Genomic DNA, 144,179 nt, shown 5'->3' on the forward strand with positions numbered 1-144,179 from the left:
CCGAGGGATCCCGCATACTCGGGCACCATATCCACATATGAAGTCACTACCCTAGTGCCCTCGGGTCCCCCACCCTTCGGATGGACAGGTAAGATGCTAAGGTAAGCCCGAAAGCACAACGAATAGATATCCTTACCCAGATCATCTGGTTTAAGCATGCAACTAGCATGATTTGATGAAGAACAGATCATGGAAAAACAAGCTAAGAACACAACAAGATAACCATGAATGAACTCTGAATGAATAGCATAATGATAGTCAGAATACAAAGCCATACTGGAGACCGAAGATTGCTCGCCGACCCCGAGACGATTGGATTCACTAAGGAAATGAAGTACTAGCCTAGCTCCACTACCCTAAGGAGTACAAGTCACAATGAGAGTGTGAGAGAGAGGCTTCTCCTAGTGGTGTGTCTTGAGTGAGTGGTGGGAGGCCCTTTATATAGCCCTTGAGGTCGGTTCCCGCCATCTCTTTACACGGAAACACTTGAAAACGACATTGGGAGGATAAGAACAGACTTCCCGCCAAAATGCACCTGGACAGGAGCTAGGGTAGGTTCGGCCGAACCCCTAGTTCGGCCAGCCCCACCCTGCCGCCTCTCACCACCGCCTTCCTCTGGGTCACTTCCTGGTGGGTCCTGGTGTTAGGTGGTCGGTACCGGGGCTTAGATGGTCGGCTTGGTCTGTCAAGTGGGCCTCTTTTGCTTGTGTTACGCAGGACGCGATCTTCTGTGACTTCTTCTGCGTATTCTTCGTGTTTTCTTCTTATTCCGGACTTGTGCTCGTGAAAAGATAAACTCTCCAAAACAACTTTAGAGCTAGGTTAGCGATACAAATATGTGAGTAAGAGTATGGTTTTCCTTCATTTGTGAGTATAGTTGACGGTAAGATTTTGCACTTAAGAACGTCAACACCCGGCACTTCCCCGACTACACCCCACTCTCTCCCTACTCTCCTACACTCCTAAGCTGCCTAAAGCATCTCGGATGGAAGCTCACAATCTCCAAAATGAAAAAGAAGAGGTGAAGCTCCAAGGTGAGTTGTGCTTCATTCTTACCCCCCCCCCTCTCATATTTATAGGAGGGTGCCATGGCCAGCAACGTCGGTTTTAGCAGCTGATCTTTACAGAACCGACCTTGGGAGCCAGCGAGGAGCAGCCACATGACAAAGCTGAGGCGGTGGAGCCCATGGGTTTGGTCGGCCGGCCTGCCTGGGGCGCCAACTGCCCCCAGTGTCAGACCCAGGACAACGGGACTGCTTATAGACATAGAATGTTCTAGAGTAAGGGATATCTCATGGATGTACCTTACCTCTTTTGTAACTACCCGAATAGGCATAGAACTAGCTGCAGTACAAAGGAAACTACTTGTTTGTGTTGTAGTAGGACTCCAACTGTACTCGGCTAGGACTTTCCATGTAAGGTACATCCATGAGGGCCCCCGGATATATAAGGGCGGGCAGAAACCCCCTCCAAACAGTCATCAACACCTAAGGCAATACAAACCACATAGGATGTAGGGTATTACGCAAACTCGCGGCCCGAACCTGTCTAAATCTTTGTGTTCCTTGTACCATCGAGTTCTAGAGCCGTCGATCCCTACCTACAACCCTTACTGCTAAGGGTATCCCTGAGCAGGCTTGGCGGTAAACACCGACAGCTGGCGCGCCAGGTAGGGGATCGGCGAGTTCACCAACGAATTCGATGGTCGGATCAAGCGACGCCAACAACGTGCTGGAAGACACAACCTTCATTTTTGGTTCCTGGGCTAGTACGGCTGACGGGATGGGAGGCTTCTCTAGCCACCTTGTCACGCCTAACTCGCCTAAATCGAAAACCTGCTTCCAACTCGTCGACATCCGCAAGACTGCGGATCCCGACAAGAAAAGAGTTCCACCCGAACTCGACTCGGACAACCCAGGAAACGTGACAACTCAAATCCAAACTCTTGGCTTGGTCGAGTTCGAAACAAATTCTGACTCCAAAAAGCCTCACTTTTCCAAAAACTCTGGGAAAATACTTGGCTCATCTCAAGACGATCAAACGCCCTAAGATCAAAAACTCAGAACTACTTGCCGGAGTGGATCAAGTTTCACGATCGATAGAGGGCTGTATCAAACTTACAGAAACCGCTCTCAGCCCATCTGCACTATAGCAGAACCCTAACGCACTAAACCCCCCCACAGAAGATGCCGGGCGACATGCTTTCAGGGATCGATCGGGTAAATTCAAAGCTTGCTAACTGCATTAAGGTGCCTGAAAGCACTCTGCAAGACAAAGAGCAGAAATCGGGAGGAGGAATCTGCGGGGGAGCTGGTGAGACAAACCCCCGGCTTGTTCGGATGGGACCGTCTATCTCTAAGATACCTCAGAGCCCTTCACCAAAATCTGCTCACACTCAGACTCCGAAACCAGTCGAGTCCAAGTTCGATCAGGACTTTGATCGCTTCATGAACGGTCTCGAGAACTTTGAACCATTTGACAATCTTGAAGAGTTGTCAGACAATGTCGAGCTGTTCATGGACGCCATGGCGAAACCAACCGAGCATGCCGACGGTCTTTGGGAACTGGCCAAACTTAAAAAAGGAAAAGCCAAGGCCCCAGAACAATCCAGCGACCCAATCTATGATAAACCCTGGATTAAGGAGCCTGAGGGGCTAACTCCTACTCAATCATGGCTACACTGGATGAACGAGAATGCCCTCCGAGTAGAGATGGGCATACCGCTTCTCACTCACCCAAAGCATACATACTCAAAAATCGGTGGGATAACCGACTCCGAATCCGAGTACTCCTCCGACCCGAAGGAAAAACTGGACGAAGAACCTGAGGGTGATCCCACGGAGCGTCTTAACCTTGACGACTATAATTCTGATGATTTCGACGAGTACCTTTCTGACAACATGGAAACTACTCCTCCTACAATCACAGAAGCCCAAGCTACCACCAATAAGGATTCACCTGCTCCTCCTCTTCTTCCAGCGGTGACCGTCACCATCCAACTGGACGAGTAGAATCCAGCAGAAGACCTCTACGAACTTCGTCGCTAGCTCAACCAGAAGAGGGTGTTCAGGCGTCAGCGCCTCGCTAACACCCTACAGGAACAGCAAGGCGACAACTACGACTACTCCAATTGTGACCTCCGCAGTGTGATCAACGTTGGGCGCGATGCGCGCAACATCATCATCTCAAGGAGAAAGGAACGGGAGGAAGTATCAAGGTGAATCGTCTCAGAGCGGAAACAGGATCAACAAAGTACTGCTACGCAAGTGCTTTATCCACCCAAAGAGCTCTCACACGATCTTTCAGTGTGACTCACTCCGCAAGGCCCTTGGGGCACCTCTCCTGAAGGAGACACCACCGATAAATCTAGTCGACCTCTGCATCGACTAGTTCTACCTTGAATTTAGTCGACCATCATATCGACTAAGTTCCTTCTTCGAATAAATTTTATCCAGTCATGTAAACCATTGCTCACGTCTAACGAGCAAGGGGCAGGTCTTAAGAGTCAGAGTCTGTCACTTTACAACTATCGTAATTTCGACAAATCCAAACAAAGTTGATTTTTCATATATCGACTACTTGGCTCTTGCTCACATGACCAGTACCCCTTCTCGAAAGCCTTGCTCGGCTCGAGCAGCTATCGAGCAGTTTTTATGGTTCATACTTGAGTGCTTTTTGGGCATTTACGTCTTGGGTAACCCGACGGGGTTCGTACCTAACAGTTCTATCTTTAAAGACACTCTAGTCCTCTGGTAGGACACCCTATTCGCCCCACCCGAGTAGGTTTTGGATACTCTTTTGGCACCTTCATCTTGGGCAACCCGACGGGGTTAGTACCTAACAGACTTGCCCTAAGAGTTAATCCAGTCCTTGGTTAAAAGGACACCCTACTTGCCTCGCTCGAGTAGGTTTTGGATATCTTTCTGACATTTACGTCTTGGGTAACCCGACGGGGTTCATACCTATTAGTTTTGTCTTAAAGATTTCTCCAGTTCCTAGTTAAAGGGACACCTTACTCGCCTCGCTCGAGTAAGCTTTGGATATCCTTTCGACATTTACATCTTGGGCAACCCGACGGGGTTCGTACCTAATAGTTCTGTCTTAAGGATTACTCCAGTCCTTGGTTAAAGGACACCCTACTCGCTAGCTCGAGTAGGTCTTGGATACTCTTTCGGCACCTTCGTCTTGGACAACTCGACGGGGTTAGTACCTAACAGACTTGCCTAAGAGTTACTCCAGTCCTCAGGTAGGACACCTTACTCGCTCTGCTCAAGTAAGTTTGGGATGTTTCTAGAATATTCACGTCTTGGTTAACTCGACGGAGTTCAATCCTAACAGTCCTATTCCAGAAACCAATCCAGTCCATTAAAGGACATACTACTCGATACGATCGAGTAGTTTGGGCCATTTTCATAAACAGTTGCATACTATCTGGATAACCAAACAAGGTCTATCCTAAATGGTGAACTACGAAAATCCCTTAAGGAGCACGGGTAAGTTCATGATACTCTAAAATAAGGTTACACAAGTTTCCCACTTGCTTAGTTTACTATGGGAATCTCCGCTATGGAGTCTTTTTACCTTGAGTATTTGACGGGTACTACTCGCTTGCTCGAGATACAAAAAGAACTCCTGTTTTCCCTTAGTAGTCTGAGTAGTTGTCGAGAGCTGACTGTCCTCTTATCTATCAAGAAACCCCTTATACCTCCTAGATACTCTAAATGAGATCTCCCCCCGATTTGGACAACAAAGTCCACAATAGCTACGCGCTAATAAACCATTTCCTTTGAAAAGGAAACCCATACCAAGCTACGGCTTTGAACACCCCCATAGTGCTATTCCCACTTGGTTAATCCCGAGGGACCATGGTTTCGGAACCTTACAGATTCGATTCTATTCGAGAATGCCTCCCGAGGCACTTACGGATACAATGCATCGTATCTACTATTATAAATGAGTGGGCGCGATACTGCCAACACTCAGGACCCTGGAGTACAACAACTCGACACAACAAAGGATTCCATAATCCTACCACTAAGTACTTAACATTATACAAATATCCAACATTTGTTCAAAATACTTCTGGCTCACACACCAATTCAATTACAAGAAAAGCTTAAGGAGACTCAGCCCTGCTCAAGGCTTCTACAATCTGATCAGCCAGCCCTGAAGTTTCCAACAAATACTCACGGAACTGATCTTCCGTACAGTCAGCCTTGGCACCTTGTCCAAGGGCGTCCAGACGAGTGGTTGCCCAATAAGAGTTCACCAGCCCAAGCACGTGACCTACGTACTGACGGGTGATGTCGGAGACAAACCTCTCGAAGGCTCTTGGCACCCTACTAAGCCTCCCAGCCAGCGTGAGCGGCTCGTCTCCATCCTATTGTGGGATATCCATGGCCTCCGCCACCTCAAGGGAGGCATCTCTGACTTCTCTCAGCTCCATGAGTTCGTGCTGCATCGAGTCTCAAGATTCTGACAAAGTCTTGAGTTGTTGCAGCATCGTTGCTGCCTCACGGTCAGAGTCCTCCTTGATCTTCCTAAGCCTCTCTATTTCATCTGCGTTGCGGTACATAAGAATCTTTAAATCCAGTACCAAACTTTCCTGAATCTTTAAAGATTTGGCATAAGCTGTGTACTCGATGGAAAGAAAATCTTATAAACACTAAGCAGATCTACTAGTCGAGTGCATATCAAATGCTAAAGACTAACCTTTCTTTGATTGGGAAACCTTCTTCAGTTTCCCCTCAAGAGCAGTCTTCTCAGACGAGACTGTTTTAACCCTCTCTTTGAGAGCATTTAGCTCTATCTCATATGAAGACTGGACACTCATTTGTCCCAATGCTTCCTGCAAAACAAAAAGATCAGAATACTACTCGATCTACTCCAAAAGTACTCGAAGTATTCGACTACTTACTTCTAGCAGCTTGACAGCTAGCTCCACATTCTCTCTTGGCAAACTGCTTCCCGATGTGACCTGGGAAGCACTCGCCACTATCTCTGTAACAGCCCTCTTGGGCACTCCTTTAATTTTTCCTACAGTATTCCCTGTGACTTGGGAATCTAAAGAAAGAACATGCTACTTAAATTACAATAAGGGCAAATAAAAGGATACTTTTCCTACAAGGCACTACAAGCTTACCTACAGGGGTCTCCGCAGGCTGTTTATTATCGCCTCCCTCAGGAAGCTTCACGCCTTCTCCTTCTTCTGGAAGCTTGCTGCTTCCACCACCTTCCGGGATCTCATTGTTGGCCTTCTCAGAATGGGGTAAAGGAGAATCTAGAAGCATGGAGTCGATCATAGCCTCCGCATCACGAGCACTCATATCGGGAGTACTCGGGGGCTTCCCCAGCTCCAGCTGAGAAGCCGAGTGGCTCTCAGCCCCCACGTCCTCTCCCAGGACCGCATCTCTGCAAAGACAAAGTAGTTACAAACTACTAAATTCAAAACAGATCCTACATATACAAGTTCTAAAGAACTTACGCAGGAGCTCTTATGAGGGCAAACCCCTTGACGCCAAATTTGCGGGTAGGCTTCGTGATCACGGCTAGCTTACCCACATCAACGGTCTTATTTATATCGGAACTACTCACTGAAGGAGTAGCCCCGATCCCACTTGACGGGTCCATTGTGGTGGAGGGGACAGTTTGTACCACCGCAGTATCATCCCCAGATAATGAGGTCCGTGGCATCTTAGCCGCCGGACTTAGAAAAGCAAAAACACAAATCAAAACTTGCAAATCGACAACTAGAAAGTACTCGATTGCAAATATAACTAGCTATTCACCTGTCACTAGTAGTTTTGGAGGAGCTGCTATGCTTCCTCGCCACTGACCGAGTACTTCTCAGGCGCTCGGTCTGGGCATCAGCACTTGGAGTGGGGCTGTACTCCCCATCACTCCTTTCCCCAAACGCTGCCTCATCTGCACAACCAAGTCTGGATATCAGTACTGTTTATATGAAACCTCATATGAGCATACTAAGATTTGATTAACAGATCGAGAAAATTAGAATAACAAAAGGGCGAATATATGCCTGGTAGCGAAGGACTACTCTTAAAGCGATCCATGTCCTCCTACAGAAAGCAAATCCTATCAAATTTACACTATGATAAAGTACTCGATTTCTACGTATCGACTACTCTTATCAATTACCTGCTTCGGTGGATTCACAGCAGAAAATGTATCAGGAACAACTAGGATAGTATTTACATTCTTCAGAAGTCGTTGCATTCGACTAAAAACTACATCATCCGAGATCTCTTCCTTCGAGTATCTTGACGGATCAGTTGTTCCCTGATACTGGAATCCAAGCGATTCCCGAGCCTGCAATGGCTGGATTCTTCGCTTCATCCAGTCAAACATGATTGTTTCCCCAGTCAACATACTTTGCCTTAAAATGGCAATCCGCGCGAGTAGTTCAGAGATCTGACTCTCGTCGGCTGGTTTTTTATTCCACTCGGGCCATTGGATTGGAGGGCTGGGGGTAATGGATGGAAAACTTCTCGACTGGTTCTCGACATAGAACCACTTGGGTTTCCATTAGATTACTTTATTACTAAGGTCATAAGAGATATATACTCTATCCTTTCCTTTGCCTAAGGTGGAGACCCGCGCCCCCTACTACATCTAAGACGAATCTATTAGGCCGCGGTTTCAAATGAAAAAGAAAGCGAAAGAGTTCGAAATGGGGCTCGATGCCCAGAAAAGCTTCGCATAAATGCACAAAGATGGAAATATGGACAAAGGAATTTGGGGTCAGATGATGCAATTGGATCCTGTAGTAGCGCAGGAGTTCAGAAAAGAAAGAAGAGTAAAGAAACCCCAATCCGCGTTCCAAGTATGAGGTGAAAGCAACGATTTCCCCCGTATTTTCATACGGATGATCTGAACCCAAGGCAGGACGCCATTGGATAATAGATTTGGGAACTAAAAGACCCTGTGAAACCAGAGAATCTAAGTCAGATTGAGAACACTTACTTGTGTTCCAACCCTCATCATGGTTTGGCTCTCCAGCCACACCCTTCCCCTTGATCGCTTTCTTGGGGGCCATCCGAAAATTTACGGATCGCTTCACGTGCATATACTGGCGGAAACCCTAGGGCGAAGTGGGGAGCAAATGAAAAAAAAAACTTTGGATCTGGGAGTTCGAGAGCAGAAAGACAGATCTAAAGCAGTAAAAACAAGTGGCGGCCGGTGGGGTAAAACCTAAGTTACCGCTTCATTTTATAATGACGGTGGCAACATGGTAAAAACACCTAACAGGCCAACAATCCGTTGCAAATCGCAGAAATAAGGGGATTTAAAAGAGACATTCCTTTTTTCTGAGATTACATTCTGGAAGAGAAAACACTCACATCCCTAGTCGACTACTCGACTTCCTTTCCCTTAACTGGGATTACATTCCAAAACAAGGATAAGTACTTGACACAGTACAACTACTCGACATTACAACTCGAGTACTTTTTATTACATAACTTAACAAAACGACTCGGGTCTGCATGCACACTTCTTGGCTTCCTAAGAAACATGCTGCAGCTAGATCGGCCCGAGGCCGTAACAAAGTATAAACTTGTTATTCCCTGGTAGCATCTTGCAGAGAAATTTCTGGGAGAAAAGTTTCAAGAACATGGAGGCAGATTACAGTAATCACCTCGCAAGTCTTCTTGTAGCATCTTGCAGAGAAATTTCTCCTTCTCCCTGAACACTTTGTAACAAGATTAAGTCTCCCTACCTGAGATGCAGTTCTTGGGCATCTAGAAACAGGCAACCCCAAGGATGTGACACAACAAGATTCAACCCAGCAACCCCAAACCTGCCTCATTGGAATATGCAAGGACATGATGTCCAGCATGGATCCGATGAGAACATTGGGGATGCAGAAGGAGGCAGAAGAGACTTCTCTTGCTACTCGCAACTTCTCTTCTAGCATCTTTTGCTGGGAAGAACTACACAAATCTCAGGAGGGCGAGAGCAAGAACACCAAGCAAAGGCCATGGCTGCTACACTTCGGTGCTTCTACTAAGGGGCTCTCCCCGACCTTTTATAGCCACAAAGGGGCTTACTGAGGAGAACCCGTGAATCAACAGTGCACGTTTCACGGACGCATTCATGACAGCATTCACGGGCGCAGTCAAAGCTACAATAATGCATATTCTCCAAACAGTAACATCTCATGTGAGCACTGAATAAAGAGCCGTACATCCCGGGTTTTATTCCTGAAATTATTTCGGATGCAATCAGTGTGGCGGATCCAATTGTATCATTTTTTGGGATTTTACCCGAAAAAGAGGTCTTTTCAGATTCCGGATCTGATGAATCCTGCAAATAATCTGAAGGATAAAATCTGATGCCACGACTTAAATCCTTAATTCCAAATCTGTGCTCGGGGGCTACTCGCAGCAAAAGGGATTTTGATTTATGCCTCGGGGGCTGCTGGATATAGACATCAGAGATTTATTTTTCAATTTTTTTGGAAAATAGACTGAAGTGACCCTCAGCCTGAATTCTGCGATTCAACCTAAGGCTCGGAGGCTACTCCATATGGAGCGCGAGTACTTCGCGCACCATATATGATCAAAGATTTCAGGGCTTGAGCACCTCACAGCCTCGAAGTAAATGGAAATACTTGAAGGACTACTCGACGTATCTGAAGGAAAGACCAGAAGCAAACAGGAGGAAGTTCTGATTACTTGAAGAACTCGAAGACGCCCTGCCAAGTATTCGATGCCTGCAGGACTCGGCTACGAAGAGCTCGGGGGCTTGTCAGACCCGGGACTGCGGGTCTGCTTATAGACATAGAATGTTTTAGAGTAGGAGATAGCTCGTGGATGTACCTTACCTATTTTGTAACTACCCGAATAGGCATAGAACTAGCTGCAGTACAAAGGAAACTACCCGATTGTATTGTAGTAGGACTCCAACTGTACTCGGCTAGGACTTTCCATGTAACCCTGTCCCCCCGGATATAAAAGGGCAGGCAGGGACCCCCTCCAAACAATCATCAACACCTAAGGCAATACAAACCACACAGGACATAGGGTATTACACAAACTCGCGGCCCGAACCTATCTAAATCTTTGTGTTCCTTGTACCATCGAGTTTTAGAGCCGTCGATGCCTACCTACAAACCTTACTGCTAAGGGTATCTCTGAGTAGGCTTGGCGATAAACACCGACACCCAGCTTCCTTGGTTTGGCTGTCCTAGAGGCCCACATGTCCAAACAAGCTGCCATGCCTTGTCCTAAGTCGGTTAAGTTGCTCTGGGGGCCCATGAATCCTGGCGCTTGCGTCTGATTGGTCGAGAAGATATTGGCTCGGATCGATGACGTGTTTATGCTCATGGGCTGCATCTCCTTCTCATGTGAGGCTGTCAAGTGGGCCCTTTACCCCTTGGGCTTGCTTGTGATTGGCTCGAGAATTTATGCATTGAATAATACTTGCTAGTTTCAGGCATGTTTGGCCCATATTTACCTGCACATATTCTCATACTAGCATCTGTGGAATTCTTCAATAAATAATCATATGCTAACATGCATTCCCTTTGATGCCCATATCATGCATGATATTTGACAGTCAAAATAGTCCGTCAACAAGATCCCCCACATTTATTTCTTTGATCGTCCTGGAGTGAAGGCTAGAACTAAGGAAAACCCGGCTCCTGTATGAGATGACACCTGCATATAGATTATTCTAAACTTTATCTTTACCTGTGAATTTTCATGTGTCTACCATAAATTGTTTGGCAAGTTGAAGAGAGGAACGGTACTGACTCCAGTCTCCTCCACTTTCATGCTATATGACTGGGGTTTTGAAAAGTATTTTTGTAAAAATCAACCATAGCTTTATTTCTTCATAGAATCTCTCATGTCGCTCAGTGTGTATGTATTCTCACTAAAGTATTGCTTCTTTTCATCCTACTTGTAAGACATAGTGGTTTGCTGCACACCTATATGGAGACGTCGGAGAGAGGAAATAATACTTGGATGAGATTGTGCCACGTGAGCGTACGAAGGAGGGACGCACATCGGACGCACGAGGCTAAGCATTACCGAACAAACAAATGTAAATGGTTTCTTTTCACAACGCAATCGGATTATGCCCAAAAATCATCGAATCAAACAGCACCTAAATTTTATCAGATTACACAGCTAATGTACATGAGATAAGTGATACCTGAATATGTTTGGCTTATGACTGTAACGGTATCAAAACACTGACAATGTTTCAAAGAATTGGTTTCGCACGAATAAAAATTCCTCGAAGATAGGATAAGAAACCAGAAACAATAGATCCCCTCTCACTTGGTAATCAATGAATTTGGCCTCACTAGCATCAAACTCTCGATGTGGGATGCCATGGTGGCGCTGGTCGCCGCACCTCACAAGGCTCGATCCTCGATGAGCCAAGCAGAAGTGGCTGCAAGGAGACTCTCTTGCGCTGAGAAGCGATGCCTGGGCGCCACCGTTGTAGGTGACAAGCCGCCGTCGCCATCATTTGCCGGACCTGCAGACGAGGACGTTGGCAGCGGCCATTGGATGACGGCAGAAACAAGAGCAGGGATGGGTGAGGATTACAAAGGCTTCTGATCGATTACGCTCAAATTTGGGTGGAATCGTATTTACTCTAGCCCGGTATCAGATCCCACGTACTAATCTGATTACGACCTAGCCAAACCAAACAAGATTTAACGGGATTTGTAACCATGTAATCTGGCGGCGGAGCAAAATTGACGAACTAAACACTAACTTAGTTTACTCAGATGGCACATTTTAAATGTTGCAGTGTACTAGTTCCAGAGCCCGCACCGTTTTGCTTACTTCAACGAACTCGTCTTTGAGCCTCTAAAAATAAGGGCGTTGGGATCTTGCTGATTGTAGTGGCCAGTAGTAATGCAAATAATGAACCGGCAAGATCTGTGACCTTTCATTACGTAAAAACAGTTAAATAACACACAGGAAACTAGATGGGATTTCTTATTGCAAAGCACCTGTGTAACTACAAGGAAGCAGTACTATATATTGGTTACATGTTCTATTACAAAGAAAGGGAACTAAAATTTATTATCTGCTACTTACGAATAAACGTTTTATTCTTAGAAAATACAAAGGCAAGGACAAAGTCTAAAGTAAATGAAAGATAGAGACAGAGAGTAGTACAAGCTGCTAGGAGTAAAAGGTAACATTATTTGCGACCCACAAGCCAAGAGCTGGCTGTATGACTTTAATGCAAACACCTATTTCTTGCCTGCGAGCAATACTCGACGGCGGTACTCTGTGAGAGCCCATATGGGGAAGATGTTCCTGTACTGGGTGTAACTGGCCATAGCAGTTTGGAGAAAAACTCCAATGATCTCCTGTTGTTGACAGTACAATATTTTTTAACACATTGCAATATTATAAATGATCGTTAATCATAATTTAATTAAGCACAGAGTAACTATGCTGGAAATAAGAGTTTCTGAATAGACAAAATAACACAAATGCACTGCCATTTCAAATCAACAACGAACATAATTCTGCCTAGGTGTTGTCCTATATATATCTCCACACCAACCTCTAATAGGGAGCATTTGTTACCGAACATAGAGATTTCTTGCCTTCTTGGTACCATAACATGTCTATTAATCTAGTTCCGACTAATTAGTTTCCATGGAACCTTGATTCATAGTCCATTATTTCTTTCATGATTAATGTTTTTACTATAGGATTTCTACTAGGAATGTTTCAACTTGTCAACCCAGGACATTTATTTGCATTGGCTTGGCATATACGTTTAGAGAATTTTTACAGTGATTGAAAAAATGAGATCCATCCATCTAATAGAATCGTATGGTGGTCAAGGTAGAAAGTACCTAGACTAAAGTACCTGGTGGTATAAAAATGTGGGACCAAGTACCAAAAAGAGTGGGACCGAATATTAATATAATTTAATTTTCCATAGATCAACGGCTAGTGAAAAGTTAAGGGAGAAGTACCTTAAAGTACCCTCTGGTACTTTATAATCATTGTAACAGAACTCGTATGTTTATATTGTTCTTTGTTAATGAATTGCAAAAATGCTAAGAGAGGCATGCTCTCTCTTGAGGGTTTCTAAAACTAGATTAATTTTTTAACATGAACAAACATTCTCCAATTAATTTTTAAAAATGTATACAATATTCTCATAATATGAGCAATACGGGATAGATCCATTTTGATTAACATTGAACATGTATGCATAAAACATCATGATATGCTCGAATGAAGAAGTCTTCACGGAATCACGGCTGTGTTGATCTACCTCATGTGGTTCTTAATATGATCATGATGGTTTAGCTTAGTCTGCATTATTTTTGGAAGGAGAGATAATCCTTCAACTATCTGAATCTTATTATTAAACTATTATTCACAAGATTGCCAAGTATCTTATCTGCATTACCCCAACTAAAGGCTTTGTGCCAAGTTGTTACTTGTTAATGAACAATTTAACTCCCTACAAGTAAATAGTAAGTGGTGATCAATCTATTTTCTCCCGCATTCATTGTAGTCTTGAATCAAGAATAAGTGAAGTAGAAGAAAACATTAATGCTTGTTTGTAAATGAAGAATATTAGTCTCCTACTCCCTGGGTCCCAAAAAAGTCATTTTGGGATAAAAAAATTATCCAAAAACAAGTTGTTTTATCCCTTTTATTATGTGCATAGGGGCAAACAAGGCTATTTTACATCCTTATTAATATGTCATATAATTCCTAAAATGATTTATAATTTATTAATATGTCCTCATATCTCCCAATGATAGTAAAACTACTTTCTATGCAATCAGCTATTACTTGCTGTGGAAATTCTCCATCCTCTAATTGCAAGTTCAGCAAAACACTTGCTGCTCGATGCAGAGGTACTGGATCTCTTTCAGCCTACAACAACACCTTGAATTAGTTTCCTTTGTGATGTGCACATCGTATTAAAATCCACAAGCCAAATGAACAACAAAAGACAAGACCTGTCCTGCATCAATTAGTGTCAGCATGGCCCATGCAGTGTGCGTACCATGAGGTCGATTGCCTTTAAGATTTGTGTAAACCTGATTCAATGCAATTCAGAAAATGGCTGGTCAGATCTTGTGGTTGCATGGTGGTTATACTCTGAATTTACAGCCTATTTGTATCGGCTTCTAGACCCTCAGCTCGCACAAACTCAGATTCCAACATCCATTGTCCACAAGCTGTTTTCCCCAATTTCTATCTAAAACAAACAATCCCTTAGTGTCCAATTTATTGACACCTGACACAAATTATAGAAACACAAAATCCCAAAATACTACCCTGCAACACTAGCTACATAAAACCCTGATTCCTAAATATCAACTTCAAACAAATTGATAGATTGACGTCAAAGTTACCTCATTATGAATTGACAAATAGCTCTCTCCCCAGCCACCAGAAGGAAGCTCTTTTGACAAGAGAAATTCACATGCCTTTCTGATCGTAGCACTATTCTCGAATGTCCGGCCAGCAGAAATTAATCCCGCGACTGCAAACCATGTGGCATAGGTGAAACAAATTCCCCAGGAGCCATACCTGTTAGAATACAGATTTGGAACAAATAGAGTTGAGTAAAGATTTTAGTTTATATATTCAGTGTGTTGTATCTGTACTTATGTATGCATGGTGTCATAATACTAACCATGAACCGTCTCTTCTTTGAGAACTCTCAATGAAACTAGCACCCTTGTTGATACAATATTCCACCTCTTCCTTGCGGTGGCCAGGGTTAAGTTTTCTGAATAATGCTAGACACTGAATTGATGATGATGTACATTCGACATACCTGTCAATTAGATGCATATGGATGGAGACTGTCTTATATATAACTAAAAGGAAATATATTAAGAACTGGAAATCAATGGATTATAGCATCTTACGGGTATTCAATCATTACACGCCCAAATGCGTCGGAAGGATTAATATACTGAATTCCAAGAAAACATGTCAGTATTGACAAATCTAGTCACATTGATGAATGCAGTTGTGCTTTTTCAACAAAGCAAGCATGTAACTAGAGAGTGAAGCAGATATGTATTAATTTATATACAAATATGTGCATTTAGCTAATTTAATAGCTATCCTATTTAACTTTGCATTTTATATTCCATTTACTTCAGATTATACAAAATTAGGGTAAATTCGAAGTTCGGATTCAGAGTACATGATTTCTCAGTTTGTCTTATTTACCTAGGTTAGAATATTCTCTGGTTGTTGTTCAAGTGGTGTATGTCCAACAAACCTTAGCATAAATATTAACACAAGAAAGAAGGATCCTGAAAGAGATCAACTACTCACCTCCAGCCATGCATAAGATCTGATGCGTTCAAATGTTGAAAAGCCACCATTATTATTCTGTGAATGTTTATTAATACATGCATATCAGACACATGGCTCATCAAAGTGAACCAACTGTTAAAGAAACTTCATGAAACTTAAATGTTGAGCATTGACATTTAGAAATATTATCAATATACGGCCATAATAAGTTGGGTTGCTGCCCTATCATGCTGTTATCTAACAAAAACAAACTGCAAAGGTTTTGTAGGTAACTACACTTCTATAGGCATTGTAGTGAAAAATCCAGAAAGTTGTGATCCAGCAGAAATGAACAGTAAATGTTCTGGCACTCCCATTGATTTTACTTCCTCCATGACAGAGTATTGAATATGCACACCACGTACTATGTTTTCAAAAAGTGAACATGTCTATACAATATAATTAATAGCTACAATTTGTGTCAAATAGTATCAGAAGTTTGAACAATGCTTACCATGAAAGACATCAGACAATTGACAGCATCATATTGTCTATCAGTTTCCAATGGTTCGCTAATGATTTCAGGAGAAATCTTTGATAACAGTAGACAATCCTGTATGTAAAAGTAAATTGTAAAAGCATAGATACTTAAAAAAATCACAAAAAATTAATATGAAACAATGTACAATGGAAAATTACAATATGATCAACACTTGACATTACAGTTGTTCATTATCTTGGGCCTGGGCCATGTGAGGATCTAAAAAACAACTTTAATAAAACTATTGTTACAGACTGTAACCAAATATGATATTAGTTCAATTTGGTCAAGTCTAGCGAAAACCACTGTATTAAGTGTGTGATGTGCATCGTTAGACGAGAATAAGAAAACTCGACCTGCGAGGGGCTAGCCGCCCCCCGAGCATTCTTATAAGAAGGAGGCCTTCTAACGCAGGCTGAGAAATCCCCCGAACCCCATCTCTTTCTAACCTTGGGTCTGGTGCCATTTCCTGGAACCGTTACCTGAGCCGGGACCGTTACTCACTGGGCCGGGAAACCGTGACGCTAGGCCGGGCCAGGCTGACTACATAGCCCAAGCTATCAGGAGCACAGCGAGGGGTTTTTTTTCCCACAAGCGGGGAAATTCGCCCCAGTGGGGGTTCGAACCCCGCACCTGTGGAGTGCCGCCGGTTGCTTCGCACCACTCGGGCTAACAACCTTAGGCAGACGAGAATAAGCAGATATAAAACTTTGGAGAAACAAAAAATGAGCACCAATGAAACCTTATATGTTCCCAGGGTCATTTGCCACAGTTTGTTCCATCATTCCACGACACCCCCCCCCCCCGACCCACACACACTCCCCACCACCCCTAAAATTTCTGTAACTCCCCAAATTTTGAAGATGGAAAAAATCACTAAAAATTATTTTTTTTGGAGTCCACAATAAGCACACAAAAAAACAATTACTGTTGCACTAGCCTTAATATTCAAAATTCACTCCAATTCAAGATTTCATGTTATGAAACCTTGCACCAAAGGATCCACATTGAAGTTTCCTTCAATTTTATTAAATTTTACTTTACAAGTTTTGAACTTCAACCTATTCAATATGGCAAACCATTTAAATCTTTTATGTTCTACATCCTTTTCTTAAATTCTATTTGGCTATTTTATTGTCTTGCACAACCTTTGAAGTAGACAACCGTGATCTGAGATTCTGAGTTTCACTAGATAATAACTAGTCTGCATCTTTAGATTCATATGGTTGTTCGCAGGAGAATCCACCCTTTACAAATAGTTTTAATCAATCATATAGTATATATCTTAGTTGTACAAATTCATTTTGGGTTCAAATGTTTTTGTATATATTTTGCTTCTTAACATGTAGGTTAGAACAACAAGAAAAGCAGGGAGACATGGAAGGAGCTGAAAGCATGGATTGGTGGGCAAGGAATAGTAATTTTCGTTCATGCCCCCATATAAAGGCCCATAGTAATAATGATCAGGGAGACTATTTTATGCATATTAAATCTACACTTTTTAGTATATGCATGAGCATTCAATAGACATAGTGAAATAAAATAAATTAAATTAGACAAGAAAAGTTCTTTATTGGTAATAGTTAGGAAAACATAAGTTTTCACCTTTAATGCTGTTCCAGTGCAATCTGAAACTTGCCAACCATCATCAGCTGTAGTAAATGTCCATCCACCTTTGGAGATGTGGCGATGCCAGTATTCGAAATTTCCGGGGCAGTTGTCAAGCAACTTCCATTGTAAAAATAGCTTGCTTATTAGTAAAACAAAATGGATTGCCATTTTATAAACAAAATCGAGGTCTAGTAGCATGCATGTACCTGCGAATTCTTAAGGAAGGAATGCACTCGATTAAGAGTTGGTCCAATCTCTTTGACAAAGTCGGTAGCCACAAGGGCCTCAACTGTTAAACCTGCGTCCCACACTTGGCTTCCATCGTAAATCTGCATTGAACAATACAAAAAGTTAGAATCCCACTAGTGCTGAACTACATACATCTCTATTATGATTAATAATTTTATTATTTGTATGCTAATGGTTGTCAGTGCCACGCGAGACTTCTGGGGCAACGACATGTGTCCTCTATTGCTACTACTGGCAACTGGCCTACCAGGTTCCAGTCGACTCCTTCCATGTGATGTTTTCTGTGTAGCTTCACCATATTTGAATATTAGTCTAAGAGAGTAGAGAGGAGTTGACACGGATTTAACTACAACAATCTCAACAATTAAGAAATGTTCAATACTTGGTAGACTGAATAAAAGCACTAATTGAGCATGCCAAAACTATTAGCTAACACCATTGCTGTAGCTATGTGAACGGAATGTGAAGGAGATAGTAGGAAGTGGGCCAGAAAAACATTATGGATACTTATGTGGAAAAGAACATTCAATGGTTACCTGCATCTTCATGCCATCTTCAGCAATCCACAAGTAATCATATACTCGTGCAATATGGCGTTTGAATGCCACTGAGTTTGGATCTTCAATCCAGCAAGCAAGCGTATTTAATGCCTGTGTATGATTTGCTTAGTTATTTTCTTTTTCAGCTATCATGGAATGGCTAATTGGAAACAAAAGTAGTCACTAAGGAATACATCTATAATAGATTAACTATGTAGAAGTACAAAAGGGAATCACTCCAAGATAGGGGGAGAAGGAAGGACACCCTCCATCCTATGAAAAGTGCAATCCTGTGTTTGAAAAAAATCCAACAAAGAGTACAATCCTAGAAATTGGACCTCCACTACCTCCTAATTAAGTGGCCAGATTTGATTTGCATGATAAAATTAACTGCATGTGGCCAACAAATGAGGGCATGAGTCTTTTCACGCTACTACTAATATGACTTAAAGAAACTAGAATTGCACTCTTCATGGGATGGAGGGAGTACACAATAAAGGAAAAAAGAAGGTTCATCAGTAACACAATGTGGTGTGGTGGACCCTGGACCGGAGTTCGAACTTGATTGTGAAGTTCAACTCAATTGCAAACTGAACTAGCTAAAGCTAAAAGTGGTGCATAACTCAACTAGAACCATTTTGGATAGCAAGAATAGCAGTAGTGGTTGAGAAAAAAGTACTTACTCTATCAGAATCGATGCAACATATTTCGTACTCGGTGTAGAAAAAAGGAAATTAAAAGAATTAGCCACTTACCTGTGCATTTGCTCGATCTAGTTTATAAAACGTTTGTTGATTTTTTTGCTAAAAATTAAAGTATGCATGTCCATAGATTTAAAAAATGACCAAAACATATAGTTTATTAAAATTACCATTTAATCAAGGTATTGTAAATGAAATTATTCTTATATTGTAAGTAAATCAAGATCGGTAGCAGCACCATCACGTCCGACAGAAAATTGGCAAAAAGAGCAGCAGCACCTATGGCACAACTTCGGTAGAACCAGCATCATGGGCTATAAATACAAATAGGGCCTCTAAATTGAACACCTGGATCTGAATGCCGGGGATGGACGCTAGATCCTCTTCCAGTCTTCCTCGTGGACTACAGAAGTACAGATGCAGCTAGTCTCGTTCATGGACAACATGAGCAGCTTTTGCATTGCTCCTGCATGCATCTTTCTACTCCCATGCCTAGACGGCTGGACTTCTCCATGCACTTGGTCACCAAGCCACTGCAACTTGTACAACACCACACCGTATACACACACAACTTCTCCATATACCATCTGCCACCGCTTGGTTTCCGTTGCTTGTCACTATGCACCCCTAATAATAACTTGCTGCTGGATAGATTAATGAATGCCAGGTGGTTTCTTCAAACAATAAAAAAAAGTGCTGGGGGAAGTGCTCGAATGAGATAAGGGCAAAGTTCCTTGAGAAGTGGCATGGGGAAGCAGAGCGCTCTAGCACGGTAGGTATACAGGTGAAGCAGAGCCGTCCGAGATGGAACTTGCGAAGGGGAGAATGAACATGATCAGACTAGTGATCTGTGGCCGTGCGATGATATGGCATATGAAGAGAGGGAAGAACAATCGATTGGTGACATGGATGCCATGCCGATCAACAGCACCCATGAAACTGGATATGGACCTGATATGCACTGGCATGAATAGCCGAGGGATGAGATGTACACAGTCATAGAAGACCAAAGATAGACTTATTTCCTAAAATAAATGGAGTGTTACGACCTGCTTATGTGAAGTGTTTAGGTCACTAAAATGTTGTTGGATTAATCTGTGAAAATATCAAAACAAGAAGTCTGCACTCCCATTATGTAAAAAGTATAACAAATGATCATAGTCCTCGGGTTACCTTGGGTACAGCACCAAGGTTGATGTATCGAGTGCACTCATCTTCATAGTGAATGTGCCTCATGGCAGTGGCAAGAGCTTTCTCCCTCAGTTTTCTCCCAGGCCAATGCATCAGAACTGGTTCAACAAACTTGTGAAGAATAGACCAAAGTATATCCTGAACTGACAAATGTGGATTGACAAACCTCAGACTTATGCATTGACCTGCACTACGTAGTTTAGTTTAGACAATGCACACATCAATATTGATAAGTACTCTATCTTTTTACAAAAGAGTGCAATTCCTGAAAACGACATGGTCCCCAATAGACTACATTGGCTATAAATTACTAGTCTGTATCAATGACCATATCAAGTAAGAACAATCAGTGATAAGTGCCTTTATCACCAATGTTCCATCAAGAACTGTCAGCCATGGGTCATCGTTTGGTCACTTCCTATTCTTGGCTTCTGGCTCCTCAGTATTAATTGGAGCAAATAAGAGGACAATGATCTCTATCTAATTGGCTTTGCATCCCTATTCAACGATAGACCATTTTCTATAAGTTGGCAACTGATTGTTGTGAATTATATATTATTCAAAAAATGATTCTTCCCTCAAGATATTTTCCTGGCATGATTATCCGAAAATATCCCCTCAAAATAAAATCACTTTTTCACCTATTCTGCGAAAACCAATGACCTTATTCTAACAGACTGAGTATGTACTATAATTTGCTTTGTGTATCCTAATGGAAAAAAAGATAATTATGGGGCGCTATATTGAAAAGGATATGTACGTGACCAATAGCTTATTGTGAATATATTTTAAAAACAGCATTTTTTAATTGTATACTATAGTACATTATTCGCAAAGAAATAGTATATATAGACACTGATTACGAGCTATATTGCTGATAACTTTTCATACCAACCTTAGCACATTCAGTACGAGCTTTGTTCCAGTCAATCTCATCATAGTGGACTTTGTAGAGTTCATTTCTCAATTCCAGTACAACTGGTGTGGCTGGGCCAACAAACTTCTTCCCATAAATGTAAGACATGGGCAGACACACCATTCGGATATAGCATGACATTCGACCTGCATTACGTCATGTATCATATTGTACCATATTAGCAATGAATGGCCTTGCAACCTAGAACTTTTAACATTTATTGACCTTGGAGTATTGTGATAAAATGATTTGATTGTCCAGTACTAAATAAAATCAGCAAGCCACACAAATGAAGAATTATTTTTGCTTGTTGAACGTGAACTCATAATCATCATGAACTTGCTAAGTGTCCTGAGATTTCTAGCCTGCTTAGTTTGCTCCTACCAATCTGCTTTGAATATAGGGTTGCAGTTTTAGTTGTAAATTATACAATGTTAATGTCTTGGTTTATTTTGGCTTCAGCAAAAAGAGTAGTACATTACAGTCTAACTTATCCAATGAGTCAATACCTAGTGGGAAATTTGTGAGAGATGCAACCAGAACTGTGAGCCCAAAAGATCTTAAGAAGCTGGAGAGCAAGCTGGAGGAAAGTGTAGGCAAGATCAAAGGGATGTTAATATATATAACAGTTTGTTCATTTGAGAATTTTAATTGACCTATATCTTTTCTGTTTCTATTTGTTGTATATGAGCTATATTTGTGATAAGCTATGTTAAAACCAGATGACACGTGTATACTATGTGCTCACAGCCTTTAGTCAACTATAGTTCGCGTTATTTAGAGATGCCAGCATGTACATGTTTGTACGTGCGGAGGAATCAGGGTTTGGTGGCTGCTCATAGGGCTCAAACAAAATATTGACATTGCGCCCACATTCTATAAAAAATGTTATGATACAATGCACAAAGGAGATACTAAAATTAGTGACGTGCAAAAAAATTTGTCTCTGACGTGAGATTAAAGACCGATAAAATTACTACACGTCACCTGTATCTTTACCACAAGCAAGACATACTGATGGGTGAATATATTGGGACCATCCTAAAAAAAAACACGTCACCGATAGGATACCAGAGATGTGCGTGGTCCATACACATCACTCGGACCCAAGTTTTTGGTTAAACCAAGTTAAATGCCAGCTCGTGTCCATCATATATCTCCTCAACCATACACCTCTCTCCTTTGTCTCACCCCCTCTCTCCGCTCAACTCCTCTCCTCTTAAGAGCATGACTTCTTCCTTCCTCTCACACCCTCTCGAACCAGCTACAGCTAAGAGAGGCGGAAGGGGGGGGTGACACTGTTTCCGACAGCGATTCCGCCGGTCTCCTTCCTCTCCGATGGCCATTATGGCGTCGGAGAGGTAGAGCGACCGCGGGATCGCCATGCGGATGTATATAGGGTAGGTAGTTATCTATCTAGACCTAGGTGCTTCTCGCCATCGCTCATCGCTGGTGGAGCTCGGGTTTGCTAGGGGGTGTTCCTCTTCCGCGTGTTGTTTCTAGCGGCGTTAGCGAGGCGGATGTGATGACGGTGTAGGGGAATAATTTCTCTCGGCCTCTTCCTCGCCCCGATGGCGTCTTACTCCGGCGCCAGCGGCGTGGCTAGGGAAACTTGTACAGGAGTCCGCAGCTGGTACGTCTTCTCCTTTGCTGGTTGGGGGTGCTACTGGCATCTTCTCCAAGGATGCAAAGCTAGATGTGGGTCTCGTGGTTGCTTGGTGGCTGGATCTGGCTCATCCTTCCCTCTACGACGGTGATCATCGATGGTGAGCTAAGATCCAGGAGCCAGAAGAGTTAGGGCGCGGCCCCGATCGATGGGCGAACATCAACATCTTCCTCTACTGCAACTCCGAGCACAACCAAAGTGCAATGGAGCTTCTCCAGTTCATGTGTTCGTCTTCTTTGGCGGCGGCGGCAGCCGGCGGCGAGGAGGTCGAGCTCTAGTGGATCGCGAAGGATCTAGGGACATGGATGTAATTTTTTCTTTCTTGGGGTCCTTCGTGAAGTTTGGCTAGAACTCCTATCTTTGTATCCTTTATGTATGTGTCTGTATTTCATATGTTTTCATGTACATTGTCCTTACTTTGGGGAGGCCACTAGCCGCCGTCGACTACACACAGGCAGCCACTACACCACGCCGCAAGAGGAGTACCCACCTAATCTTCTCGCAACGACTGCCACGCAAATACGTCTATTTCCTCCGCTGGTCACGGCAGCCAGAGTGGTGATGCATGGCGGACATGGCAAACCGGCAGCGTTGGGGAGGTGGAGACCCACAGCCCACATGGTTTTCTTCTGAATTCTTGGGGATTATGTGGTTCCAGATCATCCAAGGTAAATCCCACCCTACCCATCCTTTCATTCGTCAGATTGTTGTCGAGTTCTCCCTATATTCTTTGGTTATGATGGATTTCTATGGATTTTGGTCTCTAGCAAATTGCTGCTTGCTTTCTATTCATACTAACATTCTTAGTCATGTGCCCCAAATGTTCTATGAAATGTGTGAAACCTCTGCTAGTACTACAAGCCTTTCTGTAGTGTACATTAGTTGTTCTTTTATCTGTTGTTGTTGGCTAAGTTAAGATTTCAATTAAATTGGTTGACAATTCATTAGATTAGCATAGTCGATGTTGCTAGATGGCATATCTATCTGTATTGGTACACTTCTATTCTATCTTGTTGATGTGACTAGTTAATTTTCTACATGACATCACTGCTTTTGTTATAACTACCAATAATGTATTGTTTCCTTCCTTCTAAACTGTATAACAACAATTTGTGTTGCCATTTATACCATGCTGATATAATGGCCCTAGATATTTTTTTTTGAACCACATGCCTACTTGATTCTCTGAATGTGCCAATGTATCTGTACTTATAAATTTCTTTGAAAATGTGTTTTGAGTGGTTGTTCCATGTTGAAGCCTTGAAGAAACAACATGCTATGATGAAGCTCTAATGAAAGGGGAGCTGGCAAGCTGTCCACTGCCTTTATACAAGAAGCAACGACGTGCTCACCTTCTCTTGCCACTGGCAACTAGTACAAGTAATGTTATCTCAGCTTCTTCAAAACTCACTTGATGCTGACAGATTTGTTTCATAAGGCTACAATAAAATTGTTTTATTGGAACAGGGATCCCCTTTGTCCAGGAGCGGTGAAAGTGCATAAGTGTTTGCAGTTGCTCATTGGAGTGTGGCTTTTGTTTACTGATACAGATTGCAAGGATGGGATTGTAGGGATTGCAGTTGTAGTTGGGGTTATTGTATTTCAAGTAGTTATGGAGTATAATTGTTCTACTTTTATTAGATGTACTTCTCTGAATTTTTCGTTATAGCTAGATTGAATATGGGTGCAGATTGCAATGATCGAAACATTAGTTGCAGAAAAAAAATTGGTTGTTGATGTAGGCTTTTTATTAGTACACCAATTGGGATAGTATAGTGCTTGCTAGTTCCTGCTTCCTACCTGGTAGAACAGATGTCCTGGAACAGTTCATAGCTGTGAGATTCATCTACAAATTATGTTTATTATATATGTGTATGCTTCTTCATTGAAGAGCTATTTGTACTTTTGTTGCATGGTTATCAGGAGAATTACACTTTTTCCCTAGTTGATTTAGCTGCATCAGGTGTTGATCATGATGAATTGGTATCCAATGTTGAACCCCTTCTGTCAGACAAGATATCCTACCTATATCCCATCTTAGCTCATGTTTGTAGATTGCTTTCTTACCTAAAACTAGTTTAGCTAATATAGATTTTAACCTCCCTGCATATTGAAGTTGTAATGCAACTGATTTATAGAGTTGCTCTATTCATGAAGTCCGAGGAAAAGAGAGTTGTCTCTTCATTCTATCTCACACACAAAAACATGAGACTAATTAAATGTATTGCTTGTTGTACTGTATGTGGATTTAAAAGGAGATATTGTAGTATAGAGTATGCTTGATATTCTATTTTGCTGATTGTAACAGCTGCCATGTTGCTATTGGAACATCTATGAATATTTTCTAGTACAAGCTCTGCTTAGCTAAAGACACTGTATATTAGCCACAATGCACTCACTAAGAGTGTGGAGGAGACAAGGAGCACTGCAGGCGTTTTTCTAACTTCTCGCTAATCTGACTAAATGGTGTGTTCATGTGAAGCAGATCGTCAATCTATTCGAAGAATCTGAACGAGTATGAAATGTTACAATTGTTAAAGATTTATAAGTGAAGATGCAAGAGTCATAGAAATTTGTGAGATTACAACTAGAATAGTTAAGTTGGACTAGGATTAAGATATTGGTAGTGTTAGCAGTTATGTGGTGTTGTACTTTGTTTCATATGGTTAGCAATGCTCTGTTGTATAGTCTTATTTTGACACGGATTATAGAAAATCATGTGCCCACATAAAAGAAAAGGAAAAATCGTGTATGCATGTTGATTTTGTATTTCAGCATGCAAATGATGTGCAATGGACGTCTTCAGTTATTTGTTTTAAAAAAATCATCATCACAGAGGTGTTGTGTCAAAAGCCCGTCACTGATTTAGGTCATTGGTGACGTGTTTGACGAAACATGTCACCGAATCTGATATCAGTAACCGTGACACCCCGAAATTTTAATTTTGGGTTGTGAATATCTTTTTGAATTCGTTTGTCCATCATTTATGTTTTCCTGGGAATTTACCAGGTTTTCCAAGGATTTATTATCAATTCTTTTTGAGCTATCCAATTTTTGGAAGTATCTAGATTTCTTTTTGCTAGTTTTGAATATTTTATTTGAGCTCCTCATGTCCTAAATGTTCTCTGTGAATTTCATTTTTCTGGAACTTTTGGGACTAAAAATATTTTTCTATAGCTTTTTCTTATTTTCCGAAGAAAGCAAAAGCCTTCTTTTCATTTATCCTTCTTCATTTTCTTCCTTTTCATTTCACCCTTTTTCCCTTTCTTTTTCTTTCTTGGGCCGAGCCCAGCTGAACCGATCATCCCCCTTTCTACAACCACCGACAGGCAGGCCTCACTCGTATGGAGGTTCTTCCTCCCCCGAGCCAGACATGAACCCGAGTCTCGGTCGGGTTATGCCACACCTACCTGGGTACAGTTCACGGGCAGACCGCTGCCGCTAGTTTTCCGGCCAAAATCTGGCCACCTTGGTGCATCCCTACCCCCAGCAAGTAACAAAACAGATTCCTCTCGTCGTCCTTTTGTTTTTCCAAATCCCAAGCCTTCTCTTGCGATCAATCGACATAAATTTGAGCAACAGTATCCACCAGTCTCCACGGGAGATCTGTTTCGAGCTTTTGTTGTTTAGTCCTCATAGATCTATAGTTAATCGCAAATGGGTCCTTTTCGCGTTTTAGCTCTATTTTAATCTATTGTTGTTGTGTTAGTCTTGTTTTAGCTTGATCTAGAGTTGTTGTATCGTAGTTCGTGTTTCATGATTAAATTTAGAATTAATTTGTTTAATGCCTATTTGAACTAGCTTTCCTAATTAAAAGCTAATTAGAACTCTACACCGGTTGTCATAATTCATGTTAATATGATAAACTACCAACTTAAATGCATCTTTTAATATAACTTATTTAGTTCAAACACGGATCATAATAAAATTTTACGCTTAGAATGCTCTCACATGTCTTTTATTTACTATCTTTTATTTACATGTTAAATAGTTAATGACATAAGTTATACCAAAACTTAATAAATAAATATGACTAAGTTCATCTGGTCTTTACAAATACAAATTAAATTAATTTAATTCTAATACTAGGTATTTATTTTGAATATCCTTTAAATATATGTTTTTTAATTAAAATAATTCTATCATATAGTTTCCTTTCTATTACAAATTTTCCGATAGTTGTAACTCTTCAATCATATCTCCATTTTCATCGTTTCTTGCGCTCTCCTTTAGTGCATTCTTGTAATGCTTTTCTTTTGTTTGATGCCCTATTCTTAGTTATGCTTGTTTGTTTGCTGTATGTTTGTGCCATGCTTGTTGCGAGTAGGAAGAAACGCAGTTCGAGAGCTCTGAAGATTAAGAGATGAAGAAGTGTTGAAGACTCTGAGCAGCTATTCTTTGAAGGAAGGGTAAGTGTATTCCTTGATCATGCTTTTATCCTAATACCCTTTATTTACGTTTATGCTTGCATGCGTTAATATGATGGGATCCATTTAATTATCCTTTGTTATCCATGTCCTTGAAGACGGGTTTTTATCTTCGTTGCTTGGGTAGATTGCTTAGCAGCTATATACTTTTGTTATGGTGGCTTAATGATGGTGAAACCATACTTGAAACAACTGTTAACTTTTCTCTTTAAATCTGATAGCTTGTTTGATGAACATGATTAATTAAACCATGGAGTGACCACCCAGGATAACCATGCAACCACAAGAACTAATGGGCTCTAATCTTGGCTAATTAATTAAATATCTCCAGTTTGTTAGTAGTCATTTCAATGCAAGAGGGGGACTGTAATGAGGTATTCGCTGCCTGTCATGGGTGTACACTTCTGTTTGGTTTTTGGTGAAACCTTGGGGCAGGTTCACCAAAGTAGCGGCTGCAACTTTAGCGGATTACTACTTATTATTAGAGTATTTGTAAAGGCCTCGTAGTGTACCCATACAGTCATACCTTGGAAGTGTGATGATAGTGCCTGATTAGCACTGCGTGATGGGTAACACGACTTGTGGGTAAAGTGTGCGACCTCTGCAGAGTGTAAAACCGATATATCAGTAGTGATGCTCACGGTTAAGAGTGGCCTGGACCCTCGCATGATAACTTAAATGGAATATATGCTTTAATTCAATTATTTAATTGATTCAGCTTTACTTATTGTTATTATCTCTCTTTTATCATAAATGTGGGCTGGAAAACACTTAATGGCCCACAAAAATAATCCCTAATGGGTTCCTTTTGGCAACCACGAAATCAGCCTGGGTCTAAGGATCGGATTCATTGGAACCTTATGCTCGAGTGGGTCGTCCCACCTATAGCAAGTCGCCGACTCCCTTCCAAGCAGCGGCATACGCCACCCTCTTCTCGGGCACCGGTGCCGCCGGGACGCGAGCTGGAGGTGCTCAGCATCTTTAGCCACCGGAACAGTACGCACAAGCAGGCCCCCCTCAATGCTCATCTCTCTGCGTGCCGCGATTTCAGCGTGCAGGAGTGTGCGGGTTCTGGGCTCCTGCCGATGCTGGCCGTGGCCTGCCGCTACTCCTGCACGCCGGCGCTGGCGGTTCCGTCGCTGCGCCCGGCCGTGATCAACTTCCTGCTGCGGACGGCCACCTTCCGCCATCTCAACGGGCACCGCCGTGATTAATACTACTAGCTACTGCTGGTACATGATGATGAGCAAGCAGACTAGCAGAGTTGAATTGATTCAGAGCAATGGAGTTGTGCCGCCGGTTGCTGGCCACATACGCTCGCAGGCGCAGCTAACTAGAATGTGGATCGATCCACACTAACCAATGGAGCGCCGGGTCACAGTATATATTAGAAATGGATCAACCGGTGCTCCGCAATTCCTTAGCTAGCTAGGTCGATGGAGCGAGTACGGTTTACTCCATGGAGCAACCATCCCTATCTTAAATAATTAGTGATGGTAATTTTCACGTCACCGCTATTGTTCATATTAGTGATGAAAATTTAGTAATGTTAAAATTTGCCGTCACTAATTAGTATTTAGAGTTGTCACTAATATACTGTTTGTGACGTAAACTTTTGGTGGTGTTGGTGTAGCAACAATCAGAACACCCCAGGTTTACTAAATCTTTGGTCATGATTAAAATTTAGTGGGGGGCTAAACCCAAACATACCCTACATATGTACATGCACGAATACAATGCCTCAAGAAAGAAAACAGAACCTGGGTGAAATGGCAGGTGATATGGCAATAGCCATAATTCTGGTGGCACCGGGTTTTTACCGGACCAATCATATACCCCAAGTACCTGAAATATCCATGTCAAATAAAAGCGATCCTAAGGAAACTTCTGTCTGTGAAACCATTTTGAATAAGTTTGATATTTCACAAATTTCATAAACAAAGAAGCATTAGTCCCCTACCGAGAGCCAAAACTTCCCCCATGATGCCGTATATGTGGCGCCTCCATGATCTAAAATCCAGTTTCGACATTTCTCTATGGCTCCATCTCCACCATTTGGACCCTCTCCAAGCAATCTCAAAGCAACATAGTTCAAGGATGAACCAAGCATTGTGCTGTGGCCCTCAATGTGCATCCCCCAACCTCCATCTTCATTCTACAACCGTATTCGCGAAAAGAAATGGATTTTGCTTTCTCCCAGCACAGAATTGTAAAGTTTGTCAACGAAAAAAATACAAAATAGCCTTGCCTGATGATTATAGATGTACCGGAGCATCTCTTTCTGGTGTTCCGGTGATAAAACAGTGTTCACAACTCCACTCACATACAATGTTATAATCTGAGCACATTGGTTTGGAAACATTGATGAGTTACTTAATTTATTATATAGAAACAAATAAAAAATCATTTTAATGCAATACATATTAAAAGAAACATCCTTGCAGGCTGCCAATTCACATATATGCATGCATCTTAGTGGCGCGTGGTAACAAAAATAGCAAGGTGTGTGTGCTGGTATGCAATAGAACAAGTTCGAACAAGTGTACCAAGCCTGGCAAAACGAACAGAAGCCCTGCATAATCCACAGGCCAGTGTCCATCGTGTGCCTGCAAATTACAGACCCTGCTTACTGCCCGTTTCAAAGAGTTCCAGACGGCTTCCTCCGTGACTTCTTCATTCTGTCCAAGCTTGACGGCCGGAAGGTCTAGCTTCTGAGGGTTTTCTTTAGCAAACTGCACAATATAATAGATAGCAGAAGGTAAGCGAGTCACTGCCGCAGTTGTAGGTTCAAAGTGAGAACCCCGAAAAGAATTAACTTGTACTCGCGTAGAGAATTGACATGTACTCGCGTAGGTCGAAGTGAAGTCAGCTCGATCAGCCCTATGGTTACTTGACGAGTTTTAATGCAACCTTTAATCTTTTAAAATTTGGCTTTCGTTAGACAGGGCATGTCCATCATCTCAGAGATCAATAACTTATATTTCCTATACCATTTTTATTTGAGGTCATGTGTATATGCCCGAACACGCACAACACAAGATTCTATATATCAAATCCCGTTTTCTATAATCAGGTCGATCTGCCATCAGTGTGTCAAGCAGAGGTGTAGACATGGACACAGACCTGCATCCTCATGAGGAGGTCGCTAGAATGCTTGCGCTCGAAGCGGTGCTCAGCACTCCCGGCGTGCCTTCTCCACCTTGGCGCGCTCCTCTAGCGTGCCTAGGTCAGGATCAAACTCCCACACTTGCCGCCCGAGGAGGTTGTTCACCGATCTCAGCCATGGGCTGCTGCCCTCCGACACCTTCAGCCTCCACATGTACAAGTCCAGTGCTCAAGGAAGGAGAGGTGTATCAATTAGCTGGACCCGGGGGTACATCTGATGCATGTGCTCCAATCTGGCCTTTAATAGAGGGCCGCTCACGGCGTGCGGTTACAAGTGGCCAAGTGGGCAGCCATGGTCATTGACCTAGCTAGGAATTTACTAGGAGACACGTACGCTATCCTGACCCTGAACGACCTAGCTAGACTTTAAGGTTGAGCAGTTGAGCAGCAGACGTTTACACGTTGACTTCGAACATGACCTAATGTACATGTATCCTGACCCTGGACGACCTAGACTTTAAGGTTGAGCTGTTGAGCAGAAGATGGTTACACATTGAGACTGGCCTAATGGGCTGCACTATAGCATTAGACAATAGTGATTATTAATGAGTTGCTGTAGATCTGACCCTATTAATTAATAGGGTGAATAATGTTGACATAGTCAATAAAACTAGCATGTTTTGACGAATATACAAGTATAGGTTGTATTAGTCTCATGTAAGTTAGGCATCGGACTTGGGAAACCAAATTGCACAAAAACAGGCATAGAAGGTAAAATATAGACATGTTCATTCATACTAGCTGCTAGTGACCAAGGTGTCGGTACTACTAAAAACTCTAGAACAACCCTAGCTTCACCAGCACCAACAGGGCCCCTCCTGGGCCAGTGGATTTAGGTTTTCGTGGGGCACCTGGACGAACCGGTTTACATATTCTTCATACCATGATATCTTGTAAAACTAAGCATACCTGAATTCATTGAAGTATGGTTTCAACACTATCCTTTTTGGCGTATCTCCAATCTTTGACATCTATAGGACAATAACCACCATTTCAGGCTATGGTGCCTACAAAATTGCCCTAAAATACCACATTCTTTTCCTATAGGTTGCCCAATATGGTTGCATTTCACTACTATTCTTTTTTCCTCTCGTAAATCCCATACATGTGTCAAAATTGTTCCCTTTCGCTTGGTTACTTCGTTGCGATCACCTATCAAACAAAAGTTAATATTAGTAACACTAGTAGAAAAAGGGCTATTGGTCCACCCCAAAAATATACCAGTATAGACTAGACCCGGTACTGATGCATTGGTACCGGACGGAACCTTCACCCGGTACTAAAGAGAGCCTTAGGCACCGATTCATTTAACCGGTGCTGAAGACCGAGACTTTTAGTCTCGGTTTCAGGGTATTAGTTGGAAACCAGTGCCTAAGGCCCTTGTCACCCGGTGTTGAAGGTCCTTTCTCTACTAGTGTAATGCAGTCCACAAGTAATCGTCATTATTCCAAATACAGCTACACCCGGTGTTTCTTGGATGCCATCATTAGGTCAACTTCATTGGCATATTGTGCTTCGATTTGAATTATATTTGGCTGATGCTTTTTATTTGTACTACTTTTTCCAATGAACAAATGTGGGAAAATGATGAAATGTTCAGAGTCATATAGGCCTTGTTTAGTTGAAAAATTCAAAATTCCAAAACTATCACATCGAATGAGAATCTTACATGCATAAAGTACTAAATCTAGACGAAATAAAAAACTAATTGCATAGTTTGCTTGTAAATTACTAGATGAATTTAATGAGTCTAATTAGACTATGATTAGACACACTAAATTGCTACAGTACTGGCTACAGTAAACATGTGCTAATGATGGATTACTTAGGCTCATTAAATTCATCTCGTAGTTTACAGACGAGTTCTGTAATAAGTTTTTTGATTAGTCTATATTTAATACTTCCAATATGAAATGATTTCCTTTCAACAAGTTTACATTCTACGTCTAAATGAGGCCATAGTACGAATGATATATAGATTTGTCGTAGACCGTGATGCTTTCAGTTACTAAATCATGTAACTATATGGACCTTTCAAAAATGGAAGAGTTTTCCGGCCTCTGCAACCGCACACAAAAGAAATGCACAGAATATCTTGCACCTGTGTTTCACTTAGAAGAAGGGCCCACAAACTAGTCGAAATAGGCGTGCCAAGCAAGATGCACCCAAGGATCAAGACCAAAGCCCACCTATCAGCTATCCAGAGGAAGGCAGGCCCAGGGGAGTGCCATTTGGGCTTCGCCGCCTCCCTAGGTCGCCTGACCCATTAATGGGCTTACTCAGGCCCAGTTTTCTTTAGCAGTTTCCCACGGCTCCCCAACATCTATCTCGGGCATGCATAGTACTACCTCGCGAGTCTAACCGCGGATCCACCTTTGGAGTGGCTACATAAGGAGGAGGAGAGCCCCCCATTCAAAACACACCACACAAGAGATGTAGAGCTCCATTGCAAAGGCGAGGCGCTGCCTAGGCTAGTGCTTAGAGTAGCAGGAGGGTGAGGAGTAGTTCGGAGGGGCGCCGGCCTGTCGGCGCTCTTCTCCAACTTGTACCTCTACGGATGCTGGCTTCCTCTGGTATGAGTAAGTTAGTATTTATGATTCTTGTATTGCATAGCACTTTCGCATGGGTGAGATCAGTTCTCTTACTCGCGGGTTTGTCGCTCCATATTTATACGGAGTGCTGTAGTTTGCTGCAGGATATCAGACGTAGTTAGACTGCAGTAGTAATCAGTAGCATGGACGTGGTGTCTAGGCTAAGGGTTACCTTTGTTTGCCTTATATCCCACAGTCTGTGAGGTAGGCTGCAGGTGGTGACAGCCCTGTTGGTCCTTAGTAGTCCTCCACGTTCTGATATAGCGTAGAGCCGTTGGCCGGAGTCTCCTGACCATTTCAGGGGTAAGCCGGTGCCCGAAGCGAGTCTTACCCGAGAGATCGACCTTTAACTCATCTTTAGTGCTACCGCAGGAAGCCTCTCCAGCCTTCCCACTTAATCTTGGTGTGTCCTTGGACCGACTGAGTTAGGAGTTAGAGCACACACGTCCCCTTTGGAAATGATACACTTGAATACTCACGAGTGAAAGCTACGACGGTATCCGTGTGCTTGCGGATTTATTCGCATCGTTAAAATGCCCAACAGCAACCATGACAAGAAGCATATACCCGATAACTCAGAACATACTTCAAGAAGATATCGGTAACCATAGCCTAATTCTATTATAAACAACCGAATATTACAGAAAAGAGCTAGAGATGAACCCATACCAGAACTCTCGAGCAACTCTGGTACTCAATGACTCCTAGACTTCACCTAAACTCCACTAAGCCTAAAGACTATGCAAGAAATGCTAGAGAGGAGAGGTGTGAGGGGTGTGTGTGTGTTCTCATTCTCTACCCCCCTTTGTATTTATAGCAGGGAGCCACAGGTGAGAACCACTGCAACCGACTTCAGCAACTAGTGGAGAGGCGACACGTCGCGAAGTTGAGGCGGTGGGGCCCATGGGCCAAGTCGGCCGACCTGTAGGTCGGTCGACCTGCCAGGTGGGCCAACCACCCCCAGTTTTGTCCAGCAGGCTGTCCTGGGCTGCCTTGTCCTAATCATGTTGGTCTTGGCCTGTCTTGGCTTATCTGAATTGGGTTCTTGCATCACTTTTGGTCCATTTGAGCCTGAATCGGTGCTCTGATAATTTCTGTGATTTTATGTTGGGCCAAAGTGTGCTTATAACCTGCATATTAGCTCCAAAATACAACTTGCATTTTCTAAAAGGTAAAGTGTGGTTTAAGGACTTTATTGAATAAAGATGCGTGTAAGAAATGAAAACTCTCATGATTTTCTGATCAAGTTGACGCCTGGAAATGATCGTTAGTGAGCGTCAACAAAGAGTGAATTGTTGATGGTGTGGTGTGTGTGTTTGTCTTCATTTGGAGCCCCTCCACTTGTATTTATAAGAGGGAGCCACCAGCCATTTGCCCGAGAATCGATCCAAACCGCCAAGGAGCACCAACCATACCTAGCCACGTGTCATTTGTAAGTCGGTGGGGCTCGTGGGCCACCACCACATGGTCGGCCGACCGTGGGCTGGCCCTGTTTGCCCCGGTCTTTGGTCAGAAGACTGTTAGGTGGGCCACCATGTCATATATATGGGTATGGGCTTGTATTGAGTCGGTTTTGGTTCTCTGGTGGGCTCGAAGATCCTCGTGAACGTGTCTGATTCATCGAGAAGTTGTTGCCTCAGATCCACGACGTGTCACCTTGCTTTTGGGCTGCCTTCTCCTCTCATTTCCAAGCATAGGCAACCTATACATAAATGTGCACCAACACTTTGTGGAATTTGTTGGCAATAACTCCTACCACTAGTGTTGACGCTCGTCTTTCATATGCTCATGCAGGAGCTAATAGCTTACTCTGATCGTCGGGTTTGTATCTTGACGCTTGAAGCCTGTTTTACCTGCATTTCTGCCCGAATTCCGATATAGCAATATTTCTAAGAGGAAACGTGGAATTGGCTCTTTCTGGATAACATCAGCTGGTATGAGACTTTATTCTCATGATTTTAGGCTCAAGATGATGCTTGAAATTAGTCGTTAGCGAGCGTCAACAATCATCTTATTGAAGCTCAACTGGTTTTTAATAACTGAATTAAAGCCCTCTATTTGTGTGGCCATAGACTCCATAATCTTGTCATTAGCAAGAAACTTCTTGCTAATATTGTCACTTATCTGCTTCTGGCCGTACACTAGGTCTTTTAAGGTAGGCTAAATTTTTTTATTAAAATTCATACCTTGCTGATTACCGAAAGAGAGGTTGGGCTTTGAGTTCCAACCTTGCTGAGGACGGAATCCCGAGTTGGGATTGTTGTTGTTGGTGCCATCGAAGTTAGCGTCCTCTTGAGTTAGGGGGCTTAAGGTGCCCGAGTGCCCAGTCTCGCTACATGTTTCACATGTCATTCGAGACTCTGAAACCTGGTTTACCTCCTTGTGTGGAGATTCTAGTTTCTTCATCAGAAGGTCCATCTTGGCAGCCAGCATGTCGACACTGTCGATCTGGTGCACGCCCCTTGGACGGGCCGGCTGCTTTTCACCTCTCCAACTCTAATTAGAGGCAATCTTGTCTATTAGTGTCTTCACTCCCACAACATCGAGAGAGAGAGGAAGGAACCACCCGCCACTGCATCTACGTGGTCCTTAGCTTGCTGATTCAGGCCGTGGAAGAAATTCTGAATAATCAGCCATTCCTCCATATCGTGGTGTGGGCATGCTTGTATGTACTCCTGTAGACGTTCCCAGGCCTCTAGGATTGTCTCATCCGATAGTTGCTGGATACCGGAGATTCTGTTCCGGAGGGCATTTGTCTTGCCCACTGGGAAGTATTTGGCCAGGAATGCATTTGAACAGGCTTCCCATGTCGTGAAAGCCTCCTTGTTGGAGTAAAACCACGTATTGTCTTCCCGAGCAGTGAGAACAGGAATAGCCGAAGGCGGATGATATCCATCGTAGTTCCCTTGGGGTTGATGGTGTTACTCACCTCCAGAAAAGTTCTGGAGATGGGCATTGACATCCTTGGATGCCTTTCCACAGAACGGACTTCCTTGAACCATGTTCACCAGTCCAGTTTTCAACTCAAAGCCGTCATTGCCTTCTTGATCTTGGTTCAATCCAGTAGGGATGTGGCTACTGGACGGGGCTGAGAACTGACGAAGAGTCTTCTGAGCCATGGGTGATGAGGCTGAAGTGGATGGAGAACTGATGGGCCAAGTGAGTCTTTTCTGAGGTGGGACGATGCGTCGTCTCACAATTCTCCCAATTCTTTCTGGATTCGAGTTGAAGTTATTTGGTAGGTCAAAACTGGTCATGCACTGCTCTGCATCAATCAAAAGATAGTAAGAGCAATGGTAAGCCCGCTAAGATTAGCGGTGACAAACTAGTAAAGTTTATCAAACTATTGACGATATCGGTAGCCAATTGCTTCCCCGGAAACGGCGCCAGAAATGCTTATTGGCGTTTCTTATGCCCAATAGAATATTAATTCCACAAGCGCACAGAATCACCACTGTAGCACTTCACCTTAGAGTATTCTAGGGTATCGTATTTTTACTCAAGGAAGCACTATGGTAAAGAGTATCATAAATCGAATGATGACCGTACTAGCTTAATCAGCCGACTCCCTCATATTAATGGACTTCGCAGTTTGATATGGAAGGAGACCATGGGATTCCGCTCATACACGGGCGCCCATTCCTCAAGGATACAAACACCAGAATGGATGTAGGGGCCGGAAAAATCTGCCTCCACATCATGGGAAAGACCATGAAGTTCAAATTTCAAAATAAGAGGGAGTTATTCCTGATCCATGAGGATAGCGAGAAACAGGGGTTATGGGAAGAATCCGGTTGGGATGATCAAGATCATCACTCTCCTTCCAAGCCAGCTTGGGAAGATTTGGAGATCGTCTATCCTACACCCAAGGATCCTATTCCTGCGCCGTCTACGCCACCGAAGAAGAACAAGAAGATATGGCGCAACAAGAAAAAGACGTCATCGACCACTACTACTTCTCCAGGTAAGGACGAAATGACCTCAATCTGATCAGGTATGGAGAAAGGTTCTGCTTTTTGGACCCTAAACCAAGAGCCAGCTTGGGGGAGGTTCCCTCCCCTAAGTCAACTGTATCCTTTATTTGGTTTTTGGATAACATTTGATAAAACTTCCAAAATAAAATAAATATTTGCTTCTTTATTTCCCTTTTACCATGCACGATAAGAATGTTTTAACTCCTTATGAAAGTTGAAAGGATGAGTTTTGCTTTGTTCTACCATATCTGTTGTGTTTAGTTTGGCAATAAGAGTTCTCTTAAGTTTAAGTCTATTGGCCATGTAAACACCTTGCCAATGAACCTGAAAGTTCCGTGGGTTGCATATGCTTGATCCAAGTCTAAATTGTTGTGAGTATAGTTATGGTAAATAAAGTTGTACAAGTTTGTTCCGGTGATGCTTGAAATCTGGAGTAATTTGTTTTAAAAAAGCTAAAAAGGCAAGCTCTCCAGTGATAAGCAAGTCCTACCAGAGTCATATGTTACATTCCACGAAAAACCTTACACATATGCTGCTTGACGTTCTGTTGACTTTTGTCAAATTGGGCGAACCTAGTGAGATGTTTTACATGCTTTCTCGATCATAAGTACGTACACAACCCATCCATTTGCGACATTCCTACATTGGGAATTAGCACCATCATCCATCCATTCCCCATTAATAATGCTCCATGTCTTGGTAATCTCTCTCATAGAACATTCCTGAAATAAAATAAAGTTAGATTATGGTTGCCCAAAAAGAGAAAAGATGGCATGCCGAAGAAGCATGACCCAAGAAAAAGAGAGAAAGAAAAGAGGGGGGTAACCATGTCTCAAAAAAAAGAGAAAGGGATGATTCAAGAGAGAGAACCAATGCCTTAAAGGAGTAAGCCATATTCATCCATCCACCAACTCATATACTTGCATGTTTTGATCGAGATTGCATGACTTGTTTCTCCATGGATCCTCTCTTTGACTTTACAATATATGGAATGCAAGTATACCATGTTCTTATCCTACCTTGAGCTCCACAAAGGCTTCATAGTAGTAGGGAAGACTGAAGGTAGATACTGCCCTGGTGAGGATAATAAAAGTTGAGTGCTTCGAGAGAATCATCCTGTGAACTTTGCCATAATTTCAAAAAAAATCCTTCAAAAAGCATCTCCAGATGGATTGCAGATCAATGAACAAGTAAGTACTACTTTATGCACCATTCTAACTCTCAACAGCCCAAGACAAAGAGACAGCTAAGAAGCCCCATGAAGGAATAAGGTACTTGTGGAAAGGTATTGTTGGTATTTCTTAACTCTCACAGAGGAATCCACAAGCGCACGGAAATACCGTTGTAGCACTTCACCCGGGAGTATTCAGGGTATCATATTTTCCACGAGGAACGGGTGTGTAACTGTCTTCTATCTAGATTACCCCGAAGAAGATAAGAGATAGAGAGACCTTAAGGTAGTGTGATTCTGATCTATGGATATGTTCAAGCGAAGATACACTAATGTTTCCACTCGCTCACTTCAGGCATCGGTTTGACCCTAGTCTGCCAAGGAATATCTGGTATCGCTCTATGTCGTACCCAGGCGGGGGGGGGGGGGGGGAGTGCACTAACCACGCAGACTATCTCCGTAGCGGACAGACAGGGCTGTCACCACCTACCGTCTACCACACAATACCAGCTGAGTATGAGACAAACAAAGGTAATCTAAGGCCCAGACACCACGCCTCTGCCTTCGACTACTACTCTAGAGTTGCGCAGGGTTATCCCGTCTTTATCAGGGGCCGTCTTCTAGAGTATCCGCAACGAGAATAGACGATGAACCTATGAACGAATGAGAACAAAAGAATAACTTTACTATAACTCACCGAATAGAAGAACCCGGATATGTACTCCAAATGTACCATATCTGTAGAGGTACAGGGCCGAAGAGACGCCGACAAGTCCGGCTCTTCTCCGAACTCCTTCCTCACACACTCCCTAGGCTAAGGATACAAAGATGAAGCCCCTATACTCTACTCCTCCTCAAATGTGATGGATGGATGAATGGTGGGAATGATGGGTGAGAGGGGGAGAGGAGGCCCCCTTATATAGTGGTCGAGGTGGAGTAGGGGCTACACTACATGGTCTTTTACAAGGAAACCATATCTTCCCAGGATGAGGTTGCTTAGGGGCTACTCCTCGTCAAGTTGCACCTGGACAAGTGCCTGTCCAGGTTCGGCCGAACCTGGGGGTCGGCCGCCCCCCAGGTGAAGCTTCCCCGGCTCTACCTTCTCTGGCAGGCTAACATGTGGGCCCTGAGCCTTATCCTCAGGTGCATCTTGCGTGGCGCGCCCGTTTCATCTGATTTGTGGGCCCTCCTTGTAAGTGGCATTTCTAGGTAGCAGTATTTTGTGCATTTTATCATGTGTTCTCCTGTGTCTTCCCCGCTTTGCAGATGTGGGTGCCTGCAGATGACAATTCACCAAAACTAGTGGAATTGATTAGTTACAAGCCCTATATCTAAGTTTGGTGATTAAATATCCTGAAAAGCTACAGGAATTGACGGTCAATTTTAGCACTTAAGGACCGTCAACAACACTAACACACTTAGCCCTTTGCTCGTCCTCGAGTAAAGTTTGAAGGACTAAGGTGGATACCACTCCTTGAACATAAGCTACAAACAGGTTATTCCAAGCTTCTTCCGATCCTTGTGAAACTTTTTGTGTGGCTACCATGCTTTCTTGGGTAATTGAAAAATGGAATGAAGCAGACGTCAGGTTCCTGGCTCTTCCTGCTCAGAGACATGGGTTTTATTTTTAAAAAAAAGCGTAGTCTTGCTCCTCAAATTATTCTCTCGAATCTCTCTTTTTTGTTTCATATCCTCACCAAAGCAAAGTTGTTGCCTTCTTTTCTCCTACCATCTAATCAGGCTTATGTGGAGCTCAGGGTAGGGGTAAAGAGGCACGTTTGCTTTACTTATGTTGTCAAGTCAAAAACAAGATCCAAGTAGAAACGAGTCATACAACCTGATCAAGAGGTGCAAGTGTGTGGAATATTTTTTTTTGGTGGTTAGTGGATGAACTCCATTGGATGATCTATCTCTCTCTTCGTATATATTTATTTTTCTTGGACATGGGCTATATATATATATATATATATTTCTTTTTTATATGTCTTGTGGACATGTGGCATACCTTCTTTGGGTATGCATCTTTTCTCTCTCTTTTTTTTCATTGTCATGCCTTTTGGGCACGTGGCATACCTTCTTTGGGTATGCATATTTTATTTCTTTTTGTATAGCCCATATCCTTGATGATAATCTTGGAGAGAGAGACATGATAGAACTTGGAGTTTTATTTAGTGAGTGGATGGAAATAATTGCTATCTTCCAGTGGTAGAAGTATAGCATGTGAGTGGACGTGGACGTGATCTTGATCATGAGAGTATGACAAGTCTCTAACAAGGGTCGAAGAATTTGACAAAACTCAAAGCAAAGTCAAACTGCATATGAGGGTTTGATCATGAAAATCTAACTTTGACCTTGGTAGGAATTTGTAATTTGAGGAGACAAGCTATTGCATTTTTTTATATTTTTGAAAAGGAATCCCAAGTACTTTGCAAGGAAGAGCGTGATTCCATTCATCTAATCATATCGCATTAGTCAATTACTTAGAGAGCATGGGTTCCCTATGATGATGATTGTTCACAAGAACCAGAGAGAATGCAAGGAATAAAGAGTATGCAAATTTATTCATGAAAACGCATGGAGAGCAAGGCCCTTCTTTGCATTGCGATTTGGAGTTGAAATTTCATATCAGAATTTATTTGAACAGGGAGGTGTGAGTTTAGGATGCAAACTAGTGTGATGGATGAAGAAGGGCTGTACAGGCCTCCTTAGGAGTTCGGCGGGCCTCGGGGGCCCGGCCAACCCTTTAGTTGGCCCGTTAGGTCCTGTCTTGGGCATGTTGCTTGGGGCTGGTCTGTCGGTGTCGTGCATGATGTTGGGGGAGAGATCTCAAGTGAGTTTTCTCCTTGTGCTTTTGAGAGATCTCCCCCACACTTATTCTTGTACCTATTTTTTATTCAACAAAAGAACAAAAGGTGGAAACAATCAAGGACTCTGCCGGTTGCAAACACCGGGGAGTCTAAAATTTTATTGAACAAGTATTTGAAAAGCCTAATTTTATTTTTACTTTTTCTTTTCTTTTATTATTTTATGTTTTTTTATCATGGCAAACTAGGCATGATTGGGTATCTTAGCAGGGTGGAAGCATGACATGTTAATGCATGAGTTATGGGATTACTTACCTGAGAACTCGCTAAGCATGAACGATAATGCAATAGCTAAGCTTCATGAAGCAAAGCTTTGCACTTTGTTCTGCTTAGTTCCTCGTGCACCTGTCCTCCATGGAACCAAGGGGCGTTGCATGTGTGTTGGGTTGTTTCATGTTGCTCGAAGGTTGTTTTCTTCTTATTCCTTGCAACAGGTTACTGGACAACAAATACTCGAGGCATGTTTAAAGAATTTTGAAGGGATTTCATCTTTGCATTGAGATTAGTTGTTCACATCCATGCTCTAAGGAAAAACATATTTGAAGGTTCAAAAGTCATGGATCCCAGATTACTTGCCATTTTTATTTTTTTTCCAAGAGAGAGATATACTTTTTTTTCTCAAAGGGTATTTATTGCTGTTCACCAAATTTTTTTATCTTTTCAGAAAACTCAAACAAGGCCAGGATAAAACTGCATGAACGTAAAGGGGCATATTGACAAAATACTCACAGTGCACCTTGAAAGGTGATTTGTGCCTCCTTTGTGCGTTGTGCATTTATTTCTCCTTTGAATTGCATCTCAAGCCTTGATTCACCTCCAGTATGAACTTAGCTTTAAGACTTCCCTATCTATTTGAAGTCTTCCCTGCAGGGGTTAGTCCGCAAAATATATACATCCAATGCCTATGAAAGTATGAACTCTGATGGATCATTAATCAAATTTGACACGAAGCCTCATTTGATTAAACATCCCAAGCACTAGGCTAAAACCAAAGCATACCAAAAAATAGGCAAAGGTTGCATACATTTGTAAAATCAAGCTATGTTCAAAAGGAGATAAATATGAGTGAAGGATTGGTGAACATTGACTTACCTTGGCACATACCTGAGTATACTTACCAGCAGCGTACATGGATGGAAGTCTTGGAGTTGCTGCAGTGGTGGCATGGTCGCATCTGGTTGTCAATGACTCCTCCCTTTTGATGCGGGCCGAAACAGAGGAGGGAAGCATGCCAACTCAGGTGAATAATCAAGGTTAGGTCGTACACACGGCTAGTGTGTAGAAACCATGGACCATGGTGGCTTGATCTGTTGGCACAATGCTTTGGGATTGGAGGTGCAAAGTACGTCTCCTTTTCTGTGCATATGAGCATGTGCCAATCAAGGTGGAGTAGCAAAGCCCTGGATCGTAAGAGGAGCATTCCTCTTCTTTTGCGTGCATTTGGGCTGCTAGCGACACTATGCAAAGCTGGCAGCGGATGAGAGTTATGGCAAGGCTTTGCAAGCGCGCGAGAGCAAGGTTGGGTGGAGCCAAGTGGCGAAATGTTTTTTCTGCTGAAGTGTATTGCCACAACTTTAAGGCGTGCACAAGATAGCCTTTGACGTGTGTACAGCTAGCTAGCTCACTCTCACTCCCTTCCTTTCTCACTCCCCCTTTTTTTATATATACCCTCTTTTTCTTTTCTCTCTTTTCATTTTTTCATTTTTTTTCTTTCTCCTTTTTTTCACTCCCTTTTTTTGTTTTCCTTCTTTTTATTCATCTCTCTTTTTTTAGAAGAGTAGGCTAATACCAACCTTGATAGAGATGGATCTTATCGTGGGGTGATTACCAATTTCCCCCACACTTGGATTGTGTCATACGACACTAAATCAAGTGTGCGGTGTTGGTGCCTCTTTCAGAGTGTGCTCCATCGTAGGTGTACCATAGTGTTGATATAGCCCCCATGTTTCCGATCATCGTATGTCCCCTATTCTTCTTAATCGTAACCTGCAATGGTTAGGGCCAAGAATACCCGAAGGTGCATACTAAACTGAAAACATGTTCATGCTTATTATAAATAAGGAATATTTATATATATATATATACTTTTTTTTGATGATCCGGGCTGTCTCCCGGCAGTGCTTCATTAAAGGTCACGAGCTTGACCATGGGGGCTTCTTCCTGCAGCTATCAATTGGTGATGTAGCCCCCTGCTTTCACCACCATCCGTCAATTGTGCTTCAGCTGCAGGGTTAGTGCGATAGTGCAACCACGAAATTTACAATGCTTATGATAAACAAACGTGTCTACAACCATCCTTCTAAATGTTTTGCTAGAGAGAGTTTTGAGGAGGTTGCAGCTCGCGAAAGCATTCGTGGTGCAACAAGCGACTAACTCTGGAGGGGTGCTAAAAGAGCACGGTGGATGAAGCTACCATGCTCGTCTATGGAATCTTTTTCTTCACACTCTAGAGACAGTGCCTCACTAGATTCCGTAGCCCAACGGTTTTCTATCGCAAGAGGTTCATCATGGAAGATCATGGTTGTATCTCGATCATGATCGAGAACAACACAATGTGGGCTAGTGGGATGAGGTTCAACCTCGATCTTGGATGATGAGGTTTGCACTATTATCTCGAGCGAGTTCTGCTTGGGAAAAGGCTTCGCCAAGGGATTTTCTGAGCAAGGTGTGGCGGAGGTCGAATTCCCAAGCTGTTCATGCAGGCTCCCTAGAGGTGTACGATGTAGGTTTTCTAGGGGGTAGCCTATCAGGAGGTCAAAATCGAGGATATCAAAGATGTGAAAGTCAAGGTTGACCTTGATTTTGTCTATAGTAATTGGCACGACACTTGCGACCCCTCGGCACTCAAGAATGTGTCCAAAGGGACAACATTTCAAGAGTTTTCCGGGTGGCTTTAGCGAAACACTACCTAAGAGAGAGTGTGCCTGTGTCAGAACCACCTGAATTATCCCGGCTCAAGTGCGCTGGCCATCACCATAAAGGCAACATCGACTCAAACGCACTTCAAACGGAACAATTCTTGGTCTGTCGGGTAACGTCCCGATACAACCACCGGTTCTCGGATCGAACAAGCATACCCCTCACGAAAGCGAGTCCAAAGATCTTACAAACCATACATATTTTACAACACAGGCATAGTATTTATTACATCAAGTTCAAAGTACTTAATACAGATACAAACTTAGTACAACATTATACAAGACATAAATTTAAGTTCAGAGTTTAAAAGCAGCGGAAAGAAAACACGACGGCTACAACACGTCGCAAAAGGACACCAAGCTAGCCCAAGCAAGGCATCACTCATCGGGGTCATTACATCCCGAAGATGGATCTGTTATTGCCATAATTTAACAGGTTAATTAATGGGCCGTGAGTGAGTTGGGCTTAATGAAGAAGTTGAAGGAGGCTTACGAATCGGCTCCTGCATGAACATTTGGGCCATGTGGGCCATGTATCCTTAGACTTAGTTCAGATTGAGTTAGAGATAGAGTCTGATATGGACACATTAGTTTAGATTGTTTCCCAAGTCTCCGGACTATAAATATGTACCCTATGGTATTTGTAAAAAGGGAACGTCATCACGTTTGCAATCAACAACTCTCGGCGCATCGCCACCCCTAATTCTATGGTTTCATCCAAGTAAGCGCCATGCTGCCCTGATCGCTTCTTGCGATCAGGGCAGCGTTGTTCTTGCTTTTACCTTGGTTTTACTCGTACTGAAGCATTTTTGATGGCGAGTAGTACTAGTTATCCTGATGTTCGTAGCATGGCTTTTAGTAGATTCATCATTCTTTTGTTGTTTACCATCTACGAATATCATGTTGTTTCTGTGCAGCCACGTTTTAATCTTATGCTAATTCTCGTTGCATAGAATTAGTTGCACAGAGACAACACCCTGCTTCTTTTCCATCTAGTAGATCTAATCTATTACGGTTTGTTCTTATACTTAAGAATCGGCGTAATATCTGCTAGGTTAGGCCTTGCAAACGGGTTGGATGATCCGGTGGCGTATTAGACGCTTTGCCTTAGTCTTAACAGGGAATTGACCCGGGAATCGGCTTTAGCTTGTTCTTAGGCCTCTATTCTGGTTAAGGTTTAGTTATTTATTATGCTCATTAGGCCCAATTACGTGTAGGATGTTCCGATCTAGCAGTGAAGATTTTACCGTCATGGATTAGATTAGCCAGATTTAATTGAAGCAGCTTTACAGTTATTTGCTTTATTTATCAATATCTGGATACATGCAGATCCAATCTGACACCGGGACTCGATCGGCTCTATAAAGCCGATGCAAGAGTCGTTCCGGGGAGCCGACCACGGCTCGGACTTACGTTTCCACGTGTTTGTGTATGCAGGCAAGAACGTTCGCACCTTCCTGATCGGGGATAGGTCAGGTGGCACGCCCTGCGTCTTATAAAGCCGCGGCGTGTGCCAGGATTGTGGGCCGTTGATGAGGGAGCAGTGCCTGCCAGCGCCCCGGCGACCTCCCGGCTCTCTGTGTTGCCTGTCGCTACTCGCCGGTGGGTTTTGACCGACAACAGGATCCCACTCTACGGACCAGTTAGGAGGCAAAGAGCAGGGCCAAGACAGACTAGCGATCTGGTCCTCAAAACTCATACCTGAAAAAGGTTTCAATAGCAAGGCTGAGTATTCTAATACTCAGCATGACTTAACCATCAATGGATATACTTAGTCCACCTAGCTAGACTATGCAGGGATTTGTAGGCTCTGGTTTTTCTTTTGCTGAAAAGCAATAAAGAGTAGGTCCTTACATTCAAATTTTAGCTTCCAAGATTCTAGTTGATTAACCATTCTATGTAAGAAACTACTCCTATTCAACCATGGTAGAACTTTAAGCAAATATCAAGATTGATCATAATAATGTTACTCTTATTACTCTGTGTGGCAAAGGGATCAAGCAGTCCCAAACCGTGAGAAGCGCGATTCGAATCGAAATTTGTTGACCTGGCCAGGTAGACCTAAAACACACGTTTGGAACACCGTCGGGTCGTTCCCAAACAACCGTTTACCTTTCATTCTGGCTTGTGGACAGGGTCACTCTCCCCGACTATAGGGCACCAACTTCGTCCCTGCACTCGTGGTGTTGCGCAACATAAACATAAATAAAACCTATCTCTAAGAGAGAGTGAAAGGTATATCCACTTCCCGGTCCGATCGGCTACTAGGCTTACCGCGTACCATATTTACGACATGTGGCTAGTACGTTCAAAAATTTAACCACCGCTACCACACACCGCGACCTTAGCAGAATTTATCAACACAGACGGGGTCTCACCCAAGGTTATGATGTCAAACACGACCCCGTCCGTCGTCCTTATATTGATAGCAGAATGTAAACAAGCAATTCCTATAGAGCTCGCGAGTGACAGGCAATCACTCGACTTTTACCGGTCCTATAAGCTTAGCAATTATTCGAACTCAGGTCTAGTGTTCAGTACATAGGTTCCTAGGATCATGCATCTAGGGTTTCAATTCAAATCCTAAGAACTGTAAATGCACAAGTAAGTAATAACGATAAATTATAATAATTTGAAATACTGGGTAATGTCCGGGGCTTGCCTTCACGGTAGTCACTAGCTAAATCAGTCTTGGGCTCTTCCGAACTTTGGTTCGGGTCTTCAGTCAGTACAGCAGTGTTCACCTAGACTTCTAGATCACCTCCTTCAGACTCCGGGATCAACTCGTACGTCCCGTCCGCTAAAACAGACGTATCTATATGTGATGCAAGAACAGTATTATAAACACACACACGAGGCGAAGAAACTGCAGTCTAACAAATAGCAAACAAACTTAACACATGGGCAGTCATTTATGGAGTAGTTAATTAACATCTCTTACTCCACAAAACAACATGATCAACTTCACAAAAGAACTACACTATCTTCATAAAGCAAGTGGTAGTTGTTGCCTATAGCAAATAAAACATGGTTTGCTAATAAATCAACAACTCAGCACTCAAACAGCAAGAAATTCAGAAAAAATTACTCTAAACAAAAGGTATACAGAGTAATTAATCCTAAAAATTTCATATCAATTCATGCAGCCAATTATTCAGAACAATTCATTTACTCAGACAACACCTAGAACAAGATTGAATTCTTCAAATTACACCAAAGCAAATAAGAAGCTGGAACTTTTACAGGAGATCAAAACAGAGCTAACTTAGCTACTGTAAATTTTTCATGATTTTACCTGCCCATAATTTATCCTGAGAAAATAAACAAAGCAGACAGCAATATAAAAAGATTCATTTTTAGTTTCTGTTATAGACATGAACTTATTCTCAAATTTTACAGAATAGAACATATGACCAAAAAATGGTTTCACAAATAGTATTAGAGTTTTATAAGCAAGGAAACTATTTATCACAATTAAAGCCTACTTAATAAGCATTAAATCAAAAAAATAGCCAAACAGATCGAAAATTTCTAAAACTTGGATGACAGCAAGGTTTTAGTAGCATGTAAGCATGGAAAAAGTTTCACACTCAGAACTCTAATATTTCTCCCAGCACAAATATATTAGCATAACTATTAGATTAAGGAATCTTGAAACTTTGACCTAGCTAGTGATGTCAAATAGGCTTCAAATTTTTACAAGACACTACTAATATTGCAAGACACAATCAAGCCAAAAATCACATGCAGTTACTGAGTAGAACCCGTAGAAAAAATAAAGCCTATTTATGATATTCTTTTTCGTGGATTAAAATACAGACCAAAACTGAAGATGTAAATGTAATAAAACTTGTAGTTCTTGTAACAATGATTCTAAAACATTTGGATTTGCATTTTTCTAATTTTTCTACGAATTTCTAGGCATTTTCAAATTTCATCCTAAAAACAAAAAGAAAAGATCTGAGAACTTGCAGAGCGGTCCCTAGAAGTTTTCAAATTCTAGCAAATATGTCCCTGGCCGGAGTCAGAGCGATGGGAGAGGGTTGACCGGATGATTCTGGCGGGGCTCGTCGCCGGCGGCGAGGGTGGAGGGGCTGGGGAGGTTCACCGGGTCAGGGCACACCTGTAGGTTTGCTTGGCCGGGTCTGGAACGGTCGGAGGAGGCGGGTCCGCAGCGAGAAGGGCGGCGGCGGCGGAGGAGAACGGCGGCGAGGGTGCTCCGGTGGGTTCTGGGCGAGGAGGAGAGGTCTGCGAGCTGCGCGAGGACGAGGCGAAGCTAATGGTGGGGTCTGCGTGGGCGTAGTGGCTGCGGAGGTGCGGGGCGACGGCGGAGGAGAACGGCGGCGGGGCTCTATCTCGTGCTGTCCACGGTGGCGGCGAGGGGGTAGCCGGCGGAGCTGTGGGGGCGCGTGGCACGGGGAGGAGAGCTCCAGCACGAGGGGAAGTGGGTCCAGGAGGTCGCGAGGGCGACGCGTGCGGAGGTGGGCGAAGTAGGAGGTGGCCTGCGGCCCTCCTCGGCGGCGGGCGGCGCTGGACTGTGCCGGCGGCGGTGAAGCAGAGAGGGAGACAGGAGGTTGAAGAAGGGTGGACTTCTTTGTGAATTCAAAAAATTCCATTTATCCTACTGTAAATCAACAATAACTTTTAAACTAGGGCTCAATTGAAAAAGTGTCCAACATGAAAGTTGTTCAACTTTTCAAGATCTACAACTTTGGTGTTGTGCAAAAATTGATTTGACCAAAGGTTAAAGAGTTATTTTGAAAACATAAGAAGGATTTTGAATTTAATGGACTTTTGTCTTTTCCAATGCAAATTCACCTCAAATTCAGACTAAAAAGTAAAATTTTCTGCCATGTAATGATTGCACTGAATTTTGCAAATAAACCCTTCACCAAAATAATAATCACACATCCTATTTAAATAAAACTATAAGAATGACCCTACATCAATTCATATTTACACAAATGGGCCTGATATTTTTAAAATAGACCCTTACTCATGCAATTTCACACATGAAGCACAGAAAATAAATGTTGTTCTATTGTGCAGACACCTAGGGTGTCACAGTGCCAAGTGCGATGACATGATATTACCCTCCATGTTGGGGATAAGCTGGGCTTCTACAGCGATTCCCCTTATGGAACACAGAATGATCGTGGAGGGTGACTCAACCCAAACTACTTCGGAAAAGTCTATTATTCTATCTGACCATTCCTCCATGGTGTTTTCCTCGAGAAGTGCTTCATTGAGAGGATCAGGAGGAGAAGCAATGTTGGAGAGATCAATGGTGATGCAAGCATCATCTCTTCGAATAGGTTGTGGTCGTCATGATGCTCCACCATTGGAATTTCCGGGTAACAGATAGGAGTGGTGAAAGTAGTTTCCCCGGAATCATGCCCGAGGCTACCTTGCGATGATTTTTCTCGGAGAAAGTTTTCTAAAGGGGAACCTATAAGAAGATCAAAATCGATGATCGGGTAGATGTGGAAGTCTAAGCAAACCTCGATTTTGTCTATATTGACCGGCACTGCTCGTGTGATCCCATGACATTCAAAGAATAGTCCTGAAGGACTTTGGAAGAGTCTGTCGGTTGGGTCTAGAGGCATGCTTCCTACGAACGTTTTTGCGACAAATTCGGACATGATGCTGGCCTCGGCAATGGGGTCATGAAGGGCTTCTACGGCAGTTCCTCTTATTGAACAAGAAATGGTCGTGGAGGGTGAGCTAATTCGAAATGCTTCAGAAGAGCGTTTCATTCCCCCCAACCATTCCTCGTTCATGGATTTTTTAGAAGAAGAAAGGGATGCTGTAGGTCTCCTATCACAAAGTTAATTCGAGGTGTGTGTAATCATTTCATAAAGATAATCCTCGAGTTGGGAAGAGAACTTCGAAGATTGAATTTCTTCTTCCTTCGATGTTCGTGGTTCGGGAGAGGGCTCAACAGACAAATCGAGGGATGTGGAAGGTGAAGGGTTGGATTCGGCTGATGAGGGGCTCTCATGGTGCGACCGGGACTCGTGCTGGGGCTCACGAGGATAGGAAGGAAGAGAAGACTTTCTTAAGATGCGATCTAGGATTTCTCTTCCTTTTCTTGGAGATCGGTGTGCAAACAAACCTCCAGCGGCGATATCGAGATCGTCGGCTGAGTCCATGTCGAAACTCGTGTAAAAGAAGTGCAAGGATACATCTTCGGGTATAGACCAGTCTGGCATGTAGCTAATAGGTGTGAGAATCTTGCCCATGCCGCACCTATGGACTCCTTGTCCATTTGTTCAAATGCAAGGATTTAACTTCGAAGAGAGGTTGTATGGGATGCATAAGAGAACGAGAGACAAAAGCTATCTCGGAGCTCTTCCCAATCATGGATCATACCCCTCACGTTGTGAGTGTACCATTGTTCCGCCTACCCCATGAGAGAGAAAGGGAACAACTTCCACCTCAAGGATTCTTGTGACATGCCTGGTATTACCAAGCACGAACACAGTTCCTCGAAAAGTTGCAAATGATGGTCGGGATCTTCGTTTTCTAGTCCAGAGAAGGTTTGTGCCCGAACCATGGCAATGATGCGAGATGGAGTTCATAGCCAGAAGTTGTGAAAGGTCTTGAAGATGTTGATGGCTCTGAGAACGGTATAAGGATAAAATAAAAGAAAGCGTAAAAGAAAAGAAAAGGTAAAAGAAAAGACACACGGGCAATTGGGTTCGAAGACAACTACGGCAGCCGTTCCCCGGCAATGGCACCAGAAATGCTTGTTGGTATTTCTTAACTCTCACAGAGGAATCCGCAAGTGCACGGAAATACCGTTGTAGCACTTCACCTGGGAGTATTCAAGGTATCGTATTTTCCACTAGGAATGGGTGTGTAACTGTCTTCTATCTAGATTACCCCGAAGAAGATAAGAGATAGAGAGACCTTAATGTAGTGTGATTCTGATCTATGGATAGGTTCAAGCGAAGATACACTAATGTTTCCACTCGCTCACTTCAGGCACCGGTTTGAACCTAATCTGCCAAGGAATATCCGGTATCGCTCTATGTCGTACCCAGGCGGGGGGGGGGGGGGGAGTGCACTAACCACGCTGGCTGTCTCCGTAGCAGACGGACAGGGCTGTCACCACCTACCGTCTACCCCACAATACCATCTGAGTACGAAACAAACAAAGGTAATCTAAGGCCCAGACACCACGCCTATGCCTTCGACTGCTACTCTATAGTTGCACAGGATTATCCTGTCTTTATCAGGGGCCCTCTTCTAGAGTATCCGCTATGATAACGGATGACGAACCCACGAATAACTTTACTAGAACTCACCGAATAGAAGAACCCGGATATGTACTCCAAATGAACCGTATCCATAGAGGTACAGGGCCGAAGAGACGCCGACAAGTCTAGCTCTTCTCCGAACTCCTTCCTCACACACTCCCTAGGCTAAGGATACAAAGATGAAGCCCCTCTACTCTACTCCTCCTCAAATGTGATGGATGGATGAATGGTGGGAATGATGGGTGAGAGGGGGAGAGGAGGCCCCCTTATATAGTGGTGGAGGTGGAGTAGGGTCTACTCTACGTTGTCTTTTACAAGGAAACCATATCTTCCTGGGATGAGGTTGCTTAGGGGTTACTCCTCGTCAAGTTGCACCTGGACAAGTGCCTGTCCAGGTTCGGCCGAACCTGGGGGTCGGCTGCCCCCTAGGTGAAGCTTCCCTGGCTCTACCTTCTCTGGCAGGCTGACATGTGGGCCCTGAGCCTTATCCTCAGGTGCATCTTGCATGGCGCGCCTGTTTCCTCTGATTTGTGGGCCCTCCTTGTAAGTGGCATTTCTGGGTAGCAGTATTTTGTGCATTTTATCATGTGTTCTCCTGTGTTTTCCCCGCTTTGCAGATGTGGGTGCCTGCAGATGACAATTCACCAAAACTCGTGGACTTGATTAGTTACAAGTCCTATATCTAAGTTTGGTGATTAAATATCCGGAAAGGCTGTAGGAATTAACGGTTAATTTTTGCACTTAAGGACCGTCAACAGGTATAATAGCCAACTTATTTAAATTTATAGATGATCATCTCTATTTCAGACTATGACATGGCAGGTAGGTATGAGTCAAAGTGATTTTTTGATCAACAACTTGATTTGTCCTACTTTGCTCGGGACGAGGAAAAGACAACTTGGGGGATCTTGTTGACGCTCACTAACGACCATTTTCAGGCGTCAACTTGATCAGAAAATCATGAGAGTTAGCATTTCTTACACAAATCTCTATCCAATAAAGTCCATAAACCACACTTCACCTTCTAGAAAATGCAAGTTGTGTTTTTGAGCTAATATGCAGGTTGCAAGCACACTTTGGCCCGACATAAAATCACCTAAAATATCAGAGCGCAGATTCAGGCTCAAATGGAAAAGTGTAGCCCAAGAACCACTTCTAATCAAGTCAAGACAAGGCAATCCCTGGTGATCAGACAAGAGGAGGCCCAGGAAAGCCCAGCCCCCAGCGGTTGGGGGCGGTTGGTGCCATGGGCCGGTCGGCCCACCATCTTGGTCGGCCGACCAGCCACATGGAGGCTTGGCATTGGCTCCCAATGGCGGTTCACCAAGGATCAGCTGCAGAAATCCCATGGCTCCCTGCTATAAATACAAGGGGGGTAGAGAATGAGAACACACACACACACACACACACACACCACATTCACCTCGTCTTAAGTTCATCTTGCATAGTCTTTAGGCCTAGTGGAGTTTAGGAGATGACTAGGAGTCATCGAGTCGCCGGAGTTGCTCGAGAGTTCTGGTACGGGTTCATCTCTAGCTCTCTCTTGTAATATTCGGTTGTTTGTTTATATTGCATGATCGTCCTATGCTTGCGATGGTTAACATATCGGCCTTAGAACTCTATCAACTACTCCAGTATTCGTATGTTTGCTCTAGTGTGATGTCTGTCCATCCGGAGGGTGGGGGCTCCGCACGGGATGCTAGAGTATCGCTTACTAGTGTAGACATGGTGTCTAGATTAGCTAAGAGTTGCTGGATGTCAACTATACCCACGGTTTGTAGAGGTAGCCGGCAGGTGGTGACAGTCCTGTTCGAACCCTAGTAATCCTCCACGTTTGGTATAGGGGGTAGGAGGTGCATAAAGCCGCCGGGGTGTACGGGCTTCTCTAGTTACTTCGATAGTGGTCTCCTTGTTGTGTAGTTTAATCTCTGACAATCTAACCATAAGATAGCATAGATATAGCTAGCCTAGCATAGTTGACTCGAGCTCTAACTTCTACCTTGCTCCCGGCCTTTAGCATCTTCTGTTCTTTTATTTACCTCGAGGGCAGTTGTGTGTGTCTCACAGTACCTCCTACCATGTTATATATCTTACCCCTATTTATGCATTCGAATATCCAATCTAGATAAAGTTCATCAACTAGTCTATATCTCTTCACTCACCACCTTCCCTGTGGAAATATAAAAGACACCCCAGTATACTCCCGGGTAAAATGCTACAGCGGTATTCCGTGCGCTTGCGGATTTATTCGTGGTTCATGAAATACCTGCCACCCCAATTGGCGTCTGCGGGCGTCGTCGCTGTTTCCCGGTGGTGACGCTGGTAGGCGCCAACAAGCATTTTTGGCGCCGTTGTTGGGGAAGGCACAAATTGAAGTATATAGACAAGGTTATGAACAAAATCAAAATTCGTATTCGCTTGCTAAACAGGGTAACTTGGCTTTGTTTTCTTATCTTTGTTGATATGAAAACAGTGTAGTGTATGATCGGTTTTGACTTGCCACAAATCTTTCATTCCGATCCAGAGTCACTTCTGAGGTGGACTCGAGCTCGTCTCGTATCACCTCGGAGACTGCTCTCGGCAGCCGAACCAGTCATCGCATCATCGTCAGCTTCTCAAGCTATGGCCCAGAAGACACTCTGTGATTAATCTGCTCCGTCTGCTAACCAGGTCCCCACCGGGCCTGAGGTCAACACTGGAGGAGAAAATTTCGAGATCAAGACAGGTCTCATTACGATGGTGCAGGCCAGCCCTTTTATTGGCAAGGCCAATGAGGATGCCCGCGCTCATCTCTAGCAGTTCCTGGAGCTCTGCAGTATATTGTTTCCAAGGGTGGATCTCAAGATGCAATCCGTCTCCATTTGTTTCCGTTCTCTCTCTTGGGGAGAGTGAAGTAATGGTTTTACGCTAACAAGGCTGATGTGGACACTTGGGACAAATGTGCCAAGGCATTCCTCGTGAGGTTCTTCCCGAGGGGCAAAACCAATGCTCTTTGTGGACGGATTTCGAATTTCTAGCAGGCATCAAATGAGTCAATTCCTGAAGCTTGGGAGAGACTTCAGGAGTACATTCTGGCGTGTCCCCACCATAAAATGCTACAGTTGTATTCCGTGCGCTTGCGGATTTATTCGTGGCTCATGAAATACCTGCCACCCCAATTGTCGTCTACGGGCGTCATCGCTATTTCCCGGTGGTGACGCTGGTAGGCGCCAACAGCATTTCACCTGGAAGTATTCTGGGTATCGTTATTTATATTTTTCCAAGGGATGGCGTGGTGTGTAAAAGTGTTTACTAGATACATAACCATAACAATATGAGATATGGTGCAGACTGCTGATTATACAGAGGTAAGTGATAATAAATGATAATCGAGGGTAATGTGACACACATAGATCAACCAACTCTCATGAATAAAGAATAAACGAATACACCTAAGGTTAGTGGGAGCATAGGCAAACAAGATCCTAGTATACTATTCATGTAAGCAAAGAGTTATGTTAGTCGCATGCTTAGAGCTGTAGGTGCCGGGAAATTAGGGACATCGGGGAGAATGACCCGCACTGGAGAACATCCAGTCGTGTTTCATCTTTGCACGAACTCCTACATGGTACACGAACATCGGAGAGTACGCTAACCGAGAAGCAGCTTCCCGGGGGACCGATGGGGCTGTCACCACCTGCGGTCTACCCCTGTCAAATCATGGAGCACTATCATATCCGAGGGATCTCGCATACTCGGGCACCATGTCCACATATGAAGTCACTACCCTAGTGCCCTCGGGTCCCCCACCCTTCGGATGGACAGGTAAGATGCTAAGGTAAGCCCGAAAGCACAACGAACAGATATCCTTACCCAGATCATCTGGTCTAAGCAAGCAACTAGCATGATTTGATGAAGAACAGATCATGGAAAAACAAGCTAAGAACACAACAAGATAACCATGATTGAACTCTGAATGAATAGCATAATGATAGTCAGAATACAAAGCCATACTGGAGACCGAAGATTGCTTGCCGACCCCAAGACGATTGGATTCGCTAAGGAAATGAAGTACTAGCCTAGCTCCACTACCCTAAGGAGTACAAGTCACAATGAGAGTGTGAGAGAGAGGCTTCTCCTAGTGGTGTGTCTTGAGTGAGTGGTGGGAGGCCCTTTATATAGCCCTTGAGGTCGGTTCCCGCCATCTCTTTACACGGAAACACTTGAAAACGACATTGGGAGGATAAGAACAGACTTCCTGCCAAAATGCACCTTGACAGGAGCTAGGGTAGGTTCGGCCGAACCCCTAGTTCGGCCAGCCCCACCCTGCCGCCTCTCACCACCGCCTTCCTCTGGGTCACTTCCTGGTGGGTCCTGGTGTCAGGTGGTCGGTACCGGGGCTTAGATGGTCGGCTTGGTCTGTCAAGTGGGCCTCTTTTGCTTGTGTTACGCAGGACGTGATCTTCTGCGACTTCTTCTGCGTATTCTTCGTGTTTTCTTCTTATTCCGGACTTGTGCTCATGAAAAGATAAATTCTCCAAAACAACTATAGAGCTAGGTTAGCGATACAAATATGTGAGTAAGAGGTATGGTTTTCCTTCATTTGTGAGTATAGTTGACGGTCAGATTTTGCACTTAAGAACATCAACACCAGGCACTTCCCCGACTACACCCCACTCTCTCCCTACTCTCCTACACTCCTAAGCTGCCTAAAGCATCTAGGATGGAAGCTCACAATCTCCAAAATGAAAAGAAGAGGTGAAGCTCCAAGGTGAGTTGTGCTTCATTCTTACCCCCCCCCTCTCATATTTATAGGAGGGTGCCATGGCCAGCAACATCGGTTTTAGCAGCTGATCCTTACAGAACCGACCTTGGGAGCCAGCGAGGAGCAGCCACATGACAAAGCTGAGGTGGTGGAGCCCATGGGTTTGGTCGGCCGGCCTGCCCGGGGCGCCAACTGCCCCTAGTGTCAGACCCAGGACAACGGGACTGCTTATAGATATAGAATGTTCTAGAGTAAGGGATATCTCATGGATGTACCTTACCTCTTTTGTAACTACCCGAATAGGCATAGAACTAGCTGCAGTACAAAGGAAACAACTTGATTGTGTTGTAGTAGGACTCCAACTGTACTCGGCTAGGACTTTCCATGTAAGGTGCATCCATGAGGGCCCCCAGATATATAAGGGCGGGCAGGGACCCCCTCCAAACAATCATCAACACCTAAGGCAATACAAACCACACAGGACGTAGGGTATTACGCAAACTCGCGTCCCGAACCTATTTAAATCTTTGTGTTCCTTGTACCATCGAGTTCTAGAGCCGTCGATCCCTACCTACAACCCTTACTGCTAAGGGTATCCCTGAGCAGGCTTGGCGGTAAACACCGACAGCTGGCTCGCCAGGTAGGGGATCCGGTGAGTTCACCAACGAATTCGATGGTCAGATCAAGCGACGCCAACAACGTGCCGGAAGACACAACCTTCATTTTTGGTTCCTGGGCTTGTACGGCTGACGGAACGGGAGGCTTCTCTAGCCACCTTGTCACGCCTAACTCGCCTAAATCGAAAACCTGCTTCCAACTCGTCGACATCCGCAAGACTGCGGATCCCGACAAGAAAAGAGTTCCACCCGAGCTCGACTCGGACAACCCAGGAAACGTGACAACTCAAATCCAAACTCTTGGCTTGGTCGAGTTCGAAACAAATTCTGACTCCAAAAAGCCTCACTTTTCCAAAAACTCTGGGAAAATACTTGGCTCATCTCAAGACGATCAAATGCCCTAAGATCAAAAACTCAGAACTACTTGCCGGAGTGGATCAAGTTTCACGATCGATAGAGGGCTGTATCAAACTTGCAGAAACCGCTCTCAGCCCATCTGCGCTATAGCAGAACCCTAACGCACTAAACCCCCCGCAGAAGATGGCGGGTGACATGCTCTCAGGGATCGATCGGGTAAATTCAAAGCTTGCTAACTGCATTAAGGTGGCTGAAAGCACTCTGCAAGACAAAGAGCAGAAATCGGGAGGAGGAATCTGCGGGGGAGCTAGTGAGACAAACCCCCGGCTTGTTCGGATGGGACTGTCTATCTCTAAGATACCTCAGAGCCCTTCACCGAAACCTGCTCACACTCGGACTCCGAAACCAGTCGAGTCCAAGTTCGATCAGGACTTTGATCGCTTCATGAACGGTCTCGAGAACTTTGAACCATTTGACGATCTTGAAGAGTTGTCAGACAATGTCGAGCTGTTCATGGACGCCATGGCGAAACCAACCGAGCATGCCGATGGTCTTTGGGAACTGGCCAAACTTAAAAAAGGAAAAGCCAAGGCCCCAGAACAATCTAGCGACCCAATCTATGATAAACCCTGGATTAAGGAGCCTGAGGGGCTAACTCCTACTCAATCATGGCTACACTGGATGAACAAGAAAGCCCTCCGAGTAGAGATGGGCATACCGCTTCTCGCTCACCCAAAGCATACATACTCAAAAATCGGTGGGATAACCGACTCTGAATCCGAGTACTCCTCCGACCCGAAGGAACAACTGGACGACCTAATCCAGTATAGTAAACAAGTCGAGTCCAACTCGGCTAAGAAACCTGCGTCCGATCAGGACTCTCTTCCTAACCTGATCATATATGCAATGCCCCAAGGACGGACGGTGCATCTCAGGAAAGCACAAGATCCCAACGCCTCCGGCTCACAGCCAGCGGATCTGCCCTACCAACAGAGCACTCCGCTAGACCCGTCCTCAGGCAAACAAGACCAAGAAATTCAAGACCTTTGCCATGAAATCCTCATGGTTCGTATCGCCGAAGAACCTGAGGGTGATCCCACGGAGCGTCTTAACCTTGACGACTACAATTCTGATGATTTCGACGAGTACCTTTCTGACAACATGGAAACTACTCCTCCTACAATCACAGAAGCCCAAGCTACCACCAATAAGGATTCGCCTGCTCCTCCTCTTCTTCCAGCGGTGACCATCACCGTCCAACTAGACGAGTAGAATCCAGCAGAAGACCTCTACGAACTTCGTCGCTAGCTCAACCAGAAGAGGGCGTTCAGGCGTCAGCGCCTCGCTAACACCCTACAGAAACAGCAAGGCGACAACTACGACTTCTCCAACTGTGACCTCCGCAGTGTGATCAACGTTGGGCACGATGCGCGCAACATCATCATCTCAAGGAGAAAGGAACGGTAGGAAGTCGAGCCATACAACCCTTCTTCCAACTACCGCATTCCGCCAAGGGCTTCCGCTCCCTTCAAGAAGCACAAGCCGGCAACCATCAGTACCCGCCCTCAGGGTAAACCACGCACCCAGCATCAAGGTGAATCGTCTCAGAGCAGAAACAGGATCAACAAAGTACTGCTACGCAAGTGCTTTATCCACCCAAACAGCTCTCACACGATCTTTCAGTGTGACTCACTCCGCAAGGCCCTTGGGGCACCTCTCCTGAAGGAGACACCACCGATAAATCTAGTCGACCTCTGCATCGACTAGTTCTACCTTGAATTTAGTCGACCATCATATCGACTAAGTTCCTTCTTCGAATAAATTTTATCCAGTCATGTAAACCATTGCTCACGTCTAACGAGCAAGGGGCAGGTCTTAAGAGTCAGAGTCTGTCACTTTACAACTATCGTAATTTCGACAAATCCAAACAAAGTTGATTTTTCATATATCGACTACTTGGCTCTTGCTCACATGACCAGTACCCCATCTCGAAAGCCTTGCTTGGCTCGAGCAGCTATCGAGCGGTTTTTATGGTTCATACTTGAGTGCTTTTTGGGCATTTACGTCTTGGGTAACCCGATGGGGTTCGTACCTAACAGTTCTGTCCTTAAAGACACTCTAGTCCTCTGGTAGGACACCTTATTCACCCCGCCCGAGTTGGTTTTGGATACTCTTTTGGCACCTTCATCTTGGGCAACCCGACGGGGTTAGTACCTAACAGACTTGCCCTAAGAGTTAATCCAGTCCTTGGTTAAAAGGACACCCTACTTGCCTCGCACGAGTAGGTTTTGGATATCTTTCTGACATTTACGTCTTGAGTAACCCGACGGGGTTCGTACCTAATAGTTTTGTCTTAAAGATTACTCTAGTTCCTAGTTATAGGGACACCTTACTCGCCTCGCTCGAGTAAGCTTTGGATATCCTTTCGACATTTACATCTAGGGCAACCCGACGGGGTTCGTACCTAATAGTTCTATCGTAAGGATTTCTCCAGTCCTTGGTTAAAGGACACCCTACTCGTTAGCTCTAGTAGGTCTTGGATACTCTTTCGGCACCTTCGTCTTGGACAACTCGACGGGGTTAGTACCTAACAGACTTGCCTAAGAGTTACTCCAGTCCTCAGGTAGGACACCTTACTCACTCTGCTCGAGTAAGTTTGGGATGTTTCTAGAATATTCACGTCTTGGTTAACTCGACGGAGTTCAATCCTAACAGTCCTATTCCAGAAACCAATCAAGTCCATTAAAGGACATACTACTCGATACGATCGAGTAGTTTGGGCCATTTTCATAAATAGCTGCATACTATCTGGATAACCAAACAAGGTCTATCCTAAATGGTCAACTACAAAAATCCCTTAAGGAGCACGGGTAAGTTCATGATACTCTAAAATAAGGTTACACAAGTTTCCCGCTTGCTTAGTTTACTATGGGAATCTCCGCTATGGAGTCTTTTTACCTCGAGTATTTGACGGGTACTACTCGCTTGCTCGAGATACAAAAAGAACTAATGTTTTCCCTTAGTACTCTGAGTAGTTGTCGAGAGCTGACTGTCCTCTTATCTATCAAGAAACCCCTTATACCTCCTAGATACTCTAAATGAGATCTCCCCCCGATTTGGACAACAAAGTCCACAATAGCTACGTGCTAATAAAACATCTCCTTTGAAAAGGAAACCCATACCAAGCTACGGCTTTGAACACCCCCATAGTGCTATTCCCACTTGGTTAATCCCGAGGGATTCAATCCTAACTGGTTAGCACCATGGTTTCGGAACCATACAGATTCGATTCTATTCGAGAATGCCTCCCGAGGCACTTACGGATACAATGCATCGTATCTACTATTATAAATTAGTGGGCGCGATACTGCCTACACTCAGGACCCTGGAGTACAACAACTCGACACAACAAAGGATTCCATAATCCTACCACTAAGTACTTAACATTATACAAATATCCAACATTTGTTCAAAATACTTCTGGCTCACACGCCAATTCAATTACAAGAAAAGCTTAAGGAGACTCTGCCCTGCTCAAGGCTTCTACAATCTAATCAGCCACCCCGGAAGTTTCCGACAAATACTCACGGAACTGATCTTCCGTACAGTCAGCCTTGGCACCTTGTCCAAGGGCGTCCAGACGAGTGGTTGGCCAATAAGAGTTCACCAGCCCAAGCACGTGACCTGCGCACTGACGGGTGATGTCAGAGACAAACCTCTCAAAGGCTCTTGGCACCCTACTAAGCCTCCCAGCCAGCGTGAGCGGCTCGTCTCCATCCTCTTGTGGGATATCCATGGCCTCCACCACCTCTAGGGAGGCATCTCTGACTTCTCTCAGCTCCATGAGTTCGCGCTGCATCGAGTCTCAAGATTCTGACAAAGTCTTGAGTTGTTGCAGCATCGTTGCTGCCTCACGGTCAGAGTCCTCCTTGATCTTCCTAAGCCTATCTATTTCATCTGCGTTGCGGTACATAAGAATCTTTAAATCCAGTACCAAACTTTTCTGAATCTTTAAAGATTTGGCACAAGCTGTGTACTTGATGGAAAGAAAATCTTATAAACACTAAGCAGATCTACTAGTCGAGTGCATATCAAATGCTAAAGACTAACCTTTCTTTGATTGGGAAAGCTTCTTTAGTTTCCCCTCAAGAGCAGTCTTCTCAGATGAGACTGTTTTAACCCTCTCTTTGAGAGCATTTAGCTCTATCTCATATGAAGACTGGACACTCATTTGTCCCAGTGCTTCCTGCAAAACTAAAAGATCAGAATACTACTCGATCTACTCCAAAAGTACTCGAAGTATTCGACTACTTACTTCTAGCAGCTTGACAGCTAGCTCCACATTCTCTCTTGGCAAATTGCTTCCCGATGTGACCTGGGAAGCACTCGCCACTATCTCTGTAACAGCCCTCTTGGGCACTCCTTTAATTTTTCCTACAGTATTCCCTGTGACTTGGGAATCTAAAGAAAGAACATGCTACTTAAATTACAATAAGGGCAAATAAAAGGATATTTTTCCTACAAGGCACTACAAGCTTACCTACAGGGGTCTCCGCAGGCTGTTTATTATCGCCTCCCTCAGGAAGCTTCACGCCTTCTCCTTCTTCTGGAAGCTTGCTGCTTCCACCACCTTCCGGGATCTCATCGTTGGCCTTCTCAGAATGGGTTAAAGGAGAATCCAGAAGCATGGAGTCGATCATAGCCTCCGCATCACGAGCACTCATATCGAGAGTACTCGGGGGCTTCCCCAGCTCCAACTGAGAAGCCGAGTGGCTCTCAGCCCCCACGTCCTCTCCCAGGACCGCATCTCTGCTAAGACAAAGTAGTTACAAACTACTAAATTCAAAACAAATCCTACATATACAAGTTCTAAAGAACTTACGCAGGAGCTCTTATGAGGGCAAACCCCTTGACGCCAAATTTGCGGGTAGGCTTCGTGATCACGGCTAGCTTACCCACATCAACGGTCTTATTTATATTTGAACTACTCGCTGAAGGAGTAGCCCCGATCCCACTTGATGAGTCCATTGTGGTAGAGGGGACAGTCTGTACCACCGCAGTATCATCCCCAGATAATGAGGTCCGAGGCATCTTAGCCACCGGACTTAGAAAAGCAAAAACACAAATCAAAACTTGCAAATCGACAACTAGAAAGTACTCGATTGCAAATATAACTAGCTATTCACCTATCGCTAGTAGTTTTGGAGGAGCTGCTATGCTTCCTCGCCACTGACCGAGTACTTCTCAGGCGCTCGGTCTGGGCATCAGCACTTGGAGTGGGGCTGTGCTCCTCATCACTCCGTTCCCCAAACGCTGCCTCATCTGCACAACCAAGTCTGGATATCAGTACTATTTATATGAAACCTCATATGAGCATACTAAGATTTGATTAACAGATCGAGGAAATTAGAATAACAAAAGGGCGAATATATGCCTGGTAGCGAAGGACTACTCTTAAAGCGATCCACGTCCTCCTACAGAAAGCAAATCCTATCAAATTTACACTATGATAAAGTACTCGATTTCTACATATCGGCTACTCTTATCAAGTACCTGCTTCGGTGGATTTGCAGCAGAAAATGTATCAGGAACAACTGGGATAGTATTTACATTATTCAGAAGTCGTTGCATTCGACTAAAAACTACATCATCCGAGATCTCTTCCTTCGAGTATCTTGACGGATCAGTTATTCCCTGATACTATAATCCAAGCGATTCCCGAGCCTGCAATGGCTGGATTCTTCACTTCATCCAGTCAAACATGATTGTTTCCCCAGTCAACATACTTTGCCTTAAAATGGCAATCCGCGCAAGTAGTTAAGAGATCTGACTCTCGTCGGCTGGTTTTTTATTCCACTCGGGCCATTGGATTGGAGGGCTGGGGGTAATGGATGGAAAACTTCTCGACTGCTTCTCGACATAGAACCACTTGGGTTTCCATTAGATTACTTTATTACTAAGGTCATAAGAGATATATACTCTATCCTTTCCTTTGCCTAAGGAGGAGACCCGCGCCCCCTACTACATCTAAGACGAATCTATTGGGCTGCGGTTTCAAATGAAAAAGTAATGGGGACATGGGTTCCCGATCTTCCGTCAGGTTCTGGATAACTCTCGTTGTAGGCGGAGCGAGACACACCGATCCGGCTTCAGATCCTAAGACCCGAATCCAGCAATCTTAGCACCACAACTCCTCTGGTTATCAACCGTGTCACAACCCGGTTGACCTTGCCAAGAAGGCTAATCCCTGCAAGAGCAATGAAGAACACAAGCAAGAACTCGAAAGAACGCAGCTCAATTGAAGTGACTCTGCAGATGAAAGATTAATCTCAAAGTTGGGGTCTCACAAACCGACACGGCGGCGAAACTGTTCTCGACAGAATAATCTAAGCAAAACCCGAGTAACCTAATGGCGGCTACTGTGTATATAGAAGAGAGAGACTAGGGGAGCGGCCAAGGGGGTGGCCGGGCAACCCTAGGGAGTACAAGGCCTTCGGGCCTAAAAACTGGCATCGCTGCATCCAGACAGATTCTGGTCGTCATGTTGTTTCGACGATTCCCATCGACTCCGAGCGTATTTTGATATGGGATCACATGGGTTGGAAAGCTTATCTCCTTAGCTTTCCAACGATGTATAGAACGCCCAAAACAGAGCCCGTATGTGGCCTAGGCGTCCGTTTTCGTGAGGCCTGCTCCTGCAGTCCGAACCGGACTCGCGAATAAATCGGACTTCAATGTGGATTGGGCTTTGAACTCTATCTTCGCTTGGGCCTTGGTCATATGCGTATTGGTCATGTCCTCATCATTCTCCCCTTCTTGGTTTTGAGTCGTCCTAGACTCAAAGTCGCTGATGCTTGCGGAAGTAGTTGTTCCCATTCTTGACATGATCCTGCGTTGCTCCCCTTCTTGAAATTGAACCTGTTGTGACAAAACAAACAAAGAAGAACAAGAGGAACTCTGCGTGATGGGATTAGTCTTAAAATAGCCCTCTTTTTCATCAAATTGTTGCACAGCAAAAGGAGATTTCAGATTTGAACACATATAAACACGATGCACCATGTACTCTCCTTTACAATTATAATTGCCAATAAAGTGATATGTACATCGGGATAACCATGGAAATCCAACACATTTAAATTTCTCCTCCAAACTACTAAGTGCACACAAAGTATCAAACTCTATATAACCCAAAGTATTTAAAGAAGACAACAATTTCCTTTCATCCTTTTCTGTAGCAATTGGAATCAAATGTGTATTTTTAGCATAAGTCTTTGTTTCCAAAACAAAAGGATCAGTTTCCTTCACAAGTTGTGGCACAGGGATAAACATAGAACTATCACACAACTCTTCTTTATCACAAAAATCAGTAGAATATTTATCATGTGACAAAGTCAATTCAGATTTGGTGTCCACTAAATGTTGCTCTATTATAGCATGAGTGGTGGACAATTTCAGCACATCAAGAGAGCTCTTACCTGAGACAATTACTTGTTCATTCTCTATCACCTTGTCTTTTGTTTTAGATACATGCTGCAAAATATTAGGTCCAACAGAAGACAAAGCGATATCTTTAATTTGTACAAAATCAGATTTAGAGGAAGGCACTGTAACATCTGAAATAATCCATTCTTTTCTAAAAGGCTCATTCTTTCTTCTCTCTGCTCTTTCAAGATCGGCTTCTAAAATTTCAGTTGCGGTCATAGATTTAAGTGCAATTTTTCTACCATTGTAGTTGAAAGAATATCTATTTACAACCTTTTTATGTACCACATCATTTATATTAATCCATGGCGTTCCTAGCAACAAATGACATGCTTGCATGGGTACTATATCAAAATCAGCACTACTCTTGTAAAAACCAATGCTAAATTCAATATGTGCAAATTCAGTTACCTTAATCTTATCGTAAGAATTTACCCATTGCATGTAGTATGGATGTGGATGTGGCTTTGTGGTCAGACCAAGCTTCTCGACCAGCTCTAAACTTGCAAGGTTGGTGCAAGTCTCACCATCAATGATGACTCGGCAACGTTGTTCCATCACGACAAAGAAAGTCTGGAACAAATTGTTGAATTGATTTTGCTCCACTTTCTCCATTTGAGAACTCAACACTCGTTGAGCAATCTCAGTGTTTCCTGACATTGTTAGTAAGTAGACAAGAGAAAACACAAAAAGTTATCCCTATCAACTACTATATGTGGATGTGGATGGTGGAAACACAATCTCGCACGTCTTACCAAGCTCTTACAAGTGTTCTTACCAATGCAAAGCAGAGGATGGTACAACCGGTGGCTGGTTTGTGATACCTGTGAGGAAGTGGTACCAAGATTGCAAGATCCTCTGGGTGTACTGATCTGAAGTAATATGTGGAGCTTCGGGGGGCTTTATTTAGTAGCAAGGATTAGCACAATTGAAAATCAGATAGCAAAAATTGAATAAATATTCAAAGTACTTATCAATGTTGCTGGCCTAAACGTATTCCTAGAACTAGTTTAAGCAAGCAAGCGACATATACCAAGCACAAAGGACACATAAGGATGCAAGCACTTCTGATTTTTTTTCTTTTTTTTTGTGTGGCTCTTTTTTATGCACTTGCCTTTTTCTTTCTTTCTTTTTCTATTCAAAAGTGCCACAAGAGCAAGAGACAACTCCACACTATCACAAAATTGTTGTCTGTAAATTACAGATTTGCTACACAAACTTATACAGGCTGTTTGACAAATTTAGAGACCTCAAACACGAAAACTTACAACATGAAAGTTGTAGATCCTCCTTTTCTCTTTCTTTGCAATATATGGAAAGTCCGTTTTGGATAAAGGAAGTAGAAGATATTGACCCCGAAATACAGACTACTCAGAAATTTCTGGGTCACCAACAGATTGACTTCCAATACAGATTAGGCGCAGATAACTATGTTTTCTGGAATTCTCACAATTGATAAAGTGGTAGATAATTTCACAAGCTTTCTAGAAAGTACTAGAACACAAAAATCCGAGTTCGTATGCGAGAGATATCAACAAAATACCGAACTGGACAAAGACAAGTCCAAACCGGACGTGATGACGGGATGGAAAAGGACACGGTGACACGATGCAAAACTCAAACCAATCTAAGAACTCGATCTAAACCAGCAACAAGACCACGACTATGGACACAAACTCCTGACAGTAAACCTGAGTCTCTGAATACCAAATAATGGGGACATGGGTTCCCGATCTTCCGTCAGGTTCTGGATAACTCTCGTTGTAGGCGGAGCGAGACACACCGATCCGGCTTCAGATCCTAAGACCCGAATCCAGCAATCTTAGCACCACAACTCCTCTGGTTATCAACCGTGTCACAACCCGGTTGACCTCGCCAAGAAGGCTAATCCCTGCAAGCGCAACGAAGAACACAAGCAAGAACTCGAAAGAACGCAGCTCAATTGAAGTGACTCTGCAGATGAAAGATTAATCTCAAAGTTGGGGTCTCACAAACCGACACGGCGGCAAAACTGTTCTCGACAGAATAATCTAAGCAAAACCCAAGTAACCTAATGGCGGCTGCTGTGTATATAGAAGAGAGAGACTAGGGGGTGGCCAAGGGGGTGGCCGGGCAACCATAGGGAGTACAAGGCCTTTGGGCCCAAAAACTGGCGTCGCTGCATCCAGACAGATTCTGGTCGTCTTGTTGTTTCGATGATTCCCATTGACTCCGAGCGTATTTTGATATGGGATCCATTGGGTTGGAAAGCTTATCTCCTTAGCTTTCCAACGATATATAGAACGCCCAAAACGGAGCCCGTATGTGACCTGGGCGTCCGTTTTCGTGAGGCCTGCTCCTGCAGTCCGATCCGGACTCGCGAATAAATCGGACTTCAATGTGGATTGGGCTTTGAACTCTATCTTCGCTTGGGCCTTGGTCATATGCGTATTGGTCATGTCCTCATCATAAAGAAAGCGAAAGAGTTCGAAATGGGGCTCGATGCCCAGAAAAGCTTCGCATAAATGCACAAAGATGGAAATATGGACAAAGGAATTTGGGGTCAGATGATGCAATTGGATCCTGTAGAAGCGCAGGAATTCAGAAAAGAAAGAAGAGTAAGGAAACCCCAATCCGCATTCCAAGTATGAGGTGAAAGCAACGATTTCCCCCGTATTTTCATACGGATGATCTGAACCCAAGGCAGGACGCCATTGGATAACAGATTTGGGAACTAAAAGACCCTGTGACACCAGAGAATCTAAGTCAGATTGAGAACACTTACTTGTGTTCCAACCCTCATCATGGGTTGGCTCTGCAGCCACACCCTTCCCCTTGATCGCTTTCTTGGGGGCCATCCGGAAATTTACGGATCGCTTCATGCGCATATACTGGCGGAAACCCTAGGACGAAGTGGGGAGCAAATGAAAAAAAAACTTTGGATCTGGGAGTTCGAGAGCAGAAAGACAGATCTAAAGCAGTAAAAACAAGTGGCGGCCGGTGGGGTAAAACCTAAGCTACCGCTTCATTTTATAATGGCGGTGGCAACATGGTAAAAACACCCAACAGGCCAACAATCCGTTGCAAATCGCGGAAATAAGGGGATTTAAAAGAGACATTCATTTTTTCTAAGATTACATTCTGGAAGAGAAAACACTGACATCCCTAGTCGACTACTCGACTTCCTTTCCCTTAACTGGGATTACATTCCAAAACAAGGATAAGTACTTGACACAGTACAACTACTCGACATTACAACTCGAGTACTTTTTATTACATAACTTTACAAAACGACTCGGGTCTGCACGCACACTTCTTGGCTTCCTAAGAAACATGCTGCAGCTAGATCGGCCCGAGGCCGTGACAAAGTATAAACTTGTTATTCCCTGGTAGCATCTTGCAGAGAAATTTCTGGGAGAAAAGTTTCAAGAACATGGAGGCAGATTACAGTAATCACCTCGCAAGTCCTCTTGTAGCATCTTGCAGAGAAATTTCTCCTTCTCCCTGAACACATTGTAACAAGATTAAGTCTCCCTACCAGAGATGCAGTTCTTGGGCATCTAGAAACAGGCAACCCCAAGGATGTGACACAACAAGATTCAACCTAGCAACCCCAAACCTGCCTCATTGGAATATGCAAGAACATGATGTCCAGCATGGATCCGATAAGAACATTGGGGATGCAGAAGGAGGCAGAAGAGACTTCTCTTGCTACTCGTAAGTTCTCTTCTAGCATCTTTTGCTGGGAAGAACTACACAAATCTCAGGAGGGCGAGAGCAAGAACACCAAGCAAAGGCCATGGCTGCTACACTTCGGTGCATCTACTAAGGGGCTCTCCCCTACCTTTTATAGCCACAAAGGGGCTTACTGAGGAGAACCCGTGAATCAACAGTGCACGTTTCACGGACGCATTCATGACAGCATTCACGGGCGCAGTCAAAGCTATAATAATGCATATTCTCCAAACAGTAACATCTCATGTGAGCACTGAATAAAGAGCCGTACATCCCGGGTTTTATTCCTGAAATTATTTCGGATGCAATCAGTGTGGCGGATCCAATTGTATCATTTTTCTGGGATTTTACCCGAAAAAGAGGTCTTTTCGGATTCCGGATCTGATGAATCCTGCAAATAATCTGAAGGATAAAATTTGATGCCACGACTTAAATCCTTAATTCCAAATCTATGCTCGGGGGGCTACTCGCAGCAAAAGGGATTTTGATTTAAGGCTCGGGGGCTGCTGGATATAGACATCAGAGATTTATTTTTCATTTTTTTTGGAAAATAGACTGAAGTGACTCTCAGCCTGAATTCTGCGATTCAACCTAAGGCTCGGGGGCTACTCCATATGGAGCGCGAGTACTTCGCGCACCATATATGATCAAAGATTTCAGGGCTTGAGCACCTCACAGCCTCGAAGTAAATGGAAGTACTTGAAGGACTACTCGACGTATCTGAAGGAAAGACCAGAAGCAACCAGGAGGAGGTTCTGATTACTTGAAGAACTCGAAGACGCCCTGCCAAGTATTCGATGCCTGCAGGACTCGGCTACGAAGAGTTCGGGGGCTTGTCAGACCCGAGACTGCAGGACTGCTTATAGACATAGAATGTTTTAGAGTAAGAGATAGCTCGTGGATGTACCTTACCTATTTTGTAACTACCCGAATAGGCATAGAACTAGCTGTAGTACAAAGGAAACTACCCGATTGTATTGTAGTAGGACTCCAACTGTACTCGGCTAGGACTTTCCATGTAACCCTATCCCCCCGGATATAAAAGGGCAGGCAGGGACCCCCTCCAAACAATCATCAACACCTAAGGCAATACAAACCACACAGGACATAGGGTATTACGCAAACTCGCGGCCCGAACCTATTTAAATCTTTGTGTTCCTTGTACCATCGAGTTTTAAAGCCGTCGATCCCTACCTACAAACCATACTGCTAAGGGTATCCCTGAGCAGGCTTGGTGATAAACACCGACACCCAGCTTCCTTGGTTTGGCTGTCCTAGAGGCCCACATGTCCAAACAAGCTGCCATGCCTTGTCCTAAGTCGGTTAAGTTGCTCTGGTGGGCCCATGAATCCTGGCACTTGCGTCTGATTGGTCGAGAAGATATTGGCTCGGATTGATGACGTGTTTATGCTCATGGGCTGCATCTCCTTCTCATGTGAGGCTATCAACTGGGCCCTTTACCCCTTGGGCTTGCTTGTGATTGGCTCGAGAATTTATGCATTGAATAATACTTGCTAGTTTCAGGCATGTTTGGCCCATATTTACCTGCACATATTCTCAGACTAGCATCTGTGGAATTCTTCAATAAATAATCATATGCTAACATGCATTCCCTTTGATGCCCATATCATGCACGATATTTGACGGTCAAAATAGTTCGTCAACAAGATCCCCCACATTTATTTCTTTGATCGTCCTCGAGTGAAGGCTAGAACTAAGGAAGACCCGGCTCCTGTATGAGATGACACCTGCTTATAGATTATTCTAAATTTACCTTTACCTGTGAATTTTCATGTGTCTACCATAAATTGTTTGGCAAGTTGAAGAGAGGAACGGTACTAACTCCAGTCTCCTCCACTTTCATGCTATATGACTGGGGTTTTGAAAAATATTTTTATAAAAATCAACCATAGCTTTACTTCTTCATAGAATCTCTCATGTCGCTCAGTGTGTATGTATTCTCACCAAAGTATTGCTTCTTTTCATCCTACTTCTAAGACATAGTGGTTTGCTGCACACCTATATGGAGACGTCGGAGAGAGGAAATAATACTTGGATGAGATTGTGCCACGTGAGCGAACGAAGGAGGGACGCACATTGGACGCACGAGGCTGAGCATTACCGAACAAACAAATGTAAATGGTTTCTCTTCACAACGCAATCGGATTATGCCCAAAAATCATCGAACCAAACAGCACCTAAATTTTATCAGATTACACAGCTAATGTACATGAGATAAGTGATACCTGAATATGTTTGGCTTATGACTGTAACGGTATCAAAACACTGACAATGTTTCAAAGAATTGGTTTCGCACGAATAAAAATTCCTCGAAGATAGGATAAGAAACCAGAAACAATAGATCCCCTCTCACTTGGTAATCAATGAATTTGGCCTCACTAGCATGAAACTCTCGATGTGGGATGCCATGGTGGCGCTGGTCGCAGCACCTCACAAGGGTCGATCCTCGATGAGCCAAGCAGAAGTGGCTGCAAGGAGGCTCTCTTGCGCTGAGAAGCGATGCCTGGGCGCCACCGTTGGAGGTGACAAGCCGCCGTCGCCATCATTTGCCGGACCTGCAGACGAGGACGTTGGCAGCGGCCATTGGATGACCGCAGAAACAAGAGCAGGGATGGGTGAGGATTACAAAGGCTTCTGATCGATTACGCTCAAATTTGGGTGGAATCGTATCAGATCCCACGTACTAATCTGATTATGACCTAGCCAAACCAAACAAGATTTAACGGGATTTGTAACCATGTAATCTGGCGGCGGAGCAAAATTGACGAACTAAACACTAACTTAGTTTACTCAGATGGCACATTTTAAATGTTGCAGTGTACCAGTTCCAGAGCCCGCACCGTTTTGCTTACTTCAACGAACTCGTCTTTGAGCCTCTAAAAATAAGGGCGTTGGGATCTTGCTGATTGTAGTGGCCAGTAGTAATGCAAATAATGAACCGGCAAGATCTGTGACCTTTCATTACGTAAAAACAGTTAAATAACACACAGGAAACTAGATGAGATTTCTTATTGCAAAGCACCTGTGTAACGACAAGGAAGCAGTACTATATATTGGTTACATGTTCTATTACAAAGAAAGGGAACTAAAATTTATTATCTGCTACTTACGAATAAACGTTTTATTCTTAGAAAATACAAAGGCAAGGACAGAGTCTAAAGTAAAATAAAGATAGAGACAAAGAGAGTAGTACAAGCTGCTAGGAGTAAAAGGTAACATTATTTGCGACCCACAAGCCAAGAGCTGGCTGTATGCCTTTAATGCAAACACCTATTTCTTGCCTGCGAGCAATACTCGACGGCGGTACTCTGTGAGCGCCCATATGGGGAAGATGTTCCTGTACTGGGTGTAACTGGCCATAGCAGTTTGGAGAAAAACTCCAATGATCTCCTGTTGTTGACAGTACAATATTTTTTAACACATTGCAATATTATAAATGATCGTTAATCATAATTTAATTAAGCACAGAGTAACTATGCTGGAAATAAGAGTTTCTGAATAGACAAAATAACACAAATGCACTGCCATTTCAAATCATCAACGAACATAATTCTGCCTAGGTGTTGTCCTATATATATCTCCACATCAACCTCTAATAGGGAGCATTTGTTACCGAACATGGAGATTTCTAGCCTTCTTGGTACCATAACATGTCTATTAATCTAGTTCCGACTAATTAGTTTCCATGGAACCTTGATTCACAGTACATTATTTCTTTCATGGTTAATCTTTTTACTATAGGATTTCTACTAGGAATGTTTCAACTTGTCAACCCAGGACATTTATTTGCATGGGCTTGGCATATACGTTTAGAGAATTTTTACAGTGATTGAAAAAAATGAGATACATCCATCTAATAGAATCGTATGGTGGTCAAGGTAGAAAGTACCTAGACTAAAGTACCTGGTGGTATAAAAATATGGGACCAAGTACCAAAAAGAGTGGGACCGAATATTAATTTAATTTATTTTTCCATAGATCAACGGCTAGTGAAAAGTTAAGGGAGAAGTACCTTAAAGTACCCTCTGGTACTTTATAATCATTGTAACAGAACTCGTATGTTTATATTGTTCTTTGTTAATGAATTGCAAAAATGCTAAGAGAGGCATGCTCTCTCTTGAGGGTTTCTAAAACTAGATTAATTTTTTAACATGAACAAATATTCTCCAATTAATTTTTAAAAATGTATACAATATTCTCATAATATGAGCATTACGGCATAGATCCATTTTGATTAACATTGAACATGTATGCATAAAACATCATGATATGCTCAAATGAAGAAGTCTTCACGGAATCACGGCTGTGTTGATCTACCTCATGTGGTTCTTAATATGATCATGATGGTTTAGCTTAGTTTGCATTATTTTTGGAAGGAGAGATAATCCTTCAACTATCTAAATCTTATTATTAAACTATTATTCACAAGATTGCCAAGTATCTTATCTGCATTACCCCAACTAAAGGCTTTGTGCCAAGTTGTTACTTGTTAATGAACAATTTAACTCCCTACAAGTAAATAGTAAGTGGTGATCAATCTATTTTCTCCCGCATTCATTGTAGTCTTGAATCAAGAATAAGTGAAGTAGAAGAAAACATTAATGCTTGTTTGTAAATGAAGAATATTAGTCTCCTACTCCCTGGGTCCCAAAAAAGTCATTTTGGGATAAAAAAAATTATCCAAAAACAAGTTATTTTATCCCTTTTATTATGTGCATAGGGGCAAACAAGGCTATTTTACATCCTTATTAATATGTCATATAATTCCTAAAATGATTTATAATTTATTAATATGTCCTCATATCTCCCATTGATAGTAAAACTACTTTCTATGCAATCAGCTATTACTTACTTGCTGTGGAAATTCTCCATCCTCTAATTGTAAGTTCATCAAAACACTTGCTGCTCGATGCAGAGGTACTGGATCTCTTTCAGCCTACAACACCTTGAATTAGTTTCCTTTGTGATGTGCACATCGTATTAAAATCCACAAGCCAAATGAACAACAAAAGACAAGACCTGTCCTGCATCAATTAGTGTCAGCATGGCCCATGCAGTGTGCGTACCATGAGGTCGATTGCCTTTAAGATTTGTGTAAACCTGATTCAATGCAATTCAGAAAATGGCTGGTCAGATCTTGTGGTTGCATGGTGGTTATACTCTGAATTTACAGCCTATTTGTATCGGCTTCTAGACCCTCAGCTCGCACAAACTCAGATTCCAACATCCATTGTCCACAAGCTGTTTTTCCCAATTTCTATCTAAAACAAACAATCCCTTAGTGTCCAATTTATTGACACCTGACACAAATTATAGAAACACAAAATCCCAAAATACTAGCCTGCAACACTAGCTACATAATACCCTGATTCCTAAATATCAACTTCAAACAAATTGATAGATTGACGTCAAAGTTACCTCATTATGACTTGACAAATAGCTCTCTCCCCAGCCACCAGAAGGAAGCTCTTTTGACAAGAGAAATTCACATGCCTTTCTGATCGTAGAACTATTCTCGAATGTTCGGCCAGCAGAAATTAATCCCGCTACTGCAAACCATGTGGCATAGGTGAAACAAATTCCCCAGGAGCCATACCTGTTAGAATACAGATTTGGAACAAATAGAGTTGAGTAAAGATTTTAGTTTATATATTCAGTGTGTTGTATCTGTACTTATGTATGCATGGTGTCATAATACTAACCATGAACCATCTCTTCTTTGAGAACTCTCAATGAAACTAGCACCCTTGTTGATACAATATTCCACCTCTTCCTTGCGGTGGCCAGGGTTAAGTTTTCTGAATAATGCTAGACACTGAATTGATGATGATGTACATTCGACATACCTGTCAATTAGATGCATATGGATGGAGACTGTCTTATATATAACTAAAAGGAAATATATTAAGAACTGGAAATCAATGGATTATAGCATCTTACGGGTATTCAATCATTACACGCCCAAATGCGTCGGAAGGATTAATATACTGAATTCCAAGAAAACATGTCAGTATTGACAAATCTAGTCACATTGATGAATGCAGTTGTGCTTTTTCAACAAAGCAAGCATGTAACTAGAGAGTGAAGCAGATATGTATTAATTTATATACAAATATGTGCATTTAGCTAATTTAATAGCTATCCTGTTTAACTTTGCATTTTATATTCCATTTACTTCAGATTATACAAAATTAGGGTAAATTCGAAGTTCTGATTCAGAGTACATGATTTCTCAGTTTGTCTTATTTACCTAGGTTAGAATATTCTCTGGTTGTTGTTCAAGTGGTGTATGTCCAACAAACCTTAGCTTATGTATAAGGCAAGTACTACTTGTGTTTTACTGCTGTATATTTTTTTGTTTATCTATGTAATAAGAACACATTGCTGCTTGTGATGGTGTACACGAGCATGTGTGCACATCTCTCTTTGTATCTTCACCTCTCTTATTTACTGGTGAAAGCAAGGGAAAAAATTGACTTGCAACATTGGGACTTAGCATAAATATTAACACAAGAAAGAAGGATCCTGAAAGAGATCAACTACTCACCTCCAGCCATGCATAAGATCTGATGCGTTCAAATGTTGAAAAGCCACCATTATTATTCTGTGAATGTTTATTAATACAAGCATATCAGACACATGGCTCATCAAAGTGAACCAACTGTTAAAGAAACTTCATGAAACTTAAATGTTGAGCATTGACATTTAGAAATATTATCAATATACGGCCATAATAAGTTGGGTTGCTGCCCTTTCATGCTGTTATCTAACAAAAACAAACTGCAAAGGTTTTGTATGTAACTACACTTCTATAGGCATTGTAGTGAAAAATCCAGAAAGTTGTGATCAGCAGAAATGAACAGTAAATGTTCTGGCACTCCCATTGATTTTACTTCCTCCATGACAGAGTATTGAATATGCACACCACGTACTATGTTTTCAAAAAGTGAACATGTCTATACAATATAATTAATAGCTACAATTTGTGTCAAATAGTAACAGAAGTTTGAACAATGCTTACCATGAAAGACATCAGACAATTGACAGCATCATATTGTCTATCAGTTTCCAATGGTTCGCTAATGATTTCAGGAGAAATCTTTGATAACAGTAGACAAGCCTGTATGTAAAAGTAAATTGTAAAAGCATAGATACTTAAAAAAATCACAAAAAATTAATATGAAACAATGTACAATGGAAAATTACAATATGATCAACACTTGACTTTACAGTTGTCCATTATCTTGGGCCTGGGCCATGTGAGGATCTAAAAAACAACTTTAATAAAACTATTGTTACAGACTGTAACCAAATATGATATTAGTTCAATTTGGTCAAGTCTAGCGAAAACCACTGTATTAAGTGTGTGATGTGCATCGTTAGACGAGAATAAGAAAACTCGACCTGCGAGGGGCTAGCCGCCCCCCGAGCATTCTTATAAGAAGGAGGCCTTCTAACGCAGACTGAGAAACCCCCCGAACCCCAGCTCTTTCTGACCTTAAGTCTGGTGCCATTTCCTGGAACCATTACCTGAGCCGGGACCGTTACCCACTGGGCTGGGAAACCGTGACGCTAGGCCGGGCCAGGGTGACTACACAGCCCAAGCTATCAGGAGCACAGCGAGGGGTTTTTTTCCCCCACAGGCGGGGAAATTCGCCCCGGTGGGGGTTCGAACCCCGCACCTGTGGAGTGCCGCCGGTTGCTTCGCACCACTCGGGCTAACAACCTTAGGCAGACGAGAATAAGCAGATATAAAACTTTGGAGAAACAAAAAATAAGCACCAATGAAACCTTATATGTTCCTAGGGTCATTTGCCCCTGTTTGTTCCATCATTCCACGACACCCCCCCCCCCGACCCACACACTCTCCCCACCACCCCTAAAATTGCTGTAACTCCCAAATTTTGAAGATGGAAAAAATCACTAAAAATTATTTTTTTGGAGTCCACAATAAGCACACAAAAAAACAATTACTGTTGCACTAGCCTTAATATTCAAAATTCACTCCAATTCAAGATTTCATGTTATGAAACCTTGCACCAAAGGATCCACATTGAAGTTTCCTTCAATTTTATTAAATTTTACTTTACAAGTTTTGAACTTCAACCTATTCAATATGGCAAACCATTTAAATCTTTTATGTTCTACATCCTTTTCTTAAATTCTATTTGGCTATTTTATTGTCTTGCACAACCTTTGAAGTAGACAACCGTGATCTGAGATTCTGAGTTTCACTAGATAATAACTAGTCTGCATCTTTAGATTCATATGGTTGTTCGTAGGAGAATCCACCCTTTACAAATAGTTTTAATCAATCATATAGTATATATCTTAGTTGTCCAAATTCATTTTGGGTTCAAATGTTTTTGTATATATTTTGCTTCTTAACATGTAGGTTAGAACAACAAGAAAAGCAGGGAGACATGGAAGGAGCTGAAAGCATGGATTGGTGGGCAAGGAATGGTAATTTTCGTTCATGCCCCCATATAAAGGCCCATAGTAATAATGATCAGGGAGACTATCTTATGCATATCAAATCTACACTTTTTAGTATATGCATGAGCATTCAATAGACATAGTGAAATAAAATAAATTAAATTAGACAAGAAAAGTTCTTTATTGGTAATAGTTAGGAAAACATAAGTTTTCACCTTTAATGCTGTTCCAGTGCAATCTGAAACTTGCCAACCATCATCAGCTGTAGTAAATGTCCATCCACCTTTGGAGATGTGGCGATGCCAGTATTCAAAATTTCCGGGGCAGTTGTCAAGCAACTTCCATTGTAAAAATAGCTTGCTCATTAGTAAAACAAAATGGATTGCCATTTTATAAACAAAATCGAGGTCTAGTAGCATGCATGTACCTGCGAATTCTTAAGGAAGGAATGCGCTCGATTAAGAGTTGGTCCAATCTCTTTGACAAAGTCGGTAGCCACAAGGGCCTCAACTGTTAAACCTGCGTCCCACACTTGGCTTCCATCGTAAAGCTGCATTGAACAGTACAAAAAGTTGGAATCCCACTAGTGCTGAACTACATACATCTCTATTATGATTAATAATTTTATTATTTGTATGCTAATGGTTGTCAGTGCCACGCGAGACTTCTGGGGCAACGGCATGTGTCCTCTATTGCTACTACTGGCAACTGGCCTACCAGGTTCCAGTCGACTCCTTCCATGTGATGTTTTCTGTGTAGCTTCACCATATTTGAATATTAGTCTAAGAGAGTAGAGAGGAGTTGACACGGATTTAACTACAACAATCTCAACAATTAAGAAATGTTCAATACTTGGTAGACTGAATAAAAGCACTAATTGAGCATGCCAAAACTATTAGCTAACACCATTGCTGTAGCTATGTGAACGGAATGTGAAGGAGATAGTAGGAAGTGGGCCAGAAAAACATTATGGATACTTATGTGGAAAAGAACATTCAATGGTTACCTGCATCTTCATGCCATCTTCAGCAATCCACAAGTAATCATATACTCGTGCAATATGGCGTTTGAATGCCACTGAGTTTGGATCTTCAATCCAGCAAGCAAGCGTATTTAATGCCTGTGTATGATTTGCTTAGTTATTTTCTTTTTCAGCTATCATGGAATGGCTAATTGGAAACAAAAGTAGTCACTAAGGAATACATCTATAATAGATTAACTATGAAGAAGTACAAAAGGGAATCACTCCAAGAAAGGGGGAGAAGGAAGGACACCCTCCATCCTATGAAAAGTGCAATCCTGTGTTTGAAAAAATCCAACAAAGAGTACAATCCTAGAAATTGGACCTCCACTACCTCCTAATTAAGTGGCCAGATTTGATTTGCATGATAAAATTAACTGCATGTGGCCAACAAATGAGGGCATGAGTCTTTTCACGCTACTACTAATATGACTTAAAGAAACTAGAATTGCACTCTTCATGGGATGGAGGGAGTACACAATAAAGGAAAAAAGAAGGTTCATCAGTAACACAATGTGGTGTGGTGGACCCTGGACCGGAGTTCGAACTTGATTGTGAAGTTCAACTCAATTGCAAACTGAACTAGCTAAAGCTAAAAGTGGTGCATAACTCAACTAGAACCATTTTGGATAGCAAGAATAGCAATAGTGGTTGAGAAAAAAGTACTTACTCTATCAGAATCGATGCAACATATTTCGTACTCGGTGTACAAAAAAGGAAATTAAAAGAATTAGCCACTTACCTGTGCATTTGCTCGATCTAGTTTATAAAACGTTTGTTGATTTTTTTGCTAAAAATTAAAGTATGCATGTCCATAGATTTAAAAAATGACCAAAACATATATAGTTTATTAAAATTATCATTTAATCAAGATATTGTAAATGAAATGATTCTTATATTGTAAGTAAATCAAGATCGGTAGCAGCACCATCACGTCCGACAGAAAATTGGCAAAAAGAGCAGCAGCACCTATGGCACAACTTCGGTAGAACCAGCATCATGGGCTATAAATACAAATAGGGCCTCTAAATTGAACACCTGGATCTGAATGCCGGGGATGGACGCTAGATCCTCTTCCAGTCTTCCTCATGGACTACAGAAGTACAGATGCAGCTAGTCTCGTTCATGGACAACATGAGCAGCTTTTGCATTGCTCCTGCATGCATCTTTCTACTCCCATGCCTAGACGGCTGGACTTCTCCATGCACTTGGTCACCAAGCCACTGCAACTTGTACAACTCCACACCGTATACACACACAACTTCTCCATATACCATCTGCCACCGCTTGGTTTCCGTTGCTTGTCACTATGCACCCCTAATAATAACTTGCTGCTGGATAGATTAATGAATGCCAGGTGGTTTCTTCAAACAATAAAAAAAAGTGCTGGGGGAAGTGCTCGAATGAGATAAGGGCAAAGTTCCTTGAGAAGTGGCATGGGGAAGCAGAGCGCTCTAGCACGGTAGGTATACAGGTGAAGCAGAGCCGTCCGAGATGGAACTTGCGAAGGGGAGAATGAACATGATCAGACTAGTGATCTGTGGCCTTGCGATGATATGGCATATGATGAGAGGGAAGAACAATCGATTGGTGACATGGATGCCATGCCGCTCAACACCACCCATGAAACCGGATATGGACCTGATATGCACTGGCATGAATAGCCGAGGGATGAGATGTACACAGTCATAGAAGACCAAAGATAGACTTATTTCCTAAAATAAATGGAGTGTTACGACCTGCTTATGTGAAGTGTTTAGGTCACTAAAATGTTGTTGGATTAATCTGTGAAAATATCAAAACAAGAAGTCTGCACTCCCATTATGTAAAAAGTATAACAAATGATCATAGTCCTCGGGTTACCTTGGGTACAGCACCAAGGTTGATGTATCGAGTGCACTCATCTTCATAGTGAATGTGCCTCATGGCAGTGGCAAGAGCTTTCTCCCTCAGTTTTCTCCCAGGCCAATGCATCAGAACTGGTTCAACAAACTTGTGAAGAATAGACCAAAGTATATCCTGAACTGACGAATGCGGATTGTACATATCTTCCTGATGTGTTAGCATGTAAAAAATATAAAAATCATTTAGATAGTAGGAAAATATGCAATAAAAAAACATCTGGATCAAAAAGCAAATATAAGTATGACATCTTATAGGCATTTTCACGTTTTCCTATAATAATTTCTCAAGTCTCTCCGTTAAAAAACAACATCTTGATCACAAAGCAAATATAAGTATGTCATCTTATATGTGCTTTCATGTTTTCCTATAAACTTCTCGAGTCACCCAACTGTTTTGTGCTCATCAGCTATTATCTTGGTATTTCAACAGACATTCGTCGGAAAGATGCACTGAACTGTATTGCCGGTTAAAATCAGTATATCTAGTCATATTGATCACTCATTAATTTGAGTTCTTGATGGAAAGGAATAAGGATTGCCTTTTGCTCATAAGATTCATCAGTAGACTACTAACTGTTAACTGTGGCCAATTTTTATAATACATTGAGGATTAATGTTGAAGGTAAACATGATCAAAGCCCATTTTGTTGGCGGTATCTAATTTAGCACCACATTGGAAGTTTAGATAGCTTGAGGCTAACATTTAGTCCTATGTGCTCTAAAAATGGCACCTCCAGGTAACCATATTACATTGATGATAAAAGTGTAGTAGGCATGCATCCACTGTCTTGCTGGGAGAAATAATTGACAAACCTCAGACTTATGCATTGACCTGCACTACGTAGTTTAGTTTAGACAATGTTCACATCAATATTGATAAGTACTCTATCTTTTTACAAAAGAGTGCAATTCCTGAAAACGACATGGTCCCCAATAGACTACATTGGCTATAAATTACTAGTCTGTATCAATGACCATATCAAGTAAGAACAATCAGTGATAAGTGCCTTTATCACCAATGTTCCATCAAGAACTGTCAGCCATGGGTCATCGTTTGGTCACTTCCTATTCTTGGCTTCTGGCTCCTCAGTATTAATTGGAGCAAATAAGAGGACAATGATCTCTATCTAATTGGCTTTGCATCCCTATTCAACGATAGTCCATTTTCTATAAGTTGGCAACTGATTGTTGTGAATTATATATTATTCAAAAAATGATTCTTCCCTCAAGATATTTTCCTGGCATGATTATCCGAAAATATCCCCTCAAAATAAAATCACTTTTTCACCTATTCTGCGAAAACCAATGACCTTATTCTAACAGACTGAGTATGTACTATAATTTGCTTTGTGTATCCTAATGGAAAAAAAAAGATAATTATGTGGCGCTATATTGAAAAGGATATGTACGTGACCAATAGCTTATTGTGAATATATTTTAAAAACAGCATTTTTTAATTGTATACTATAGTACATTATTCGCAAAGAAATAGTATAGACACTGATTACGAGCTATATTGCTGATAACTTTTCATACCAACCTTAGCATATTCAGTACGAGCTTTGTTCCAGTCAATCTCATCATAGTGGACTTTGTAGAGTTCATTTCTCAATTCCAGTACAACTGGTGTGGCTGGGCCAACGAACTTCTTCCCATAAATGTAAGACATGGGCAGACACACCATTCGGATATAGCATGACATTCGACCTGCATTACGTCATGTATCATATTGTACCATATTAGCAATGAATGGCCTTGCAACCTAGAACTTTTAACATTTATCGACCTTGGAGTATTGTGATAAAATGATTTGATTGTCCAGTACTAAATAAAATCAGCAAGCCACACAAATGAAGAATTATTTTTGCTTGTTGAACGTGAACTCATAATCATCATGAACTTGCTAAGTGTCATGAGATTTCTAGCCTGCTTAGTTTGCTCCTACCAATCTGCTTTGAATATAGGGTTGCAGTTTTAGTTGTAAATTATACAATGTTAATGTCTTGGTTTATTTTGGCTTCAGCAAAAAGAGTAGTACATTACAGTCTAACTTATCCAATGAGTCAATACCTAGTGGGAAATTTGTGAGAGATGCAACCAGAACTGTGAGCCCAAAAGATCTTAAGAAGCTGGAGAGCAAGCTGGAGGAAAGTGTAGGCAAGATCAAAGGGATGTTAATATATATAACAGTTTGTTCATTTGAGAATTTTAATTGACCTATATCTTTTCTGTTGCTATTTGTTGTATATGAGCTATATTTGTGATAAGCTATCACTACTACAAAAACGTTGATTTGTCCCGGTTGGGAAACCGCTGTTGTCCCGGTTTCCCAACCGGGAACGCCTGTCCGGGACAAAAGGGGGTGCCCTTTTGTCCCGGGTGTGGCAACCGGGACAAAAGAGGACCTTTTGTCCCGGTTGGTAACACCAACCGGGACAAAAGGTGCAGCCAGCGCCCACGTGGCTGGCGCACCCTTTTGTCCCGGTTGGTGTTACCAACCGGGACAAAAGGTCTCTTTTTTTTCATGTTTTTCTTTTCTCAATTATTTTTCTATTTCAATTATACTTTTGCATTTCAATTAAACTTATTTATTGGAATTCAGTGTGTATGATCTCCACTAATATATACATATATATATAGTTACTTATATAATATTTGTCCTAGATAGTTTTCATATATAAATTAATTCACTTATATATATATGTATACACATATCTATACATGTGAATTCCTTTACATATGAAAATGTCTAGGACCAATATTATATAAATATATATATATACACATATATATTATTGGAGTGCTTATATATATAATACATACATACTCCATCATATTTGCATAGGTATATTCGTTCTTAATTACATAGTAGAATTCGCCTTTTGGAAATTTAATACATACATACATACTCATAAATAGAAATTTAATACATAGACACACATATATATTTACATAGTTATATTCGTTCTTAATTACATATATACGCGTATATTGTCATATTTGCTGTGATTGTCAATATTAGATATTCCATCATAGTAGAATTCGCCTTTTGGATCGAGGACTTGCTCAACAATAAATCCGGAGAATTGTTCTTGAATCGCCATAATCTTTTCCTCCGGTATGAGTTTATCGCGCATCTCCCCGACCTATGGAAAAAGGGGATAATTAATTTCGACTAATTAAAATACGAATTCAAATATTAACAAGTTTTTTTACTTACTTCCTCCTCCCAATCTGTCCAGCCCTTTGGAGGACCTACCAGACCATGGATGTTCTCGCATACATAGTATGCGCACAATACAGTGCCTGGTTTCTGCCTCATATACTTTAAGAGAGAAGAAATTATCAGGTATTTACATGAATATATAATAAAACTAATGAATCGTGCAACGAATCATCCAAGCGCGTACCAGAAAATCTGTCTTGATCTTCAATTCCTTGTCAAATTTGCCTGGATGATTTTTAGCGAATTCTTTCCAAACCCTGTGCATGATTAGAACAATTATAGTCAAGTAACAAAGTGATTCAAATTATCGGTCATGGATGGAGTAGTGGTAGAATTACTTTTTCATCATGTTAAGAAGATTTTCGTATTGTTCTGGAGGTCTCCTCAATGAGTCCATAACCACGAGTAGGCTCTTCTCGGGAATTATGACAATTAGGACAAAGTGTTCACTGCAAGATTATACGGAGGCAGTTCTTGGTAGTTAAGGTTTAAACAATTCGATTATAGAATAGAAAGAGTTAGACGGAAGGAATCACTCACGCAAAGTTGTAAGGAAACAATATCATTTGCTTGTTGTGATGAACGCTTATGTACTTGAACAAGTTTTGGAATATGTCATCGGGATTGTCACGTAGAAGCCTCCAATTACAAGTAATTGGGTCAATGAAGCCGAGGTGAGAGTATCCCTTTCTTCTGCAAGTATGTATCTCCATTCTACATGATACCGAATAAATCAAGAGATCAGTATGTTGAGATCATGCAAAACAATACGTAAGGAGAGTAAAATACTTACAGAACCCACAAGCCGACCATAGAGATGTCGAGGGCCTCCTAATGGAATAGTTGGTAAATTTCTTCCCACTTTATCCATATAATGGCCTCCCCCCGTTATAAATCGTCATCTTTAATCTTTGCGCCCTGCATGAAGATGCAATCGGCCATCGCACGCATGTAGTGCTGGTGCAGCTTATACATTTGCGTTGGAAGCACAGACACTACTTCGGGGGGTACAAGAGTTTTGCCGATCTCAAACGTCCATTTGACAACCACATCGGCCTTTGGAATATCTTCTCCCCCTGCAATCTGAGCGGCCGTCAGGTTTGATTCTTTCAGAAATGTAACAAAGTCTTGTTCTTGCGTCGTCTGTCCCACTACGAGAGGCTCTATTGATTGTTTCTTTTGGGCTCCGAGCTATGGAACGTCGGACGACGACGACTTTGATTGTCTCTTCTTTTTCTCAGTAGTTTTGATAATTGTGCGTTCGTAGTCTGAAAGGGGGTCTCTCGGAATGAATTTTCTCTTATTTGCTTCGCACATTCCCTTAAAAAATTTCAAATCTATCGGATTTATGACTTTCTCGGGCTCCGGCTTCGGCTTCGGCTTGAAGTGCTCTTTAACTCTTTCTTGAGTTATCCGATCGCATTCTTCAAGGCTCATGTCCCAGGGTTTAATAGGAGCCTCCTTGGTTTTCTTCTTATTTTCCTTCTTCTTTGGAGGCTCCCTAGCCGGTGCAGCTACCTTCTTTGCCGGCGGCCGTTTCTGCTTCTTTGCCGGCGGCGGAGGGGGTGACCATGGAGGCGACAGTGACGCTTGAGTGTTCATCGGCGCATGAGATGATGGTGATGGAGAATGTGCCGGTGAACCTTGCCGAGACAGTGCTGCCCTTGGGGAGTTTTGCGGAGATGCTGGTCTTGGAGAGGCATGCTGAGATGCCGGTCTTGGTTTTTGATCATCCGACTTTAGGACAATGTAGCACTTATCCCATAGGATGTAGCCATGAATGGCTTCTGCTAGTGTCCTCTCCCCATCGCCTCCAGGAATATCAAGCTCGAGGGTCTCCCAACCCTGGCACACCTGCTCCACGCCAACTCTTGTGTATCTAGGCGGAATTTGCTGCCCATGGTACACGTCGCCTGGTTCGGTTGGCATGGCGGTACCGTACGCAACAGTGAACATTAAGTTCTTAACGGCAGTCTGCAGGTCACAAGGTGTCCGGTGGGTGATCTCATCCACTGGAAATCGTTGCGGGGCCGATGCTTCAACTACGGCCTGGATCCCCGTGGGCTTGGCGGCGGCGACGTTTGTGGAAGCACAGCTGCTTTTCCACTGAGACAGGTGATCGGCTGCGACACTAGGCTCTGGAGGCAACGTTTGCGCTTGCTGTTGCTAGCTCATTGCTACGGCCACTTGGCGTTGAACCTCTTCCTCCAGTCTTTGATTGTGTGACATGAGCCGTTCCTCTAGCCTTCGCAAGTGCTCCCGCTCATCATTCTTTCTTCTTTGCCGGCTTCTATATGAATCAATGTAATCCCTGAACCCATACTTCCACGGAACCACGCCTTTGCCTCTTGTGCGGCCCGGATGCTCTGGATTCCCAAGGGCGTAAGTCAGCTCGTCCCTCTCTCTATCCGGCTGGAATGTTCCCTCGGCCGCTGCTTGTATGGCCTCCTGTAGTCTCTGGGCTGCTCGCTGGATGTTTGACCCATAGATGCAGTCACCAGTCAATGGGTCCAAGCTTCCCCCGTGACCATAAAACCAGGTCCTTGACCTTTCAGGCCCGTTCATGGTCGCAGGTTGGATGCCTCTGTCAAGCAGATCCTGCTCCATCTTCTCCCATTTGGGTACTGCAAGCTTGTAGCCTCCTTGGCCTAGAGTGTGATGGTACACTTTCTTCGAGGCATTGTCTTTGGCCTTCTGCACCTTCTGAAGCCCAAGCTCTGAAGACTTGTATTCCACAAATGCATCCCAGTGACCCCTGAGCTTTTCGAGCTCGCCGGTAAATACGGGTGTGGTCCCGGTCTTGATATATTTCTTCGTCAAAAATTTCTTGAATGATCGCAGCTGTTCGGCCATCTTACTCAGGGTCCAGCGCTTGCATATCTCTTCGGATTCAGCTGGAACCGTGAAGTTTTTCTTAAGCTCCCGCCAGCACCATTCTTTTTCTCTTTCGGGTACCGCATCCCGTTCCTCGCTTGGATTGGAAGCTTTCCAGAGCCTGAAGCTGATCGGGATGTTGTCCCTGACAATACATCCGGATTGTCTTATGAATTTTTTGGCGGCAGCTTCTGGAGCAATCGGTTCGCCATCTGGACCAACTTCCGTTATAATGAACCGCCCTTCCAGTTTTTTTGTTGGGCCTCGCTTCGTCTTTTTCTGCTGCGACGATGATCCAAATGGATATAAAAAACATTCATAGTATTCATATAGATTCAGATGAAAATATGATTGTCACTACAAATGATTATAGTTGTGATATGTACATTAGCACTTTGTTCAGCAGCAGCATCATCCTGAATAGATGGTGCCTCAATTCCATCACCGGACATATTCAAATATATGTCGGTATTGCTGCCATCATCAGCTTGTTCAGCGACATCTCCTTGACCTTCGCCAATCATATTCAACAAGAACTGTTCGTCTTCCGCGTTTGTGTGTCGCGGGTCCATCGTAACTAAAATATGAATACAAATAAAACCCTTAAAAAATTATCTAAATAATCCACATATTTGCGAGCATTTGACTAAGTACTGATCGATGGACGAGGTCGAGTAATATTCTCTAAGTAATTCAAGAAATGAACTTGAAATATTCTATCGATAATTTCACTAAGTACCGATCGATGGATGAGGTCGAGAAATATTTCACTAAGTAATTCAAGAAATATACATGAAATATTTAAAAGAAATTTAAACTCACTTTACACATACATACATACATACATTCATACATTTAAAAATTTGTAAATATACCTTAATTTACACAACAAATTATGATTTCACTCTTAACAACAAATTATGATTTCACTCTAAATAACATGAACTCTAAATTATTATTTCAAATTATGAGCATGTCCCAAAGTTACATGAGTGTAGCTTCCTAGCTACTGAAAATGAGCCATAATTGGTCGACGATGTCGATCTCAGTGCTGCAAACACTCGACACACTCTGAAAACTAAAAATTAAAGAACATTGGGGAACTATACAGAGGCAGGAGCTTCCCAACGTAGCGAGAGGTTCTGGGGTTCAATGGAATGGAGAAGGTGTTGAGGGGACTCTCGTAGTAGGACGATCTTTTAGGAGATGAAACCTCGGTGTATGATTCCATCTATTTTTAGGTACAGCCAGCTTTAGTAGTTTATGTACCAGGCTGCATTACTTTTACCTTTTAGGTAACAAATGTATTGTTGAATGATTGATCGCTCTTATACTAGTTTACCATGCTTCTTAGTACACAATTCTCGTAATTTTCTAGACCTTCATTGATCCTGTACAATGCTAAATTAACCATATAATTTGCTACTTTCTTTGAATTGTGCCGATTTCATCAGGTTCTTTTGTTGTGGTTGATTTTATGGACTTAGGTCTAAGTAGCACGAAACTAAAAGTTTTTTTATTAGTAAATGTTATAGAAAATTTATGGATCCATGTTACTTACTTGCCAAGAGTTTTCTTTCTAGTAAATCAAAGTCAGCAATTTACGTCAATTAAGTTGGACCCTGAATGTTATTATAGTAAATTCATAGATTCATGTCAATTACTTATTAATAATTTTTCTCTCATGCAGATCATAATTAGAAAGTTATGTTAGTCATTGTTGTGGTACTGTAAGTTTGATGACCAAGCATCAATGCACCTACATTTGAGAGCAGCAGACAAGCATGGTGATTCTGTTAGTGCTCTGTGTTGGAGGGGATGAGATCGAGCTCTACCTTTGGGTACGCGGCGTGGGCTCTGGGCGGCGGCGATGTCGATGGCGGCGGTGCTCGGCTCGCGCGGTGGGGGGAGCAGGACGGCGGCGGCGGTGGCTCTGGGCGGCGGCGACGTCGATGGCGGCGGTGCTCGGCTCGCGCGGTGGGGGGAGCAGGACGGCGGCGGCGGTGGCTCTGGGCGGCGGCGTGAGGTCGGGGCTCTGGGCGGCGGCGACGTCGATGGCGGCGGTGCTCGGTTCGCGCGGTGGGGGGAGCAGGACGGCGGCGGCACCAGGCGCAGATGAGAAACCAAGTGTTAGGGGAAGGGCGAAGGAGGAAGGAAATATATGGGGGGGGCCTTTTTGTCCCGGGTGAAGCCACCACCCGGGACAAAAGGACCTTTTGTCCCGGGTCGTGGCTTCACCCGGGACAAAAGGGGTTTTTGGGCGGGCCGGGAAAATTCCCAGCCCGCAGCCCACCTTTAGTCCCGGGTGGATCTACCACCCGGGACAAAAGGGGTCCGTTTTCCCTCGTTCCCGCCTAATGTTATGTTTGTTTTTGTTTCTTTTTACTTCTCTTTTAAAATTGGCTTTCATTTGTTAATTCAGTTAATAAAATTATGATTCCAAAAATTATGGAACAAAATTTCTTATCTCTATATAAACTTGATACACGCAACAAAAATAATTAATTTTCATTCAAGTGATTGGGTCAATGAAATATCTAACTTTTTTGAAATCATATTTGTTATTTTGACCATGCAAAAATATATTAGGTGAATTTTTTTTTCAAACTGTTGCTTTTCGACAGAAAGTGGATTCTATCACGATATTAATGTTTAAAAAGTGAATTTTAGATAAAATTAAGCAATTTCATGATATTAATGAGTAGTGTGTGAGTTTGAGAGATAGTGTGTGTTAGTGAGATTGTGTGTGTTAGTGAGAGAGTATAGTGTGTTAATGTGAATGTAATTTCATGAAATAAATAAAATTAGTTGAGTAATCCATTATTGAATGAAAATTATAATTGAGTCTAGTAATTAAGTGAAAAATATATAAAATAATATATATAACACATAAAGTATAATTGTACAGTACATATATAATAAAAGTATTCGAATTGCGATTATGTTTTTATACAATAATATAAAATGATTCAAGTACATGAAGGATTAGCGATAACAGACTTTTTCTTCACAAATGTCCCTTGATTATGATCACGGCGCAAGTATGGAGCATCATCATTGGCTAGCAGGATGCATGGATCAGCATTTACTTCGAAAGGTGGAATGGCAACAAAATTATTATATTCTTCTGAAAAGTCTGTCTTGTCCTCCACTCCAACGATGTTTCTCTTTCCTGATAGAACTATGTGTCGCTTAGGCTCATCCTTTTGCTTGTTTATCCCCTTCTTTGGCTTGCTGGACATGTCCTTAATGTAGAAACCCTGAGCGACATCCTGGGCTAGGACAAATGGCTCGTCTCTATACCCAAGATTGTTGAGATCAACTATTGTCATCCCATACTCATCTTTTGTTACCCCTCCTCCAGATAGCTTAACCCATTGGCAACGAAATAGAGGCACCTTGAAATTGGGACCGTAATCCAGCTCCCATATCTCTTCAATGTAGCCGTAATATGTGTCTTTTTTTCCATTATTGTCTGTGGCATCCATACGAACACCGCTGTTTTGGTTGGTACTCTTTTTATCTTGGGCTATCGTATAAAATGTGTTTCCATTTATCTCGTACCCTTGGTATGTTAAGATATTCCAAGATGGTCCCCTAGCCAATAAGAATAGTTGTTCACTTATATCCATGTTATGCATTAGATGCTTCCGCAACCAGCTGCAGAAAGTGTTCATGTGCTCACGTGTAATCCATGCCTCAGACTTTTCCGGGAAATTGGAGAGCAGAATTTTCTTGTGTTCCTCAATATATGGGTCAACCAAGGATGATTGTTGAAGAACCGTATAATGCGCTTTCTTGAATGAGAAATCATCTGTGCAGACATAAGATTTCTTTTCTAATGTACCCTTTCCAGTTAGTCTCCCCTCATATCGCGATTCAGGGACTCCAATCGGTTTAAGGTCATCAATAAAGTCAACACAAAAGTCAATGACCTCCTCAGTTCCGTAGGCACTAGCGATGCTTCCTTCTGGACGAGCTCTATTACGAACACATTTCTTGAGTACCCCCATGAACCTTTCGAATGGGAACATGTTGTGTAGAAATACTGGTCCGAGAATATCAATCTCTTTGACAAGGTGCACTAGAAGATGTGTCATGATGTTGAAGAAAGATGGTGGAAATATCAGCTCAAAGCCAACAAGACATTGCACCACATCGTTTTGCAGCTTTATCAAATTCTCCGGGTCAATTATCTTCTGAGAAACTGCGTTGAGGAAGGCACATATCTTCACGATGGTTAACCGGATGTTATCAGGCAGAATCCCCCGCAGCACAACCGGAAGAAGTTCGGTCATAAGCACATGGCAGTCATGGGACTTGAGATTTGTAAATTTCTTCTCTGCCAAATTTGAGATTCCTTTTATATTGGATGAGTATCCAGATGGAACCTTTATACTGCTCAAGCAGTCAAACATGGTTTCTTTCTCTTCCTTGCTAAGAGTATAGCTGGCAGGACTTAAGTATTGTCGTCCATTATCTCGCTGTTGTGGATGTAAGGCATCTCGTTCTTCCATACGTTGCAATTCTTGACGTGCTTCTACTGTATCTTTTGTCTTTCCGTACACTCCCAAGAATGCTATCAGGTTGACGCAAAAATTCTTCGTGAGGTGCATCACATCAATTGCATGACGAACATCTAAGACTTCCCAATATGGTAGCTCCCAAAATATAGATTTCTTCTTCCACATGGGCGCCATTCCGTTTTCGTTCGGAACAGGTTGGCTACCAGATCCCTTTCCAAAAACAACTTTTAGATCTTTTACCATGTTGAAGACGTCTTTACCACTACGGTGCATCGGTTTTGTTCGGTGGTCCGCTTGGCCTTTGAAATGCTTGCCCTTCTTTCGTACCGCATGCCTGATGGGAAGAAACCGACGATGACCCATGTATACAACCTTCTTACAGTGAGTCAACCATATATTATCGGTATCATCTAAACAGTGTGTGCATGCTTTGTATCCCTTGTTCGAATGTCCTGACAAGTTACTAAGAGCAGGCCAGTCATTGATCGTTACGAACAGCAATGCTCGTAGGTTGAAGTTTTCCTGTTTGTATTCATCCCACATCCGTACACCTTCATCGCCCCAGAGCAATAAGAGTTCTTCGACCAATGGTCTTAGGTACACATCAATGTCATTTCCGAGCTGCTTTGGACCCGGGATAAGCACTGGCATCATGATGAACTTTCGTTTCATGCAGAGCCATGGTGGAAGATTGTACAGACAAAGAGTCACAGGCCAAGTGCTATGACCACTGCTCATCTCACCAAAAGGATTCATGCCATCCGTACTCAAACCGAACCTTATGTTTCTCGCATCCAAATCAAATTTAGGGTACGTTCTATCTATTTTTCTCCACTGCGACCCATCAGCGAGGTGTCTCAACATCGAGTCTTTCTTGCGTTCCTCTTTGTGCCATCGCATCAACTTAGCATTATCTTTATTTCTAAACAGACGCTTCAAACGTGGTATTATAGGCAAATACCACATGACCTTCGCAGGAACTCTCTTCCGGGGAGGCTCCCCCTCGACATCTCCAGGATCATCTTTTCTAATCTTGTAACGCAATGCACTGCATACGGGACATGCATCCAAATTCTCGTACTCGCCTCGGTAGAGGATGCAGTCGTTGGGGCATGCATGTATCTTTTGCACTTCCAGTCCCAAAGGGCAAACAAGTTGTTTGGCTTCATACGTTGTGGCAGGCAATTCATTGTCCTTAGGAAGCATTTTTTAACAAGTTTGAGTAATTCACCAAATCCCTTGTCGGATACACCATTTGTCGCCTTCCATTGCAGCAACTCCAAGGTGGTGCCAAGTTTCTTAAATCCATTTTGACAATCTGGGTACAACAACTTATGGTGGTCCTCTAACAACTTCTGGAACTTCAACCTCTCCGTTTCACTCTCACAGTCTGCCTGCACATTGTGCAATGCCTGCCCCAGATCATCGCTGGGATCATTTTCTGCTACATCTACTTCGGGCTCTTCCATGGGAATATCGTCATCGAATGCACCGATTCCAGCATTCCCGGGAAAGTGGTCGTCAAAATCTTCTTCTTCATTGTCTTCCATGGTAACCCCCTGTTCTCCGTGCTTCGTCCAACAAACATACTTCTTCATGAAACCATTTGCGAAAATGTGGCTGTGTAGGATTCTTGAAGATGAGTAATCCTTGTTATTGTTGCAATGAACACACGGGCAGCACATAAAACCATTCTGCTTGTTTGCCTCAGCCACAGACAAAAAATAATGCAGGCCATCAATGAATTCTTTCGAACGTCGGTCAGCATTGTACATCCATTGCCGGTCCATCTGCATTTTAAATAAATCGATTTGAATTCTTTACACGTATCGAATAAATAAAATATATCAAACCCTCCAGCTGCCGAAGCCATATTTTACTGAAAAATACCTTTATTTTCCACAAAATTATAAATTCTTACCATTACAATGCAAAAATTATTTACTATTACAATAACAATGATCAGATTAATAACTCTTGCAAATAACAATGAAATCATATAAAAAAGACGAAATGTATCATTAATCCTCAAGAAATCTCTAATTAATTGAAAGAAATCTCTATAACTTCTAATTACTTTGACACCCTTCAGTTCCAGGAGTACACTCTTTTCAATATCCAGAAACCCTCTAGAAGAAAAATAAACCTTTATTTCTGAAAATGTATATGTCAATAACCTCAACCCTGCGGTGATGACACTGCCTTTCGGGGGGACACGGTGCGGTACAAGGATGTCACCAATCGGCTAGTCGCAGCACCAACATTTACGATTAATAGGCACAGCACTTGGCACAGGCAGCATGCTCGTTGATATGCTCTCAGTACAACAACGGGCATGCTGACTGCGTCAAATACTGTCTTCTTATCAATCGGAAGTGCTGGTGATGCGACCAACCGATTTGCGACGTCCTTATAGCGCATCGTGTATCCCTGAAAGGTAGTGCCATCAGCGTTTGATGGAGATTAACGACGTATACTTGTTTCGAAATAAAGATTTTTTTAGCTTCTAGATGGTTTCAATGTGAGCCTGATTAAATACATCACTAGAGTGTCAAAATAATCCATTCATAATACAAAAAATTCTATAATATACTCATTTCATTAATTCATTCATGAATAAAAAAATCAACTATCCACAATATGGTCATATATACAAGTACATCACATGAAGTATCTACACTCATTCTAAAAATTTCTACTATCCATATACTCATCTAAATCTAAAAGAAAATTACACCTACATATGCAATCTAGCTAGCTAAATGTCCAAGAAATGAGCTAGCTACACATTTTCTCTATTTCTAAAGTATGAAATGAGCTATACAAGCCAAGGAAGAAGAGAAAAACAAGCCCCAAACCTTTAGAGCAGATGGATGGACGGGGAATCAAAGATCTTCACAAATGTGGTGAAGAAATGAGCAAGAACTCCTCTATCCCGAGCCAAGAACAACAAGAAAACAAGTGAGCTGAATGGCTTGGGCGGGGGGAGAGGGAAGGGGATAAGGGGCCCAAGGCCTTGGACTTTTGTCCCGGTTGGTGGTTCCAACCGGGACAAAAGGCTCCCATTTTGTCCCCGTTGGTGTCTCCAACCGGGACAAAAGGCCCCCGTCCCCCCCGCTGGCCCGGCAAGCCGTTGGACCCGGGACAAAAGCCACCTATTGTCCCGGGCCCAAAGGCTGCCGGGACAAATGGCCAGGAACAAAGGCCTGTTTTGTAGTAGTGTATGTTAAAACCAGATGACACGTGTATACTATGTGCTCACAGCCTTTAGTCAACTATAGTTCGCGTTATTTAGAGATGCCAGCATGTACATGTTTGTACGTGTGGAGGGATCAGGGTTTGGTGGCTGCTCATAGGGCTCAAACAAAATATTGACATTGCGCCCACATTCTATAAAAAATGTTATGATACAATGCACAAAGGAGATACCAAAATCAGTGACGTGCAAAAAAAATTGTCTCTGACGTGAGATTAAAGACCGATAAAATTACTACACGTCACCTGTATCTTTACCACAAGCAAGACATACTGATGGGTGAATATATTGGGACCATCCTAAAAAAAACATGTCACCGATAGGATACCAGAGATGTGCATGGTCCATACACATCACTCGGACCCAAGTTTTTGGTTAAACCAAGTTAAATGCCAGCTCGTGTCCATCATATATCTCCTCAACCATACACCTCTCTCCTTTGTCTCACCCCCTCTCTCCGCTCAACTCCTCTCCTCTTAAGAGCATGACTTCTTCCTTCCTCTCACACCCTCTCGAACCAGCTACAGCTAAGAGAGGCGGAAGGGGGGGGGGGTGACGCTGTTTCCGATAGCGATTCCGCTAGTCTCGTCCTCTCCGATGGCCATTATGGCGTCGGAGAGGTAGAGCGACTGCGGGATCGCCATGCGGATGTATATAGGGTAGGTAGTTATCTATCTAGACCTAGGTGCTTCTCGCCATCGCTCATCACTGGTGGAGCTCGGGTTTGCTAGGGGGTGTTCCTCTTCCGCGTGTTGTTTCTAGCGGCGTTAGTGAGGTGGATGTGATGGCGGTGTAGGGGAATAATTTCTCTTGGCCTCTTCCTCGCCCCGATGGCGTCTTACTCCAGCGCCAGCGGCGTGGCTAGGGAAACTTGTACAGGAGTCCACAGCTGGTACGTCTTCTCCTCTGCTGGTTGGGGGTGCTACTGGCATCTTCTCCAAGGATGCAAAGCTAGATGTGGGTCTCGTGGTTGCTTGGTGGCTGGATCTGGCTCATCCTTCCCTTTACGACGGTGATCATCGATGGTGAGCTAAGATCCAGGAGCCAGAAGAGTTAGGGCGCGGCCCCGATCGATGGGCGAACATCAACATCTTCCTCTACTGCAACTCCGAGCACAACCAAAGTGCAATGGAGCTTCTCCAGTTCATGTGTTCGTCTTCTTTGGCGGCGGCAGCGGCCGGCGGCGAGGAGGTCGAGCTCTAGTGGATTGCGAAGGATCTAGGGACATGGATGTAATTTTTTCTTTCTTGGGGTCCTTCGTGAAGTTTGGCTGGAACTCCTATCTTTGTATCCTTTATGTACGTGTCTGTATTTCATATGTTTTCATGTACATTGTCCTTACTTCGGGGAGGCCACTAGCCGCCATCGACTCCACACAGGCAGCCACTACACCACGCCGCAAGAGGAGTACCCACCTAATCTTCTCGCAACAACTGCCACGCAAATACGTCTATTTCCTCCACTGGTCACGGCAGCCAGAGTGGTGATGCATGACGGACATGGCAAACTGGCAGCGTTGGGGAGGTGGAGATCCACAGCCCACATGGTTTTCTTCTGAATTCTTGGGGATTTTGTGGTCCCAGATCATCCAAGGTAAATCCCACCCTACCCATCCTTTCATTCGTCAGATTGTTGTTGAGTTCTCCATATATTCTTTGGTTATGATGGATTTCTATGGATTTTGGTCTCCAGCAAATTGCTGCTTGCTTTCTATTCATACTAACATTCTTAGTCATGTGCCCCAAATGTTCTATGAAATGTGTGAACCCTCTGCTAGTACTACAAGCCTTTTCTGTAGTGTACATTAGTTGTTCTTTTATCTGTTGTTGTTGGCTAAGTTAAGATTTCAATTAAATTGGTTGACAATTCATTAGATTAGCATAGTCGATGTTGCTAGATGGCATATCTATCTGTATTGGTACACTTCTATTCTATCTTGTTGATGTGACTAGTTAATTTTCTACACGACATCACTGCTTTTGTTATAAGTACCAATAATGTATTGTTTCCTTCCTTCTAAACTGTATAACAACAATTTGTGTTGCCATTTATACCATGCTGATATAATGGTCCTAGATATTTTTTTTGAACCACATGCCTACTTGATTCTCTGAATGTGCCAATGTATCTGTACTTATAAATTTCTTTGAAAATGTGTTTTGAGTGGTTGTTCCATGTTGAAGCCTTGAAGAAACAACATGCTATGATGAAGCTCTAATGAAAGGGGAGCTGGCAAGCTGTCCACTGCCTTTATACAAGAAGCAACGACATGCTCACCTTCTCTTGCCACTGGCAACTAGTACAAGTAATGTTAACTCAGCTTCTTCAAAACTCACTTGATGCTGACAGATTTGTTTCATAAGGCTAGAATAAAATTGTTTTATTGGAACAGGGATCCCCTTTGTCCAGGAGCGGTGAAAGTGCATAAGTGTTTGCAGTTGCTCATTGGGGTAAGTGTGGCTTTTGTTTACTGATACAGATTGCAAGGATGGGATTGTAGGGATTGCAGTTGTAGTTGGGGTTATTGTATTTCAAGTAGTTATGGAGTATAATTGTTCTACTTTTATTAGATGTACTTCTCTGAATTTTTCGTTATAGCTAGATTGAGTATGGGTACAGATTGCAATGATCGAAACATTAGCTGCAGAAAAAAAAATTGGTTGTTGTTGTAGGCTTTTTATTAGTACACCAATTGGGATAGTATAGTGCTTGCTAGTTCCTGCTTCCTACCTGGTAGAACAGATGTCCTGGAACAGTTCATAGCTGTGAGATTCATCTGCAAATTATGTTTATTATATATGTGTATGCTTCTTCATTGAAGAGCTATTTGTACTTTTGTTGCATGGTTATCAGGAGAATTACACTTTTTCCCTAGTTGATTTAGCTGCATCAGGTGTTGATCATGATGAATTGGTATCCAATGTTGAACCCCTTCTGTTAGACAAGATATCCTACCTATATCCCATCTTAGCTCATGTTTGTAGATTGTTTTCTTACCTAAAACTATTTTAGCTAACATAGATTTTAACCTCCCTGCATATTGAAGTTGTAATGCAACTGATTTATAGAGTTGCTCTATTCATGAAGTCCGAGGAAAAGAGAGTTGTCTCTTCATTCTATCTCACACACAAAAACATGAGACTAATTAAATGTATTGCTTGTTGTACTGTATGTGGATTTAAAAGGAGATATTGTAGTATAGATTATGCTTGATATTCTATTTTGCTGATTGTAACAGCTGCCATGTTGCTATTGGAACATCTATGAATATTTTCTAGTACAAGCTCTGCTTACCTAAAGACACTGTATATTAGCCACAATGCACTCACTAAGAATGTGAAGGAGACAAGGAGCACTGCAGGCGTTTTTCTAACTTCTCGCTAATCTGACTAAATGGTGTGTTCATGTGAAGCAGATCGTCAATCTATTCGAAGAATCTGAACGAGTATGAAATGTTACAATTGTTAAAGATTTATAAGTGAAGATGCAAGAGTCATAGAAATTTGTGAGATTACAACTAGAATAGTTAAGTTGGACTAGGATTAAGATATTGGTAGTGTTAGCTGTTATGTGGTGTTGTACTTTGTTTCATATGGTTAGCAATGCTCTGTTGTATAGTCTTATTTTGACACGGATTATAGAAAATCATGTGCCCACGTAAAAGAAAAGGAAAAATCGTGTATGCATGTTGATTTTGTATTTCAGCATGCAAATGATGTGCAATGGACGTCTTCAGTTATTTTTTTTTAAAAAATCATCATCACAGAGGTGTTGTGTCAAAAGCCCGTCACTGATTTAGGTCATTGGTGACGTGTTTGACGAAACATGTCACCGAATCTGATATCAGCAACCGTGACACCCCGAAATTTTAATTTTGGGTTGTGAATATCTTTTTGAATTCGTTTGTCCATCCTTTATGTTTTCTCGGGAATTTACCAGGTTTTCCAAGGATTTATTATCAATTCTTTTTGAGCTATCCAATTTTTGGAAGTATCTAGATTTCTTAGTTTTGAATATTTTATTTGAGCTCCTCATGTCTTAAATGTTCTCTGTGAATTTCATTTTTCTGGAACTTTTGGGACTAAAAATATTTTTCTATAGCTTTTTCTTATTTTCCGAAGAAAGCAAAAGCCTTCTTTTCATTTATCCTTCTTCATTTTCTTCCTTTTCTTTTCACCCTTTTTCCCTTTCTTTTTCTTTCTTGGGCCGAGCCCAGCTGACCCGATCGTCCCCCTTTCTACAACCACCGACAGGCAGGCCTCACTCGTATGGAGGTTCTTCCTCCCCCGAGCCGGACTTGAACCCGAGTCTCGGTCGGGTTATGCCACACCTACCTGGGTACGGTTCACGGGCAGACCGCTGCCGCTAGTTTTCCGGCCAAAATCTGGCCACCTTGGTGCATCCCTGCCCCCAGCAAGTAACAAAACAGATTCCTCTCGTCGTCCTTTTTTTTTCCAAATCCCAAGCCTTCTCTTGCGATCAATCGACATAAATTTGAGCAACAGTATCCACCAGTCTCCATGGGAGGTCTGTTTCGAGCATTTGTTGTTTAGTCCTCATAGATCTATAGTTAATCGCAAATGGGTCCTTTTCGCGTTTTAGCTCTATTTTAATATATTGTTGTTGTGTTAGTCTTGTTTTAGCATGATCTAGAGTTGTTGTATCGTAGTTTGTGTTTCATGATTAAATTTAGAATTAATTTGTTTAATGCCTATTTGAACTAGCTTTTCTAATTAAAAGCTAATTAGAACTCTACACCGGTTGTCATAATTAATGTTAATATGATAAACTACCAACTTAAATGCATCTTTTAATATAACTTATTTAGTTCAAACACGGATCATAATAAAATTTTATGCTTAGAATGCTCTCACATGTCTTTTATTTACTATCTTTTATTTACATGTCAAATAGTTAATGACATAAGTTATACCAAAACTTAATAAATAAATATGACTAAGTTCATCTGGTCTTTACAAATACAAATTAAATTAATTTAATTCTAATACTAGGTATTTATTTTGAATATCCTTTAAATATATGTTTTTTAATTAAAATAAATCTATCATATAGTTTCCTTTCTATTACAAATTTTCTGATAGTTGTAACTCTTCAATCATATCTCCATTTTCATCGTTTCTTGCGCTCTCCTTTAGTGCATTCTTGTAATGTTTTTCTTTTGTTTGATGCCCTATTCTTAGTTATGCTTGTTTGTTTGTTGTATGTTTGTGCCATGCTTGTTGCGAGTAGGAAGAAACGTAGTTCGAGAGCTCTGAAGATTAAGAGATGAAGAAGTGTTGAAGACTCTGAGCAGCTATTCTTTGAAGGAAGGGTAAGTGTATTCCTTGATCATGCTTTTATGCTAATACCCTTTATTTACGTTTATGCTTGCATGCGTTAATATGATGGGATCCATTTAATTATCCTCTGTTATCCATGTCCTTGAAGCCAGGTTTTTATCTTCGTTGCTTGGGTAGATTGCTTAGCAGCTATATACTTTTGTTATGGTGGCTTAATGATGGTGAAACCATACTTGAAACAACTGTTAACTTTTCTCTTTAAATCTGTTAGCTTGTTTCATGAACATGATTAATTAAACCATGGAGTGACCACCCAGGATAACCATGCAACCACAAGAACTAATGGGCTCTAATCTTGGCTAATTAATTAAATATCTCCAGTTTGTTAGTAGTCATTTCAATGCAAGAGGGGGACTGTAATGAGGTATTCGCTGCCTGTCATGGGTGTACACTTCTGTTTGGTTTTTGATGAAACCTTGGGGCAGGTTCACCAAGGTAGCGGCTGTAACTTTAGTGGATTATTACTTATTATTAGAGTCTTTGTAAAGGTCTCGTAGTGTACCCATACAGTCATACCTTGGAAGTGTGATGATAGTGCCTGATTAGCATTGCGTGATGGGTAACACGACTTGTGGGTAAAGTGTGCAACCTCTGCAGAGTGTAAAACCGATATATCAATAGTGGTGCTCACGGTTAAGAGTGGCATGGACCCTCGCATAATAACTTAAATGGAATATATGCTTTAATTCAGTTATTTAATTGATTCAGCTTTACTTATTGTTATTATCTCTCTTTTATCATAAATGTGGGCTGGAAAACACTTAAAGGCCCACAAAAATAATTCCTAATGGGTTCCTTTTGGCAACCACGAAATCAGCCTGGGTCTAAGGATCGGATTCATTGGAACCTTATGCTCGAGTGGGTCGTCCCACCTATAGCAAGTCGCCGACTCCCTTCCAAGCAGCGGCATATGCCACCCTCTTCTCGGGCACCGGTGCCGCCGGGACGCGAGCTGGAGGTGCTCAGCATCTTTAGCCACCGGAACAGTACGCACAAGCAGGCCCCCCTCGATGCTCATCTCTCTGCGTGCCGCGATTTCAGCGTGCAGGAGTGTGCGGGTTCTGGGCTCCTGCCGATGCTGGCCGGGGCCTGCCGCTACTCCTGCGCGCCGGCGCTGGAGGGTTCTGTCGCTGCGCCTGGCCGTGATTAACTTCCTGCTGCGGACGGCCACCTTCCGCCATCTCAACGGGCACCGCCGTGATTAATACTACTAGCTACTGCTGGTACATGATGATGAGCAAGCAGACTAGCAGCGTTGAATTGATTCAGAGCAATGGAGTTGTGCCGCCGGTTGCTGGCCACATACGCTCGCAGGCGCAGCTAACTACAATGTGGATCGATCCACACTAACCAATGGAACGCCGGGTCACAGTATATATTAGAAATGGATCAACCGGTGCTCCGCAATTCCTTAGCTAGCTAGGTCGATGGAGCGAGTACGGTTTACTCCATGGAGCAACCATCCCTATCTTAAATAATTAGTGATGGTAATTTTCACGTCACCGCTATTGTTCATATTAGTGATGAAAATTTAGTAACTTAAAATTTGCCGTCACTAATTAGTATTTAGAGCTGTCACTAATATACTGTTTGTGACGTAAACTTTTGGTGGTGTTGGTGTAGCAACAATCAGAACACCCCAGGTTTACTAAATCTTTGGTCATGATTAAAATTTAGTGGGGGCTAAACCCAAACATACCCTACATATATGTACATGCACGAATACAATGCCTCAAGAAAGAAAACAGAACCTGGGTGAAATGGCAGGTGATATGGCAATAGCCATAATTCTGGTGGCACCGGGTTATTACCGGACCAATCATATACCCCAAGTACCTGAAATATCCATGTCAAATAAAAGCGATCCTAAGGAAACTTCTGTCTGTGAATCCAGTTTGAATAAGTTTGATATTTCATAAATTTCATGAACAAAGAAGCATTAGTCCCCTACCGAGAGCCAAAACTTCCCCCATGATGCCGTATATGTGGCGCCTCCATGATCTAAAATCCAGTTTCGACATTTCTCTATGGCTCCATCTCCACCATTTGGACCCTCTCCAAGCAATCTCAAAGCAACATAGTTCAAGGATGAACCAAGCATTGTGCTGTGGCCCTCAATGTGCATCCCCCAACCTCCATCTTCATTCTACAACCGTATTCGCGAAAAGAAATGGATTTTGCTTTCTCCCAGCACAGAATTGTAAAGTTTGTCAACGAAAAAAATACAAAATAGCCTTGCCCGATGATTATAGATGTACCGGAGCATCTCTTTCTGGTGTTCCGGTGATAAAACAGTGTTCACAACTCCACTCACATACAATGTTATAATCTGAGCACATGGGTTTGGAAACATCGATGAGTTACTTAATTTATTATATAGCAACAAATAAAATAGCAAGGTGTGTGTGCTGGTATGCAATAGAACAAGTTCGAACAAGTGTACCAAGCCTGGCAAAACGAACAGAGGCCCTGCATAATCCACAGGCCAGTGTCCATCGTGTGCCTGCAAATTACAGACCCTGCTTACTGCCCGTTTCAAAGAGTTCCAGACGGCTTCCTCCGTGACTTCTTCATTCTGTCCAAGCTTGACGGCCGGAAGGTCTAGCTTCTGAGGGTTTTCTTTAGCAAACTGCACAATATAATAGATAGCAGAAGGTAAGCGAGTCACTGCCGCAGTTGTAGGCTCAAAGTGAGAACCCCGAAAAGAATTAACTTGTACTCGCGTAGAGAATTAACATGTACTCGCGTAGGTCGAAGTGAAGTCAGCTCGATCAGCCCTATGGTTACTTGACGAGTTTTAATGCAACCTTTAATCTTTTAAATTTTGGCTTTCGTTAGACAGGGCATGTCCATCATCTCAGAGATCAATAACTTATATTTCCTATACCATTTTTATTTGAGGTCATGTGTATATGCCCGAACACGCACAACACAAGATTCTATATATCAAATCCCGTTTTCTATAATCAGGTCGATCTGCCATCAGTGTGTCAAGCAGAGGTGTAGACATGGACACAGACCTGCATCCTCATGAGGAGGTCGCTAGAATGCTTGCGCTCGAAGCGGTGCTCCACAAACTCCCGGCGTGCCTTCTCCACCTTGGCGCGCTCCTCTAGCGTGCCTAGGTCAGGATCAAACTCCCACACTTGCCGCCCGAGGAGGTTGTTCACCGATCGCAGCCATGGGCTGCTGCCCTCCGACACCTTCAGCCTCCACATGTACAAGTCCGGAGCAGAAGCTCAGTGCTCAAGGAAGGAGAGGTGTATCAATTAGCTGGACCCGGGCGTACATCTGATGCACGTGCTCCAATCTGGCCTTTAATAGAGGGCCGCTCACGGCGTGCGGTTACAAGTGGCCAAGTGGGCAGCCATGGTCATTGACCTAGCTAGGAATTTACTAGGAAACACGTACGCTATCCTGACCCTGAACGACCTAGCTAGACTTTAAGGTTGAGCTGTTGAGCAGCGGACGTTTACACGTTGACTTTTTACATGACCTAATGTACATGTATCCTGACCCTGGACGACCTAGACTTTAAGGTTGAGCTGTTGAGCAGAAGATGGTTACACATTGAGACTGGCCTAATGGGCTGCACTATAGCATTAGACAATAGTGATTATTAATGAGTTGCTGTAGATCTGACCCTATTAATTAATAGGGTGAATAATGTTGACATAATCAATAAAACTAGCATGTTTCACGAATATACAAGTATATGTTGTATTAGTCTCATGTAAGTTAGGCGTCGGACTTGGGAAACCAAATTGCACAAAAACAGGCATAGAAGGTAAAATATAGACATGTTCATTCATACTAGCTGCTAGTGACCAAGGTGTCGGTACTACTAAAAACTCTCGCATTGGGCATCTTGTCTGTCATGGATCTTTTAATGACACTGTAAGCAATTTACTTGTCAAGGTTAATTGAAATTGTACATGTAAATTTCTTTTAAATGTTCTTGTATTGTGGACTAATATTTGACGCATTGAAAATAATGGGTTGTTTGTCACGCTTCTTTAAAACAACCAACGGAGATATCAACACAGCTAGACCCGCCAAGGAGATAACAACCAACGGAAATATTTTTTTTCCTTTTCTCGTGCTTGCTTTGCCACTGTTATGTAAAGTCGATGCTTGTGCATCTCAAAGTGGCCCAAAACACCATGTTTTTTGACGCTCTTCTTATAGCGTTAAATTTTTTTGACTCGTTGTTGATTGACAAAATTGGAAAGGATAGAGCCAGACCGATTTGACTAGTTTGCAAACCAGTCACGCCGGTCTGGCCTGCTGCAATCCAAGTACGTTTATGTTTGTAATTTGGAAAACTTTAGAAACTGACTCATAACAAAGAGGTACGACTTCCCCAGCCTATATATATAAAGGCAATGGCCGATCCAGGACAACCAAATCGATTGAAACATATTCATAATTACTTTTTATCTCCAAACCCATCTCTTTTTCAAACCCTAATTTCTATTCTTCTTGCATCTCTACGTCTTACAGCTTTCGAGGGTGTTCTGAGTGGCCTGCCAACTCTAGAACAAAGCTAGCTTCACCGGCATCAATGGGGTCCCTCCTGGGCCAGTGGATTTAGGTTTTCGTGGGGCACCTGGACGAACCGGTTTACATATTGTACTTAAACTTCATACCATGATATCTTGTAAAACTAAGCATACCTGAATTCATTGAAGTATGGTTTCAACACTATCCTTCTTGGCGTATCTCCAATCTTTGACATCTATAGGACAATAACCACCATTTCAGGCTATGGTGCTTACAAAATTGCCCTAAAATACCACATTCTTTTCCTATAGGTTGCCCACTATGGTTGCATTTCACTACTATTCTTTTTTCCTCTCGTAAATCCCATACATGTGTCAAAATTGTTCCCTTTCGCTTGGTTACTTCATTGCGATCACCTATCAAACAAAAGTTAATATTAGTAACACTAGTAGAAAAAGGACTATTGGTCCACCCCAAAAATACCAGTATAGACTGTTGGTGCCTACCAACGTCACCACCGGGAAACAGTGATGACGCCCGCAGACGCCAATTGGGGTGGCAGTATTTCATGAACCACGAATAAATCTGCAAGCGCACGAAATACCTCTGTAGCATTTTACTCGGGAGTATACATGGGTGTCATTTATATTTCCACAGGGAAGGCGGTGAGTGAAGAGATATAGACTAGTTGATGAACTTTATCTAGATTGGATATTCTCATGCATAAATAGGGATAAGATAACAACATGGTAGGAGGTAGTGTGACACACACAAACTACCGTCTTGGATCAATAAATAAAAGAAAGATAAAAGATGCTCTAGGCCGGGAGCAAGGCAGAAGTTAGAGCTCGAGTCAACTGTGCTAGGCTAGCTATATCTATACTTTCTCATTGGTTAGCTCGTCAGAGATTAAACTACACAATAGGGAGATCGCTATCGAAGCAACAGGAGGAGCCCGTACACCTGGGCGACTTTATGTACCTCCTATCCCTCATACCGAACGTGGAGGATTACTCAGTCTCGGACAGGGCTGTCACCTCCTGCCGGCTACCTCTACAAACCGTGGGCGTAGTTGACATCCAGCAACTCTTAGCTAATCTAGACACCACGTCTACACTAGTAAGGGATGCTCTAGCATCCCGCGCGGAGCCCCCACCCTCTGGATGGACAGACATCACACTAGAGCAATCATACGAATACTGGAGCAGTTGATAGAGTTCTAAGAACAAAAGACTAACCATCTCCAGCACAGGGCGATCATGCAATACAAGCATTGAATAATAACGCAACCATATCAAGAAGCATATATCCAATAACTCAGAATACACTTCAAGCAAATATCGGTAACCATAGTCTAATTCTATTACAAATGACCGAATATTAAAAGAGAGAGCTAGAGATGAACCCATACCATAACTATCGAGCAACTCCGGCGACTCGATGACTCCTAGACTTCTCCTAAACTCCACTAAGCCTAAAGACTATGCAAGATGAGCAAGAGAAGAGAGGTGTGTGGTGTGTGTGTGTCCTCATTCTCTACCCCCCCCCTTGTATTTATAGCAGGGAGCCACGGGTGAGAACCTTCACAACCGACGTAAGGGACCAATGGGGAGGCGCCACATGCCCTGGTTGAGGCGGTAGGGCCCACGGGCCAAGTCGCCCGACCAGGTAGGTCGGTCGGCCTGCCCGGGCACCAACCGCCCCCAATTTCTTTTGGCAGGCTGTCCTGGGCCTCCTTGTCTGATCCACATTGGGGTTGGCCTGTCTTGACTTCATTTGGGTTGGTTATTGGGCTACACTTGGTCCATTTGAGCCTGAATCGTTGCTCTGATATTTTCTGTGATTTTATGTCAGGCCAAAGTGTGCTTGCAACCTGCATATTAGCTCCAAAATACAACTTGCATTTTCTAAAAGGTAAAGTGTGGTTTAGGGACTTTATTGAATAAGGATGCGTGTAAGAAATGCAAACTCTCATGATTTTCTGATCAAGTTGACGCCTGGAAATGATCGTTAGTGAGCGTCAACAAGATCCCCCAAGCTGTCCTTTGCTCATCTCGAGCAAAGTAGGACAAATCAGGTTTGTTGATCAGAAAATCACTTTGACTCGTACCTTACTTGTCATGTCATAGTCTGAAGCAAAGAGATTCATCTATAAGCTTAAATAAGTTGGCCATCATACCTTTGCACAATTACCTTACTCCTTCATGAGGCTTTTTCGTTGTCTCCTCGTCTTGGGTTGTTGCGAGTCAGAACGGTGCATGGAATAATACTTACTTGCTCATAGATCCGCAATCCATCTAGAGATACTTTTTGAAAGATTTTTGAAAATATGGCAAAGTTCCCAGGATAACTCTCTCGATGCACTCATCTTGTATTTCCTTACCAGGGCAGTATCTACCTTTGATCTTTCCTACTACTACAAGCCTTTGTGGAGCTCAAGGTAGAATAAGAATGGGCACACTTGTATTCTATATGTTGTAAAGTCAAAGAGATGATCCATGAAGAAACAAGTCATGCAATCTCGATCAAAAGGTGCAAGTGTATGAGTGGATGGATGGATGGATAGATGTGGCTTACTCCTTGAGGTAATGGCTTTTTTCTCTCGAATCATCCCTGTCTCTTTTTTTTTTGAGACATGGTTATCCCTTTTTTTTCTCTTTTTTTTGGGTCATGATTTTTTGGAATGCCATCTTTTCTCTTTTTGGGGCAACCATAATTTTAGGGATGTTCTAAGAGAGATCACCAAGACATGGAGTATTTATTAATGTGGAATAGATGGATGGTGGTGCTAATTTCCAGTGTAGGAATATAGCAAATGGATGGTACGCGTACATGCTTATGATCGAGAAAGCATGAAAAGCATCTCACTAGGGTCACACAATTTGACAAAACTCAACAGAACATCAAGCAGCATATGTGTAAGGTTTTTCATGAAATATGACATATGGCTCCGGTAGGACATTGCATATCACTGGGGAACTTGCCTTTTTAGATTTTTTTTGAAAACAACTCCAGACTTCAAGCATCACTAGAACAAACTTGCACAACCTTATTTACCATATTTGAACTCACAACAACTTAGAGTTGGATCAAGCATATGCAACCCACAGAACTTTCAGGTTCATAGGCAAGACATTTGCATAACCAACAAATTTAAACTCAAGCGAACTCACATTTTCAAACTAGGCACAACAGGCATAATAGAGCAAAGCAAAACTCATCCTTTCAACTTATCATAAGGAGTTAAAACATTCTTACCGCGCATGATGAAAAAGGGAAATAAAGCAGTAAATTTTCATTTTGTTTTTGGAAGTTTTTATCAAATTTTATTGCAAGAAAATAAAGGGATACAGTTGACTTAGGGGAGGGAACCTCCCCCAAGCTAGCTCTTGGTTTAGGGTCCGAAAAGCAGGACCTTTCTCCATACCTGATCAGATTGAGGTCATTTCGTCCGTACCTGGAGAAGTAGTAGCGGTCGATGACGTCTTGTTCTTCTTGCACCATTTCTTCTTGTTCTTTTTTGATGGCGTAGGCGGTGCAGGAACAGGATCCGCAGGCGTAATAACCTTTGATTTACCCTTCTTCTTAGACCTTCTTGAGCTCGTTGGGTCTTCTTTCATAAGTGTCTTCACAAAAGATATAAGACTATCTTTCTGAGAGGGTGTGACTTCGACTTCTTTGATTTTCTGAGGATTCGGCCCAAATTTGACTCGGATCATCAAGCATTGCTCCTTCTTGGGTCGGAAGTCAAATTTCTCCTCTTTACCATTGATTTGTAGTCGGATCTCTCCGGCTCCAACATCAATATGTGCATCTGCTGTATTGAGGAATGACCATCCTAGAATGAGAGTAGTCTCCTTCTGATTATCCATATCAAGTACCACAAAGTCGACTGGGACGAAACAGTCCTGTACTCTCACTGGGACATCCTCAGCGATTCCTTCTAGGTGCCGTACTGAGGAATTAGCCAATTGCAACTGCATGGGTGTTAGCGTCAACTCTGTATAGTTGAGTTGGTCGAAGAGTGCCTTTGGCATCACACTAACACTGCCTCCCAAATCACATAAGGCTTTGTCGAAGTTCTATGCCCCTATCGAACATCTGATAGTTGGGAATCCTAGATCCTTCTTCTTCTCAGGCAATTGTTGAAATATGGCTGCACTGCATACCTCAGTGAGCTTAATTACTTCAGTAGTTGGCAGCGGTCGCTTGTTGTTGATTATGTCCTTGATGTAGCGAGCATAGGTCGGAACCTTCATTGCATCCATCAAAGGTATGTTGATGTTCACTTGTTGTATCATCTCAACAAAGTGGCTGAACTGCTTATCTTTACTTGCCTTCTTTGCCCTCATAGGGAACGGCAATACTTGAGTATCATAGAATTCATGTGGAGCCGTCTTCCCTTCATGAACCTTCTCGGGTTCCTCCTCCCGAGGTGGTTCTTCTGCCACCGGGCTTGACTTCTTCCTGTTAACATGGTTAGGATAAGGCGTATCTTGAGTAGTTTTACCTCCTCGTGTGGTTATCGCCTTAACGTTCTACATAGCAGGGGGCATGGCGGCAGCCACTTGAGCTAGTTGAGTCTCAATCATCTTGTTGAAACTCAGCTGGTTCTTGATGGCAGTGGAGAATTCGTCCATCTTGGCAAGGATGGTCTCCATAGATTTGTCTATAACGACCAACTTCTTCTGAATGGACTCATTGATCTTCGCTTGGCCGTAGACAAGATCTCTCAAGGTAGGATGGTTTGAATTGAAAGAATTTGAATTTCTATTACCTCCTTGGTAGTATGGGCATGGTTGATTCCACCCCTGACCTCCTTGTGGACGAAACCCATTGTTTCCATTGAGGAATAAAGCTTCTTCTTGGGTTTTTGGGCAATTGTTGCCCAAATGTCCAACATTCCTGCAGACCTCACACGTCATGCGAGTGTGGCAGAATCAGTTTGAATTACACCAGTTCGAGTGCGCATCGCACTTCAACCAGTATAATCATTGGTCTCTCGGGTAAAATCCCGATAAAACCACTTGATATCGGATCGTAACACAAGTATATTTCCCGCATGAAGGTGAGTCAGAGATACAACAATTCCACAATATTTTACATCACATAGATAAGGGTGTAATTTACATCAGAGTTTTGAAGCTAGTAAACCGAAGTTCTAGCTTTTACAAACTTTATTCTTAAGGAACTTAAAGAAGTTCAACAGAGACTAGTATAAGGGAAGTTCTGCAGCAGAAAGGAAAACACAACTATACACAACCGTCGTAGGATAGATGTCATGATAAGCCCGAGCATGACATCATTCAGCGGAGTCATTACTGGCTGGGGATGGTTCCCATTCCATAGACCAACCAGTAGGTAAAACACTAGGCCAAGTCATACTAGTGTTTTGGTCCTCACAAAACATTCCTGAAAACAAAGTCATAGGGGAGTCTGAGTATGCTAATACTCAGCAAGATTGACCCGTCTAAGGGTATTTAGTAGCCCTTTAACTAGATATGCAAAGTTTGTGAAGGTTTCGGGGTTTCTTTTGCTGAAAAGCAACAAAGAGTAGGACCTTACTTTCAAATTTTAGCTTTCAGATTCTAGTTGGATTAACCAGTCTAAGTAAGCACCTATCTATACAAACATGGTAGAGGATATATTTGGATTCAACAAGATTGAGTATCACAAATGTTTCACTTCTTACTCTATGTGGCAAAGGGATCAAGCAGTCTCAATTTCCGCGAGGAACGGACGATTCTGAATCGAATTTCCAACCTTGCACAGGTAAACCTAACACACATGCTTGGAGCACTGATGAGTCACTCCCAAGCAACCGTTCTTCTCTGCACCCATGGTTTGTTGTGCAACAAAAAATAAACTTTCAATGTAATTTAACTTCCTATCTCTAAGAGATAGTTTGAGGTATGTCCACTTGCCGGGCCGATCAGTTACTAGGCTTGCCGCTTACCATATTTATGGCATGTGGCTAGTACTTTCAAATGCTTAACCACCGTTACCACACACTGTGGCCTTATCAAGTTCATCAACATAGACGGACTTCAACAAATCCGTCCATGATCCTTATAGTGATTGCAAGAAAGTAAACAATCAACTCCTATAAAGTTCGCCAGTGACAGGCAATCACTCGACTTTTACCGGTCCTATTAGCATAGCATCTAATCGGACTCAGATCTAGTTTTCAATCAATAGGAACCTAGAATTATGCATCTAAGATTTTCAATCAACTCCTGTAACTTAAATGCACAAGCAAAAAGAATAGTAAATGGTAATAATTTGAAATAATAGGATTATGCACCGGGGCTTGCCTGTAGTTGTGTCTATAAAGTCAATGGACTTGGGTTCTTCCGAATTGAAGTTCGGGTCTTCAGTTATTTCAACAGTGTTAATTTGAGCTTCAGAGAAAACCCCGTCTGGCTCCTGGATGAGCTTGTATATTCCGTCAGCTAGTGGGGTGACTTCTATATGAAATGCAATATTTGGAAAGAAATTAGTGAAGTCCTTGAGTATAGCTTTCCTTCACTAAAGAGTTGGAAAATAAATAACCAATAAAGTAAACATTTAAGATTTATCTTAAAAGTTGTACTTCACTGGGCAATTGTTTATAGAGTAAAAGATGAACATGATAATTTCCATAAAATAACATGGAAAGGGGTTTTTATTTCAACATTAAAGAATTTTTTAAAAGAAATTGTTGGCGCTCCTTAAGTACCCATTTTATTATATGATTAGGAGTGGTTTTGGTAAATTCTTCGGGATGATTCATGTACTAACCTACCACTTGGCACCCGAAATTGACCGTTTTCGATTTTATCCTGGATTTTGGAGCATGTTGTATTTTGGCAGGAAATTGGACATTTTCGGAGATGTTTTGACGCATGGTCACAACTGGGCTAAGATGAGGAATAAGGAGAAGAGGTCGCACGCGAAAGATGGAACCGAAAGGAGCTAGAAAGGGCCCAGGCCGGCCGGCCTGGGGCCCTCTGAGCCGGCCGGCCTAGCCCATTTCCAGGCCCAATCGGCCTCAGTTTTCTTAAGCATGAAGTATTCGTCAACCCTACCCTGTGTTTTACCAAAACCACCGACCAGAACCGCCTATATATACCCCGAAGCCGCCGTCAAAGAGGGGGGATCGCAGAGAGATTCGGAAGAGAGCATCCAGAGATGAGTTTTAGAGATCCATTCGAGTTAGACACAAGAGAAAGGCGACACCGGAGGCCTCATCGTCCCTCGGCGCCGCTGCAAGTTGGAGGACAGCAAGGGATCCATCCCTTGCCGGAGATTTCGTCACCATGATTGACTATGCTTCGCTTAGCTTCATGGGGTAAAGTCCTCGTTTGTTCATGGGGTTGTAAGGAGATCTTGAGTTGTAATTGCCGAATCCTTTATGAGATTGATCTATCACGATTCTTGTTGATGATGCTTTGATGCCTAATAGTTCGCGACTTGGCTTTGGGTTTCCTTTGCTGTTGCATGGTTTACTTAGATCACATCAACTATCGTGTTCTTGTTGATTCGTTACCGATTATCCTCGTGTAGTGACAGTATGCGGGAGGGAAATGTTTTGATCTTGGAACACACCTTTGGTAGATTAGATCCGTTCTTTGTTGCTTGGCGATTACACCTCTAGCGATCCTAGACCCTATGGACAAATGCTCTTCATATCTTGTGCACAAACCTATCATTGCTCACTAGTCTAGATTGGATTAGATTGGTTAGATTAGATCTATTTCACACTCAATCACTCAATATAGATCTTTTACCAATATCATTAGTGCTTAGTTAAGCATAGTAATACACTTGTTCCGTGGATTGATAAACCTTGGGGGAATACTCTAAATGAAATGCTACACGATCCGTTCGCTTGCAGTACATAAATTGGCGCTCTAACGAGCGTCAACAAGCTTTTCTGGCACCGTTGCCGGGGAACTATCGTGCAGGAGGAGATCTCATGGAGAAAACACTCACGGAAGCCGCCCAACTCCTACAAAAAATCAGGAAGGGTGCGGCCATGTGAAGAGATTAGGAAAAACGATGTTCGGCAAGCTCCGAGGAAGAATTTCAAGTGCAGGTGCTTGCTGGAATTTTCAGAAAAGAGACATCGGAAGTGAGGGAAGAACAACCGAAGCATGGGAAAGTCATAGAGACAAACCACGACGAAGAAGCATCGATCCGGTGTGCAACGAAAGACGACCCGGAAAAGAAAGGAAGAACCTTGGGTACCGCCAAATCGCTAAGGGAATTCGAGCAAATGGATTGGATACCAATTGACTTCGGAAGATTGTTTGACAAAGCAAGACCGCATCCAAATCGGCGAGGAATGGCGAAGGTGATAGCGGAAGACTTTCCGCCGGATAATCACACGGGATATACATTTGGCAAGGAATCAGCCGGTGATATTATTAGGAAACTTTTTGAAGAAAAAGAGGAAGAGATTGACTTGGACGAAGTGCTGGAGGTCAAAAGGATCATGGGAGTAAAATCGGAATCATCACCCTACGTGCACATAGCCCAAGTATATGCGATTGGAAGCGATCAAGACGAAGGTAATCCATCACCCACACCTCGTGTTGATTGCATGATAGACGGAATAAAATGTTGCAATGTTTTATATGACGTTGGCGCCCATGTTAGTGTGATGAGTTCCAAGGTTTATGTTGAGCTTTTTAACGAAACACCGAACCTAGATGCTACAATCATAAAATTGATCATGGGAGATGGTAGATTAATCAAACCGCTAGGAGTTCTTAGAAATCTAAATGTTGCCATAGCGGATAAAGAAATTCCTACCGACTTTTTTGTGATTAATGCTAGTGATGATGAACATGAAAGCATAATTCTTGGAAAACCCTTTCTCAAAATAGTAAATGCTATTCTAGATGTTGGAAAAGGGATTGTCACTTTTGATCTAGATGGAGAGAAGCACACTTTCAAATTTCATTCAAAACCGTCTCGTGCTTTACCTCTACCTCTTGATTACGAAGGGGTAGAGAGCATTCGTTTCATTGATTCTTTCAGGGATCCTCTCCAACGCGCTTTGGAGAATGGGGACGCTCAAGACGATCAAGATGGAGAACTAGTGGAAACAATGGAAGAGTTGAAGCTGCAACATGGGAATTTGGAGGAAGAAAAATTTGAAGACATTGGAGAATTAGATCAAGAAGAGGATGGTGCGCCCGATGTTGAGATGAAGCCGCTCCCCAAGGGATTGAAATATGAATTTTTGGGAGATGGCAAGACTTTTCCGGTGATTGTTATGCATGATGTGGTGAAGAAGGAGGTTATCAAATTGTTGAATGCCGGAATAATATACCCCGTGCCACATAGTGAATGGGTAAGCCCTGTTCGTTGCGTTCCAAAGAAAGGAGGACTCACGGTTGTGAAAAATGAGAAGGAGCAATTGATACCGCAAAGAACCATCACGGGATGGAGGATGTGCATCGATTATAGAAAATTGAATAAGGCAACGAGGAAGGATCATTTTCCACTACCTTTCATTGACGAGATGCTAGAAAGGTTGGCAAAGCATTCACACTTTTGTTACCTTGATGGATACTCGGGATTCTTCCAAATATCTATTCATCCGGATGATCAGCATAAGACCACATTTACTTGCCCGTATGGAACTTTTGCATATCGGAGGATGCCTTTAGGATTGTGCAATGCGCCCGCTTCTTTTCAAAGGTGCATGATGGCTATATTTTCAGATTTCATAGAAGATATTATGGAGATATTCATGGATGATTTCTCGGTGCATGGTACTAGCTTTGAAAATTGCTTGGCAAATTTGGAGAAAGTTCTTAAAAGATGTGGAGAGGTTGATCTTGTGCTCAACTGGGAGAAGTGTCATTTCATGGTGAAAGAAGGAATTGTTCTCGGTCATGTTATCTCCGAGAGAGGGATAGAGGTGGACAAAACAAAGATAGAAACCGTGGAGAAATTGCCACCACCTACGGACATCAAATCTTTGAGGAGCTTCCTCGGTCATGCCGGATTCTATAGAAGGTTCATAAAGGAGTTTTCAAAAATCACCAAGCCATTGACACAACTTCTCCAAAAAGATGTGGAATACACCTTCGATAGTGATTGTCTTCACGCCTTTCGAACACTCAAGCAATCTCTCATAAGTGCTCCTATCATGCAACCTCCGGATTGGAATCTATCTTTTGAAATCATGTGTGATGCAAGCGACTACGCCGTAGGAGCCGTTCTTGGACAAAGGAAAGAGGGGAAGGTAAATGCTATCTACTACGCAAGCAAGACTCTCAATGAAGCCCAAGTTAATTATGCAACAACGGAGAAAGAAATGCTTGCCGTGGTATTCTCCTTCAAAAAATTCAGATCATACATAGTAAATTCAAAGGTGATAGTTTATACCGACCATGCGGCAATCAAGTATCTCTTGTCCAAGAAAGATGCTAAACCACGCTTGATTCGATGGATCCTATTGCTACAAGAATTCGATGTGGAGATAAGGGACAAGAAAGGGGCCGAGAACGTTGTGGCCGACCACCTATCAAGGATGAACCATGGAGATGATGGCAAAGAATCTATCGAGGATCAAATGAGAGATGATCGCCTATATAGAATTCTCGACCAAGATAGTTGGATGAATGATATAATAAGGGCAATAAAAGGGATGCCCTTGGATCACTTGGACAAGAATGCAAGGAAAAGAGTGATCGCGGAAAGAAGAAAATACTATTGGGATCCACCATACTTATATAGATATGGAGAAGATGGAGTCCTAAGAAGATGCATACCGAGGGAGGAACGTGAAGAAGTTCTAAGAAAGTGTCACTCATCGGGATATGGAGGACATTATGGGCACTTTAGAACTCAAGCTAAGGTATGGGCTAGTGGATTCTATTGGCCCAAGATGCATGAAAACGCGAAAAGATTTGTTTCGACTTGTCCGGAATGCCAAAGGACGGGGAATATCTCGCAAAGGAATGCCATGCCGTTTAACTACAACTTGCAAATAGATCTATTTGATGTCTGGGGAATCGATTTCATGGGACCATTCGTGAACTCACATGGGTTTGAGCATATATTGGTGATGGTGGACTATGATTCTAAGTGGGTTGAAGCTATGCCATGTCGGAAGGCATCAATGGAGGAGTCCATACACATGATTAAATCGGTTATCTTCCCTCGATATGGCGTCCCGAGAATCTTGATAAGCGACGGAGGAACACACTTCACGGGCAAAGACTTTGGTAAATGCTTGAAGAAATTGGGAATTGAACATAGAGTGTCCATGGCTTATCACCCCCAAACAAACGGACAAGTGGAAACTTCGAACAAGCAATTGAAGTTCATTTTAAAGAAGACCATGATAAAAGGAGGAAAATATTGGTTGAAAAGACTAGATGATGCACTATGGGCATATCGTACGGCACACAAAACCCCGATTGGTATGACTCCTTATCAATTTGTTTATGGAAAAACATGCCACTTGCCGGTTGAGCTAGAACATAAGGCGTATTGGGCGATGAAGGAAATGAACTTTGATGCGGAAGCCGCTGGAATTAAAAGGAGAATCCAAATAAGCGAATTGGAGGAGTTAAGATTGAAAGCGTACAATAGTGCAACAATTTACAAAGAAAGGATGAAGAGATGGTACGACAAGCGATTACAAAACAAGGAATTCAAAGAAGGAGACAAGGTCCTACTCTACAATTCAAGATTCAAACTCTTTGGCAAAGGAAAATTGCAAAGCAAATGGGATGGACCATACGTCGTACACTCAGTTTCACCCACAGGAGCGGTGACAATCATGGATGTGAAAGGCGACCAATATGTGGTGAACGGACAGCAACTAAAGGTATTCTGGGAGCCCGACGTCGTGCCCCTTCATTACATCGACATATATACCATGGACGAGGAACCAGAACGTCAAGCCTAACGACGTTAAGCAAGGTAAGTTTGTAAATATTCTCTATTAGATTTTATTTTCGCAGTTTTATTTTTATTCTGGACGAACTTTGAGTAAAACATAGGCTCATAATTTGTTGGTGGGCACCTCGGAAAAAGTTGGAGTCCAGGGGGCTGAAAACCCCCCTGGGCCGGCTGGCCCAACACCCCTAGGCCGGCCGGCCTGAGCCTCCTTGTACGCGTTTCGGTCTAGATTTTTGGTAGGTACGAGATAAGAAAATTTTGAACCCGTGTCTTATAGATTTCGCATGCCAAATACGCAGAGATATTGGACTTCTCGTCCAAGTCTTTTCAGGACTTAAATAGAGGAGCGGTTTAGATCTATTCTCTCATACTTTTCAATCTACACCACCACCTCGTGAGAGACATCAACAATGGCCGTTCCAGCGAGCGCAAGACCCATGCTTGCAGCAATGGAGATCAAGGAGAGGGGCATGGCACCCGACACCCCCATGCCAAACCAGCAGACGCCTAACCCCATCTCAGCGACCGGTGTGCCGCCCCTCCTTGTCGAAGCAAAGCGATGTGAAGCGAAGGCCCCTCCGAAGAAGTTTAACACGCAAGCACGGATGAGCGTCAGAGGGAAGGGTCTTCTGTGGTGCAAGAAGAAGCTAGCTCAAGCCCAAAGGGAGGTCGTCGTCATTAGCGATGAAGACGAGGGCGAGAAGCGACAAGACAAAGAGCCACCCGCACCTAGACGTTCCTTGCGCTATCTCAGAGTTAAAAGGAAAAACTACATCGAGCACACCCTGAAGCCGAAGGACTATGCGGGGGACAGCGATTGGGAGAGCTACATGAGCCCCGGTTCATTGGGTGCCACTGGTCGTGACTACGATGATGATTGGCCGGGGTGGGCCGAAGAGGAGAGAAGGGAGGAAGACAACCCCTCCGGAGGTGACAGCGGCAAAAAGAAGAAGGACGACGACGAGCCCGAGGACGACAGCCCCAACCGCGGCAGGCATCACTCCAGGTGCTGTTTCAAGTGCCGCAATGAAATCGCGGATCTCTGCGCCACCATTGATAGGTGTCACGATCAACTCATGGCAATGGATCGAAGGATGGACGACATCGAGAGCTTGGTTGAGAGAGACTACAACTTCCTTGTCCGCAACATAAGGAAGTTATTCGGGATGGTTGGAGATCTACAAAAGCGAGGAGGAGGAGGGCGCCCTAGATGCAATTGCCATAGGTGCCGTTGAGAACGCCGACGAGCGTCACACCCGTCTTTTATATCATTGCGACGAGGACGCCGCATAATCTAAGCATGGGGGGAAAGGTGTGACGGCTCGTAGATTGAATTTTGTTAGTCTTTGTTTAGTCGAAAGTTCGTCGTGTGCATGTCTTTAATTTCGTTTGTGAGAGTCATAGTCTAGTTGTGCGCTTTATTTTTCGCATGTGTGAGAGTGAGTCTTAAATTAGTGTTGAGTCATGAAAACAAAATAAAAAGAGTCCTTATTTTTTGTTGGATCGTGCAATTTTATTTATGCATTCAGTTTTACTTTATTTTCTTTAAAGCAATTGTTCACGAGCGTTGTCATGAAAATTAATTCGTATTTGTGGATCTTAGTAAATTATTTGTCCATGTTAATACCCACACTTGAGCTTTGATCTAGCACTTGGTTTTGATTACGCTTGCGAGTAAGGCATGATTTGGTGGACTTTAATTTCATAAAAATAATAAAACCCCTACAAACATAAGGTTGATCAAGTTCTTGGCAAGTTGAGAGTAAAAATCCTATCATCCACAAGCTATATTCGTTCCACCATAAGTATTGGATGTACATTGAGTTGAGTTAGGATTTCTTTCTCTTAGGAGTTTTAATTTCGAGCAATGATCATGTCCGTATTTTTCATCTCTGAATTGCTAGCCACGTCAATATTCGGTAATGAGAATTCCTCATTGGAACAACTCATGAAATCTACCGGATTCCAAAACCCGAACCTGAGATTATCTTGTTTATTATCCTCTTCCTTGACCACAACCCAATTATGAGGATACGTTCTGTTCCTGCGCATGAGTTGTATAAAACATAATTTTGGGATGAAGAAAGGAATGAGTACTGGAAAGATGGACCAAATCCGACTTGGGAAATCCCCAGGCCGGCCGGCCTACACCCCTTGGGCCGGCCGGCCTAGGCCCTTCTGTCCTCAGTTCGGGCTCCAAAAATTCAGGGAGCCACTTTGGAGAATTGCCTATCTATGTTTTATAGAAAGTGTCCTATGAAAAGGTTCGGAAAAGAGAAGGAAAATTCGGGAGAAACAAGGAAAAGAAAAAAATAATAATAAGAAGAGAAGAAAAGAATAAATGAAGGGATTCTATGGTTGGAGAAGTGCAAAGAGATATCACCTCGTTGTTTGAACAATATCCTCAATTCCAACCATGTGCAATCCGACAACGAGGATGACACTTGTGCCTTGAAGTCTATCTTTCTATATGCTTTTGCACATGTCCACCATTCTAAATCTTCTTACCCTTGAACCCCTTACATTATGGAGAAACACTCATGATCATTGGCTCGGAAGGTAAGCAATCATTAGAAGGTTTTTTAACTTGACAATATATGTATATACTTTGCTAGCCTCACCTATAGCCCCACTTTATACTTGAGAGACTTTTGGGAGATGAGAGTTTGCAAATAATAATAGGATAGCCACTTATATCGAGAGACATGAAAGGACTTGTGCAAGAATTTTTGGTCTAACCTTTGTTGCAGGGTATTTTGCTTCTAAAAACTAAAAAAAAAGAAAAAAAACCTCCAAGGATGGCAAGAAAAGCAAGTGTTGTCGATATTCGAGTTGCCGGTTAAAGGTAAGAGTCGTGGAGTAATATTGGATGAGTTTTTAAACGCCCATGATTTGATTATCCTCACTGCTCCTCTGACCTTTGTTTGAAGAAATATTGTTAGACTTGTTTGCATAAGTAAATTTTGCAGTTTGAGAACTCTCGAGCAACCCATGGAAGGACTTGATGATTTGATTTGCTCGAGGACGAGCAAAAGCTAAGCATGGGGGGAATGTTGGCGCTCCTTAAGTACCCATTTTATTATATGATTAGGAATGGTTTTGGTAAATTCTTCAGGATGATTCACGTACTAACCCACCACTTGGCACCCGAACTTGACCGTTTTCGATTTTGTACTGGATTTTGGAGCATGTTGTATTTCGGCAGGAAATTGGACATTTTCGGAGATGTTTTGACGCATGGTCACAACTGGGCTAAGATGAGGAATAAGGAGAAGTGGCCGCACGCGAAAGATGGAACCGAAAGGGGCCAGAAAGGGCCTAGGCCGACCAGCCTGGGGCCCTCTGAGCCGGCGGCCTAGCCCATTTCCAAGCCCAATCGGCCTCATTTTTCTTCAGCGCGAAGTATTCGTCAACCCTAGCCTGTGTTTTACCAAAACCACCGACCAGAACCGCCTATATATACCCCGAAGCCGCCGTCAAAGAGGGGGTATCGCAGAGAGATTCGGGAGAGAGCATCCAGAGATGAGTTTCAGAGATCCATTCGACTTAGACACAACAGAAAGGCGACACCGGAGGCCTCATCGTCGCTCGGGGCCGCTGCAAGTTGGAGGACAGCAAGGGATCCATCCCTTGCCGGAGATTTCGTCACCATGATCGACTACGCATCGCTTAGCTTCTTGGGGTAAACTCCTCATTTGTTCATGGGGTTGTAAGGAGATCTTGAGTTGTAATTGCCGAATCCTTTATGAGATTGATCTATCACGATTCTTGTTGATGATGGTTTGATGCCTAATAGTTCGCGACTTGGCTTTGGATTTGCTTTGCTCTTGCATGGTTTACTTAGATTACATCAACTATCGTGTTCTTGTTGATTCGTTACCGATTATCCTCGTGTAGTGACAGTATGCGGGAGGGAAAGGTTTTGATCTTGGAACACACCTTTGGTAGATTAGATCCATTCTTCGTTGCTTGGCGATTACACCTCTAGCGATCCTAGACCCTATGGACAAATGCTCTTCATATCTTGTGCACAAACCTATCATAGCTCACTAGTATAGATTGGATTAGATTGGTTAGATTAGATTTATTTCATACTCAATCACTCAATATTGATCTTTTACCAACATCATTAGTGCTTAGTTAAGCATAGTAATACACTTGTTCCGTGGATTGATAAACCTTGGGGGAATACTCTAAGGGAAATGCTACACGATCCGTTCGCTTGCGGTACGTAAATTGGCGCTCTAAGGAGCGTCAACAGAAATCCTAAAGAACATAAATAAAACATTAAAAGAAAAAATATTTTAAAAGTATAAGCTAAAGTTTGGTAAAAGTTTTACAAAAATTTGTGAAGAGCTAGATGTACTAGATATAGCACATAGCTCAAAGCTTACAAGAGAAAAGTTTTGGAACATGTGATATAAGTAAAAAGAACATTAAATAAATCCTATTTTTAGAATTAAATACACAAGAAAATTTTTCAAACTCATCACATCAGCTGATAGAGCTAATTAAGAGGAATACAAAAAAATTAATTTCACATTTTTTTTATTTTTCTACATGTTTTTAGGATTTATCAAAGTTCACTAGAAAGGAAAAAGGAAAAGGTTTGAACTTTTACAGAAAGGACCTCGGAAAGATTTAAATCAAAGCAATTAGGTCCTTGGCTGGTTTGGGAAGAAAGCAGGGGAGGGGTTGGCCGGATTCCGGTGACGGCGATCGACGGCGGCAAGGGTCGAGTGGCCAGAGAGCAAGAGGAGGATGTGGCGCACCTATTGGAGGGTTCGAGAGGGAGGATTGAAGGCCGGAGGGTGCTCGTCGCCGGTGGATAGAGCACGGAGGCGGAGGTCGACGTCGATGGCGGCGCTCCGGTAAAGGATTGGCAGAGATAAGGAGCTGGTAAGCTTTGTGGGGTTATTGCGAAGCTTGCTGGAGGGTGGAGAGGGTCGGGGAGGGCCTGGAGCAGTAGGTCCACGGCGGCGGGGCTCGTCGGAGTGGAGGAATGGGAGCGGCGGCGAGGGTTGCCGGAGCTGGAGGTGGACGGGGCCATTTATAGCTTGAAAGGAAAGAGGTGAGCATGAGAGAGTGTTTCTGGAGAGGATAGATAAGTCAAGTGAAAGAATCCGGCAGCGGCGAGGTAGAACCATGGCGGGCCGGCGAGGTGGTGGGGCGTGGCGGCATGGCGCGCATGCGGGAGGCCAGCAAGGGCGGCGTGGGTGGCAGCGGGATCCTGTGCGCGGCGCGTGGAGGCGGCGCCCCGAGGCGGTGCGGCAATCCTGGGGGCAGAAGCAGCGGCGGCGAGCTCGCCGGTGTTGCAAGACAGGGGCGGCGAGACAGCCACACTGCGTGTAGAGGGAAAGAGGGTCCCAGCGGAGGGGGAGTGGGACCAGGAGAGTCCAGGGAGGTCTGGCGGTGTTCCAACGGCGGCGTGGGCGCCAATCCGCGGTGGGGAACCAATGGCGGCGGCGGAGCAGAGCTCCGGTAGAACTGGAGGAGGAAGAAAGGTAGGAGGGACCTATCTGGAATTTGTGAAAACTTCAGGGGCTTCATTGTAAACAAAAAATTTCCACTGATCTATGGCTCAAATGAAAAAGTGCCCAAAATGAAAGTTGTTCAGTTTTTCAAGATCTACAACTTTCTTGGTGTGCAAATTTTCATTAGATCAAAGGATTTTGAAATATTTTCAAAAGTTAGAAAGAACATGAATTAATAAAAGAAAAAAAGTTTTTGATAGCAAAATACAATAAGTTTGGGACTTATTTGCAATAAAGCTGCCAAGTAATAATTACTAGCATTTTTGCAAGAAAGTCCTTCACAATTTTGAATTTACTGCCTAAGCCAAAACTTTTTGTAATAAGGGACTTGTAATTTTCCATAATTACAAAAATGCCCTTAATGTTGCAATAAAAATTTTAATCTATCAAACAAAGAAAACACTAACACGCAATCATTCATGCATTAAAAACTAGACACCTGAAGTTTCACAGCCTTCCCCCTAAAAAGAATCTCGCCCCGAGATTCCGGATCAGAAAAGGACTGGAATGTTAGGTACCTGGGTTTGTTCTAAGGAAGTCGGGAAAATTCTGCTGGAGATAATGCTCGGTAACCCAAGTAGCTTCTTTCTTGGTGTGATGGTTTCATTGGATCTTGTACATTTTAACTCTTTTCCTTCTAGTACTTCTCTCCTTAGTGTCGAGGATTTTCATTGGATACTCCACATATGATAGATCTGACTCCACTTCCAAATCTTGTTGCTCAATAATTTCCTCAGGGACTCTAACACATTTCTTGAGCTGAGAGATGTGGAAGACATCATGGATAGCTGCTAACCGAGAAGGAAGTTGAATTCAGTAAGCCACTAGTCCACATATTTCAAGGATCTCAAAGGGTCCAATGTAGAGAGGTGCCAATTTTCCCTTTAAGCTGAACCGTTGAACACCTTTTGTTGGAGATACTCGTAAATATACGTGATCTCCAACTTCGAATTGCAACGGCTTTCTCCTCTTATCTGCATAGCTTTTCTGTCTAGATTGAGCGACCTTAAGATTTGCCTGAATAACTTTCACTTTGTTCTCCGCTTCCGTTACTAGGCCGGGTCCAAAAATTTTGCATTCTCCAGTCTGTGACCAACTTAAAGGGGTCCGACATCTTCGACCGTACAATGCTTCAAATGGTGCCATCTTCAGACTAGACTGGTGGCTGTTATTGTATGAGAATTCTGCTAAGGCTAGACATTTATCCCAATTCTTGTCATACTGGATGACACACGCTCTAAGCATATCCTCAAGGATTTGATTTACCCTTTCGGTTTGTCCATCCGTTTGAGGATGATATGCAGAGCTACGAATCAACTTAGTTCCAAGAGAAGCCTGTAGTTTCTCTCAAAAATGTGCAACAAACTGTGCTCCGCGATCAGATATGATCGTCTTGGGTACACCATGAATACGAACTATTTGATCAAGATAGATTTTTGCATACCTTTTAGTGGAATTAGTAGTATGCACTGGAAGAAAATGGGCAGTCTTAGTCAATCTATCAATGATCACCCATATAGAGTCGTGGTTCTGAGATGTGTTGGGTAGGCCAATGATGAAGTCCATACTAATGTCTTCCCATTTCCAAGATGGAATTGACAAGGGTTGAAGTGTGCCTGCTGCTTTGAGATGACTGGCTTTAATTCTATGGCAAACATCACACTCAGAAATATACTTAGCTATCTCCCTTTTCATTCTCTACCAGGATGAGTGGAGAACTTTGAAAGATGTGCTTCATCAAGAATTTGCCTTCGGAGTTGATGGTCTTTAGGAACAACAATGCGATTTCCGAACCATAAAACTCTCTTGTGATCCACATGAAAACACTTATACTTTTCTTCGCCTCGAGCTAACTCTTGTTTAATAATCTTGACACTCTTATCACGAAGTTGCACCGAGATAACACTTTCTTGAATCGTAGGCTCAATAGCTAGGTGATTCAAGCTTCCTTGTGAAATCATTTCTAGATTCAATTTCCTCATTTCATTGCATAGGGTCTCGTTGAATGATTCCACTTCTAAGCAATGACAATGTGACTTACGGCTGAGTGCATCCACAACCACATTTGCTTTGCCAGGGTGATAGTGTACTTCAATATCATAGTCCTTGATGAGCTCTAACCATCGTCTTTGTCTCATGTTCAAATCAGCTTGTGTGAAAATATACTTGAGACTCTTATGGTCCATGTAGATATTCCAATGAGTTCCCATAAGATGATGTCTCCATATCTTGAGAGCATGGATCACTGCTGCTAACTCAAGATCATGAGTAGGATAGTTCTTCTCATGAGTCCGAAGTGCTCATGATGCATAAGCAATTACCCTGTTGTCTTGCATAAGAACGCATCCAAGTCCGGTGCCAGAAGCATCACAATAGACATTAAATGGCTTGGTGTTATCTGGTTGAGCTAACATTGGGGCAGTGGTTAGTTGTGCTCGAAGAGTGTGGAATGCTTCTTCACACTTATCATCCCAAACAAACTTAACTCCTTTCTTTAGTAACTCTGTCATAGGTTTGGCTATTCTGGAGAAGTCTGGGATGAAGCGGCGATAGTATCTGACTAAGCCAAGAAAACTTCTGATCTGATGGACTGAAGTAGGAGGCTTCCAATCCATTACTTCCTGAACCTTGCTTGGATCAACCGATATGCCCTTACTGGAGATAGTATGTCCCAGAAATTTCACAGTATCCAACCAGAATTCGCACATTGAGAATTTAGCATATAAGTGATGATCCCGTAATCTTTGAAGAACCACATGCAAGTGCTTAGCATGATCCTCTTCATTCTTGGAATAGATCAGAATGTCATCAATAAAAACAACGACAAACTTATCTAGTTCTGGCATAAACACCGAATTCATTAAGTACATGAAATAAGCTGGTGCATTAGTAAGGCCGAAAAACATCACCAGATACTCATAGAGTCCATATCTAGTAGAGAAGGCCGTCTTCGGTATGTTAGATGGCTTGATTTTTATTTGATGGTAACCGGAACAAAGATCAATCTTATAGAAAACTTTAGCTCTAGCTAACTGATCAAAAGATGTCAATGCATGGAAGGGGGTACTTATTCTTAATTGTCACTGCATTGAGAGGTCTATAATCCACACACAGCCTTAAGCTGTCATCCTTTTTCTTCATGAATAGGGCTGGGCAACCCCAAGGTGAAGCACTTGGTCGAATATAACCCTTGTCCAGAAGGTCTTGAAGCTGGATCTTCAATTCTACTAACTCATTTGGTGGCATCCAGTAGGGTCTTTTAGAGATAGGAGCTGTAGGAGCTGTGCCTGGCTGTAGCTCAATCACAAACTCAATATCTCTATCAGGAGGCAGTCTGGGCAAGTCGTCCGGAAAGACATGCGCATACTCGCATACTACCGGAATGTCTTCTAGCTTGATATCTTTCATGGCGAAAGTACAAGGAGTGATGTACTCTTGTTGTGGAAGATAAAGTGTAGTAGGTCCTTGAGATGGGGAATCAATCTCAATAGCTCGGGAGGAGATATCTAATAGTACCTTATGTTGGGTCATCCAGTCCATACCCAGGATAACATCCATACCTTCTAGACTTAGAGAAATCAAGTCGGTCTTAATCAGCTTGCTACCCAACTGAATTGGCACACATCTAAGAATCTGATTGGAAACTATTTTACCACCAGGTGTGGTAATCATGTATGGTGCCTTGGCATGACTAAATTCCAATCCTACTCTTGCCCCACATTTATCACTAATAAAACTGTAGGCTTATGATTGATAGAAAAGGTACCCGTCATAATTGGTGCGCCCTCCGGAAGTTCTGCAAGAGTAGTAAAGTTAATCTTTCCTTGTCGTACTTGCATGACCTGCTTCTTGCCCTTGCCCTGGTTATTCTTGTGGCAGAACCACCTGAATTATCCCGGCTCAAGTGCGCAGGCCATCACCATAAGGCAATACTGGCTCAAACGCACTTCAAACGGAACAATTCTTGGTTTGTCGGGTAACGTCCCGATACAACCACTGGTTCTCGGATCGAACAAGCATACCCCGCACGAAGGCGAGTCCAGAGATATTACAACCATAATTTTATAACACAGGCAAGGTAAAGATTACAAACCAGTTCAAACCAAAATTACAAAACCAAACTTTAGTAAACAGTTATACAAGCCTTAATAGTAAAACTTCAGAGTTAAAACAGCGGAAGATATAACATGACGGCTACAACATGTCGCCAAAGTATACCAAGCTAGCCCAAGCAAGGTATCACTCATCAAGGTCATTGCCGGTCAAAGACGTATCCCACTCTACGGACCAGCCAGGAGGTAACGAGCAAGGGTAGGTCAAACTAGCGATCTGTTCCTCAAAACTCATACCTGAAAAAGGGTTTCAACAGCAAGGCTGAGTATTCTAATACTCAGCAAGACTTAACTGTCAACGGGTCTACTTAACCCACTTTAGCTAGACTATGTAGGTTTTGTGAGGCTCTGGTTTCCCTTTTGCTGAAAAGCAATAAAGAGTAGGTCCTTACTTTCAAGTTTTAGCTTTCCATATTCTAGTTGATTAACCATTCTATGTAAGCATCTACAAATCAATCATGGTAGAACTTCTAAGCAAACATCAAGATTGATCATAATATTGTTGCTCTTATTACTCTGTGTGGCAAAGAGATCAAGCAGTCCCAAACTGTGAGAAGCAGACGATTCGAATCGAATTTCTTAACCTGGCCAGGCAAACCTAACACACACGTCTGGAACACCGTCGGGTCGTTCCCAAACAACCGTTTACCTTTCTTTCCGGCTTGTGGATAGGGTCACTCTCCCCAACTACAGGGCTCCAAGGCCGAACCTTGTCCCTTGAAGTCGTAGTGTTGCGCAACATAAAAATAAAACCTATCCCTAAGAGGGAGTGAAAGGTATATCCACTCCCCTGGTCCAATCGGCTACTAGGCTTACCGCGTACCATATTTACGGCATGTGGCTAGTACGTTCAAAAACTTAACCAGCACTACCACACACCGCGACCTTAGCAACTTCATCAACACAGACGGGGTCTCACATAAAGTCATGATATCGAACACAACCCCGTCCGTCGTCCTTATATTGATAACAGAAAGTAAACAAGCAGTTCCTATAAAGCTTGTGAGTGACAGGCAATCACTCGACTTTTACCAGTCCTATAAGCTTAGCAAGTAGTCGAACTCAAGTCTAGTGTTCAGTACATAGGTTCCTAGGATCATGCATCTAGGGTTTCAATTCAAATCCTAAGAACTGTAAATGCACAAGTAAATAATAACAGTAAATGATATTGATTTGAAATATAGGTTATGTCCGGGGCTTGCCTTCTCGGTAGTCACTAACTATTTCAGCTCTAGGCTCTTCCGAACTTTGGTCCGGGGCTTCAGTTAGTACGGCGGTGTTCGCTTGAGCTTCGAGATCACCTCCTTTGGAATCCGGGATCAGCTCGTACGTCCCGTCTGACAAAGCAGTCGTATCTATACGTAATGCAAGAACAGTATTATAAACACACATGGGCAATCGTTTATAGAGTAGTTAAATAACAAATCTAACTACACAAGGCATCATGATCAACAGCACAAGAAAGCTATACTAACTTCATAAAGTAAGTGGTGGTTGATTCCTATAGCAATTAAACCAAGGTTTGCTAATAAATTAACAACTCAGAGCACAAACAGTAATAAATTTAGAAACAAATACCCTAAACAGAAAATGAAAATATTAAGCTATCCTGAAAAATTCATACCAAAATATGTAGCTAATTAATCACAACAATTCATTCATTCAGATAACACCTAGAACAAGATTGACTTACACAGGATAAACTATAGTAAAACAGAAGCTCAAAATTTAACAGTAGACCTAAAAAGGGATGAGTTAGCTACTGTGAATTTTTCATAATTTTATCTACACGGAATAAATTCTGAGAAAATAAACAAAACAGACATCAGATTAGCAAGATTCATTTTTAGCTCCTGTTCTAATCAGTACCTGGGGCTAAAACTTTATTTACAAGCTAAACTATTCAAAAATATCACAAAGAGATATTTTCATGATTTATCATCAGCATAAACTATTTATCATAATTAGAGTCTACTAAATATGGATTAAATCAAATAAATAGCTACACAAGAGAACTGAGCACGAAATTTTTATAGAAATACTAGTGTTACAAGAAAAATCTACCATAAAAATTTCATTGCAAGACATGGCTTCAATCATCAGTTAAGAAAAAGATAAAACAACTAGTATTTATTTACCTAGTGACACAAAACAACTTTTACAGCAAAAACTTGCAACAAACATACTCCATATTTTGATTCTAATGCAAAGAGCTACTCTCAAGGATTCCAAAACATCAAAGTTTATCTTTTTCTGAAATTCCTATGAATTTCTATGGAATTTCAAAGTTCACTGCAAAAATTACAAAGGAGTCCCTGAAGATACTATTCATATGAGTCTACGGCTATTCAAATAACCCCCTGGGGTTTTGTTTCTTCTCAACTCGAGGTCCCTGGGCTGGGTCAGAGGGGGAGCGCGGGGTTTGACCGGCCGTTTCCCGGCGAGGGGATCACCGGTGGCGAGGGTGGAGGGGTGTGGGAGCTTCACGGGTTCAAGGCGCACCTCAGGGTGGTCTTGGGGTGCGAGGAGGGGCTCGGAGGCGGCAGCTCGACGGAGCAGGGCGGCGGCAGGTGAAGGTCTAATGGCGGCGGGGTGACTCCAGGTGAGGGTTGGGCGATGAGAAGTGGTCGACCTAGCTGCGCGAGGGCGAGGCGAATCTAGTGGCGGGGTCAGCGCGGGCGGAGGAGGGGCGAAGCTACGAGTTCCACTGCGGGCAGGCGGTGGCGGAGCTCGGGCTACGACGGCGAGGGGCTCCGGTGAGTTCTGAGCGAGACGGAGTTGCCCGTGAACTGTGTGGGGATGAGGCGGAGCGATTGACGGGGTCAATTGAGGGCGGGGAAGTGCGGAGGTGTGGGCTCGACGGTGGCTTGAGCTCGCCGGCGTTCTGGGTGGAGCGGCGGCGCGTTCTGTGGTGTGGGAGCAAGGAGCAAGTGAAAAGGCGAACGTAATGGAAAGATGGGGTATTTGTAGTGCCCAGTGCGCGTGCTAGGGGAGGGCGGTGGCCTCTGCCTTGGCCGGGCCACGGCGACGGCGAGGTGGCGACCGGCAGGCTGCTCTGGGCGGCGTGGCACTAGCACGGGAGGCTCCAGCACGAGGCAAAGGGCGGTGGAGGAGGAGCAGCGCGACGCGTGGGCGCTAGTGCGAAGCAAGAGGGGGCCGGGCTGGCTCTCCACTGTGCCGGCGACGGCACTGCACAGCGGCGGCGCTGAAAACAGAGGATGCAGGCTGGAGGAAGGGGATAAGGATCTAAACGCAATTTCTGAAATTTCAAGGGACCAAACTGTAAAGTAGAGATAACTTTTAAAATAGGGCTCAAATGAAAAAGTGCCCAAGATGAAAGTTGTTCAACTTTTCAATATCTACAACTTTGATGTTGTGTAAAAATTTATTTGATCAAAGATTCAAGAGCTAATTTTGAAAACATAAGAGGGATTTTGAATTCTAGGAATTTTGTCTTTTTCAAAGCAATTTCACTTCAAAGTTAGGCTGAATAGAAAATATTCCTGCCATGTAATGATTACACCACATTTTGCAAAAACACCCTCCACAAAAGCTATAATTTCACAACCTATTCAAATATAACTGCAGAAAGGACCTTGCATAAAATCATAATTACACATATAACCTTTATATTTACAAAAAGATCCTTTTTCAAGCAATTCAAGCATATGATGCACACAATAGATACACAACTACTGTGCAGACACCTAGGGTGTTACAATTCTGCTTCGAGTTTTGACCTTGGTCAGGCTTCTGATTTTGGGGACAAGCCCTGGCGAAGTGCGCAAAACTTCCGCAAATGAAGCAACGGTTGTCGCCATTCGCACAATTGGGTTGTTGATTATTTGGCCTTGGCCCAAACTGTTGTTGTTGATTATTTGGCCGTGGCCCAGATTGTTGTTGTTGAGACATAAGAGGTCTAGCTGCTCCTTGCTGCTGGGGTGGCCTAAAAACCCATCTGCCTGATGGCGAATTCCTTTGTGGGGCCCTGGGATCTGTGTTCTACACCAGACGATATCTCGGTGGCTGCGCACCCAAGGGTCCAGTTGGTGCCTTCCTCTTCTTCTCAGCATGATGCGCTGCTATGCTATTGTCCTGAGTGATAGCTAGATTCACTAGCTCATTGAAGCTGTCGGGGCGGACAAGATTAAGGTGCTCCCTGAGCTTGGTGTTGAGACCAGTGGCGGAAATGGTCCCGTTTCTTGGCATCGCTATCGTCATGATAGCCCGTGTGTTGGCACAGGTGATTAAAGACCTGTGCGTATTGCTAGCACCGTGTAGGTTCCTTGTGTCAGTGCCAAGAACTCATTCATCTTCCGGTCCATGAGTCCTTTGGGAATATGATGCGCCCTGAAGACGGTCCTGAATTCATCCCAGAGAACTACATGGTCAGCAGGTAGTGTGGCGCGATAATTGTCCCACCAGATACGGGCAGTGCCACGTAACTGTTGGGCGGCGAAGAGGGTCTTATTAGCTTCGGAGCATGGAACTAGCAGTAGGGCAAATTTTGACTCAATGGTCCGAAGCCAGGCATCTGCGTCCAGGGGCTCATCAGTCTTATGGAACCGTGGAGGTTGGGTACCAAAGAATTCCTGGTTTCCAACTGCTTGGGGAATATGATCCTCACGTCCTCAGCTGCTGAGAGCATGGCTGATTTTGTTGCCCTTGTACTAGTTGTTGTATCAGCTCGGTTTGCAAAGCCATGACTTCCTGCCAAACTAGGAAGGTGGTGGTGGCGGTTGCTGAGATCCACTAGCCTGGCCATGGCTAAATCCCTCCGGGGTACCACGCGTTGAGCCCACCATCTGAATCATGGAAGATATCCATTAGATTATAATTCATCTTTGCTTCCATTATCAAATGGTATAGTGCAAAACAAAGATAGTTGGAAATAGAATGATGCTGATTGCAGTAACATGCACATCTCACATACTATTCAACCAATTCAACTCAAAATGTAAGGAATAACAAGGTTTCCATAAAAACATCGCCATTTATTCCAAGCTTCATGTTACAGTCATGGTGATGGATACTACAAAAGTCACAACCTACTCCCATACTGCTATACTACAACTAGTGATGTTTCCATCCAAGCTATCTTACACCCCTCTTTATACTTCTACTTCTAAGTGAAGTCAAGACTAAAAACTTTGACGATCTAGAAATCGTCGAGGTTGTCGACTAAAGTCTCGCTGTCGGGGGAGAGGTCACTGCTCTGAGCTTTGGGCTCTAGACCTTCATGCTCAGAGTCAAGGCCAGAAACTCCTTCAATCTCTTCGGGGTCTTCTTCTTCATTTCCCTCAGGCTGATTCTGAATATCGGGTGGCACTAGAGGCACTTGAGGAAAACTCGACTATAGGCATTAGCATCATCAAGCTCCAGAGTGAGGTCCTGAACCTGCTCTTGAAGGAACTCTATCACTATGTTACGCTGGCTGAGAAGGGCCATCACTCTCAATGATCCGGTCTTCTCGATGGCCAATCGTCTCCTCGTGTTGGGTTATCCCCTCGTCCCGGGCGGTAACCTGCTGCCTGAATTTCTTTGATTTGAGCAATATGCCTATCCAACTTGTTATGAGTAACTTGTGCCTCACTAGCCAAGTGGATAATTCTGCGGCGCTGTAGCTGCTGATGGCGTAGCTAGGCGTTCATGAATCTGACCATCATACGCACCGTATCTCCTGCAGAGTCTCCAAGTAGATGTGCACAGTGCTCCTACTCGAAAAGACCACTCGGGATCCTGGTAGTCTGCGGCGGGAAAAAGGCCGATAGGGTATTCTGCCACTTCATTTTGATGCTACTCGCAGAAGGTAGTAATAGCCTCTAAAGCGGCGGCTTCGATAGTATCGGCGAGGCGATATCCAAATGTCTTGATCTCTATAGGCTTCCAGTGAGCTCGGAAAGGATGTTGTGGTATTGTCATCTTGACAGTGTAACGCGTAACTCCTTCCTGCAGTGTATGTGTAGCAGTCATACTGTGGCGGCTCCGTATAACAAAAGCGCTGGAGAGATTCCCACAAAAGATGAGGAAAACCCTCCCAGCGAAGTCCACTGGTGTGGGTGTGGCCCGCACCATCCTGAGAAGTGCCCGGAACATCAGCCATCTGAAACAAAAATTCAAATGGTGAGGATGTTGCCATAAAAGGACACAAAAGCTGTAGAATGTGATTCATTGAAACAAAAAGTTTCAAAAGAATCAAAATGATCAAACTATAAACAAGGCTAGTTGATCACTTGAAAATTCCTTGAATAAATGATCAAGGGTACAAAAACTCGTCCTAATCTCAAGTAGCTTTCCTCTCCTAAGGTTAACTAGGTTTTAGAACAAGGCACTCACCATTTCCTAAACAATTAAGATAAACACTCTAAAAATCCTTAATAAGATACTCAAAAAGTAAACATTTATGTTTTTAATGCATGCACGTTCTATCGTCCTCACAACCAAAAATAACTGCCAAATACCTTTGGTCTTACGTGGTTAATTTCGGTGGCATAGATACATCTCTCCCCATAATATCTAGCCGATGATCCTAACCGTTCTTAGCCTATCGAACTGTGGTTAGTGTACCTGCAGAAAATACCTAGCATATAGCCACCTTACATTACCCATAAAACATCACCCTAGGGCTTTATGATCTAAGCACAATCCTTAACGAGTCCAACGCAGTTTGTAAACTTTTTGTTGAGCATATCTTTTATTCAAAACCTTTCTAAGATTTGTTGTACCATCCGGAGTATATTTGTCTGCTCTGATACCAGCTGTGGCAGAACCAGTTTGAATTACACCAGTTCGAGTGTGCATCGCACTTCAACTAGTATAATCATTGGTCTGTCGGGTAAAATCCCGATAAAACCACTTGATATCGGATCATAACACAAGTATATTTCCCGCACGAAGGCGAGTCAGAGATACAACAATTCCACAATATTTTACATCACATAGATAAGGGTGTAATTTACATCAGAGTTTTGAAGCTAGTAAACCGAAGTTCTAGCTTTTACAAACTTTATTCTTAAGGAACTTAAAGAAGTTCAACAGAGACTAGTATAAGAGAAGTTCTGCAGCGGAAAGGAAAACACAACTATACACAACCATCGTAGGATAGATGTCATGATAAGCCCGAGCATGACATCATTCAGCGGAGTCATTACTGGCTGGGGATGGTTCCCATTCCATAGACCAACCAGTAGGTAAAACACTAGGCCAAGTCATACTAGTGTTTTGGTCCTCACAAAACATTCCAGAAAACAAAGTCATAGGCAAGTCTGAGTATGCTAATACTCAGCAAGACTGACCCGTCTAAGGGTATTTAGTAGCCCTTTAACTAGACATGCAAAGTTTGTGAAGGTTCCGGGGTTTCTTTTGCTGAAAAGCAACAAAGAGTAGGTCCTTACTTTCAAATTTTAGCTTTTAGATTCTAGTTGGATTAACCAGTCTAAGTAAGCACCTATCTATACAAACATGGTAGAGGATATATTTGCATTCAACAAGATTGAGTATCACAAATATTTCACTTCTTACTCTATGTGGCAAAGGGATCAAGCAGTCTCAATTTCCGCGAGAAACGAAAGATTCTAAATCGAATTTCCAACCTTGCAAGGGTAAACCTAACACACATGCTTGGAGCACTGACGAGTCACTCCCAAGCAACCGTTTGCTTCTCATTCCGGGTCGTGGATCAGCGCCACTCTCCCTGACTACAGATAACTGCTCTTCTCTGCACCCGTGGTTTGTTGTGCAACATAAAATAAACTTTCATTGTAATTTAACTTCCTATCTCTAAGAGAGAGTGGAAGGTATGTCCACTTGCCGGGCCGATTAGTTACTACGCTTTCTGCGTACCATATTTACGGCTTGTGGCTAGTACTTTCAAATGCTTAACCACCGCTACCACACACTGCGGCCTTATCAAGTTCATCAACACAGACAGACTTCAACAAATCCGTCCATGATCCTTATAGTGATTGCAAGATAGTAAACAATCAACTCCTATAAAGCTCGCGAGTGACAGGCAATCACTTGACTTTTACCGATCCTATTAGCATAGCATCTAATCGGACTCAGATCTAGTATTCAATTAATAGGAACCTAGAATTATGCATCTAAGATTTTCAACCAACTCCAATAACTTAAATGCACAGCAAAAAGAATAGTAAATGGTTATAATTTGAAATAATAGGATTATGCACCGGGGCTTGCCTGTAGTTGTGTCTATAAAATCAGTGGACTTGGGTTCTTCCGAATTGAAGTTCGGGTCTTCAGTTATTTCAATAGTGTTAATTTGAGCTTTAGAGAAAACCCCGTCTGGCTCCTGGATGAGCTCGTATGTTCCGTCAACTAGCGGGGTGACTTCTATACTAAAAATTCAGGGAGCCACTTTGGAGAATTGCCTATCTATGTTTTATAGAAAGTGTCCTACGAAAAGGTTCGGAAAAGAGAAGGAAAATTCGGGAGAAAGAAGGAAAGAAAAAAAATAATAAGAAGAGAAGAAAAGAATAAATGAAGGGATTCTATGGTTGGAGAAGTGCAAAGAGATATCACCTCGTTGTTTGAACAATATCCTCAATTCCAACCATGTGCAATCCGACAACGAGGACGACACTTGTCCCTTGAAGTCAATCTTTCTGTATGCCTTTGCACATGTCCACCATTCTAAATCTTCTTACCCTTGAACCCCTTACATTATGGAGAAACTCTCATGATCATTGGATCGGAAGGTAAGCAATCATTAGAAGGTTTTCTTAACTTGACAATATATGTATATACTTTGCTAGCCTCACCTATAGCCCCACTTTATACTTGAGAGACTTTTGGGAGATGAGAGTTTGCAAATAATAATAGGATAGCCACTTATATCGAGAGACATGAAAGGACTTGTGCAAGAATTTTTGGTCTAACCTTTGTTGCAGGGTATTTTGCTTCTAAAACCTAAAAAAAAAGAAAAAAAAACCTCCAAGGATGGCAAGAAAAGCTAGTGTTGTCGATATTCGAGTTGCCGGTTAAAGGTAAGAGTCGTGGAGTAATATTGGATGAGTTTTTAAACGCCCATGATATGATTATCCTCACTGCTCCTCTGACCTTTATTTGAAGAAATATTGTTAGACTTGTTTGCATAAGTAAATTTTGCAGTTTGAGAACTCTCGAGCAACCCATGGAAGGACTTGATGATTTGATTTGCTCGAGGACGAGCAAAAGCTAAGCATGGGGGGAATGTTGGCGCTCCTTAAGTACCCATTTTATTATATGATTAGGAGTGTTTTTGGTAAATTCTTCGGGATGATTCATGTACTAACCCGCCACTTGGCACCCGAACTTGTCCGTTTTCGATTTTGTCCTGGATTTTGGAGCATGTTGTATTTTGGCAGGAAATTGGACATTTTCGGAGATATTTTGACGCATGGTCACAACTGGGCTAAGATGAGGAATAAGGAGAAGAGGCCGCATGTGAAAGATGGAACCGAAAGGGGCTAGAATGGGCCCAGGCCGGCCGGCCTAGGGGCCCTCTGAGCCGACCGGCCTAGCCCATTTCCAGGCCCAATCAGCCTTAGTTTTCTTCAGCGCGAAGTATTCGTCAACCCTAGCCTGTGTTTTACCAAAACCACCGACCAGAACCACCTATATATACCCCGAAGCCGCCGTCAAAGAGGGGGGATCGCAGAGAGATTCAGAAGAGAGCATCCAGAGATGAGTTTCAGAGATCCATTCGAGTTAGACACAAGAGAAAGGCGACACCGGAGGCCTCATCGTCGCTCGGCGCCGCTGCAAGTTGGAGGACAGCAAGGGATCCATCCCTTGCCGGAGATTTCGTCACCATGATTGACTATGCTTCGCTTAGCTTCATGGGGTAAAGTCCTCGTTTGTTCATGGGATTGTAAGGAGATCTTGAGTTGTAATTGATCTATCACGATTCTTGTTGATGATGCTTTGATGCCTAATAGTTCGCGACTTGGCTTTGGGTTTGCTTTGCTCTTGCATGGTTTACTTAGATTACATCAACTATCGTGTTCTTGTTGATTCGTTACCAATTATCCTCGTGTAGTGACTAGTATGCGAGAGGGAAAGGTTTTGATCTTGGAACACACCTTTGGTAGATTAGATCCGTTCTTCAGTTGCTTGGCGATTACACCTCTAGCGATCCTAGACCCTATGGACAAATGCTCTTCATATCTTGTGCACAAACCTATCATTGCTCACTAGTCTATATTGGATTAGATTGGTTAGATTAGATCTATTTCACACTCAATCACTCAATATAGATCTTTTACCAACATCATTAGTGCTTAGTTAGGCATAGTAATACACTTGTTCTGTGGATTGATAAACCTTGGGGGAATACTCTAAGGGAAATGCTACACGATCCGTTCGCTTGTGGTACGTAAATTGGCGCTCTAAGGAGCATCAACAGAAATCCTAAAGAACATAAATAAAACATTAAAAGAAAAAATATTTTAAAAGTATAAGCTAAAGTTTGGTAAAAGTTTTACAAAAATTTGTGAAGAGCTAGATGTACTAGATATAGCACATAGCTCAAAGCTTACAAGAGAAAAGTTTTGGAACATGTGATATAAGTAAAAAGAACATTAAATAAATCATATTTTTAGAATTAAATACACAAGAGAATTTTTCAAACTCATCACATCAGCTGATAGAGCTAATTAAGAGGAACACAACAAAATTAATTTCACATTTTTTTATTTTTCTACATGTTTTTAGGATTTATCAAAGTTCACTAGAAAGGAAAAAGGAAAAGGTTTGAACTTTTACAGAAAGGACCTCGGAAAGATTTAAATCAAAGCAATTAGGTCCTTGGCCGGTTTGGGAAGACAGCAGGGGAGGGGTTGGCCGGATTCCGGTGACGGCGATCGCCGGCGGCAAGGGTCGAGTGGCCAGAGAGCAAGAGGAGGATGTGGCGCACCTATTGGAGGGTTCGAGAGGGAGGATTGAAGGCTGGAGCAGTGCTCATCGCCGGTGGATAGAGCACGGAGGCGGAGGTCGACGGCGATGGCGGCGCTCCGGTAAAGGATTGGCAGAGATAAGGAGCTGGTAAGCTTTGTGGGGTTATTGCGAAGCTTGCTGGAGGGTGGAGAGGGTCGGGGAGGGCCTGGAGCAGTGGGTCCACGGCGGTGGGGCTCGTCGGAGTGGAGGAATGGGAGCGGTGGCGAGGGTTGCCGGAGCTGGAGGTGGACGGGGCCATTTATAGCTCGAAAGGAAAGAGGTGAGAATGAGAGAGTGTTTCTGGAGAGGATAGATAAGTCAAGTGAAAGAATCCGGCAGCGGCGAGGTAGAACGATGGTGGGCCGGCGAGGTGGTGGGGCGTGGCGGCGTGGTGCGCTTGCGGGAGGCCAGCAAGGGCGGCGTGGGTGGCAGCGGGATCCTGTGCGCGGCGCGTGGAGGCGGCGAGGCGGTGCCCTGAGGCGGTGCGGCCATTCTGGCGGGGCAGAAGCAGCGGTGGCGAGCTCGCCGGTGTTGCAAGACAGGGGCGGCGAGACAGCGGCGCTGCGTGTAGAGGGAAAGAGGGTCCCAGCGGAGGGGAAGTGAGACCAGGAGAGTCCAGGGAGGTCTGGCGGTGTTCCAACGGCGGCGTGGGCGTCAAACCGTGGTGGGGAACCGACGGCGGTGGCGGAGCAAAGCTCCGGTAGAGCTGAAGGAGGAAGAAAGGTAGGAGGGACCTATCTGGAATTTGTGAAAACTTCAGGGGCTTCATTGTAAACAAAAAATTTCCAGCTGATCTAGGGCTCAAATGAAAAAGTGCCCAAAACGAAAGGTGTTCAGTTTTTTAAGATCTACAACTTTCATGTTGTCCAAATTTTCATTAGATCAAAGCATTTTGAAATATTTTCAAAAGTTAGAAAGAACTTGAATTAATAAAAGAAAAACACTTTTTGATAGCAAAATACAATACGTTTGGGACTTATTTGCAATAAATCTGCCAAGTAATAATTACTAGCATTTTTGCAAGAAAAACCTTCACAATTTTGAATTTACTTCCTAAGCCAAAACTTTTTGTAATAAGCGGCTTGTAATTTTCCATAATTACAAAAATGGCCTTAATGTTGCAATAAAAATTTTAATCTATCAAACAAAGAAAACACTAATTTCATGCAAATCATTGATGCACTAAAAACTAGACACCTGAAGTGTCACATCGAGTTTCCAAGGCTTGAAGTGTTAGCATGTGAGCCTTATCTTAGGAATAATCCTCAAATTTCTTGAGGAGGAGATCAATCTTCATAGCGAGCATGTCGACCTCCTAGACAGAGTGCACACCTCGCTGGCGTGGTTGGAGGTGATCATCGCTCCAACCTTGGTTGGAAACCATCTTCTCGATCAATGATGTAGCACTTTCAATGGTCAGCGAGAAGAAAGCTCCACCCGCAGCGGCATCCACATGATCACTAGGATGACTGGGTCAACCCATTGTAGAAGTTCTATAGAATGAGCCAATTGTCCATTCCATGGTGTGGACACACCAGAATGTACTCCTTAAGTCTCTCCCAAGCTTCAGGAATTGACTCATTTGATGCCTGCTGGAGGTTCGAAATCCGACCACGAAGAGCATTGGTTTTGCCCATCGGGAAGAACTTCGAGAGGAATGCCTTGGCACATTTGTCCCAAGTATCCACAGCAGCCTTGTTAGCATAAAACCACTGCTTCGCTCTCCCCAAGAGAGAGAACGGAAAAAGACGGAGTCGGATGGCATCTTGCGATACACCCTTGATAACAAAAGTACTGTAGACCTCTAGAAACTGCTGGAGATGAGCGCTTGGCATCCTCATTGGCCTTGCCACAGAAAGGGCTGGCCTGCACCATCGTAATGAGACCCGTCTTGATCTCGAAATTTTCCCCTCAGGTGTTAATGAAGCGTCCCCTCATAAGAGAGAACTTAAATGTGATACAAACATCAGTCCCAAGAGGCTGATGCCACATTTATTACATCAGATGGTTTCATTACCGTACAAACCTCCGAGGAGGACACTCGATATAGATGATAATAATATGTAACCAAGCTACGACATAACACCAGAGCGCAACCCACATGGGATCTAGCTCGGGTTCAGAGTACTGTGCCAGCGAAAACATCTCGAACAGGGCCGGTTCCACAGGCAAGGTTGGGTGTAGAACGATAACCCTACTCGGCGTCGTCTGGTACGAAGTCTAGGTCTTCTTCTGTAAAAAAGTAAGAATGGGGTGAGTACAAATGTACTCAGCAAGTCCAACCACACCCACGGAGGGGGTTATATCAGAATAACATGCTCAGGTAAAACAATGGATAAGGTTACGGTTTAATGTGCGGAAAGCTAAATTTTATGCAGGGGTTCGTTTAGCCGAAAACATTTCAGAAACCAGTTTTTGTAGTGAGTAACACGGATTTCAAGTTTTAAGCTGCTACCAGGACTCCTCATCCGCCGTAGCACACGGCACAACTGCCGGACGCATTTCCAAAACATCTCACACCAACCCATCCCAAAGTAAACACTAGTTGTGAGACCACACCGTAACTCGCCCTAGTACCGTGGGCACGGACTATTCGAATAGGTTTTTTTTAACTCTGCAGAGGTGTGCAACTTTACCCACAAGTGGGGTACCGCAACTCGATCACCTTAGTGATGGTGCAGATCCCAACAAAGCCATTGCCCACCTTAGCTAGACCTGACTAGCCATCACGGGATGCACCAAGGGGTCATCGACCGTTCACCTAGGTTTAACCGGGGCATAAGTCACTTGGGGCTTATCCCTTCTCCTTAGTCACCCGTTGCTCTCAGCTCTCCTGATGGTTATTAGTCTAACTAGTGGGATTTATGCTAAGCCGTTGCCCATACAACGGTCGAGTGGTTTGCACGATAGTGGAGTTAGGTGAGATGTAACACCAACTCGGTCCTTAGGGGTGACAAGATGGATATCTTCCTTCCTTGCCCTGCCACACCGGCACGAGCACACCAAACTGGCAAATCACACTGAAATGCCATCCATCCCGTCTAGACTCATCTTTCGAAAATCCACTTTAATCCCTTCCCACACACACCTTTTCTTTATAAAACAAGTTGTATAAAGTAGCAGGTCCTAAGTGTTCTAGTATCGATTAACGTCCAAGCAAAATCAGACATTAATCTAGGTGGTCAAGGAATGGTTATCACAAATCAAGGGGTGGCTATCCAACCGTGTTTTCATGCAAGCAAAACATATGCAATTTTGTAAAACAGGCCAATAGGTTGTGTTTATAAAAACTAGGACAAAACATGCATCAAAGGGGCAGGATTGAACTTGCCGTCTTCGTAGCCTTCGGGGAGGCTCCTGTCCTTCGGGCTCGCGGTTACGGAACTGGTCCGTCGTTCACCTGCTCGCAGTAACTGCTTGTTGGCGGGCTCTCCTTCAGTTCACACTGTGGTCTATGACGCATGCAAACAAGCACACAATCAAGACACAGAAAAATAAAAATTTATCGTTCAGCTCGAATCAGGAAACACATAAGATATAGAGTACATAGTAATATTTTCGAGCGGTTTCCTAATGGCATGGTCAAAACTAAGTTATGAAAGTCGTTGTAAAGTTTCGGGTTATCAGAGTTCATTTGGTGCATAAAATGATAGGTTGCACAAAGGTTCAGGGGTTAAATAAGGTCCAGGGACTTGTTTGTAAATATATTTGAGAAGGTAGGGGCTTGGTTTGTAATCTAGAAGGTATTTGGGTCATTCTAGAAAGAGGTAGGTGTCTATTCACAAATATGCTATATAGTGGAAGGGTCTGTTTTGAAATGTAATAAAAGGGGGGGGTCTCTTTTTGCAAAATCGTTAAAGAGGGGGGAACTCTTAACCAATTAAGAGGGAAAGGAGGGGGCTTGGGGCAAATTTGCCCCCTTCCTCCTCCTCTCTCCATGGAAAATAGAGGAGGAGGCTTAGGGCGCCGGCGGCCTTGGGCCGGCGGCCCTGGGGCTTGGCGGTGGTCTTGGGGAGGGGAAAAGGGGTGCGGGCCATGGGGAACCCACTCCCCGCCTTGATTTGGGCCGGGGTGCGATGAGGCGGACGGTGCCACGGGGTCAGAGAGTGGCGGGCGGCGGTGCGGTGGCGGCGACGTCAGTGGGGCGTGAGAGTGGCCAGGGAGTGGGGGAGGAGCACTAGAGAGGGCTCTGGCTTGATTTCCCTCGCTCACCTCGGACTGGAGTGGAGCAGAGAGGCGGGTCGATGGGAGGCAAGTGCGGCGGCAGAGTAGCTTTGCGGCGGTGGCGCTGGAGCTTGGGGGGAGGTACTGGGGGTGGCGGAGGTGGTCGTGGGGCGAAGGGGCAGTGCTGGGTGTCCTTTTATAGGCGAGCTAAGGCGGTGGAGGTTTGGCGGGGCGCGGGCGGAGGCTGGCGAGCGGTGCGGCCGAGTTAATGGAGTCGCGACGTGGCGGTGCTAGCGGCGAGGTGGCACGGCGGTGATGCGACAGCACGGGCGCTGTGCGGCACTGGCGGGGCATCAACGGCGGCGGTGGTGCGGTCGGCGAGGCGAGCACTAGTGACGCGACGCCTCGGGCGACCGGCGCAGGCAGCGCTGTGCCAAGGTCACCGGTGCTGTGTGGCTGTCGTCATACGGCAAGGAGAGGAAGGTGGGCAGACGTGCGGTGGGAAGGCGGTGGGTGGTGTGCGCGTGCGCGCGGGCGGCTTGGCACGGCTGCGCGCACGGGCGGGCGGCGTCGCGGCTCGGTGCTCCGCGGCGCGGCGGGCGCGTGCGCACGCGCGTGTGTGCATGGCCCGGGTCAGCTTGGCGCGGCGCGGCGCTCGGCCGGGGAAGGGGAGCCGCGGCGGTGCGCGTGTGTGCGGGCACGGAGCAGCAGCCGGGAGCGGGGCGCGCGCGCAGGAGCGGGGTCCAGGGGGGCATGCGTGCGCACAGGCCGAGGGGAGGCGTGCTCAGGTTGGGAGTGTGGCCGGGTGGAGCAGGAGGCGAGGGGGGGCCGGGCCTGGCACGCGCGGCAGAGGAGAAAGGAAGGAGTGCGGGCCGGGCCGCACGGCATAGCTTTCCGCACATTAAACCGTAACCTTATCCATTGTTTTACCTGAGCATGTTATTCTATATAACGCCCTCCGTGGGTGTGGTTGGACTTGCTGAGTACGTTTGTACTCACCCCATTCTTACTTTTTACTAGAAGAAGACCCAGACTTCGTACCAGACGACGCCGAGTAGGGTTATCGTTCTACACCCAACCTTGCCTGTGGAACCGGACCTGTTCGAGATGTTTTCGCTAGGCGCAGTACTCTGAAACTCGAGCTAGATCCCATGTGGGTCGCGCTCTGGTGTTATGTCGTAGCTTGGTTACTTATTATTATCATCTGTATCGTGTGTCCTCCTCGGAGGTTTGTATGGTAATGAACCATCTGATGTAATAAATGTGGCATCAGCCTCCTGGGACTGATGTTTGTATCACATTTAAGTTCACTCTTATGAGGGGACGCTTCAGGTGGTATCAGAGCCGTAGGTTGGCCGTAGGACGTGACCCTAGGAGCGAAACCCTGTCTTAGGCCCTTTCACACTAGGATTATTCCTTCCTTAACCCTTTCTTCACACAAACACTCACCACTGGTTCTTGCCCTGTTCCAGATGGCAGACAATGGATGGATCGGCGGAATCTGTCACGCAGAGCTCGGCCTTCCTAAGTTGTTGATACTCAGCATGGAACGCATCAGAGTTGTGGACCCACCAGAGTTTCTCTACCGGGAGTACGACTCCAAGGGCACTCTTCGGTGCGACCTGATGATCTTCGTGGCAAGGAGCACCCGCTACCCAGATGTGGACCCTTGGTTCATCTCCACCACTGGTTTTCGCTTCCCGGACACCCATCGAAAAGCCGCCCGTAAAGCCCTGCGACGTCTACGCGTGATCTACAGGCATCACCTCCAGCGGACTCCTATGGGATTTTTCCCGCCGACTGAAGGAAGAGGATGCACATGGATTGCCCGGATGAGAGGACTTGGAAGAGAAGAAGAAGACCTAGAAGACACGGTCTCTCACCTATCCATCTATCTCACTGGCCTGGATGAGCTCTACCGTGAACAAGCGGCACAACTGAAGCAACAAGTCCACAGAGCAGAGAAGGCAACCCATGAGCTGGATGAACAACGGACAAGAGCCGTACACGCCGAGTATTCCCTAGCCGCTCTCCAAGTCCAAATGCAAGAATGTGAAGCAGAACTGGAAGAACAATGGACAAGGACCGCACGTGCCGAGAATTCCCTAGCCGCTCTCTAAGCTCGAATGCAAGAATACGAGGCTCGCAGAGGAATAGGTGGGTGGATAGAGGAAGAAGAAGAAGAACCCGAAGAAACCCATTGGGACATAGGCACTCAAACTGAGGAGGAAGAACCCGAAGAAACCCACTGGGATAAAGGTACTCAGACCGAAGATGACATGATGGATCAGTATCTCCCACTGAAGAAGCGCCCCCTTAGGATCGAGGAAGAATCCCCATGATAGGAGTAGTACCCCAAGCTAGAACCTTTGCCCTAATAATCGTGTATCCATGAAGTCTATATCCCACCATGTTGTAATAATAAATATCATCTACTTCCTTGTGTACCCCAAATAATTGTGCAAGTTTATTCACCCTATCCTTGTTTTCAGATGGCTGAGGAAGGATGGACCCAGGGCAATTGCCAAGCTGCACCTGGCTTCCCCAGCCTCTTGATCAATGCCCTGGAAAGCCTTGGTGTCACGGAATGCCCAAGGTACTATAGTAGAGAGTACGAGCATCATGGCACTCTACGCTGCAGGGTGATCCTAGTCATCGCCAGAAGTGACCGCTACCCCGACATCCAGCCATGGCGAGTGACCGCTACAGGGTTTAGGCACTAGGACACCTATCCCTTAGCCGTCCGGAAAGCACTCCGTTACCTGTGCCGGATTTTTGAAAGACACCTCGCCCCGACACCAATGAGGTTCTTTCCGCCGGCCATCAGAACCCCAGTTTGGGAAGCTCGAATGAGAAGCCTGGAACGGTGCCGCCATGAAGAAGGCCTCCTGTACCAAGTGGCTACCTACCTAGCCTCCTTGGATCAGCTCTTTGATGAGCAAGCCAACTTGCTGAGGGAACAGACCCATCGAGCCAAGCAAGCAGAGCTCGCGGTAAGACTGCAACTGATCCGAGCAGTCCAAGCCGAGGCAAGAGCCACAGCCGCGGTCAGCAGTGAAGCAGTTGGTCAGGAGAGCCTCAGGCAAGCCCGGGACTGGCGTATGCAGGAATTGGGTAGAAGTGGAACCCCAGTCCCGGCAATAGGAGAAGACCATGTTCTGCTCGGAACGCCCGTCATAGCATGGGGACCACTCTTGGGAAACCCACAAGCCCCACCCGAGAACCCTGGAAGGTCTACGGCCGCCGCCGCAAGAGAAGCCACTACGCAACCCCGGGAAAACGGAGATCTAGAGGACGCTGAGCAAGGATCGCTCATTCCCCTGGAAGACGTGAGTTCTCTTCCAAGGGAAGAACCCACTCAAGCCAATGAGTTTGCTTAACGTGCTAGCGACTGTCAAGGGATGAAGCCATGTGGTCTGAAGAAAATTTGTGCCCCCTTTCTTTTGAAGTTGTGTACCCGGACGTGTAGTATGCGTTTGGCCTTGCCCCGTGTGGTACCCTCCCTTGCAGTAATAAAGTTGTTTGTGTTTGTTGTTTGGTATGTTGTGTGCTTGTTAGTTGTGTGCTTATCGGCAGAAGGTAGATACTTCCTTTTCAAAAATACGAATTAAACAACTTAAACATCACCTAATCTTAGTCCCAATCCACTCGATCTACAGATGGTTTCCCGGAGCGTCACGAGGGCCTCCCAACCGGATCCCTCCAGCCGCTGATGCAGGAGCACCGCCTCTTGAGCAAAACTCTCCGCCCGTAGAACAAGAAGTGAGCTAGGGCAGAGGAGAAAATGATGATGCGCCACTACCGCCACCACCACAACCCTTCATGGACCTGGCACAGATAATCCACAACCAGACTCTCATACTGGAGACACAGGCCAATGCTCTCGTAAACAAGCGGCCACGAGAGCAGACCTTTAATGACAAGCTTACGGCTTTTCTGAGGACCAAGCCGCCCACCTTTGCTGGATCCAGCAACCCCTTGGATGCAGACGACTGGCTTCGTGTGATTCAGAGAAAGCTCGAGCCATTCGAGTGCCAGGATCGGGACAAGGTTCTTCCAGCAGCCCACCAACTCAACGGGTCTGCATTAGCCTGGTGGGAGAATTACTGCGCTGCTGCCAAGGATGCCTCCACCATCACTTGGAATGAATTCGTGAAGGAGTTCCGCCGCTACCATATCCCCTCGGCCACCATGAAGCGCAAGGCAGATGAATTCCGCGCACTTCAGCAAGGGAGTATGTCGGTGGATGAGTATACTCACCAGTTTATGGAGCTGGCTCGCTATGCACCAGAAGAAGTGAACGACGACGAGAAGAGGCAGGATATGTTCAAGAAGGGATTAAACCCTGAACTCAGGACCCTGCTCACCCTCAGATCTATCCTGATTTCAACACTCTGATGAACAAGGCAATCCTCACAG

General features: G+C 43.4%; 1 protein-coding gene, 3 non-coding genes and 1 pseudogene across 4 annotated transcripts; 2 read left to right on the top strand and 3 right to left on the bottom strand.

Moving 5' to 3' along the window:
• Nucleotides 1–11,994: 11,994 nt before the first annotated feature.
• LOC120640550 lies at nucleotides 11,995–30,441 on the bottom strand (annotated as a pseudogene).
• A 5,080-nt stretch (nucleotides 30,442–35,521) lies between these two features.
• LOC120643204 lies at nucleotides 35,522–35,628 on the top strand. Its single transcript, XR_005662895.1, has one exon. It is a non-coding gene; the product is annotated as a small nucleolar RNA R71 (small nucleolar RNA).
• An 18,426-nt stretch (nucleotides 35,629–54,054) lies between these two features.
• LOC120643214 lies at nucleotides 54,055–54,161 on the bottom strand. The gene has a single exon (XR_005662904.1). It is a non-coding gene; the product is annotated as a small nucleolar RNA R71 (small nucleolar RNA).
• A 16,883-nt stretch (nucleotides 54,162–71,044) lies between these two features.
• Nucleotides 71,045–101,878, bottom strand: LOC120640551 (parkeol synthase-like). Its single transcript, XM_039916423.1, has 18 exons — nucleotides 101,626–101,878; nucleotides 101,049–101,234; nucleotides 100,845–100,934; nucleotides 100,557–100,751; nucleotides 100,357–100,441; nucleotides 80,904–81,070; nucleotides 79,323–79,511; nucleotides 77,445–77,558; nucleotides 76,866–76,988; nucleotides 76,654–76,776; nucleotides 75,024–75,122; nucleotides 74,550–74,606; nucleotides 73,943–73,989; nucleotides 73,705–73,848; nucleotides 73,421–73,598; nucleotides 73,022–73,102; nucleotides 72,855–72,938; nucleotides 71,045–71,392 (listed from the first exon to the last, which is right to left on the bottom strand). Exons 1-18 carry the CDS (start codon nucleotides 101,821–101,823, stop codon nucleotides 71,273–71,275), a joined length of 2,280 nt encoding a protein of 759 aa, XP_039772357.1. The 5' UTR covers nucleotides 101,824–101,878; the 3' UTR covers nucleotides 71,045–71,272.
• Nucleotides 101,879–137,111: 35,233 nt separating this feature from the next.
• Nucleotides 137,112–137,218, top strand: LOC120643203. The gene has a single exon (XR_005662894.1). It is a non-coding gene; the product is annotated as a small nucleolar RNA R71 (small nucleolar RNA).
• Nucleotides 137,219–144,179: the final 6,961 nt, after the last annotated feature.

The sequence above is a fragment of the Panicum virgatum genome, chromosome 7K (genome assembly GCF_016808335.1).
Source record: "Panicum virgatum strain AP13 chromosome 7K, P.virgatum_v5, whole genome shotgun sequence".
NCBI lineage: Eukaryota > Viridiplantae > Streptophyta > Magnoliopsida > Poales > Poaceae > Panicum > Panicum virgatum.

What these genes read in the sequence shown, in the direction of transcription:
- LOC120640551 (XM_039916423.1), bottom strand. Translation starts at nt 101,823, where the DNA reads ATGTGGAGGCTGAAGGTGTCGGAGGGCAGCAGCCCATGGCTGCGATCG. An exon ending in TCACCTGCCATTTCACCCAG is followed by an intron (nt 81,071 to 100,356) that starts GTTCTGTTTTCT and finishes GACGTAATGCAG; the next exon opens with GTCGAATGTCATGCTATATC. An exon ending in CCTTCCTTAAGAATTCGCAG is followed by an intron (nt 76,777 to 76,865) that starts GTACATGCATGC and finishes TTACAATGGAAG; the next exon opens with TTGCTTGACAACTGCCCCGG.